At 35.0% G+C, this 111,646-nt stretch overlaps 14 protein-coding genes across 14 annotated transcripts; 7 read left to right on the plus strand and 7 right to left on the minus strand.

The window, feature by feature from the left end:
• The first annotated feature begins 23,257 nt into the window (after positions 1 to 23,257).
• On the plus strand, positions 23,258 to 24,172 carry LOC133322852 (dynactin subunit 6-like). The gene is made up of 3 exons (XM_061531806.1): positions 23,258 to 23,280; positions 23,340 to 23,799; positions 24,038 to 24,172. The coding sequence occupies exons 1-3, from the start codon at positions 23,258 to 23,260 to the stop codon at positions 24,137 to 24,139; spliced, it is 585 nt and encodes a 194-aa protein (XP_061387790.1). The 3' UTR covers positions 24,140 to 24,172.
• A 55-nt stretch (positions 24,173 to 24,227) lies between these two features.
• LOC133322856 (probable DNA-directed RNA polymerases I and III subunit RPAC2) lies at positions 24,228 to 24,606 on the minus strand. Its single transcript, XM_061531810.1, has 2 exons — positions 24,589 to 24,606; positions 24,228 to 24,521 (listed from the first exon to the last, which is right to left on the minus strand). Exons 1-2 carry the CDS (start codon positions 24,604 to 24,606, stop codon positions 24,228 to 24,230), a joined length of 312 nt encoding a protein of 103 aa, XP_061387794.1.
• A 394-nt stretch (positions 24,607 to 25,000) lies between these two features.
• On the plus strand, positions 25,001 to 26,071 carry LOC133322857 (small ribosomal subunit protein mS23). The gene is made up of 4 exons (XM_061531811.1): positions 25,001 to 25,102; positions 25,161 to 25,322; positions 25,599 to 25,963; positions 26,043 to 26,071. Exons 1-4 carry the CDS (start codon positions 25,059 to 25,061, stop codon positions 26,069 to 26,071), a joined length of 600 nt encoding a protein of 199 aa, XP_061387795.1. The 5' UTR covers positions 25,001 to 25,058.
• Positions 26,072 to 26,078: 7 nt separating this feature from the next.
• On the minus strand, positions 26,079 to 26,916 carry LOC133322851 (DNA-directed RNA polymerase II subunit RPB3). Its single transcript, XM_061531805.1, has one exon. It carries the CDS (start codon positions 26,904 to 26,906, stop codon positions 26,079 to 26,081), a length of 828 nt encoding a protein of 275 aa, XP_061387789.1. The 5' UTR covers positions 26,907 to 26,916.
• A 3,532-nt stretch (positions 26,917 to 30,448) lies between these two features.
• On the plus strand, positions 30,449 to 36,042 carry LOC133322840 (integrator complex subunit 3 homolog). Its single transcript, XM_061531795.1, has 10 exons — positions 30,449 to 30,534; positions 30,595 to 31,205; positions 31,266 to 31,899; positions 31,964 to 32,324; positions 32,379 to 33,379; positions 33,450 to 33,607; positions 35,212 to 35,356; positions 35,415 to 35,540; positions 35,607 to 35,795; positions 35,858 to 36,042. Exons 1-10 carry the CDS (start codon positions 30,454 to 30,456, stop codon positions 35,924 to 35,926), a joined length of 3,375 nt encoding a protein of 1,124 aa, XP_061387779.1. The 5' UTR covers positions 30,449 to 30,453; the 3' UTR covers positions 35,927 to 36,042.
• Positions 36,043 to 39,947: 3,905 nt separating this feature from the next.
• On the minus strand, positions 39,948 to 40,859 carry LOC133322842 (E3 ubiquitin-protein ligase CHIP-like). The gene has a single exon (XM_061531797.1). The coding sequence runs from the start codon at positions 40,855 to 40,857 to the stop codon at positions 39,949 to 39,951; it is 909 nt and encodes a 302-aa protein (XP_061387781.1). The 5' UTR covers positions 40,858 to 40,859; the 3' UTR covers position 39,948.
• Positions 40,860 to 43,545: 2,686 nt separating this feature from the next.
• Positions 43,546 to 52,253, plus strand: LOC133322849 (calcium load-activated calcium channel). The gene is made up of 4 exons (XM_061531802.1): positions 43,546 to 43,643; positions 43,713 to 43,790; positions 51,746 to 51,920; positions 52,016 to 52,253. The coding sequence occupies exons 1-4, from the start codon at positions 43,583 to 43,585 to the stop codon at positions 52,251 to 52,253; spliced, it is 552 nt and encodes a 183-aa protein (XP_061387786.1). The 5' UTR covers positions 43,546 to 43,582.
• Positions 44,289 to 48,555, minus strand: LOC133322845 (uncharacterized). The gene is made up of 4 exons (XM_061531800.1): positions 48,485 to 48,555; positions 48,355 to 48,417; positions 46,374 to 46,536; positions 44,289 to 46,310 (listed from the first exon to the last, which is right to left on the minus strand). Exons 1-4 carry the CDS (start codon positions 48,553 to 48,555, stop codon positions 44,289 to 44,291), a joined length of 2,319 nt encoding a protein of 772 aa, XP_061387784.1.
• A 219-nt stretch (positions 52,254 to 52,472) lies between the features above and the next one.
• Positions 52,473 to 56,490, minus strand: LOC133322858 (FAD-dependent oxidoreductase domain-containing protein 1). Its single transcript, XM_061531812.1, has 4 exons — positions 56,056 to 56,490; positions 55,800 to 55,953; positions 55,577 to 55,726; positions 52,473 to 53,311 (listed from the first exon to the last, which is right to left on the minus strand). Exons 1-4 carry the CDS (start codon positions 56,488 to 56,490, stop codon positions 52,473 to 52,475), a joined length of 1,578 nt encoding a protein of 525 aa, XP_061387796.1.
• A 6,945-nt stretch (positions 56,491 to 63,435) lies between these two features.
• Positions 63,436 to 65,261, plus strand: LOC133322853 (ubiquitin carboxyl-terminal hydrolase 14). The gene is made up of 6 exons (XM_061531807.1): positions 63,436 to 63,453; positions 63,533 to 63,708; positions 63,774 to 63,878; positions 63,934 to 64,328; positions 64,396 to 64,618; positions 64,686 to 65,261. The coding sequence occupies exons 1-6, from the start codon at positions 63,438 to 63,440 to the stop codon at positions 65,259 to 65,261; spliced, it is 1,491 nt and encodes a 496-aa protein (XP_061387791.1). The 5' UTR covers positions 63,436 to 63,437.
• A 526-nt stretch (positions 65,262 to 65,787) lies between these two features.
• LOC133322839 (probable 26S proteasome non-ATPase regulatory subunit 3) lies at positions 65,788 to 67,336 on the minus strand. Its single transcript, XM_061531794.1, has 2 exons — positions 67,170 to 67,336; positions 65,788 to 67,108 (listed from the first exon to the last, which is right to left on the minus strand). Exons 1-2 carry the CDS (start codon positions 67,334 to 67,336, stop codon positions 65,791 to 65,793), a joined length of 1,485 nt encoding a protein of 494 aa, XP_061387778.1. The 3' UTR covers positions 65,788 to 65,790.
• A 1,922-nt stretch (positions 67,337 to 69,258) lies between these two features.
• On the minus strand, positions 69,259 to 70,401 carry LOC133322854 (uncharacterized). Its single transcript, XM_061531808.1, has 3 exons — positions 70,158 to 70,401; positions 69,845 to 69,928; positions 69,259 to 69,776 (listed from the first exon to the last, which is right to left on the minus strand). The coding sequence occupies exons 1-3, from the start codon at positions 70,399 to 70,401 to the stop codon at positions 69,265 to 69,267; spliced, it is 840 nt and encodes a 279-aa protein (XP_061387792.1). The 3' UTR covers positions 69,259 to 69,264.
• Positions 70,402 to 73,044: 2,643 nt separating this feature from the next.
• LOC133322855 (uncharacterized) lies at positions 73,045 to 79,686 on the plus strand. The gene is made up of 5 exons (XM_061531809.1): positions 73,045 to 73,161; positions 73,588 to 73,863; positions 73,996 to 74,204; positions 76,140 to 76,310; positions 79,435 to 79,686. Exons 1-5 carry the CDS (start codon positions 73,050 to 73,052, stop codon positions 79,684 to 79,686), a joined length of 1,020 nt encoding a protein of 339 aa, XP_061387793.1. The 5' UTR covers positions 73,045 to 73,049.
• Positions 79,687 to 88,516: 8,830 nt separating this feature from the next.
• LOC133322841 (repressor of RNA polymerase III transcription MAF1 homolog) lies at positions 88,517 to 94,918 on the plus strand. The gene is made up of 3 exons (XM_061531796.1): positions 88,517 to 88,873; positions 94,081 to 94,358; positions 94,860 to 94,918. The coding sequence occupies exons 1-3, from the start codon at positions 88,517 to 88,519 to the stop codon at positions 94,912 to 94,914; spliced, it is 690 nt and encodes a 229-aa protein (XP_061387780.1). The 3' UTR covers positions 94,915 to 94,918.
• Positions 94,919 to 111,646: the final 16,728 nt, after the last annotated feature.

The raw sequence follows: 111,646 nt of genomic DNA on the forward strand, positions 1-111,646 counted from the left end.
GGTATTGAATGGCTCCGATAGATCCTTTCCGACTTTAACTGCTGACCTTGTGCCACTTAAAGTTATACTGCATAGCCCTATTAATTTTGCAATAATGTCGAACGTAGACATGGCTTTAAACACCTCTGAACGGATAGGGCTGTCGAAAGCGACTTTATTGGATTTTTTCCAGGATTTGGTGCAGAGTGAAAATCTGGTCAATGGTGGATTTGGCAGGTCTGAAGCCGCATTGGTATGGTCCAATAATGTCATTGACCATTGGCTTCAGTCGTTCACACAGCACGCTGGTTAGCACTTTATATGCGATGGGAAGGAGACTTATTCCTCTATAGTTGGCACACACTGTCTTGCCTTGTAACCCATCGGCACCTGCTGCTTTATTATTCTTCAGCCGATTGATTGCTATTCTGACTTCATCTTGGCTAGGTGGTATACATAGACGACCTCTAAAAGGTTTACTGTCCAGAGAAGACCTCTGGGAGATCTAATGTTCTTAGAAAACCTTTTCTGTCGACAGACGATCTCTAGACGGTAATTTACCATAGACGATCTCTGGAAGGTCATCCGTCATCTCTTATTGGTTCTGGGGTATCTTCTTCACCGCCACTATTTGATACCAGAAGCTTTTGCAAATGTTCCTTTCAGATCCTCAACACGCTGTCTGTATTTGTCACCAGGTTTCCTTCATTATCTCTACAGGAGGATGTGCCTGCACCAAAGCCTTCGGTTTGGTGTTTTACTCGTTGGTAAAATTTCCGGACTTTTTCTTGTTATTTTTTCGGAAAATACGTTTCTCCTCTCTCCTTTTCTCTCGATAATTCTCCATCACATTACGTGTTGCTTTTATCTGCAGGGTTGCCCTATACGCTGCGTTTTTCACCTGAGTAGCATTACGACACTCCTGATCGTACCATAGGTTTCTTGATGGTGGTTTTTGGTACCCAAGTGTTGCTTTTGCTGAAGTTTGTAGGGAGTGGCCAATTCTCAGCCATTGTGGCTCTATACTATTATCGGGACAAGGAGTGCTTTCATCAAGCAGTTGGGTAAGTTGAGCGGAGTAGGCCTCGGCTATCTGTTTTGTTTGCAGCTTTTCGACGTCAAATTTCCGTGTTGCATTAGACCGCACCTTTGCTGCTACATTAAGAGGGGTGCGTACCTTGGCTGCCACAAGGTAATGGCCCGAATCGATATTCGCTCCTCGGATCGATCGAACGTCTAAAACACTTGACAAATGCCTTCCGTCTATCACAACATGATCGATGTGATTTCTCTTTGCTTGATCAGGAGAAATCCAGATGGCCTTGTGTACATCGAGATGCTTGAATCTGATGCTGCTAACTACCATGTTTTTTGCTGCCCCGAAGTCTATCAACCTCATGCCGCTGTTGGATGTTTCTTCATTAAGGCTGAATTTTCCAATGCTGGGGCCAAAGATATTTTCCCTTCCGATTTTTGCATTAAAATCTCCTAGCAGAATTTTAATGTCATGGCCGCGGGCAGCGATCATATGCTGTTTCTAGGCGCTCGTAAAATATGTCTTTGGTCTGTTCATCTTTATCATCGGTCGGAGCATGGGCACAAATGAGACTGATGTAGAAGAACTTCGCTTTTATACGGATTATAGCAATTCGCTCATCTACTGGAGTGCATTTGGAGACGAGGTCTTTTATTCTCCTGTTAACCATAAATCCGCAGAGAAAGTCATGTCTCGTTTCATGGCAGCTACAGGGCGTAATCGTCTGATTTACTTATGCCAGTCCCTTTTCTATCACATTTCCTGTAGGGCAATAATATCGGCTTTGTACTTCTTGACTACATCCGCCAATGCGAACACTGCGCCTTCTGTTCTGTTCAACGTGCGGACATTCCAAGTACAGATTCGCAGATCGTGGTCCTTTTGCGAAAGTCGTCAACATTATGGGGTTTGGTTTTCTTTTTCTTTGATTTTTCATAGTAGGTTCGGTTTTCCGACTGTGGGCAACTAATCCGACGCCTCAACCCATTTTTTTATAGTTCTTATGGGTGAAATCGCAGCACATATTAGCTCACTGTTTCATCGGGTGATGAAAATAGCTACCCCAGGTGGCACCACGGGGGGAATTCAGTGCCCACAATTGTGATAAGAGAGGGACCAAGATAAGTCTGGGCTTCGCCATGTTAAAGCCAATCAGGGCCGTTACTTGGTATCCATCATCGCCTACGCCACTCCTAAAATATTTTTTAAAAAAATCCACGCCTTATGATGGACCCCCTAAAATATTTTTTAAAAAAATCCACGCCTTATGATGGACCCCCTAAAATATTTTTTAAAAAAATCCACGCCTTGTGATGGACCCTCTAAAATATTTTTTAAAAAAATCCACGCCTTGTGATGGACCCTCTAAAATTTTTTTTAAAAAAAATCCACGCCTGTATAAGAACCTCTTTTTTTAAATCTACTTATTTTTTTATTTCACCCGCAGGACCATCAAAATAATATCCTTAATCCCTGTCAGGTTTTTTGGACATCTTTGAAAGTTCTCCGCCACCGAAACAAATGCGATTAATTTGTTCTGATGTGCGCCGAGGACCATCTGTCAACTGGTTTTGGATTCTAACATCTGTACGTGAGCGTCGCGTCGTGCATTAAATCACATCAGATGCTCTGATGGTCCGATAATGGCCATTTGATACGAAGTAAGCAGAAGAAGAAGAATGAATTCCGAACACACAAAATATTTAATAAGTATTTCTGTAGCGAATAAAATGCGGGTACCTCCCCTACTCACATCCCTTCGCGTGCCACACAAAAGCGAAACAAATCATCAGACATCAGTGATGGACATGGTCACGGACGTGAGGCGTACGTGAGACCAAACAATTACCGCACACTCAGACACACTCTCAGACGGGCGGACGGAGGACGGAATTTTTCATTAAAGTTTGAGTTGATTTCTATCGAAGTTGTTGTTATTATTTCACAACAAAACGTTATCCTGCTTAATACACACGCAGAGGGGTACAGGAGGTCATATCTAACTAACCATCAGCATATTGTGGCAAATGCACACACATATGACCATATGTGTGTGTGTGAGTGCTAAAAGTTTAAAAAGGATCAAAATGGACAGACAGACAGATAGACGTATCACAAAAAAATTCTACCGCCGACTGGATGGATTCCGGCAACAAAGTAAAGGAATAACAATAACAACAACAACAATATGCCACATAATACTACTCAAGGGGTGCTGGTTAGGTGTAGGAGCTTTTTCCGAAGCATATGAATGAATAAATATTTGAGTGTGTGTGTGCGTGAGCAATGTAAGCTGGTATTAGTGCAGCTGTATTGCCATTTTTGGAATCGCCGGGGTACCGAACAATAAACTTGTCCGTACTTCGCTATTCCTTTAGTAAGGGAAAATCCGAACACCTCCCTCCCTAGCAGCTGTCTGGCTGACTACATGAGTGTTACTCTTTCGTTGTTTTGTAAAGAGACATGGCACGTATATCATGAGCGGGATAGGGATGCCAAATCAGAAACGCTTTAAAAAATCCACGTCTTCTGTGGACCCCTAAAAATATGTTTAAAAAAATCCACGCCTTCTGTGGACCCCGTAAAAATATGTTTTTAAAAAATCCACGCCTTCTGTGGACCCCTAAAAATATGTTTTTAAAAAATCCACGCCTTGTGTGGACCCCTAAAAATATGTTTTTAAAAAATCCACGCCTTCTGTGGACCCCTAAAAATATGTTTTTAAAAAATCCACGCCTTCTGTGGACCCCTAAAAATATGTTTTTAAAAAATCCACGCCTTCTGTGGACCCCGTAAAAATAATATTTAAAAAATCCACGCCTTCTGTGGACCCCTAAAAATATGTTTTTAAAAAATCCACGCCTTCTGTGGACCCCTAAAAATATGTTTTAAAAAATCCACGCCTTGTGTGGACCCCTAAAAATATGTTTTAAAAAATCCACGCCTTGTGTGGACCCCTAAAAATATGTTTTAAAAAATCCACGCCTTCTGTGGACCCCTAAAAATATGTTTTAAAAAATCCACGCCTTCTGTGGACCCCTAAAAATATGTTTTAAAAAATCCACGCCTTCTGTGGACCCCGTAAAAATATGTTTTAAAAAATCCACGCCTTCTGTGGACCCCTAAAAATATGTTTTAAAAAATCCACGCCTTCTGTGGACCCCTAAAAATATGTTTTTAAAAAATCCACGCCTTCTGTGGACCCCTAAAAATATGTTTTAAAAAATCCACGCCTTGTGTGGACCCCTAAAAATATGGTTTTAAAAAATCCACGCCTTCTGTGGACCCCGTAAAAATATGGTTTTAAAAAATCCACGCCTTCTGTGGACCCCGTAAAAATATGTTTTAAAAAATCCACGCCTTGTGTCGACCCCGTAAAAATATGTTTCAAAAAATCCACGCCTTCTGTGGACCCCTAAAAATATGTTTTTAAAAAATCCACGCCTTCTGTGGACCCCTAAAAATATGTTTTGAAAAATCCACGCATCTTTTATTCTATGAGCACTGCCTTCGGGGCTTTCCATATATTTTATTGAGATCCCTGTTGGCAACCCTTTTCATCCTACAATCCCTGATACGCACAATGGTGGCGGTCATAGTCGTTTATTTTTCAAATTTCATAGCTGGAACGTGAGGCGGATGTAGCAGGAATGTGCAGGCACAAACACACATGTTCTCTTTACTACTTGTCTGCGGATTTTTTGTGTCAGCCCTCAAGCTGATTTCAATGGTTTGGTGTTGTTGTTTTATTTTTGTCGCCATGACAATTCGGCCAGCCAGATGAGAGGCTGGGCCGGGTCGGGCCAAGCTAGCAGCTGAATGGTTTAACATTTGTTCAAACAAAATGCTTGACTTAATGCCTGGTTGGTCTGTTGCACGCTTGACTTAATGTGGCTAGAGGATCAAGGCAGGGCAGGGCAGGCGAGTCAACTAGCCAGCCCACTAGGGCAAGGCGTGGATTTTTTTAAAAATAATTTTGGGGGTTTCGACAAGGCGTGGACCTACATATGGCGTGGATTTTTTAAAAATTATTTACTTCGCCATTCCCCATCTAATCCGAAAATGCTCATCTGGACCATAAGCAATTCATGGCCCTTCGAAGCAATGCCATTTCATATTTTTCCGATTTGTTTTTGTCCGTCAATTCCCAGTCATAAAGGTAAACAAAAAGTTTTTGCTCTTGTAATCCCCCCTTGGTGTGTAGTAAACATCAAGGGAAACATTCTTCCCCCCTTCCTCATCACCCTTCACAGATGAAATCCAGTTAATAGAAGTTCGGAAACATGTTTTTCTTATTACAACAAAAAACCAAAAACAAAACAGGAAAATATTTGAAATAATAAATAACAACAACAACAACGGCAGCACAAAATGGTCCTTCTTCAAATAATCCTGCGGGGTATCAGACTGTCTGTGCAGCTACGACTTCGATGGTGGTTGATTACTTCACAAAGGACACGTACGTGTGTGTATGTGTGTGTGGTTGTGTATGTGTGTCTTACCATGTGTGGGAGTTTTTGTGAAGTGATATGCCAAAAAATTGTGCAAACAAAGCCATTCCGAACAACCGAACAGTCGAGCAGGAGCGGTCGGTGGTGGCGATTGCAAATCTACAAAATTTTGGGGGTGATTTTGGGTTGTTGTCCTGAAATGTTTGCCTTGTGGTTTGAGTCCCACTGTCGAGGGTTGATTGTACGAGACAAGCGAACTTTTATTTGGCATTCCGCATGAACACAGACACTCGCACACACACACACACACTCACATTTACTCACTTCGACAAAGGGTAGGTCAGTTTTGATTTAAGTCTTGAAAAATAAGAGTTTATTTTTCGGGGAGTTCGTAGAGCAGACACAACAAGAAGAAGGTTCAATGAACTTGGAAAGTATCGGTGTTCGGATTTTATTTTGGGGGAGTATAGAGAGATTTTTCAAAATATTCATGGCAAAGGAGGGTTGTTAGGCCAAGAATGAGGTGGTCGGGGGAGAGGTGGAAATCTGTCTGGCGAAAACTAAAATATTACCGTTCACAAAAGCCAGCCATTATGAGGGATGCACACAGGTTGCCGAAGGTGGGAAAGATGTAATGTGCCATCAGCAGTGGCAGCATCTGTGTTTACATGGCAAACTTCAACCCCAAAAAATTTTGATTTGGGAAAGACAAACAATTGCTAAATTCAATTCGATTCAAGATTTTGAAGTGAAAAATCAGGAAGTTGAATGGCCACAAAACAACAGGAACAACAACAAAATATTTTATTGTGGCCAATGAACTTTTGGTCGGTGTAAATTACAAAGGGGGACAGGTTAGAGGACATGTCTGTTACAGGAGATCCCCTTCCATTAATAATGTTTAAAAAATCCACTCCTTATGTAGATCCTTAAAAATATTTTTTAAAAAATCCACGCTTTATGTAGGTCCTTTAAAAATATTTTTTAAAAAATCCACGCCTTACGTAGGTCCTTAAAAATGATTTTTAAAAAATCCACGCCTTATATAGGTCCTTAAAAATAATTTTTAAAAAATCCACGCCTTATGTAGGTCCTTAAAAATAATTTTTTAAAAAATCCACGCCTTATGTAGATCCTTTAAAAATAATTTTTAAAAAGTCCACGCCTTACGTAGGTCCTTTAAAAATAATTTTTAAAAAATCCACGCCTTACGTAGGTCCTTAAAAATAATTTTTAAAAAATCCACGCCTTATGTAGGTCCTTAAAAATGATTTTTAAAAAATCCACGCCTTATATAGGTCCTTAAAAATAATTTTTAAAAAATCCACGCCTTATGTAGGTCCTTAAAAATAATTTTTTAAAAAATCCACGCCTTATGTAGATCCTTTAAAAATAATTTTTAAAAAATCCACGCCTTATGTAGGTCCTTAAAAATAATTTTTAAAAAATCCACGCCTTATGTAGGTCCTTAAAAATAATTTTTAAAAAATCCACGCCTTATGTAGGTCCTTAAAAATAATTTTTAAAAAATCCACGCCTTGTTGGGACCCCCAAAAATAATATTTAAAAAATCCACGCCTTGTTGGGACCCCCAAAAATAATATGTAAAAAATCCACGCCTTGTTGGGACCCCCAAAAATAATATTTAAAAAATCCACGCCTTGTCAGGACCCCTAAAAATGTGCTTTAAAAAATCCACGCCTTGTCTGGACCCCTAAAAATGTGCTTTAAAAAATCCACGCCTTGTCTGGACCCCTAAAAATGTGCTTTAAAAAATCCACGCCTTGTCTGGACCCCTAAAAATGTGCTTTAAAAAATCCACGCCTTGTCTGGACCCCTAAAAATGTGCTTTAAAAAATCCACGCCTTGTCTGGACCCCTAAAAATGTGCTTTAAAAAATCCACGCCTTGTCAGGACCCCTAAAAATGTGCTTTAAAAAATTCAGGCCTTGTCAGGACCCTTACAAATAATTTTAAAGAAATCCACGTCTGCATAAGAACCTCAAAAATAATTTTTAAAAAATCTACACTTTGAAAACATTGCGATTATGGTAAGGGTTCTGCCTGCCCTGACAGACAGCCTGTCGTCTACCATAAGATTTGTTGTGGCCATCAGCCATGGCCACATCAGAAAAATTGCAAGGACACCACTACCCATTATCTGTTGGCCAGCATCGTTTGATTGTCGATATTCCGGGTTTCGGTGATTGCAAGGCCACCGGTTGATGGGTGGATGGGGGGCTGGCTGGCTGTCTACCGTTTCTCAGTCAGAATTCTCTCGTCGCTTAACACTCTCGCTCTTGCTCTCAGGCAATGATATCGAAACTTCAAATGCGCACCAATTGTTGTTGTCGTTGTTGTTGTCCTGGAGTTTGTTGTTCCTGAATGCAGAGCAACAAACCGGAAGTTTTGCAACCCTCAACAGAAATATGACTGAGACCATCACGACGAGGTCAGTGAACTTTGATTTAAGGTGGAGGATGGATAGATGGATAGACGAAAGTATTTCCATTCTCCCACCCAATCTCATCCAGACATGCAACAATTCGCCGCCTCATGGCCATCATGGATGGAGAGGAGCAATAACAAAAACAACAACAATAGCTCAATATATGTACATACAGCCTGTGGAACTGTACTGTACCCGTACCGATTGTTGATAGCGATAATACTCCTGCCTGCCTGGCTGGCTGGCGGGCTGCTGCAGATATTTTATCCACCCTCAAAAAAAACTGCACAACGCACATAGAGGGTGTTTCGCCGATGAATATTTTCAAAGAGTCTCTGAGGGTGCTGATGATGATGACGACTCTGATGGCAATGACAAGCTTCAACGTAAAGGATGCTGAGTCCTCTCGAAGTGGTGGTGGTGGTAGTGTCCGTGGAGGTATCACCCATTTTATTCACCACTTCGTGCGGGGAGATTTGTTGCATGTGTTGTTTCCTTTTTTGGCACAACATTTTCAGCAGACCGCATCCACGCACGTACAACTGTAAGAGTTCGCAATCCGCCGGTTGGGTATGTATGTCTACAGATATATATGTGTGTGTGTGTGTGTGAGTTCATGTTACCTATCCAGCCAGACATTATGGCAGCTCTATAAGGGACTACGAAAAAAATTCTACTTTGAATTATTTAATCAAAGTACAGCTGTTCAATTTACCAACAAAAAAAGCTTCCGCCCTGCCAGGCAGGACAGGGCAGGGGGTTTTAATTATTACAAAATGGCATACATAGCAATTGACAGGACCTGATACTCGGCAAAAAAAACACAAATACTACACATATGAGGACTTTTTAGTAACGGAGGTAAAGGCTAAAGGCTCGGAGAGAAGGGGGGCAGGATATTAAGTTAGGAAGAAGGATTTTTTTAAAAAGGGTCCTATACGAGCTGAGAATTTTTTAAAAAATACGTTAATTTGTTGACGTTCCTATCTATGTCATTCGTGTCTAGGCACTCATAATTCGGTTGCCCTAAACTATCCTTGACTAGTCTCCCAGAAAAGGAGTAATCTTCTGGACCTTATCTATTAAGTTTGCTGGACATATTTTATATATCTATTACCTCCTCTCTAATTCTGTTAACAAAGGTAGGTTTATTGCCTATGTTAATGGTATTCAAATAATCTAGAAGGTCCTGGCCTCTTTTGTTGGTATTTGTACTACCCCATGCAATATGATGTGAGTTAGCATCACTGGCATCATCACTATGGCTTAATCCAGAGACCCTGTTTTTAATTGTCCAAGGTTCCTGGATCAGTCCGATGTGTATTTTACCTTTTATTATTTTTTGCATTAGGGCCAGGGTTGCCGTCTCACTCCGATGGAGGTTAATCTGGATGACTTCTCATCCAATTTTCCTCCAGTAACCGGTTTTTTGGGAGTCCGTGATCTTCACCTCGGCCTTCCTCCTCTTTGTTGCTGGGTAATTTCGCCTCGCTGTTGTCATTGGCTTCATCGTCACCAATCCTTGCCTTGCCGATTTTGAAGTAAACGGCATTGGACACGTAGTGCGCCTTGCTCTTTGCCTGACTTGCCATTGAAGGCCTGTCCAAGTCCAACATAAGGAGAGTCCCTTCCTCTTTCGCCTCCCTGTGGAAGACTTCCCACTTCTTCACATGCAGTGTCTTGTTTTGTAGGCTGAAAACCTTGAGCATACGTTCCTTGTCGAAATCGCTGCCGCAACCTCTGACAAAGACTGTAGCCCATTTGTAGTAAAGGAATGTCTTTTTTCCTCATCAGCTTGAGTTTCATTCATCCATCTATGGGTCTAATGCTTGTCACTATCTTCCTCAGGCCTTCTATGCTATTTGGATTTTCAAATTCCAGCATTAGATAGTTCAGCTATCCAGTTCAATAGAGTCCCATCCTTGTCGTAGGTACTCCATAATCTTGGTGTTGATCGTATTTAACATTTCCTTATGGGTCTCCTTCTTTAGTTTACCGGACGAGCTATTCCCGTCGATCATTGCATAGCAGAGCTCGTCTCGACAGCGTTTCCTGGCAACCTTGGCATAAGACGGCGGCTCCTTACTGTTGCTGTCATCTTCCACTTTCGTAAATACCAGTTGGTCCTTTTGGGATTCCCGGTTTTTGCGGAAGATTTCGACTCAGCACTCGTCTTCCTTTTGGGTCTCCTTCTTTAGTTTACCGGACGCGCTATTCCCGTCGATCATTGCATTGCAGAGCTCGTCTCGATAGCATTTCCTGACAACGGCGGCTCCTTACCATCTGTTGCTGTCATCTTCCTCTTTCGCAAATACCGGTTGGTCCTTTTGGAATTCCCGGTCTTTCCGGAAGATTTCGACTCAGCACTCGTCTTCCTGATATCAGAGCCAACTTCCACTGCCCTCGTCAGTGGATTGTCGTGGCAGTCTCCTTTGACGTTGGTTTGACTTAGCTTTCTCTTACTATCGGTCGACGGGAATCTCTTTTTCTTTTTGGCAGATTTGATAGTCGCCTGCTCATCCGGAGACCTTATCCTCTTCGCCGCTTTGCAGAAGTGAAGGGAAGGTCAGGCTTATTCTTTTGAGCCTCTGTCTGCATCTCGCCGTTTTTGTTCATCCGATTCATTCTGGCCAACTTCCGCCTTTGTGCCCCAGACAACTACTTCTTCCTGGTTGTGAGTTTGGCTATATCATCACCTCCTCTATTATCTTGTCAGCCTCTTCTCAGGCTTATCCTTTTGATAATCTCGCAGTTTTTGTTCATCCGATTCATTCTGGCCAAATTTCGCCTTTGTGCCCCAGACAACTGCTTCTTCCTGGTTGTGAGTTTGACGATATCCTAACCTCTTCTATTAACTTGTCAGCCTCTTCTCATTTCCGGCTCTCCAAGACGGTTATTTTTATCTGATTATCATGATCAAACTCAGAGTTCGAAGTTGAGTTACCTGGGTTCTTATACAGGCGTGGATTTTTTTAAAAAAATATATTTAAGTGCCCAGACAAGGCATCAATAAGAATGGCATCGTGATTTATCACCCATTAAACCACTTATTAACCCATTTCAACACTCTTCTCCCCCTCATATCCTGTTACTTGTAATACCCGCTTAATTATTCCCCTAATACCTTCTAATTATCATAATTCAGGAACTTTATGAGCTCTCCCCAAACCCCCACCTCCAAACCTTTCAAACCCATTTTCCATTAATATGCAGATAGCATCCTCAACCTTTTGCTAATTACCTACTCATCAGGATTCACATTTGAAAAAATCTTCTCTCAACCTCCCCTCACCCTTGCTTAATTACTTTATGAAAAACATTAGAAATTATTGGCAAAAAAAATAAAGAAAATTCGGAAGAAGGAAAAAAATTTCATTAAAGTGAGCCCAGCTGTCAGCTGAACCCTCAATGAAAATATTCCGCAGCAATGTCAGTCAACCAACCATCCTGACTGACCCTATGCAATTAAAATTTGTTACCAATACTCGACACACCACCACCAACAACAATAGCAAACTAACGATTGAGTACAAAAACCCCGCCAATGATTACAGAATCGAACCGCATCGATGTCGTTCGTCCCCTTGCATATTTATTGTCTTTCTTTTAATGGGCTTTTTGCGAAAAACCAATAATGATTCATCACTTAGCCATCCATCCACCCCCTGTCCGGGTGTCTATATTCCTCGAAGCGAAGGGAAGTTTCAAGCAACAGCCGCTCCATTCATAAAATATGTATAACAACAACAGCAATAATAATTATACGAAATTAGTTAAGTGAAACGATAGGAAACCTGAATACTGAAACTGCCGAACCAAAAAAAGGGGAACCATAAAAGGAAATCCTTCCAGGAGGACCGCTTGCATATAAAGACATTTTTCTATGTGGCGAACATTTAAACGACATACAAAAAATATTCCAACCTGGGGGAATTAAATTATAGACCGTACTTAAAGGGAGCACACATATCGAATACGAGGGTGGAAATAACCTAAAAAAACTTTAAAAATATTTTTAACAAATTCAAGCCTGGACGCCTAAAATATTTTTTTAAAAAATCCACGCCTTATGTAGTTGTCGAAAAATATTTTATCGTCACAAGCCACGACTATGATCCGGCTGTTCTAGGTGTGGATGCCTTGGCACCAGCAGCTGTATCTGTTACAAGTGCATCAATTCAAAACCAAAACGTTGACGAACCGGCTATTCCTTTGGCAAATGAGCATGTCAAGATTGATGGAAATCAGTATCTGGCTGATATCTAGAGGAACTAGACTGGTACCGGAAGAGCAATGTGGGGATACGCTTCCGGAGGAATTGCTACTGAATCTCACCCTAACTGATGATGAGCTGGACACCACGGTGATCCCAGCCAAGTCTACACAGGGGATTGCTGTAGTAGTAACGAAGGAAGCGCAGACCTTGTTGACCGACCGACTGCCAGTCTGACTACAACAGGTCCTGTGTCGGCACCCGCAGACAAACTTCAGAGGCAATCTGAACGGAGGTGATGTCCGACGATGGGGAATCTGTTGAGACCCCAGCAGAAGACATCGGCCCAAAGGTTGGGATGGCCCGAGAAGCAGCTGATGCGAAGTATTACAAACGTGCTGTTTCGTATGTCCTCAAATTCGTGGGGCGAGACGCGAATTTGATCTCGGAGAGGGAGGTACACCCCATAGAGGGTAAGATGAGATACGTAAGGAAATTCGAAAGAATCTATCAGCACGCTCTCCATCGTGAACTCGAGATGGACAGGATATCCCTCTCGAATCCTACAACTTGCACCAAAGTGGTAGAATCGGCGAAGCCCAATGTCTCTGTCAAGGGTGCTAAGCCGACTACTGACCTAAAGCCCAGCTCGAAGCCTAACCCTAGTAAGAATGCACAGGAAAAGGCAATTGAGAACATCCCTAAGCAAAATGTCACCCCTAAGGGTGATCAACGTGTGGAGGGCTCTGCCCGATTCTACGCCTAACGACAAAGGTGAAGCTAAAGCTTTGGATGGATATACTAGTGGTCAAAATAGGAAGAAGGGTAAGTCAGTCAAGAAACCATTGTCTCCTGGGGGTGTAAATGTCGCCCCACAGAGCAAATGTGTGGAGCGCATCCGCTCTTCAGAAGGTCCGCAAACCTCACCCAAGAAGACGATGACTTCTCGTCTGGCAGATCCTTCTACCTCATATGCGGCTGTCGCTGGACAACAAACGGCGGAAAAACAGCTAAGTGCAGAGAAGGCTCTTAAAGCCAGCAAATCTTGTTATATCAAATCTGAGGCCGTCCTCAAGTGTAGAGCAGTTTTGGAAGAACTTACTTACAGCTATCCGTTGTGTTGGGTACCAGGACATTGTGACATCTTGAGTAATGAAAGAGCGGACGAACTAGCTAGACGAGGATCTCAATCCACAGATCTAGCAACTGATGACTCAACCAAACCCATATGCCATTTTTACCGGAACTTTGAGGCATTCTTCGACCTTATTCCAATCTTACCTTTTTATATCTTTCAGTAAGCTTCTCATCGCCCTTTATCTCCCCAATCTTCTCAACCCTACAGATCTATCGTTATCTCATTTCTTCTCGTGGATGATCACAACGGACCTAGCGGTCTCAGAGTGCACATTCCCAAACCTAACCTAACCCTAAGTTCAATCAATCTTTGTTATCATAACTAAATGCTGTCCTTTGACTTCCTAAATACTTTCAAAACTTTCTTAAATGTTTCTAAATCCCTTCCCATTTTTCCTAATTTTTTAAATACTTCGCAAGATCTCCCCAAACAAAACTGTCTACCAAGTTCTCTACAATGTAAACAAAGGTTTCCTTACAAAAATAAATCTTCTTCTTGTTCTTCCTCACAAAAATTCTTCAAAAAATCTTTTCAATAAAACTTTTACTTAATTCCGAACGCACCACTTGCCTTATACCGACAGACACTAAGAAGAAGAAGAAGAAGCATCTGAGAAAAAATCATTGTCTTTGTTGGCGTGGTTGTTTTTGCTTTTTTGTGATTACATAAAATCCAGACAAGCAGCTCCCACACTTCGTTCTTTTTTCGAATCTCTAGTCTGGGCTGGTTTCATCTGAGCTGTTCTGGGTTGTGGTATATATTGAAACCTTCCTCAACACTACTACAAAAGCACTTCGTCTTCATCTTCTTCTTCTTCCTATTTGTTGTTCGCCCTTTTCTCTTTAGATTCCAACCATTCCGGGTGGAGGAATCCTGCCATTTACTGACTTCTTTATTTACTTCGTTAAAAATTGCTGCTGCAGTATTTCCTCCTTTGCTAGACGCCATGCATCGAGGTGACAATCTGTGTGGGTGTGTGAGGGAGTTTGTGTGAAGTCATTGACAAAGGGTTTTTGTGCAAATAAAAGTGTGGAATAATCTGCACGATGCTCGAAGAGAAATCCACAAGTTGATAGGAGGTTTTTTTCTTTGTTTCCATTTGAAAGGGTAAGGACAGGAGTTCAGTGTGCTTTAATCTCTGCAAGGAAACCATATGGCTAGCCTCAATGTAGGTAGGTCTCAAAAATATTTTTTTTTAAATCCCCGACTTAAAAATTCACGATTTATGTTGGTCTCGAAAAACATTTATAAAAAATCCACGCTTTATAAAGGTCTCCAAAAATATTTTTTAAAAAAATTCACGCCTTATGTAGGTCTTTTTTATCCTCCAAGAACCCGGAAAACAAAATTACAGCCTCTTTGGTGGGCAAAAAATGCGCCTAGAACCTCAAAACCCTCCAAAATGGAGCGGAACCTTTTATGGAGACTATGTCAAAACATGGACCTATATCGAACATTATCTGCCAGAACGTTTTCTATCTTCCGAGAACCCGGAATGTCAAATTACAACTGCTTCGATTGTAACCCAATCCCTAAAAGCACCTAAAATCCGGCGGAACCTTTATATAGAGGCTATGTCAAGAATGGATCGCCATTGACAATTTTCTGCCAAGAATCTTTCATCCTGCAAGGATGCAAATTACAACAACTTCGCTTTGCAAAATGAGCCTAGGACCACCTCAAATGGGGCGGTTACGTTATATTCGGTCTATACCAAAATGTGGACATCCGTCAGGAACCTGGAATGCCAAATTACAGCCACTTTGGTTTGGAAAATGCGGCTAAAACCTGCAAAAATACCTAAAATAGAGCGGAACCTTTATGGAGGATATGTCAAAACATGGACCTATATCGAACATTCTATGCCGCAACTTCTTTTATACCTATGAGAACCCGCAATGTCAAATTAAAACCCCTTCCATTGCAATCCAACACGTAAAACCACCTCAAATGGTGCGGAACCTTTATATAGAGGCTATGTCAACAATGGACCGACATTGACAATTTTCTGCCAACAATTTTTCATCCTGCAAGGACCCGGTATGTCAAATTACAACAACTTCGCTTTGGAAAATGAGCCTATGACCACCACAACGCCTCAAATGGAGCGGTTCCGTTATATTCGGTCTATACCAAAATGTGGGCCGATATTGAAATTATTCTGTAAGCATGTTTATCAGCCATGAGGAACCTGGAATGCCAAATTGCAGACACTTTGGTTTGGAAAATGCGGCTAGCGCCTGCAAAAATACATAAAATGAAGCGGAACTTTATATGGAGACTATGTGAAATCAAGGACCTATATCGAAAATTATCTGGCGCAACCTCTTTTCTACCTCCGAGAACCCGGAAAGTCAAATTACAATCCCTTCGATTGCAACCCAACACCTAAAACAACCTGAAATGGTGCGGAACCTGTATATGGAGTCTATTCCATAAATGGACCGACATTGAAAATACTCTGCAAAGATGTTTTGTCAACCTCCAAAGACACCGTGTGCCAAATTACATTCACTTCGTTTGGAAAATGTGACTAGAATCAACGAAATAACTAAAATCGAGCGGAACCTTTATTTTGGGCCGATTGCCAAATGTGGACCGATATTGAAAATTTCCTGCAAGGATGTTTATCATTCATCAAGAACCTGGATTACCAAATTACCACCACTTCGGTTGGGAAATACGCCCAAGACCCTTAAAATACCTAAAATCCGACTATGTCAAAATATGGACCTGCCTTGAAAAATGTTTGGAAGGGTTATTTTATACTCCTAGAAATTGGAATGTCAAATTACAATTACTACGGTTGGAAAATACGATTATAATATCTTCAAAATAACGAAAATGGTGCGGACCAGTTATTTTGGGTCTATATTTAAATGTGGATCTGTATTGAAAAAAATGTATGTGAAGAAGTTCTCTACATATCAACAAGCTACAATGGCCAACGATAGCCATTTTGGTGGGGAAATGCGACTAGAACCAACAAAATACCTCAAATCGGACGGAATCTTTATATGGGGTCCTTGGCAAAATATGCGCCGATATTGATTTTTTTCCTGCAAGGATGTTTATCATTCATCAAGATCCTGGACTAACAAATTACAGCCACTTCAGTTGGGAAATACGCCCAAGACCATGGACAATACCTAAAATCGGACTATTTGAAAACATGGGCCTACTTCGAAAATGTATATATACAATATAATTTACCCTTAATAACCTGGAATGTCAATTTGTAGTCACTTCGATTGGAAAATAAGGCTAAAACTTCGAAATATGCCAAAAATTAGGCATTTATGTTATATAGGGTCTAAAACAAAACATGGACCTATATTAAAAAATGTGTTTGCGAAAAAGAGTTTAACCCACCAAAAACACAGAATACTAAAATCCTCAAGATACCTGAAATCGGGCGGAACGTTATATGGGACTTAGTCCAAAGCTTGGACCCATGTTGATAATTTTTGGTATGAAGGTTTGACAGTCAATGAGAACCCAAAATATCAAATTACAGCCACTTCGCTGGGAAAATACGTCAAGAAACCTCAAAATGCCTTAAAACGATCGGAACCTTTAAAGGGTGGTTAGATCAAATTGTAGACCGATTATGGTAATTTTTGGTATAAAGATTTGGCAGACAATGAGAATTCAAAATATCAATTTATAGGCAATTTGATTGAAAATGTGTCTGAAATCTTCAAGATACCTCACATCGAACGGAACCTTTACATTGGAGCTAAATCAAAACGTTAACCGATTTTGGTAATTTTTATTGGTAGGAAGAATGATGAGAACCAAAAATTTTAATTTACAGCCGATTTGATTGAAAAATGTGTTTGTAATTCTCAAGATACCTAAAATCGAGCGGAACTTTAAAAGGGGGGCTAGATCGTAATGTGGACCGATTTTTGTAATTTTTGGTAGGAAGATTTGACCGCCAATGAGAACCAAAAATACCAATTTATAGACAATTTTAGTGGAAAATGTGTCTGAAATCCTCAAAATACCTCAAATCGAGCGGAAGCTTCATATGGAGGCTATATCAAAGTGTGAACCGATATTGGTAATTTTTCGTCGGAAAATTTGCTAGCCAAAGATAATTCAAAATATCAATTTATAGCAAATTTAATTGAAATAATGTGTCTGAAATCCTCAAAATACCCGAAATAGAGCGGAACCTTTATATATGTGCTAGATCAAAACGTGGACCGATATTGATAATTTTTGGTAGGAAGATTTGCCAGCTAATGAGAATTCAAAATATGAAATGACAGCCCTTTCCGTTGACAAATACGGCTGTATTATCAAAAATCCTAAAATCGGACGTCATCTTTATATGGGGACTATACCTAAATATGGATCGATTTGGATAATTTGTGGTAGGAAGCTTTGACACCCAATAAGAATTCATAATATTAAATTAGAGCTTAATTGGTCGAAGGCCTTTGTCGGAAATCTTCAAATTTCTAAAATCGAGCGGAACCATTACATGGGAGCTATATCAAAACGTGGACCGATGTTGATAATTTTTGGTAGGAAGATTTCTTATCCAATGAGAACCCAAAATATCAATTTACAAACAATTTGGCTGAAAATCGTGTCCAAAGAATCTAATTTGGGAGTACCTCTATATAGAGGGCTACATCAAAATGTGGACCGTTAGCAACCATTTTTGCTATGAAGATTCTCCACGAAATGAGAATTCAAAATATCAAATTGCAGTTAATTTTGTTGATAAAAACGTGCCAGAAATGGACAAAATAGAAAAATTGGCGGATACCGTTATATGGGGCCTAGATCAAAAAGAGGGTCGATATTTGATGATTGTTTAGTAGGAAGATTTGCTACCCAATGAGAACTCAATATACCAATTTACTGGCAGTTTAGTTGAAAAACGTATCTGAAATCCAAACAAAAATATCCTAAAATCGAGCGGAACCGAACCAAGAGATGGACCGATATTTATATTTTTTGGATAACAAGGATTTTTTCCAACAATGACAATTCAAAATATCAATTTGAAGCCAATTATTTTCAATATTCCCAACTACAATTCTCAAAATACCGAAAAGGTTACCTTATGGATGCAGGTTGCAAACTTCCTAACAATTCCCATTCTTATATTTCAGTTGCTACAACAGCAATCTAACAATTTCGATATAGAATTTTATTCGCCGAATATTTCGAAGTCTGACAAACGTAATTATGGGTCTCCATCTTCAGAAAAGTATTCTCATTTTCTAATAGACCCGCATATCTATCGCCTTAATATCAGACCACGAAAGCGGATACTGAAAAAAGTTGGAACGACTTCTCAAGAACATTCCCATAACCAAATGTAATACCCCCGTATAAGACCTTCTAATTAGAAAATCCTGTATTCAAATGTATTATCAAATTATTCTCGATTCAATTGTCGCCCACGAACTTCTGCCACCCTGCAAATAATATTTCAATTATAGGAAAAAGTTCCAATTAAAAAAAATTATATTACTCCTGCGGCCACACACACACTGCTCGAACTTAAGCTGCCTTTACGAACTTGTCAAACAATTTTCTTGTTTTTAAATATCCTTAGGCTATTAAATTCCGAACGTAATCAAAATGTGAGATTTACTTAAGACTTTCTCTTTGCCTCCAAGACAATTTGCAAATGATTATTAAATCACAAATCTACAAGCGTGACAGAATCCACCCTCACCACAAATCCTTATACACCTTCTGCTCCTCCACCTCACAAATAAATAATAGAAATATTTCATTCACTCTTCATTTTCACAATAAGGATATACAGATATCCTAATTCTTATTGGTATTTGTCTACTTAGCAGAAAACAAAAAAACAACAAGAAAATTACTTTTTCCTCAACAAGGAAGTTGGTATTTGCATACCGGCTGCTTGAAGGACCTTGCAGCTGTTCCTTGTTCCTGAGATGTCATCTACAAAGTATACAAACACTTTTTTTTCAAATTTCAATTTTGTAGACCAGAGAACAGAAAATAAACACTACAACCACAATAGAATAGCACTTGAGAATGAAATGTGAAATTTCATAGCTGAAGTAGCTAAAGAAACAAATCAAATCCGAAGAGAAACGAACAAACAAATAATTGACATTACAACAACACCAATATGGGGGAGTGGAAGGCTATTGAAGGGGGAATAGAAGCCAGATGAAAAATTCAAATCACCAATGGAAGAAATGTTTGAAGAATGTAAACTATGTGAGCCGGTCTCGACTACTGGCAATCGACAGGATTCTATGCCCAGAGCTCCAGGTACATAACAACTGCCTTAGAAACGTAAACAAACATTTCAATATGAATTTGTATACCCTTACTTACCTCCTTAGCCGGCTTGTGGCAGAACAGTTGTTTCATTAGCCGTGCTTAAAAAAGATTTCCAAAGACCATTTCCCGAGATGTTGGCATCTACTTGATCTTTCCATCGGATTCGTGGCCGTTCCCTCATGCGTGAAACATCACTTGAATCGCTTTTGTATGACTCTTTAGTGGGGCTATCCAATCTCACAATATGATCTAGCCAATGTAGTCGCTACAGTTCGAAACGTCTGGTGGCAGAATGGTTGTTTCATTAGCCGTGCTTAAAAAAAGATTTCCAAAGACCATTTCCCGAGATGTTGTCATCTACTTGATCTTTCCATCGGATTCGTCGCCGTTCCCTCATGCGTAAAACATCACTTGAATCGCTTTTGTATGCCTCTTGAGTGGGGCTATAAAATCTCACAACATGATCTAGCCAATGTAGTCGCTACAGTTCGATACGTCTGACAATGCCGATGTCCAAGAATAGATGGTACAAGTCATGGTTCATTCGACGGCGATATTCACCGTCAACGTCACCGTCAAATCGGCCCATAGATCTTTCGGACACTCAAACAAACACTCCAAGAGCTGCCTCATCTACTTGCATAAGTACCCATGCTTCAGATCTATATATTGACCACGGGCTTCTGTCGTTCACAGAGCACTCAGGATAGCACTTTATATGCGATGGGAAGGAGACGCAAGACACATGATGCTGAGGTTCCCATCATTGGGCATGCATTCCTCTAGCTAAATTGTACTAATCAGCTGGTACATGCTCCTGAACAGTATCTGACCACCGGTCTTGAATAGTTCGACCTGCTCCTTTATTGTTCTTAAGCCGATTAATTGCTACTCTGGCCTCATCTTGGCCAGGTGGCATACACTTTATACCGTCATCTCTTATTGGTTCTGGGGTATCTTCTTAACCGCCACTATTTGATACCGTAAGCTTTTCAAAATGTTCCTTACAGATCCTCAACACGATACCTGTATTTGTCACCAGGTTTCCATTTTCATCTCTACAGGAGGATGGTAAAATTTCCGGATTTCATTCTGACTCCTGTACATCTCGATTTGCTCACGCTCACTTTTTTATGTTCTTTCTTTTTTCTGAAAATATGAGCAAAATAAAATAATTATAGGGGCTTCAATGCACCATTTACATAAAATCGGATGGAAATATATGTGGGAGCTATATCTAAATCTGAAACGATTTCAACGAAACTTAGCTCACATCATTCTACACTCAATACAGTACTCTATGCCAAAATTCATGCAAATCTAAAAAAAATGTAGAGGCTGTAATGTACCATTTACATAAAATCAGACAAATCGGATAAAATATATATGGGAGCTATACCTAAATCTGGTCCGATTTCAATGAAATTTAGCATACATCACTCTATACTCAATAGAGTACCCTATGCAAAAATTCGCGCAAATCGAAAGAAATATAGAGGCTTCAATGTACCGTTTACATTAAATCGGACCGATTACTATGAAACTTAGCTCACATCATTCTATACTCAATACGGTAGAGTGTTCCAAATTTCATCTTGATCAGACAAATATTGTGCGTTTAGTGCACCTTGTACATAAAATCGAACAAAAATATATATGAGAGCTATATTCAAATCTGAACTGATTTTCACAAATTTCAATAGGATTTGTCCTTGGGCCAAATAAATGACCAATACTAAATTTCATTAAAATCGGATCATAAATGCAATCTGTTCTTTGGATACAATTTAACATGGACTGACGAAAATGAATAAATCGACTCAGAAAGCGATTCTATGCATATTCTCAAAAGGAACCATGGATCTATATCGTTTCTTTTGGCTGTTACAAACCTATGAACCAAATATACTGAATTCCCCCAATGGGGCCTAGTCCAAAACATGGCCCAATATTGAGCAATTTTTGTTATATCCCAAAATCCCGAATATTGGGGGGTACCGCTATATTCGTTCTACTCTAAAACATTGGTCAAGATTGAACAATATTTGTAAAGGCGATTTTCTATCCAATATACAAATTTACATCGATTTCGGTTGAAAAATGTGTCCAAACTGCACAAAAAATCTAAATTTGGGAAGTTCCCACCTGAAGTCATTCCACTGGTTGCGGAATAGCAAAATATAGTCGATTATTCAACATTTCAAACCGGGGCGTTCTCTAGGTCCTTAAAAAGCTTGACATGCGGACGGTTTTAGCTCCTTTCCATATAGCCAACAATAATGAAAATTAATTCTGCAAATAAATCACATCATAAAAAATATTAACCCAAAATGTATATACAATTACCTATTTGTTACTAAAATCCTTTCAGCAGCAATTATCCCTGCTCAAATCTTGAATAAACTGGCCTTTGGAGCAATACAATATGCATGAATTGCAGCCCAATTGGCCATCTATCAATTTAATTAATGTGAAAGATAACACTTTAAATTTAATTAAAAAAACAATAACAACAACAAAATATACCTGGTTATGGAGAATCTGGTTTGCATATTTATTTCCACGAGTAACCCACTATCCATTTTTTATTAAAACAAGGCTTGAATATCAATTAGCTTCCGTTTCAATTAAACAGTTGTAGATCATTTTTGACAAACACTGAGAGACAAAAAGCGGGTGAGCAACACATTTGGAATTAGATTTTGCATTTATATACGTTAATAATTAAATTATTATAACATTTCAAGCGAATTAATGTCAATTATCCCTCAATAACTAATTATTGTTGCTTTTTCTTCATTTATTCGTTATTCCCACCTTTTTGTTTCATGTAAACATTAATAATTGTCAACCGTTAGAGCCTAGAGTTGTTCTTTCTCTCTCTCTCTCTAGTGTTGCATTCAATTACAGTAGACTACACTGACATTTCGATAACTGATTTATCGATATTATTTCTTGTTAGAGTGGTTTTATATTTGTCGGGATCGGGATCGGTGTTGAGAGTTTCTCTCTCTCGAGAGAGTAATTAGAGTTGCGCTATTTTTAATTTTGTAACAAGCGTACTTTTTGTAAACAAAAGGTACGAATTGACATAAACGTACCAAAACAAAAATTAGATTTTTTATTATTCGCGAATACATTTACGCTTAAATTATAACATATGTTATTTATGCAAATAACTGGTATAAATATTGGCCAATATTTCTCGATAATTATAATTTATTATCATTTGAAGTAGAATTTAAGGTACATTTTCGTACTTTTTTGTTTCTACCTGTGGTAATGTTTTCCAACACAATTCACAATTTACCACTGAGAGAGAGAGAAACTCTCAACACCGATCCCGATCCCGGCAAATATAAAACCACGCATACTCTTATCGTTGTTTAGCCTATCACTGAACCAAAAAAATATTAATATTAACAGCTGATTTTTCTGATTTTCCTTGTCCTTTCCTTCTTCCTTATGCTTTACACTCATTCGTAAACACAAAAATTATACAAATTTATAGGGTTTTGCTCTCTTTTTCCGCTATTCTCTTCTGTGTCTCACATATATGAGTCAGTTGTCACTGGTTCATTTGGCTCCTTTCAATGAATCGTACAATTGAACCATTTTCCTAGGGAAAGTAAAAACAACGAAGAAAATTGCAATTTTTGCAAGAAAATAATACAAATTTAGCACAATATAGCATCAAAATGCCTTCAGCGGATAATAATGAGTAAGTTTAACCCAATAAACATGAATAAAACATACTAAAAGCGTATAATTTTCTTATAGTGTCAAAATAATGAACAAATCCATAGTCTGTGAAGACAGTACGCTACGAGGTGACATCACCATTTCCCAAGGATGTGTCATACATCCCAGTGCCTCAATATTGGCCGAAGCGGGACCCATAATATTGGGTGAAAATTGTATTGTTGAGGAATATGCAACAATTGCCTACCGTTTGAGCGACGAGCAGAAGCGTCAAAAGGAAACGGGTAACTTTGAACCTGCCCCACCTTTAGTGATTGGTTCAAATAACGTCTTCGAAGTTGGTTGCGTGGTAGAGGCTCAAAAAATCGGCGATAAAAATGTATTCGAATGTAAAAGTTATGTTGGCCCCGAAGTGGTGGTTACAAATGGTTGTGTGGTCGGTGCTGCGGTTAGTTTAAAATGTAAACAAGTGCTGCCCGAGAGTACTGTGATCTATGGTCGTGATTGTCAGCAGCGGGAGGCAATTGATAAATATGCGGTAAGTTGGAGATCATGTCTAGGGCAGATGTAAATAAGGGCTTTATAAATGATTATACGAATGGGACGCCAAAAGACCTTTTAGAAAAATTCTTAAGGACTTCTTGTAGTATAGAAGACCTTAAATGATTTCTTATGAAATACCTTTTTATAAACGTTTAATTTTTAACACCAATTCTTTTTTGTTTCCTGTTGATCTTTAAATATTTTCTAATCATGATCTCTCTCTCTTTTCACAGTACCAAACCTTACAAATCGATTTTCTCCGAAAAGTCCTGCCCAACTATCACCATCTGAGGAAACCCAATCAGGATCCCAAAAAGACACGTTCCGTTGTTTAAGCTTAATATTAAATTTATAAACCTATTTATTTATAAAATAAATTTTCCAAAAAAGACACAGAAAAAACACGACATACTTAAATCTCATTTACGCCACTGGAACCTTAAATTGTTTAACTTCCTTTTCAAAGGTGTCGATAGTGTGATCACATATTTTCTCCAAATCTTCAAGGCCCCTCTTCAAAATATCTATGGCCCTACCCTGTGAAGATTGTATACGAAAATGCAACTTATTCTCTGTGGGATGAGGTATGGTATATCCACAAAAGTCAACATCTGGATAACGGCTAATGATGGTCTTCAAAGCATTCCCCAATGTGTGGCCTTCATCTTGAAAGACAAAGGTGCGAGAACCCTCGCCATTGTTTTCATCACCAGCAACCTAATGTTTGACAAAAAATATCAATAAATTACTTTGTTTAATGATAAGTATAAAGTGCACTACTTACTTCAGCTAAGGCTCCCATTTTCTTGAGATTTTTTAATTTAAATTTTACCAAAAGAAATGAAATTAATTCCACACACAGCGTACTAATACCACAACGTGCTTTTGTTTACATGCACTCTTCTTCTTATTACACTTATCGCATAACGGCACTCACAGTGTGTTGTTATCATACATCAGCACTGTTTTGCTATCGATAACAACGAAGAGAGAGAATGAAAAAGAGAACAGCTGTTTTCCTTTGTTTGTTCCTGAACTCTTCATCTTCCACCACTCACAGCATAGCGGCACTCACAGTGTGTTGACATCAAACATCATCGCTTTATTGTTATAGAATCGATAATATCGATAGAAGCAAAAGAAGAGAGAGGGAGAGAAAACAGCTGATTTTGTGTTTGTAGCCAAAAGGCCGTGGAAAATTAAGGTTATTTCGTAATATTTGTAAGGAAATTTAACAAATAAATTCGTATTAACATGGCCCAAAGTAGATTAGAGAAAATTGGAACCATATTCACCAGGTATTTGGCAAAAATAACTACTAAAATAATTACTTTAATAATATAAATTTCTCTCAAGAGTTTCTGGTTTACTGCGCTCTGGTGCCATGAAACCCGAAGACAAGCCGCTATGGTATGATGTATATGCAGCCTTCCCACCCAAATTGGAACCAAGATTCGATCGCCCGGCACCACAAATACCAATTCGCAATATATTTTATGAAGAAGATCAAGTGAGGGCGTAAGTAAAAATAGAACAACAACAAAATAACCGATAAAATATTTAGTTTACAAGAGACATACGGAATATATTCGACAAAAGCCCGGTTATTTGGTTGAGAATATTAATAAGGAGATTCTGTTCTCTTAACCAAATTCGCCACTAGTTCATAGGATCAGGTTTTTAGGATAGATTTTTAATTCACAAGAGAAATGAATGCCTTAAACCCTATGGCTCATGTAAACTAGGCTTGTAGCCAACATTTCATAATTGTTTTTTTCTCTCCCAATTTGACAGTAAATTCCACAAGTCCCAAAAGCAAGCCGAAATGGTCAGTATGTTCGATCGCCAGCGTAAAACCCAATCACAGCAATTTATACAAATCTATCAAGGCTTGAAATCACAAGGTGCCTTGGATGAGGAGAAAATATTTGAAACCGCTCTGGATCTATTGCAAGAACAAAGGGCTCAAATGAGACAAGATGCTCAGCAAGCCAAGGATATGGATCTAGGTCTTGAAGAAGACAGCAAACAGACCTTAAGTGAATCATTCACTCAGGCCAAGGCTGATGCTGGGGAAACAAAAACAAGCACCGCCACCACCTCTGCAAGTGGCACCACAAATCCAGATAGCAAAAGCGATTCGAAAAATAAAATTGCCGGTATAAACATTGAAAATCTGTTTAAAGATTAAAAAATAAAACACAAACAATTTTCTGTTAATATTTCTATGTTATTTAGGGCAAAATAAAAATAATAAAAATTGTTAGAAAAAAATTAAACAGCTAAAGCATCATTTTGTGTCTCATGACTGAGCTGGGTCTGTAAATTGGACAATTTGTTTTTCAACACCTGTACACCCATTATGACAATATTTTCCGGTTTCAATGCGCCCGATGACTCCACATTATAGAAAAATTTATTCGGTTTCGCTTCCCAATTGTATGGAGCCTCATATTGATCATCATCCAGTTCGGTATGTTCACTCTTGGGCCATTCATCCGGCTTGGGGTACAAAGTGTGACGCATTGAATTGTCCGGATCATATTCAAAACAAACACCAGCTGTGGGATTCCATTTGGCATGTTCTTTACCGAAACCCTTTTTGGCATAGGCCCGCAATTTCAGCTCCTGACCCTTGCGCAATTTAATAATTAAAATTTCATCAGTACTTTCGCCGTATTCATTATCTTCATCGTTTTGATGACGTGAGGTGACGGGCAGCACCTTGGGATTACTTGATTTTAAATCAGCCGTAGTAACATGTCTGGTCGAATCTTCAGTACACTTAACATCCAATGTGAATTCTACACTGCATTCGGGACAGAAATCCAAGCAGATACAATCACGAGTATATTGCAAACGTTCTACAACCTCATCGGATATGAGGGGTATCAAGCCAATACGATGCGCCAAGAATTCATCGGATAGAACTGTGGAATTTGCCTCCAGTTGAACCCAATCAATTGCCAATGTTGGTGTCTCAGCAATAAAAACGCGCCGCAAACTATTCGCCACACTCAATTCGGTATCTTCCAGCACGAACTTTACATTGTCATCAGTCAATTCGGTAATTGTCACAGAGGGTTGATTGGCGTAGGGCATTTTGAAACTTGTTTTTCTAAATTAAAAATTTATTAAAGATCTGCTACTGCCACCACACACAAAAAATTACACCAAGCTTTCCACAGGTATTTATATGTTTTGGCAAACGCCGCATATCCAAGTAATCGGTAATCTAAGCACAAAACCTTAACATACAACCATATTGAAAAGCGTTCCCATACCAAATAGACGAATTATGTGGTTTATTTTCAAAGGAGACATAAAGAGAGCATAAAACGAATATTCTTAAAACATTCGTACACTATTTGCCTATTTAAATTGGCATTATTATTATACTTTATCGAGAAATATCCGCATTTTATTCCTTATAGCGAGACTGTTTTCACTTGACACATGGCGGCGGCATATGAACGGCGTTGCATTATTTGTTCAAGTGCCGCGGTTCTTTTCCCTCATTGTAGTTTGACATATGGCGCCATTAACACAGGCAAATGAACGGCTTCTTTCTTTAATATATGTAGGGATCTAAAAATCTATAATCGACTTGCTTTATTAACCACAAATATCTATGAATTTTAGATTTTCTGGAAGTTATTTGCAGGAAATAGGATATTTGAATCGATTTTGTAGTTGTTTCAAAGAATTGTACTAATAAATTATTATTTAAATACATAAGTGTTTTTTGTATTAGCAATTTAAGAATAAATTTTGCAATAATTATAAAAATACTTTAAAAAATATTTTTCACATAATGTGGCAGGATTTTTTAAAAACTATTTGCTCAAGGTTTATTACATGGTAAAATAATAAAAGGTAACAGCAAGTGTTGTTGTACAAAAAACGATACAACAACCACATTTTGCAAGTGTCAACTCATGACAGAAAAATGTAAACAAACAAATTATCATCAAATTATTTTTATTTTGAAAATGAAATATTTTCGAATCCTCAAAATTTGAAAAAAAAATATTTTTCGCTTCCACATCTTTCCTTTAATTGAGCCATTGCCATATATATGTGTAACACATATGACAATGCTGGGAATATATAGTTATTCCTTCAAGAATGATTTGCTTCCTCAAACTTTCCCAGCAGGCAGATTGAGTAAATACGGGAGTACGGGAGCACATTAATAAAGAACAATTGAACAATTTCAAAATGTATGCGTTCCCAATTTTCCTGTTGGGTGATTTTTAAAAACATAATTTCTCAAATTCATATTGACACTAGTATTACGTTGGAATCAAATCAGCTGGGATTTGCTGGTACCTTTTATAATTGTACCATGGGTTTATTATAAGGCGCAATTATTTTGTTTTTAAATAATTGTTAATGTCGTCAATGTTTAAAAAATATATTTAATGATTTTTTAGATTACGTAATTTTTTTATAAAAACAATTTTTTAATAGTTATTAGACATTGTCAATTTTTCACTGTTTTCAAAATTTATTCGAATGTGTCAAGTTTTCAACAACCATTTTTCGAGGTTTCTTAGAAAGCTCTGAATTGTTTTAATTATAGTACGTTTATATTGGACCGGATTTCGTTAACCCAGTAAAAGTTCTAATGTAATTGCCGTTTTATATTCCAAGAATTTACATCTGACGTAACATTTTTCAATTCAATTTTTATTCAACAATAACAATTATTAAAATTCGTATATATGGATGGGAGTATTTTTTAATTATACCCCGAAAATAACTACGATAAAACCGAAACGACCTTTAGAGAAAATGATGAAGATATCAAAGATAAAAAATTAATAGAACATCGATGACAATTTGCCTCTATTCAAGGTCCGCTTAAAAGAGAAACCCAATTAAATGAAAAAAAATCTATCCTCCTGGCTCAAATATTGATATATTCAAAAATTTTTTTATGAAACGCAATTCATTTACCCCGTAAGCGTTTCTAAAAGTTACCATTTTCGACTTTTACTGACTTCTGAAAATTGACTAAAAATTTAATTTTTTTTATATGAATTATTTTGAACAGATAAATTAAAGTTCCGGAAAGAGTAATTTTTGGGTCTTTTGATTTCAGATTTCAATATCCATAATCGCACTATTCGACATATTTTTTTAAAAGCTCCGCTTAAATTTTTATATGCTGGCTATATTGGCTAAGTTGTTATATTCTTCGATGAATTTAAAGTTACCTCTTAATGGATCAAATTTGTTGCATTCAAATATTAAATGATAGCCAACAATATTCCTTTCATATTGTATAAAAAAGATCGACCTATGTATCCCTATTTAGATCATAATTTTTTTTTTTTAATATTCACCGTTTAATTTTTATTGATTGGTATATATCTTATCAAACCAATATTTATACAACCAATATATATAATAATATTTGCCCTAAAATACGACCCTAGTAAATTAAGGGCTAAACTGAATGTTCGCGTTGAGCGTTTTTTGTTATCGCGTTAACGCACGCAAAAAGTTAAAATATATTTAACTCCGAAGCGCAGCCCACAACGACTTCGAGCGTTTGTGTTATCGTTTCCTTGTGGTTGTTGTATTTTCGATAACACATAACGCAACGGATGGCTCAACGCGAGCATTCTGCTTAGCCCTTTAAAATAAAAAAAATTCTACTTATTTCCACGAACACTCATTTTTTTTTTTCATTCATAAAAAGCTACATCACCTTTCTTTAGACAAAAGTCGACCTATATATCCCTATCTGTGAGTTAACTATCGATAATCACTGTCTGCTCGATATTTGTTTTTTTAAATATATTCACCGGTTTGTTTAATTGTGAAGACTATATTTTTCCTTGCAATAATTAACATATTGACATGATCGGACATGCTCTATGGGCTCACATCTTTTAAAAATTCTCCTTGATTTTTGTTTACTGCTTTTAATTTGCCCCATTTATTATTTATTGCTGTCATTGTGACAATAAAAATAACCGATATGTACTATTGATATGCCAAGTACTATCGATATCATTGTGAGTGTGTGTCAAAAGGAAAGGCCCCCATAACGATACTATCGATAGTGTGTGTGCCTGACATTGATTGTTTGCCAGCTCTAGAGACTTGAGGAGTTTTTACTGTTTTACCAAAAAGAAAAAAGATTTTTTTAAGCACAGGCACAGGCAGGCAGCGCTTTTTACAGCTGGAAACATTTCAATTTTCTTTTATTTTTATATCTGCCGGAACATGCTCTATTATTGGCAGAGTTAACAGTTAGACAAACAAAAACCGAAAAATTAATTCCAAAGGTGTATGTAAACATTGGACAACACACTTCCATAGCTATTTCGTTGGTTGACTGGCTGGCTGGTTGGTGGCCCAAGTGTGTGCGAGCGAGAGTAGTTTGTACGTGTGTGCTCTAAGTGTTTGTGTGAGTGTGTGTGCGCTGCGTATGATTGGTTGGGTGCTGCTGCTCGACAGCGGGCGCCGCACAAAACACAACAAAAGGAAAGGAAGCAAGGAGTGCAAGATTTATTTAAGATTTGTCCAATTGGCCAGAGAGTGGTCATCACAACAGAACAGATTTGTGCATGCGGAGTATTGATATTAAGGAGAGATTTATTGTGAAATAATGCAACAACAGCAGCAGCAACAAATGGAAACACCACAAAAAATCCAATACATTTCGAAATTATTCCAAAGCACTGCCGTTGATATTAAAGATGAATTGGAGGAGGTGGGTAAATACTTGATTTTAATGTCTTATTTAATTGTTGTTGTTTTGTGTTTTCCTTAGCGCTTCGAACGAGCCTACATCAGCCTGCAGCAACAAATCAATGGCCTCAGCGATAAGGATATGCATGACAAGTTATCCCAACTGGTGTGCAAAGAGAAACAACATGAAGAGATTTCCATTGGCTTTTTGTATATAATGCTCACGGATCCTGTGTTGGCACCAAAAAGTTATCGTGATCTAACGTTGGTGGCCCGTGATGGCATGAATATGGTGGTTAGTAATTTAACCATGCTCGTGGCAGAGAAATATAATAAACTAACCGAAATTGCCCGGAGACAATTGATATGGTTACTGCGTGAATTGGTGAAGCATAAGGTCCTCAATGTGGAGAATATCCTGTGGAATTGCTTACGGCAAGCCGGTGGCGGTGATGTTACACCAAAAAATCTCTTTCTGGTGGAAAGTTTATTGGATATATTCATCGAGTATCGGGCATGGTTGGAGACCCTATCATTTCTCGTACAAGCTGTTGTCTATAGTTATGTGCGGCTGATCGAAGATCATGCTAGTCCGGCACTGACACCATTACGTCACAAGGAGGTAAAGTTTGTTATATCATTGATACGTGATCGATTTCAGGATGTCATACCATTGGGCAGGGATTTTGTGAGGTAAGGGGGAGTGGAATTTTTGATTTTTTTTTTCGAATAAAAAATGTGTTTTCCTTTCAGGTTACTGCAAAACGTTGCCCGCATACCCGAATTCGAACAGCTGTGGCGTGATATTTTACACAATCCCAAAAGTCTCCATCCCACATTCAATGGTATTTGGCAGCTGCTGCAAATACGAACCAGTCGCCGTTATCTACAATGCCGCCTAACACCCGAGGTGGAACGTAAACTCCACTTCCTAACATCCTCGGTGAAATTTGGTAATCAAAAACGTTATCAAGATTGGTTTCAGGATAAATATTTTGCCACACCCGAATCACATTCGCTGCGTTCCGATCTAATACGTTTCATCATAAATGTCATCCATCCGTCAAATGATATGTTATGTTCGGATATTATACCACGATGGGCCATTATCGGTTGGCTAATATCCTCTTGTACAAATACCATAGCCTCGGCCAATGCCAAGCTATCTCTATTCTATGATTGGTTATTTTTCGATCCGCAAAAGGATAACATCATGAATATTGAACCGGGTATTTTGGTAATGTATCATTCGATCCGCAACCATCCAAGTGTGAGTAGTACTCTGTTGGATTTCCTGTGTCGCATTATGAAGAATTTCTGTTTGAAACATGAGGATAAAATTCGCATGGGTGTGTACAATTCGCTGAATAAAATTCTAGAAAAACAGGTGAGCCTAGGAACCCTCCAAATATATATATTTTTAATATTTCACTCTTTAATTTTTGTTGCAGGTCATTCCAAATATCCAACCTTTGTTTGAATCCCCCAAATTGGATCGTGAGCTGCGTATGCTGATACGGGAGAATTTCCGTGAATTTGTATCGCCAGCAGCACCCACGGGAAATGTGGGACCACCCATGTATCCGGGGGCCTCATCTGTTATACAGTCACCGGTTTTCATCAAAGAAGCCGATCAGCGTTCTTTGCATCAGGGTGCCATAATGTTTGGTGGTCCTGCTGCCAATCAGCAACAACAACAGACGCAACATGACCTGCAACACACCATGCAAAATCACTATCAGCCTCATATGACGGCCACGACGACGACGAATGCAGGCGATATGATGCTTGAACACTCACATGCAATAGACAGTGGAGGCGGAGGAGGTGGTGGTATCATATCTACCGGCGGCATTGCTGTAACAGGCATCGCACCATCACCTATGCTAACATCCATGGCCGACGAAGACAACAAACTCTCAATTATACCCCCCGAAAATAACGACGTAGAAACCGAAGCGGCCTTCAGCGAAGATGATGAAGATATCAAAGATATTAAAAATGAAGAGAACACCGATGATGACGATGATCTGCCCCTCTCGAAGGTCCGCTTAAAAGAGAAACCCGACAAACCGGAAAAAGTCGATCTTCCCGCCTCGATAAGTGATACATTCGAAACGTTCGTTACCAAACGCAATTCATTTACCTGGGAAGCGTTTCTTGAAGATTTTCGCTCACTACCCGCTTCAGCTTTAGACGATGCACAGCTCCAATATGTGATCTCGAATACGCATTTAATTCTACGCGAAACTCTACCACAGCAAAATATCTTTCCCGACAGCAAGACCGACGAAAAGAATTTAGCGAAAAGTATCAGCTATCCGATATTTGGACTATTTCGATTTCTCTATGAGAACGAGGATAAGAGTAAGAAACCGTTCCAGTCGCTGTTGACGGAGATTTGCACACGTATACCAGAAACCGGTTTTCTGTTGTTGTACTTTATGAAGGTGCACGTGAAATTACAGACGCGTAAAAATGCCCAACAATCGGCTCAGTTCAAGACGAATATCTATCGTATGATATGCGATGCAGTGGATGAGAAAATTGACGATTGTTTGGCGCGAGATTTGGATCTGCTGGAAAAGGAAAACACAAACATCTATCTATGGCTATTACCGGATATTTATCGTGAATTTAAATCCATAGCCATCAATAATAGTGATCTGTTGCGCATAACCTTGAGGTGTATAGATGCTCGCAATCTGAGGGACCTTATGTATTATGTGGCCCAGGGTAAACTGACGTTATTCAAGGCAGATGGCCTCATTGAGTGCATACGTGATAGTCTGGGCTATGAGACTTTCGAACAATTGTGCCTATGGCAATTGGTACAGGCTCATGATGTGCCTCTGAAATGTCTGCAAGTGAGCATGGAATGCAGTTTTTATTTTTTGGGGTTTTGAGGAGTTGTTAATTTATTTTTCTTTATTTTAGGATATTTTACCTGAATTAGAATCTGCCAATCATCCGGAAGCTTTGGGCTATCTACTGTTACTGCTGAAAAGTGAAGAACCCACAAATGAGCTAATACGTTTACTATTGAGTCGGGAAACAAAATCAAGAGGGGATCCCTTTGTGACATCGGCTTTGAGGTAAGAGGGGATTTTCTTTAGATTAAAAAAATCTGGAGAATTACGTTAGGCAAAGGTACTTCGAAAATCTTTACCTCAATATTTCGGAACGGCATGTTAGCCCCGAAATTGATTTTAACTCCATCTTGATGATGGTAACAATTAAAAAAAATATTTTTTTGACAAATTGGTTCAATGCGAATTCGAAGTGGGTCAAAATTTCAATGAAATATATTGCTGCGGACTTTAAGGCGGAAAAAAATAATTTTTCTTCCTTAAAATTGGTTAAAAAACGGGTAATCGTTTTAAAAAGTCGAGTAATCTGTTTAAAAACCCGAGTAATTGGTTTAAAAAACCGAGTATTCGGTTTAATAAACGAGTAATCGGTTTAAAACCCCGAGTAACAATAAAGTTAACTTTCTTAAAAACCTGGTAATCGATTTAAAAACCGAGTAATCGTTTTTAATAACCAGTTAAAAAACGAGTAATCGTTTTAAACCCCCAGTTAATTGGTTTAAAAAGCCGAGTAACTGGTTCAAACAACCGTGTAATCCGTCTAAACCGATTCAAAAATATTCAAACAACCGAGTAACCGGTTTAAATATCGAGTAACACGTCTCAATCGTTTTAAAAACAAAGTATTGGTTTTTAGTATTCGGTTAAAAAAAATGAGTAATCGGATAAAATCGGTTCAATAAATCGAGTAATCGGTGTGAAAAATAAGTATTTCGGTTTAAAAACTCGATAATCGGTTTCATATCTCGGGTAATCTCATTAAAAAACCCAGTAATCCGCTTAAAAATCAAGAATTCGGTTAATAAACCGTGTATTTGGTTAAAAAACTAGTAATCGAGTTAAAACCCCGTGTAATCGGTTTAAAAAACCGAGTAATTGGTTCAAACAACCGGGTAACCGATTTAAAAATCGAGCAATCCTTCTAAACCGATTCAAAAATATTAAGATCGGTTTAAAAATCCGAGTAATTGGCTTAAAAAACGAAGTATTTGGTTTTAAAACCGATTATTCGTTTTAAAAAAACGAGTAATATGTTTAAAAACAGATTAAAAACTGGGTAACCGGTTCAGAAAAATCGTGTAACTGATTAAAAAGGTCTCTTTAAACCGGTTCAAAAATATAAATAACCGGATTCGTTTTTGAAATTTGTTAATAACTAATTTTTTATTGCATCATGTAAGGTTATAACCGGTTCAAAAAACAAAATTTTAACAATTTTGAATTTAAAAAAAAATCGATTTAAAAAACAATAAATTAATCGGTTCAAAAAAATCCTAATAACCGAATACAAGCTATAAGTAAGGAAGAATTATTTTAAATTAATTATTGTTTGTTAAATAATTTTTACAAAACCCGTCTTGTCAAAGATACTAACCGGTTCAAAAAAAAAACCGGAAACCCGGTTCCATTTTTAAAATGTGGAATTACAAAATAATTGTCGAATTTTAAAAAATTGAATATTATAAATAAAATTCCTGTTCTATATAAGTTAAAAACCGGTTCATAAACCCGATTCCGTTATTAAAAACAAAAAAGTACTCGAATTTTTTATTTCAATTTGGGATTTTTTGAAATATTTTTTTATTTATTTATTTATATTTTTATTCTAGATTTTGGTGTCAACGCAGCGAAGAAAAACTATCGGAAATCATTGCATCACTGTTAACCTCAAAATACCCCTCATCGTCGCCGAACAAAAGAAAAAGGCCGCTTAAGGGTAGTTCAGCACTGAATAGTACACCGTCAGCCGATCAGGTGGGTTCCATAAAATTAAAAAAAAAATTAATTTGTTTATTTTCTTCTTCTTTTCTAGGTATTAAGTCATTTAGAGCATTATCGAAGAAGTTGCCGTCATGGTACTGGCACCGGTTTATATGTACATGATACCATGCAAAGGGCGTTACAAACCGCCTATACACATAGTACAGAGAGCACAAAGGTAAGAGGATGCCCGGTTTGAATTCACTTTAATAAAAACTTATTAAATTGTCTTCTCTTGTTTTAGAAACAATATAGCGATCTATTCTCTTTGGCTGCCGAGGATGAGACAACAGCTGTGGGTCGTCGCGGTGGCAGTGGACGAGGTCGCAAACAGCCCACATCGAAAAAGGATACCAGCAGTTCAAGTGCGAATAATAAGAAAAATTCAGATCCCGTCAAAACGGTATTCACTTCGGATGAGGATTCAAGTGAGGTAGGGAAATTAAAAAAAAATTATTTATTTTTTTTAATTTTTTTCCTATTTTTTTTCCTTAGGAGGACTGGTCCAAGCAAAAAATCACCCAAGCTAAAAAGCGCAAGAAAACCATCAATGACTCCGACTGACAACAGTACCGGTCGTCACCATATTGTCTAGAGGATATCGATGATAATGATGATGAACACAACAATGATAAGGAGTTTTTCTAAAAACAAAAAATGCAAAAACAACAAAAACAAATTTCTTAAAATTTACAAAAAACACAAAAAAAAAATTGCAAAAACAAACAACTCTTCTTAAGCAGAAAACAAACCAACACACACACACCATACATAATTACAAAAAAAGAGAAAAATAAAATTTAAAATTTATTTGATAAGTATGATATAAAAAAAACAAAGTATATATATAATATAGTATGCCAATGTAGAGTTTTTTGAATGTTGAAATATTCACGTTATATTTTTTTATTTTTAATAAAAATAAAAAATTTCCAAAATTTAAAAAAAAAATTAAAAAATATATATAAAAACAAAAACACAATTTATCATCCCCCACACACACTTAAAACAAAATTAAAAAAAAAAATAAATAAAAATAATACAAATCTATGTAAAAAGACTAATCATGTAAAACAGAAACAAAAACAAGTTAAGAATAAAAAAATGTGTCTTTTTAAAAAAAGAAGTTTTTGGTTTTTACTACTAATTTTTTTATGATCTCGAAAAAAAAAATAAAAAAAAAGGGGAAGTTAGTTTTTTTCCAAATTTTGATTTTTAAACCCGACCATAACCTATATAAAATCGAATACAATATTGTTTAAATAAATATAAAATCTAGTGTGTCTATAAAGGGAAATTTAATTTTTTTTCAAAACGAAACCGGTTATTCGGTTTTTATCGATCCGGTTCAGGTCGATGTGGAACCGAATTTTATTTTTTTTTTTGGAAAAAAATAGTTCTGACATATACCAGCTTAAATTTTATTTAAAAAATAGTTTTCTTTTAAATTTTGTTTTTAAAATGAAACCGGGTTTTTTGAATTTTGAACCCGTATTGTAAAATTGGCCATAACCCATATAAAATCGAATAAAAAAATTTTTAGACGCACCAAAGGGAAGGGAAATTTTTAGTTATTTTTTTCGAAACGAAACCGGTTATTCGGTTTTTTTCGAACCCGTATGGACCATAACCTATGTATAATCGATTTAATATTTGGTATTAATGATTCTATAACAATATAATTATATTTTTTTCGTAAACCGGCTAAAAACCGAATAACCGGTTTTCGGGGTTTTAACCGGTTCAAACTAATGTGGAACCGGGTTTTTAATAAAAAAATAAGAAACTAGAAAATATTTTTTATTTATGTTCCAGTTTAAATTTATTTTCATTTTTTTTTTCTCTTTCAAATTTTGTTTTCAATAAAACCGGTTTTTTTGTATTTTGAACCAGTATTGTGAAATTGACCACAAGCTATGTAGAATCGATTTAATATTTGTTATTAATGATTCTATAAAAAATATATAATTATACATTTTTTTCGTAAACAAATCCGGTTATTCGGTTTTTAACCGGTTCCAACCAATATGGAACCGGGTTTTCAATAAAAAAATACCGGATTTTTTTTTAAAAAAACCATACTCTTTTTTTAATGTCTTTTTACTCTTTTTTAATGTGTTTCGACAAACCCGGTTATCCGGAATTTTTTGGAACCGTTTCAAAACAAAGGTGATATCGGATTTGTATTAAATAGCTAAAAATACTTGTTTATTTTAATAATATTTTAAATAATAGCGGTTCAACAAACCGGTTATTTGGATTTTTGAACCGGTTCAAAACCAAAGTGGAACCGATGTTTAATCTGAAAATAATCGACTAAACGCTGACGATTTTATTAAAAGTTGTATATTTTTAAAACGGACGATATAATAGAAAAAAATTCAAAAAACCTGGTTATCCGAATTATTTGAACCGGGTACAAGATTAGGTGGAACCGTTTGGTAATGTGGTAAATATCCATTCGAATATTTTAATAGAATCTCAAAAAAAAAAAAAAAAAAAAAAAAGATTCAACAAAACCCGGTTATTCGGATTTTTGAACCAGTTCTATACTAATGTGTAACCGATTTTTAATCAGGAGAAAATATTAGTGAATAAAATTTTAATAGAATCTTAAAAAAATGGTGCAACAAAACGCGCATATTCGGAATTTTGAACCGGTTCAATACTAATGTGGAACCAATTTTTAATCAGAAGAAAATCTTGGTGAATAAAATCGTTTATTCGGATTTGATGATGTGGCGCCGTCTTTAGCAATTTTCAAAAATAAACCCGGTTATTCGGATTTTTCATCGAAACCCCGGCTTTAATATTTTTTTCTTCAAAACGTAACCCGGGTTTGTTTGGAACCGGTTTTTATTAAATAATTAAAAATACTCCCATAAACATTATAATAGTTTCTATTAAAACTCTTCTTTTTTATATTTTTGTTTTGAAAACGTAATCGGGTTTTTCCACTTTTAACCCTTTTGTGTTGCAGATAATAAAAATATTTTTTTTTTTTAATTTTTTTATTATGAAGTGTTTTTTTATTTCTCATAAATTTATTAGTTAACGAAAAAAATAGGGGAAATAATTTATTTTTTAATACAATTTGTTATCACACCTTATTGTATTTGTTCATTTTAAACCACATTTCTTTATTAAGTCTTCTTCTTATTATTTCTATATATGTATGTATATATAATTATCCTAGATTTTAACAAAGTTTTTCTTTTTTTCCAACCAAAGAAAATTAACGATTTTTTTAAACAAGTCTTGATTTGCCCGACGATAAGGTAATTTAAAAAATTGCCGCTTTTTTGTTACTGTTTGCTTTCCGCCAATTTGATGCTGAGATGTGAGTGTATGAGGGGAGAGAGAGAGAGAGTGATAAGTCTCTGATATGAGACAAATTAGAGGCCCACCTTTCGTGCATGTCTAATTACCGTTATTCTGTTGGTTGCTTTTCTAGTTTATTAGAGAGATTTATAATTATCTCCTTAGTTATACATCTCTCTCACATAAAACAGTGATTTGAGTCAAATAAGATTGTCTGCCCCCCTTTCAAGTTATTCATGTCTAATTGTGACAATTAGACAATTGCTGAGAGAGATAAGGCGAATGACAACTCTCTGACCCATTAACGGGGAATTGCCTAATGCAAGAAAATCATGATTGGACAATTGTAATTACCGCAATTCTCTAATGACAGCTGATTGTATGAGAAGAGAGTGACAAATCTCTGCCACCTACTAACGGGGAATTCGTGTAGAGTAATCATGATTTGTTTGCATTGCTAGCATTACTGTTATTTTGTTGTTGTTGTGAGATGGGTGTATTAAAAAACAATGTGAATGTCCCTCTCACAACAAACAGAGAATTATCACAAATGAAATTGCCCATTGTAAGGGGTGATTTACACTAGGCAAATTTAAATAAAATTATGCAGTCTTTTGAAAATAAATTGAAGAGGAGAAATTTCGATTGAGTGCTTACGTTATGTTGAGAGAAAATATAAACGAAGAATTGGCACAAATAAAATTATAAAATTAGATCTGTTCCTGTACTCAAAAAAATAGCATCAATTTTCAAAAAAAAAATAAAAAAAATTATAAGCGGAAAATTAAAAACAATTTTTAAAAACAGTAAAAATTTGTAGATTCTTGGAGTAAATAGAACCTATTCAGGTTCTGGAAAAATGTATTTAATTGTCACAAGTATTGATCCGTTCAACTACTGGAGGTTTTTTTTACTGCTTTTTAACAAGTAGATGATTCTTGGAATACGGGAACAGACTATAAATGAGAGAGTTGCGGGGAAGCTAATCAGCACAGAATTGCAGCCGACTTAAAATCGATTAATGCAATCCTTCTTTCAGTATGATCCTCAAAAATTACAAACGAAAAAATCCCGATCAATTTATAGAAAACCTCGTTTACATGTTCGTCATAACATAGGTTAGAACTATTTGGCCAAATTTTCAAGTATCCGTTTTAATAAGTAGTTTAATCTTTGTGGGAGGGAAGGAAAAAAATACAATTCTTAACATATTCGGCGGCAGTCAGCGCAAACACCCACACACGCCATCACACAACTTACTACTACTAATAATCCAAAGCCCATTCATTTTCCGCTATAAATGCTTCGACCACCTCTTTCATAGCATAATTGGGTATCAACTGTTCCTGCGTCAATTCAACACGTGTCACCGGATCGAAGTGACCAACCCTTTGTAAATGTTCCTCAATATCTTTACGTTCATAGGTTATGCCGGATGGTGTTATTACGGGATCGGTTAAAATTTCGAAACTTATTTTGCCACACAAGTAGTCGGGTACATCACGTTCTCGGCGCCGTTCATCAACCTTGGCAAATAGATTATTTACCTCTTTAATGTAGTCATCACATTTTTGTTCAATTTCTTGCTGCTTTTCTTTTAATTTTAGATCATCATCATTCGTATCCCTCTGCTGTTGCGATGACTCCTGCTCCACTTCCTCCAAAGACAATTTGGCCAAACGTTTATCCATATCCGCTTTGATCAAACGATTTACATAGGACTGCAACTCAAGTTCCCTCGATATCTGTTTCTCTTCCAGGGCACGCCAACGTTTTTTGCGTGCCAGCCGCAACTGCGATGTTATATCGTCTCCGAAATTTTGTTTCAATTCTTTGGACAAATCATAGGCTCGTTGCAAGTGTGTTATTGCCTCATCGTACAATTCCATTTCCATTAACGATTGGCCGGCAAAGAAATGGGCCTTCAACATATTCGGTTCGATATCCAGTGCTCGTCGACAGTCCTGACAAGATAGATCCCATCGCTTCAGTTTCAGATAGCACAGGGCACGATTGGTGAAATATGTTGCAACATCAGGATTTTTAATAATTGCCTTGGTATAACACTTGATGGCATCATCGTACTTGCGTGCCGCAAAAAGACAATTGCCCTGTTCCTTGAGTTGTACATCGGTGTAGTTGGCTGTGGAGTAGATAGGATTGCTACTTCTCATTCCCAAAGACGAAAATTAGCGCTGGCTGGTTGGCAAAGGCAATAGAACAGTGGTAAATTGTTGTAGTAGTTGGTCGTCGTTTTCTTCGTCCTTCTTTGTTTTGACAATTGCAATGAATGCTAGAGTTGAGTAGTTCCGGAACGAACTAGTTCATTGGAACTATTCCGAGAAAGGAACGATCGGAACTAGTTCCAGCTCTTTAATTAATATAGTTCCTTTTTCTGATCTAATTCCTTTTTTGAACTATTTGAAGCAAAGGAACTGTATGGAGCAAAGGAACTATAAAGAGCAAAGGAGCTGTAAGGAGTAAAGGAACTATATGGATCAAAGGAACTATTGGAAGCAAAGGAACTATAAACTGATTAGTCTTGATTTAGATTAGGCGAGTTTACTTGCGGCAAGTCTTTGTTTGTAGGAGAGAGGGGCAAGGGGAATAGAAATGGAAAAAAATTGCTCGTACCGACAATTTTCTGGCAATTCGTTTTGTGTATTTCGTATTTGTTGACATTTTATATATATTTAAATGTGAAAAAAACAACAAATAAAATTTTTTTTGGAAACCGAATTGCCTTGTATAGACGCATGGAGCAAGTTCAAAAGAGAACGATAAAAATTGCCGCAAGTAAACTCGCCTAATATAAATCAGGACTTACATTTTTTTTCTCAAGGTGGCTTGTTCCATCAAATCAAAATACATATTTTGTGTATGTGTGTGTATTGTTTTGAATACAATACAATGTCAAATAAATTCAAAATAAATTGAAATATATTCAAATTTAATAAAATGAAAATAAAGTTTTTAACACGTTCTTCTGGAAGTAATTACTTTGTTATGGATGAAACAACCATTTTATGGTTTTCCCTATTGGATTTTGGGAAGAAATCATAACCTTTCATACATTTTTCGCGTTTTTAGTTTTGTGTTGAAAAAAAAATGTCAAATAAACACAAACACTTGGTGTGTATATTTATTTTTGGCAGAAGAGGCCGCACGTGCATAGTTGCTTTTTTGTTATTCACCCCATGAAAGGAACTGTATAGAGTAAAGGAGCTATAAAGAGCAAAGGACTGTATGGAATAAAGGAACTATATGTGGAGCAAAGGAACTACATTAAGGAACTAGTTCATTTTTAATAAAGGAACGAGAAAGATCGATCTGCTACGTGAACTAGATTGCCCCACTCTAATGAATGCCAATTAGCCAGGGTTACATAGATCGATTGTGTCGATTAATTGAAAAATCGATTTTTTTGTTTGAAAGAGATATTGGAACAGTTGTCTAGTAAACATATGTTAAAAAATGGTAAAAGTTGTAGATTTTTGCAGGACCACAATACCAATACAGTAACTGCCATGTCTGTATCGGTGCTTTCGATAGAGAAGAGGCATTATATCCATCGATAGATACAAAACGGGAATGGTTCCCCATAAAGTGCCAGATGACAGGTCATCTTCCCTTATATCAGTGCTGCCGTTCGAAAAAAAATTGCTGTATCAAAATGTACGTAAAAATGGACCAAAATCAGATTTTCTGACCAAAATTGAACATTTAAACTGAATTCTCCTAAAATATCCATCGATAGATAAGAAACAAGAATGGTTCTGCATAATGTGTCGGATGATAGGTCATCTTCGGTCAGATCAGTGTTGTTGGAGTTCGAAAAAAAATTTGTGGTAACAAAAAATTTACGTAAAAAGGGACCAGATTTCCGTACCAACATTGAGAATTTAAGAATAATTCTCCTAAATTATTGATTAGAAAATTCTTATAATAATATACGACATTTTTCGACTAATGCTGGTGCGGCACCCTCAGTCTCGAACCCTACAATGTCTGATTTCAATCAACCCTATCAAATCTTGACGACCCACTCTATTTCACTGGACCGTTGTTTTGCCTCAACCCCCGTGACTCTCGGCGACGTGAACGAATGCCTGGAGAGTTAGACGGATCTTCTCAACATTATAGAGGAAACCGACTCCTTTCGCCTTAGTCAGGAGAGCATCCCGAATCAACTCTAGGACTATTCATCCTTGACCGACGAGAAAGTCATCATGGAAACTACTGTGATTAGCACTACAGTGACAAATAAAGTAGCTATCTTGGTGACTTCTCCCAATCAAGTTGAGTCCTCTCAGTTGATGAGTTGAGGGGCGTTATCCCTGGCGGGAACAGGCCAATAGTAAACCTGAAACGTAGACAAAATCGCATCTGTAAAAGGTTAGATAATGTAGTCGGTTTTCGATAGGTGAATTTCTCCGCGACTGTTCCGACTTAAGGGCTTTTTTTAATAGAAAAAAAAGAAACGCTCATGACCAATACCAATCACCAACAGTGTAAAACCCCGCTTATTTTATTATTTACTGCTATGCTGCCTACAATGCAGTTATATGGACAGTAGTACTCCCTTTTTATTTAAATTCTTTGCTTTCAAGACCATTTAAATTAATAAAAAATGCAACACTTCAAATTCCTTCACACAACGTCTCTACAGTGCTGCCAAGTTCATTCTAACCGGTTATTTCTCTTTTTTATTTAATAGGGCTTTACAGTTTCACTCAAAAGCCGACTTATCGATTAGTCAATAATCGACTTACAAATCCCTAGTATCTACGTTCTCTGACGTTGCCCTTTTCATTATTTTCATTATTTCTCTTTTTTTGCTGCTGAGCCAAACGAATTTATTGGAATTTATTAATTAATTAAATAAAAATTATTAAAACAATGTGGGGCGATACAATTTTAATTGTGTTTATTTCAATTTGTACAGCGTTTTTGGGTGAAGGTAAATTATATACGATACAATATAATTTTCATTTAAATTAATGCGAGTTTTCTCGTGATGATTTTGTAGGTCTTACATGGGTTCTAGTCTATCGCACGGAAAAATATCAAAAGCTAAAGGGTGAAGTGGAAAAGCAAAGTAAAAAATGTAAGTAATGAAAGAGCTGTACCCTTGACCCAATTAATGGAAGATCATGGGATTTGGTGTTTTAGTGCAGTTGGATTAAAAAATAAGGTTAACGTAGCTATGAGGGTATGCTAATGCAGTGTTAATTTTTAATCAAGTGATCAACTGGCTGCATTTATAAATAGGCGGCACAGGTGTATGTATGTGCGTGAATGTCGGCATAAGCAAAGGGTTACAATTTCTAAAAAAAATTTGAGACAACTGTTGATGTGGTCTTCTAAAGAGTAACATTTGGGATCTAAGGCGTGGATTTTTTAAAAAATATTTTTTGACAACTATTTTTTAAAAAATAATTTCCCAGGAAAAAGTTTTTTTTCAAGGCTATATTATTTTTCAATATTTTTTTACTTTATTTTTTAAATTCCTTATAAGCATTTAGGTAACATATAGAAGTATACAGCCATGTGCAAAAAATTTAACCGCCACCCTGACTGGAAAAAAATAACATCTTTTTGGAATTTATTTTCCTTCTGGAACCGCAGCATCACTGTTTGATGAAAAATCGAAATCACTTTCATTACCACTAGCTGGCGTCTTGGGAGCTCCCGCTGCAGATTTTGCTTGTCCCGCTGCAACCATGGAACTGTCATCGGTTTCACTGCTGTCGACAAAATTTACACGTTTCTTATTTTTCGAACCATCTTTTTTATCTCCCGATGCCAAAATTGATGTGGGTTTAGGTTTTGAGGTCGACGGCGCCGGCGGTTCGGTGACATCTGCTGGGGTATCTTGGATGGCCTCGCTGTCTTTTGTTGGTTTTTCATTGAGGTTGCTATCTACTGTTGCTTCTATTTGTTCTTGTTGTGTGTTATCATAATTCCCATAGACCTCTCCAGTAACTCCACCTTCCGAATTGTCGGGGGGTGTTACTTCCTGTTGCTCCTCATATGCCACCTGATTGTAGTCATAACCATCCTGCTGCTGCTGATATTGTTGTTGATCATAATTCTCCGCATATTGCGCATCTTGCTGATATTGTTCGGTACTGGCATTCGGATCGGGTTTATATTCTCCTGTCGTCTCATCATAAATATATCCAGGATAGTTATACTGGCTAGGATCATATTGACTGTAATCATATTCCTGTTGTTGTTGTTCCATGGAGGGGGTTTCTTCGGCAAGGGCATTTGTTTCATAACCTGCATAGCCGGTAGCATCATTGTTAGCTTCCTCCGATGGAAGGTGGTTAGGAGAGGTGTTGTAGTCATAGTTTTCATTCTCCTGAGTTTCATTTTGGATTTGACCGGAATTTTCAACTTGTTCGAAATTTTCATTATTTGCAGTTGGTTCCGCATCCTTTGGAGGTTGTTCATTTTGTTCGATAATCTCTCCGGAATTTGTTGGTGCGGCCTGGGTTACTAAATTTTCTAGAAGTGTTGAGGGTACTGTGGCCATTTCGATGGGCTGCATATTTTCTGTCTCTTCCGAAGAATTTACCAATTCGCCGTAAATGGCATTTTCAATATTTTCAATGGACACAGGGGTTTTGCCCACTGAGACTTCAGGCATTTTGAAATCCGAATCGTTTGCTTTAACTTCTTGAAGGATTTCTTGCTCTCCTGGAGCCTCTAGAATTGGTTTTTCTTCGGGATATAAGGCCTGAGAATTTTCGGGATTTCCTGAACCATTAAAGGGTTTGGAAGGTTCCTTCAAATTTAATGGAGTTTCCGAAACAGGCGACTCACATGTAATTTTTTGAATCCCTCCACTAGTTTCCTCCCTTTGAACTTGGCCCGGAGCTTCCCTTCTGGGTTCAACTGGATTTTGAGTGATATTTCCATTCTCTTCCCTACCATCCTCACCATTGATTTTCGGCGGGGCAATTTTATTTCCATTGTTTTGGAAATTAGCCACGGGTTCGATATTTTCCTCAGGTCGAATTCTCACAATATTTGGATCCCTTGTGGAAGATAATGGCGCCGAAGTTACTGGCAAATTATAATCCGCAACTTGTGAAGCTGCCTTTGCCTTTAAAACATCCGACTCATTGGAAGCTTTCAATTCATATCCCTTGGGTGTAATTGGAGGCCTAACATCGTGACCTCTTTGCATTGCCACAATATTCTCCTGATACCTATCCGGAATGGGGGTGGAATAAGGCTTTGGCGGCAAATCTCCACCTCGATCATCACTTCGAAAGGATGACGTATTTAAAGTGTATTCCGAATTGGACATTCCCATTAGCGGTGATTCAGATAAATTATCTACTGAGCGGCCCATTTCATATCTCGGGTAATTAGATGGCATTCCAAGGGGTTCCTCATACAATTTGGGGTATACCCCGCCACCACCATCCATAGGGGAAGCATTTGGAATATTTGTCATGATTCTTGGCGGCATTACAGGACCACCACCACCAGTTACTGAAGCGATGACAGAAGGCGTTACCATGGCTGGCGGTGGTGTGGCCATAACCGATGTCTGCAAACATCGCCGTGTCTGGGAATGCACCAATTTGGCAAAATACATTTCATATTGGAGCTGTAAGAAATAATTCCAGATTTTATTGAAAATAATTTAATTGAAAAAAAAAATTATCTATACCTTCATCATCTTCAACCTTTCACTCCGAGCATTCATAGCGGCCGTCTGTTGTTCGATGCGTTCCAACATCTCTACCAACTGGCGATTGCGTTCATTTCGCCGCTGTTGCTCTTCCAGAAATTGTTGATATTTTTGTTTCGATTTTGTTCGAAGAATTTTGTCACTAAAAAATCATATTCAAAATCATAGATAAATTATCTACATGCTTTAATGATTGGAGATATACAACTAAATATATAAATATGTTATCTAAATATGTTAGATAATGTATAAACATTATTTAATTATCTCAGATATATTATCTATATCCTTCAAATGCGGGTAGATAATTTATCTACACCATAAAAATACCACATATAATGTATCTACACTTTTCTGAACATATCTACATTATTTAAACTGCTCAGATAAATTATTGGCATTATGCAAAATGTTCAGATAAATTATCTACATCACGAATACTATACTAAATACCCAAAAATTTGTAAAAAAAATATTTTACCTACATTATGCAAGCTGCTTAGATAACTCGGATAAATTATCTATATCAGTCAAAGTTCATAGATAATTTATCTACACTACAAAAATACCATAGATAATGTATCTAATCATTGCTGAACATATCTACAACGTTTTAACCGCTCAGATAAATTATCTACATCATTCAAATGCCGTAGATAATTTATCTACACAATAGAAATACCAGAGATAATGTATCTACACTTTTCTGAACATATCTACATCATTTAAACTGATCAGATAAATTATCTACATCATTCAGATGTCATAGATAATTTATCTACACCATTAAAATACCATAAATAATGTATATAATCATTTCTGAACATATCTACATCGTTTTAACTGCTCAGATAAATTAACTCATATTTTATGTACAGTATCAAAACATAACGGAAAGTGTAATTTCTAATTTATTTTCTATTTAATTCACAAAAATGGCTCAGATAAATTATCTATATTATCTAAACTCTATGGATAATTTATCTACAGTATCAAAACATCGCGAATGGGATGTTTACAACATAATAATAATGTATATTATTTAACTACATTATAAAAATGAACTCAGATAATTTATCTAGGTTATCTAAACATTGCAAATAATTTATCTTCACCCGAAAATCATCACGAAAAATACATCTATGCCTATTTTCACTGCCTTAACAATATACATTACTTATATGTACTCTATAAAAATTGCTTAGATACATTATCTAGGTTATCTAAACATTACGAATGTTTATCTACAGTATCCAAACACAAGAGAAAACATATTTTCACTGGCCCAACAATATATAATTATTTATCTACTTCATAAATGAAGCTAAGATAAATTATCTACGTTATCTTAACGTTGCAAATAATTTATCTATAATCGAAAAACATCACGGAAAATGCATCTATGCCGATTTTCACTATCAACAATAAAAATTATTTATCTACTTTATAAAAAATGGCTTAGATAAATTACCTAGGTTATCTAAACATTGTGAATGTTTATCTACAGTGCCCAAACACCACAGAAAACATATTTTCACTGGCGCAACAATATAAATTATTTATCTACTTCACAAATGAAGCTAAGATAAATTATCTACGTTATCTAAACATTGCAAATAATTTATCTACACCAGAAAAACATCACGAAAAATTCATCTATGCATATAAAAAGTATATTTATTCTATTAAAACTTTAAACTCTCCCAATTTTATGGGCAAGATAAAGTTAGATAATAATAATAAAAAAATTGGCTCAATTTTTTTTTTTTTTTTTTTTTTTTAAATTGAAGTAAATTTTTTAAGAGAAAGTCATGCTTCCTCGAGAATTTTTATATCGAAAATAAAGGAATTTAGTATTTATTATACAAGTCACGCTAAGGTCACAGGGTGAATAATCCTTCCGTATACCTCAATGAAGGAATATTGAAAATGAAATAATGAAATTTGAATTTCTACTTACTGTTCATCACGTTTTTGTAAAATCTTATCCAATTTATGCTCTAATTGTTGGCGTGATATTTCACTTTAGAAAAAGAAAAATACCAAAAAATTATTCACTTTTTTCACATAACAATTTTTTTCAAAATTACCTTCTTTGTAATTTTTCTTGCAACAATTCCACTTGCAGTTTATAATTTTCCAATTCCGATTGTGGGAACATGGTTTATAATTATTTTATTTAACACTATTTTGCATGAAAAAAATCTTTACAAATTTTATTTTTTAAAAAATTTTGAAGATTTATTTTTGGAATTTTCTATTTTTTTGCTCACACTTCCTTTTTATTTGAATAAAATGTATTTAATGTCATATCCTTTATTTAGTTTTATGTGCTGAAGCATGAGTTTGTTTATTCCGAACAGTTGCCGGTTGCCATGGGCAACAACATTTTAACGTTTTAACCAGACGTTACAATTTTTTGGTGGTTATCCTAGGGGTGAGAGTAGGAAGGTGGTTGGTTGGGGTACCTTTAAAGAAACTGGAGGGTAACAAGGAATTTCTAGAAACTTATGTGTGTCTGCCTACTGCATAATATGACACATGTTTTGAGTTCCTCATTTTGTTGTTGTTGTTTTTGTTTTTTGTAAATTAATAAACACGAAGTTCGGCATGTGAAGTTGTGTTGACCTTTTATGGTGCTATACCCTACATAATGTATTTAAAAATCCAAGCCTTATGTAGGTCTCCAATTTTCTTTTTAATTTATCCAAATAAATGATTAAAAAAATCCCTTGGTCTTCAAAAAAAATTATTTAAAAAATCCACGCCTTTTGTAGGTCTCCAAAAAAATTATTTAAAAAATCCACGCCTTATGTAGGTCTCCAAAATTTTTTTTTAAATTATCGAAATAAATGATTAAAAAAATCCCATGGTCTCCAAAAAATTTATTTAAAAAATCCACGCCTTATGTAGGTCCCCAAAAAATTGTTTAGGTCTCCAAAAATATTGTATAGGTCTCAAAAAAAAAAAAATATTTAAAAAATCCAGGCCTTACGTAGGTCTCCAAAAAATTATTTAGGTCTCCAAAATAAATTATTTAAAAATTCCAGGCCTTACGTAGGTCTCAAAAAAAATTATTTATTTTGTAGGTATCCAAAAAAATTGTTTAGGTCTCCAAAATTTTTTTTTTAAAAATCCACGCCTTCCGTAGGCCTCCCAAAAAAATGTTTAGGGCTCCAAAAAAATTATTTAAAAAATCCACGCCTTATGTAGGTCTCCAAATTTTTTTTTTAATTTTCGAAATAAATGATTAAAAAAATCCCATGGTCTCCAAAAAATTTATTTAAAAAATCCACGCCTTATGTAGGTCTCCAAAATTTTTTTTTAAATTATCGAAATAAATGATTAAAAAAATCCCATGGTCTCCAAAAAATTTATTTAAAAAATCCACGCCTTATGTAGGTCCACAAGAAATTGATTAGGTCTCAAAAAATAAAAAATTATTTAAAAAATCCAGGCCTTACGTAGGTCTCCAAAAAAAATGTTTAGGTCTCCAAAATAAATTATTTAAAAATTCCAGGCCTTACGTAGGTCTCAAAAAAAAATTATTTAAAAATTCCACGCCTTATGTAGGTCTCCAAAAAAATTGTATAGGTCTCCAAAAAAAATAATTAAAAAATCCGCGCCTTATGTAGGTCTCCAAAAAAAATTATTTAAAAAATCCACGCCTTATGTAGGTATCCAAAAAATTGTTTAGGTCTCCAAAAAAAAAATTATTTAAAAAATCCACGCCTTATGTAGGTATCCAAAAAATTGTTTAGGTCTCCAAAAAAAATTATTTAAAAAATCCACGTCTTATGTAGGTCTCCAAAAAATTTTTTTTAAAAAATCCACGCCTTATGTAGGTCTCCAAAAAATTATTTAAAAAATCCACGCCTTATGTAGGTGTCCAAAAAAATTGTATAGGTCTCAAAAAAAAATAATTAAAAAATCCGCGCCATACGTAGGTCTCCAAAAAAATTATTTAAAAAATCCACGCCTTATGTAGGTATCCAAAAAATTGTTTAGGTCTCCAAAAAAAATTATTTAAAAAATCCACGTCTTATGTAGGTCTCCAAAAAAATTTTTTTAAAAAATCCACGCCTTATGTAGGTCTCCAAAAAAAAATATTTAAAAAATCCACGCCTTATGTAGGTATCCAAAAAATTGTTTAGGTCTCCAAAAAAAATTATTTAAAAAATCCACGCCTTATGTAGGTATCCAAAAAATTGTTTAGGTCTCAAAAAAAAAAAATATTTAAAAAATCCACGTCTTATGTAGGTCTCCAAAAATTTTTTTTTAAAAAATCCACGCCTTATGTAGGTCTCCAAAAAATTATTTAAAAAATCCACGCCTTATGTAGGTGTCCAAAAAAATTGTATAGGTCTCAAAAAAAAAAATTATTTAAAAAATCCACGCCTTATGTAGGTCTCCAAAAAAATTATTTAAAAAATCCACGCCTCTTGTAGGTCTCCAAAAATGGTTTTAAAAGTTCAGGCCTTATATAGGTCTTCAAAAAAATATTTCCTCTTAGTGAGTGCAGGGTATTGAAAAATCGAATCGCCAGTTTTATTTGCAATTTTCCCTTTATTTTTATTTGGACTAGGTCACATCAGAATATATTAGTATTTATGTTGTGTCTGTTTTGCCATAGACATAACAACAACAAAACCTTTTGTTTTTTTCTGCAACCTCCCCTAATGCCACAGAAGGACTTTCACTGTCCTTTGTTGCATGTGGATAATCGATGAGCAATTAATTGAAAGTGCCAAAGCGGAAGCATGTCAAAACATACATAAAAAAGAACAATAACAAAGGAGAGAGGAGGGGGACAAACTGATTACACTGCGGAACATTTTTAGAGGATTGAAAAAAAATATTTAAAAAATCCACGCCTTATGTAGAGCTTAAAAAAATAATTTAAAAAATCCACGCCACTTGTAGAGCTTAAAAAATAATTTAAAAAATCCACGCCTCTTGTAGAGCTCAAAAAAAATATTTAAAAAATCCACGCCTCTTGTAGAGCTCAAAAAATTATTTAAAAAATCCACGCCTTATGTAGGTTTCGGAAAAGATTATTTTAAAAATTTTATTTTTTAATATTTCTAAAATTAATTTTTATTTAGATGCAGTCTCCATATTTAAATCTTTACTGCCCTAATTTATTAAAATTGTGAAATTCAACCACTTCATCTGTTAAATGCGTGAAGAAGCTCAGCTGTATGGGGCACAATTTTAATTAGTGTAAACAAATTATAATTTGTTTTAATTTTTTTTTCGAGATTAGATTAAAAAATTATTTTTTAATATGCCCACACAAACACAATAAATCTATAAATTTCAATAAAAAAAAATATTATTTTTATTTGCAGTGGAACGACGCAAAGAAATCCATGGCGAATCGTTGGACAAACATCAAAAGAAAAAAATCGAACGTGATGAGGAGAAATTGAAGAACAATAACCGAGATTTGTCTTTGGTAAAAATGAAATCGATGTTTGCAACAGGTTTTGCCTTTACAGCTCTATTGAGCATGTTCAATAGCATGTAAGTTAACAACAGAGGGCCGAACGGTACCTCCTCCACCTCCCACCCACACACAATAAATAAACAATTTGTTTTTCTTCTTCTCCGTTGTATAGCTTTGATGGTCGTGTGGTTGCCCAATTACCCTTTACACCCATTTCATGGATTCAAGGCCTAAGTCATCGCAATCTGTCCGGTGATGATTACACCGATTGTTCATTTATTTTCCTTTATATCCTGTGCACAATGTCCATTCGCCAGAATATACAAAAGCTATTGGGCTTTGCACCATCCAGAGCGGCCAGCAAGCAGGGTGGTGGGCTATTTGGACCAGCTCCAGGACAATTTAAATGAGTCCGCATGCTACAAACAATATTTAGTCACAATTTTTATTTAAAAAAATAATTAATTATGTTTATTGTGTAAACAACATTTAAAAGTTAATAACAAAATGCCCAACAAATTGTTTTTGTTTTTTTTTAATCCTAAAATTTATTTAAAAAAATCTTTAACAATTTATTTATAGCCTTTGATCACATTCCGCAAAAAACGCTCTCCTCCAGGCCCCTCCTGCTAAACAATATTTGTCTCAAACATTGGCCGGTCCACGACAATACGATCAAACCCTAGCCGGGACAAATCAATTGAACGAAATTGTCCATCAATAATCAGCTCCGATATGGCTCGACCCACCGCCGGGGTTTGTTGTATACCATGACCACTAAAACCGGTGGCAATCAACATATTATTATAATATGGATGAGCTCCGATAATGCCATTCTCATCGAATACATTATATTCATAATAGCCAGCCCAACAATTCACCACTTTGGCGGATTCAAAGGCTTTACAGCGATTTGCCAAACTTGGCCAGATATCTGTTTCAAAATATTCATGATCCACATCAAGATTATCGATGGGGGGTTCTTGCTCATATGTCGGACTGCGACCACACAAATAGTTGCCACCCAATCCATCACGTCGGAAATATGTACCACATGGATCCACAGTTAAGGGGGTACCCAAACCGGGAGCATTTTGGCCTTGTGTATTTATAACATATACATAACGTTTCCGGGGTTCTACTGGTAGAGGGAAAGCCAATAAGCCTTTGCCCATACCAATATTTGCCATTCGGGCAATATGTCCTGAAAAGGCACCAGCAGCCAAAACACAAATGGCAAATTTAATGGTCCTTGTCTCTCCATCGGGCATTTTTATGACCACCTTATCCAAAGCCTGATAATCACCTTCCGTATTGCCTCGTACAATTATATCGGGTTGTTCCTTCAATTCAAAACCGACAACTTCGCCATTTACGAAATGAGCACCATATTGTTTGGCACGTTTTTTATAGCCCATCAGCAGGGCCCAAGGGTCGAACCAGCCTTCTTTCTCCAGACCATGGCAACCTGGAAATGGGGAGAGAGAAAATAAAAATTAAAAAAAATTCTTCAAATTATTTAAAAATAAATAAAAATCGGCGCATTATGCAGGTCTCCAAAAAATTATTTAAAAAATCCACGCCTTATGATTTTTTAAATATTTTTTTGGAGACCTTCATAAGGCGTGGATTCCTTAAATAATTTTTTTGGAGACCTACATAAGGCTCGGATTCCTTAAATAATTTTTTTGGAGACCTTTTGTAGACCCTCAGAAAAAAATTCTTTAAAAAATCCACGCCTTTTGTAGACCCTCAGAAAAAAATTCTTTAAAAAATCCACGCCTTTTGTAGACCCTCAGAAAAAAATTCTTTAAAAAATCCACGCCTTTTGTAGACCCTTAGAAAAAAATTCTTTAAAAAATCCACGCCTTTTGTAGACCCTCAGAAAAAAATTCTTTAAAAAATCCACGCCTTTTGTAGACCCTCAGAAAAAAATTCTTTAAAAAATAATTTTTGTAGACCCTCAGAAAAAAATTCTTTAAAAAATCCACGCCTTTTGTAGACCCTCAGAAAAAAATTCTTTAAAAAATCCACGCCTTTTGTAGACCCTCAGAAAAAAATTCTTTAAAAAATCCACGCCTTTTGTAGACCCTCAGAAAAAAATTCTTTAAAAAATCCACGCCTTTTTTAGACCCTCAGAAAAAAATTCTTTAAAAAATCCACGCCTTTTGTAGACCCTCAGAAAAAAATTCTTTAAAAAATCCACGCCTTTTGTAGACCCTCAGAAAAAAATTCTTTAAAAAATCCACGCCTTTTGTAGACCCTCAGAAAAAAATTCTTTAAAAAATCCACGCCTTTTGTAGACCCTCAGAAAAAAATTCTTTAAAAAATCCACGCCTTTTGTAGACCCTCAGAAAAAAATTCTTTAAAAAATCCACGCCTTTTGTAGACCCTCAGAAAAAGAAAAAAATTCTTTAAAAAATCCACGCCTTTTGTAGACCCTCAGAAAAAAATTCTTTAAAAAATCCACGCCTTTTGTAGACCCTCAGAAAAAAATTCTTTAAAAAATCCACGCCTTTTGTAGACCCTCAGAAAAAAATTCTTTAAAAAATCCACGCCTTTTGTAGACCCTCAGAAAAAAATTCTTTAAAAAATCCACGCCTTTTGTAGACCCTCAGAAAAAAATTCTTTAAAAAATCCACGCCTTTTGTAGACCCTCAGAAAAAAATTCTTTAAAAAATCCACGCCTTTTGTAGACCCTCAGAAAAAAATTCTTTAAAAAATCCACGCCTTTTGTAGACCCTCAGAAAAAAATTCTTTAAAAAATCCACGCCTTTTGTAGACCCTCAGAAAAAAATTCTTTAAAAAATCCACGCCTTTTGTAGACCCTCAGAAAAAAATTCTTTAAAAAATCCACGCCTTTTGTAGACCCTCAGAAAAAAATTCTTTAAAAAATCCACGCCTTTTGTAGACCCTCAGAAAAAAAAAAAATTCTTTAAAAAATCCACGCCTTTTGTAGACCCTCAGAAAAAAATTCTTTAAAAAATCCACGCCTTTTGTAGACCCTCAGAAAAAAATTCTTTAAAAAATCCACGCCTTTTGTAGACCCTCAGAAAAAAATTCTTTAAAAAATCCACGCCTTTTGTAGACCCTCAGAAAAAAATTCTTTAAAAAATCCACGCCTTTTGTAGACCCTCAGAAAAAAATTCTTTAAAAAATCCACGCCTTTTGTAGACCCTCAGAAAAAAATTCTTTAAAAAATCCACGCCTTTTGTAGACCCTCAGAAAAAAATTCTTTAAAAAATCCACGCCTTTTGTAGACCCTCAGAAAAAAAAAAAAATTCTTTAAAAAATCCACGCCTTTTGTAGACCCTCAGAAAAAAATTCTTTAAAAAATCCACGCCTTTTGTAGACCCTCAGAAAAAAATTCTTTAAAAAATCCACGCCTTTTGTAGACCCTCAGAGAAAAATTCTTTAAAAAATCCACGCCTTTTGTAGACCCTAAGAAAAAAATTCTTTAAAAAATCCACGCCTTTTGTAGACCCTCAGAAAAAAATTCTTTAAAAAATCCACGCCTTTTGTAGACCCTCAGAAAAAAATTCTTTAAAAAAATCCACGCCTTTTGTAGGCCCTCAGAAAAAAATTCTTTAAAAAAATCCACGCCTTTTGTAGACTCTCAGAGAAAAATTCTTTAAGAAATCCACGCCTTGTATAGACCCCTGAAAAATTACTTAAAAAATCCACGACTCGAAGAAATTATTTGAAGGCCCTCATTTGCTTCCCACCCACTTACCCAAAACAATACCCTCTGTATTGATCCAAGGGAATTTTGCTTTCAATTGATTGGCATTTAATAATTCATTACGGGCACCCAATTCATTTTGTAATTTCGAATTGCGCGTCAATGTTTCAGCACCTTCCTCGGAGGCCAGCACCAGATAACCTATAAAAAAACAACAATAAAAATTAGCAATTAATAATAAAACACCCACAATGCACAATGCGATTATCATTACCGTGCGGTGTGAAATTCAATTCAACATCATCACCCAAATGCTCCTTTACATCCCGCATAAAATCTGCACCATACAAAGACATTTGTATATTTTCCGGCAGGGAGAATTGTTGGCGTAAACCGCCAACTGATAAGACTGTAGAGGCACGTTCATACTAAAAAAATCAAAATGAAAATAAAAAAACACTTCAAATTAATTGTTGATTAAATAAGTTATAACTGATAAAATCCAGTCTGTTTGTTTGTTGTCTACTTACCGTTGAGTCTTTTTCCACAACGACAACATTTAGACCATCCCTGGCCCTTTGCTTGAGCCAATAGGCCACCGAGGAGCCGACACCACCACCACCAATAACCAAAACATCACAATGGGTTTGGAAAATATCTTCAGCACCACCCGCACCATGGTGGTCACCTTCAAAACGTTTCAACTTCTCGGCATCACTCACTTCTTCCGCCACGGAAGATGTCGGGGTGCTGGATTTATTGCTTCTAAACTTATCGGTGAATTTGTTTAGATCCGATTTTAAAATATTAAAAGTTCTTGACATTGGATTCTCATCATTATTGGGTGATGATGGTGGTTCCTGATCACTGCTGCCAGACGATTTAGCCCAATTGCCACTTGAACTGGTGGTAAATGTACGCAATTGCCGTCCAACTGGTCTGATAAAACTAGGTAATCTTAACATTTTCCCAGATTAGGCAGCTTCGGAAGCGTTGTTTATGTTATCACTTTGATAATTGAACTAAGACTAAATTGTTGTGGACTAAAAACTAACTAAAATAAAATTTACTTGTTATAAACTATTACGCGAGACATGAAGGCAGGCAGAACGTTTCAAGTGTTATGATAAGAGCCAGGGTTACCATGTCCAGTCAATAAACGACAGATTATAATAAAGGGGTTTGAAAATCGAAAGAGAAACTGGGTTGCCGTGTCATATAATGTTACATGATTCTATTGTGCCGCTTTTTTCTTTCAATTTACTTAATTGGTTTATTGTACTCCAATATAATAAATTGAATTCGCTACTTTGTGATTTTTTATTTCTTGTTTATTATCTAATATGAAGATTTATTAAGAGGAAAACGTTGGGGGGATTAAAAAAATTGTTAGGGATGTAAGTCTACTTTGGAAACATAAACATGGAACGGCCGTTTGGAATAGATTTAGGGTCTTCATTTGAGAATATCAACAGGGATTATTTGATAATTAAAATGTCTCCCAATCGAAGGACCAAAAATTATCCTTATAGGATAATTGTAATAAATACAAAAATATGGGCAGCAACTAAATCAAAAATTCCTTTATTATGCTATTATATTATTTTTTTAATATTATTTCCACTTGTTCATTCCCCTTCATGTCGAAAAGCAGACCTATGTCACAGAACGGGCAAGATTGTTTTTGGCACATAAAAAGTTAATTTTGGTTTTTTAATCGAAAACACTTTAAGTTTACAATTTGTTTAATAATTTTTATAAATTTTAATATTATATTATTAATATTATATTATTCACAATTTATTTAATCATTTAAGGCAGTATATGTGGTCGTATTTGATAATCTTTTGTATAACACGCAATTGAAAAGCGCCCACTGAATAGTAACTGTCACACCTGATGACATATGCAAAGTGTGACAAGATTTTTTTTGGCGCGAAAATAACTTTCTTTTCTTTTTTATACTTTTTAAGAGACTTTTTAATTCAAACTTCTTTTTTCTTAATTATTTGAATTTTTAATATTATTCACTTTTTTTTAAAACCTTTAAGGTTGTTAATTTTATGATTTTACAAAGCACAATTGACCAGCTTTCACTGAATAGTCACTGTCTCTCCTCACAATTGACGAAAACTCGCTCTCTCTGTCATTCTCATAAACGAAATCAAAGTAGAAAAATATTTTACTTTTGTTTTTTTGCGCGTAAAAAATTATACTTTTTTGTTTTACTATTGAAAACACTTTTCTCTTTTATTGTTATTTTTTTATTATAAATTTTAATCTCATTTATATTTTTTAATCATTGAAGGCAATAAAAATTGTTATATTTGATAATCTTTAACAACACACACACAATTGAACTGCGCCCACACACACTGTCACAATTAGCACAAAGCCGTTGTCTCTCTCACAACCTTTTATTATATTTGACTATATTAATTAAAACAACACACAATTGAACAGAGTCCACTGAATAGTCACTGTCACTATTCACAATTGACGTAAATTCGCTCTCTCTGTCATTCTCATAAACGAAATCATGATATGTGCAAAGTAGAACAAGATGTTTTTGGCGCGTAAAAAAGCCTTTTTTGGTTTACTATTGAAAGCTCTTTTCTCTTTTATTATTATAATTTTTCTTTTCTTTTTTTTTCTCTTATTATTATACATTTTTATATTATTTTTTAATCATTAGGGCAGGCATTTATTATTATTTTGATAATCTTTAATAAAACAACGCGCACAATTGAACTACGCCCCCTAGTCAGTGGACACTGTCACAATAAACATAAAACCGTTGTCCCTCTCTCACTGTCATAAATTAGCTTATGACACATGGAAAGTGTGACAATTTGTTTTTAATGAATTTGCATTTAATTCACAATTCTTTTATTAATTATTATAAATTTCCATATCATTTACAAATTTATTCAATTCTTTAATAAATATGCTCAACTGAATAGACACTGTCATAACTTAAAATTGGCAGAACACCCACTCTCTCATTCTCATAAACAAACTCACTACATATGCAAAATGTGACAAGATTTATGGCGCGAAAATAATATTTATATTTTTTCCACCTTTACAATTAAAAAACACTTGTATTTCACATTCATTCCATATATTATGTTATACTTTAATATAAATCACACTTCTTTTAATAATTTGCGTTGGAAAAAAGTTCTTTATTTGCCTTCATGTTCAGTGGTTGGTTAAACACCGACAACAAAATACTGATAAGCTGCTCTCACACACTTACCAAGTCATGTCTTTAGCAAAGGATGACAAGAAATATCATCATGAACAAACTCACAACATATACAAGCTAGGGCAAGGCTTTTTTATATTTTTCCACGCTTTATAATAGAAATTCGCTTATATTTTCACATTTTACCTTTGAATATTATTCAGACATTTTTTAATAATTTATTTTTGTAAAGGTAATTTATTTGATTTGTTTTATTTGCAATATACTGCAAGGCACTTCATCACCAATGGATAAACGACGTCAACTAAACACATAAACAAACCAAATCATGTCATTAGCAAATATAGACAAGAAACATTATCATGAACCAACACATAACATATTTGAAATAACATATAAAAAAAACAAATACATTTTGTTCTATAGTTTGCAATATATTACAATTCACTTCATCATCAACGATTAAACAACAATAACAAACAACTGACAAGAGACACTGTTACTACTCATCGGCTACAGTAACCAAAGCCTTTCTCTCTCACACATAGTCTTGTGTCTGTCACATACGCAAAGAATGACAACTAATCTGGTTTGGGCACAAAAATAAAGCAGTTACATTTGTTTGCAATCAATTGCAATTGATAACTCTTTTATTTCACAATTATTTTATTAACTTTTATATATTTTTATATTATTTCCACTTTTTCAATCATTTACGTTCATGAATTTTTAATTTTAACTTAAATTAAAAATTAATCCCACACACACTGAGCATAACCGTTTGCGCCGTTGACAACTAAATAAGAGAGATGAGCAAGTAACAGTATTGTCAATGTTGGAAAACGAAATAAAACACTTATTATTTTTATGAAATGGGTAAATACACGCAAATCATAACATAAGAATTGAAAATAAATAAAAAATTATTAATTAATAATTAAATATATTTTTTCGGCGTCATAATTTCGTTAAATTGATTTTTTTATATTAGAAGTGTAATTTTAAGTTAACAGTACACAATGAGCAACCGTTTGCCGTTTGACAGCTGAATATGGAGGTGAGTAAGTAACAGTGTTGTCAATGTCAATTAAAACGACAAAACTTCTCGTTTTTATAACAAATAAAAACGTTGAATAACGAAATAGGTTTCAGAATAAATACTAAAACTTTTTAATTTAATAAATATTTAATGTGGAATATATAAACATATTAAGAACCCCATATATTATGTGATGAAAGGACTGACTTCATAAATATGTTTTAATTAATTTAATATAAAAACTTAAAAATATTATATGTGCATATTAAAAATCACGGTTATAAATGGTACAGCAGAAATTACTGTATGCAATTTTTGAATATTTATAAATATCGTTACAAACGTACCTTTTTCTCTGCAACACTGATGAACTTGATTATTTCCAATAAGAGTTAGCTCAAGGAAATTGGATACAGGTAAAAATCGTTTAACAGTTTCATTTCACTTTTCTTTCATTTAGAATTAAATTTAAAATAAAATTGCATATTTATTTTGTTAATAACAGCTGAAACACTTTTATTTTTTATATGAATGACAATTAAACAAAATATATGTCATTTTCTCTCATCTCAATCAAACGAACATAGCTCATGCATTTTTTGTAACAAAAGCGAAAATTTTATTTTTTATTGAATTTTTTCATTTATTTTAAATAAATCTTAATTTGTTTCCTTAATTTTCTTTAAACTTTTTCATAAATTTTTTGCAAATTAATTTCCCTCAGCCAAGAGACGTCTTTTTTCTTATTAGCACACACACACACACGAACACGCACATATACAACATGATCTGCCATCTCGGCTCGTAAGCAAATCATGAACGGATTTGCTCCTGTAACACAAATTTTCATTTCAATTGAAAACACTATTATTATTTATTTCATATTAATTTTGTATTATTTTATTACATTTTTATATACTAAACTTTTATTTTGTTATTATTTATTTAATTTCATTTTTGATTTTATTACATTTTAATTTTTCTATTTAGAAAGAAACTCTGGACAGGAGCACTAGAAAACACTTTTATTTTTCATATGAATTTTCTCACAAAATTTAATTTTTATTAACCTTTATTTTCATTAAATTAGAACAAATCTTATTTTTTTCTTTTAATTTCCAAATTTCTTTAAACTTTTTCATATATTTCTTGCATTATATCATTTTGCCAAGGGACCGCTTTGCTTTTTTTCTTATTAGCACACACACACACACGAATACGCACATATACAACATGATCGGTCATCTCATTTGTGGCAAAACAAGATATGATATTTTCAATGATTTATCTTTGAAAACACTTTTAAATTCTGTTTATTTTGTTAACATTGATTGATATTAATATAATTTAATGTATTTTACACGATTCCGATAAATTTTAATTAAATATTTCTTCTAATTTTAATATTTCCAAACGAAAGTGCAAACAAGCGGCCGGCTCGATGACAACTGTCAAAACCGCACTGCAGTGTTGTCTATGATGATAAATGTAAAAAAGCGTTAACAGCAATAATACAAAGTGATTTTGTCGGTCTCTCTCTCTCTTTGCAAGAACGAACTCGCGAGCGGGGAAGAGTTTGCCCAAATTTTTTTTCATTAAAACTGCATTGTTTCCAAATTTACTCGCTAGGTATTAATAAATAAGGAATTACTCACTTATTTTATTATATTTATATCAAAATATTTCATTATTTTCGTATATTTTTTCTAGGCCACCACTCTCTCTCTCACACACACACACAACCAATATGCGCCATTTCTTTTGTGGCAATTAACGAAAACACTATTAGCCAATAAATTAGTAATGAAATCACTTTTATTTTTTAAATATTTTATTAAGGATTATTTAAATAATTACTGTAATTTTTTTGTTAGTTTATTTAAACAAATAGATTTCGTTTCATTTAAACATTTTCCAACGAAAGCGTGCATTTGCATATGAGAGCCGTCAAGGTAACTGACAACTGATAGATTGCATGGCAGTGTTGCCAACATTAAAACTAAATGGCACAATGTAGTTTTATTATTTTTAATGTTAAAATTAACTGTGAAAATCTCATAATAATTAATTATTTTATGTTATTATATATTTAAATTATATATTATTATATTTAATTAGTTATTTTGTTATTATTCTATTCATTAATTGCTGTTTAAATTCTTCGTCAACTATTTGTCTTTTGTGAAACGAAGTCGTGCAATGAGAAATGAACGCCGTGTTGCGAATATTGGAAAAATTGTATTAATGATAAAACAAACTACTAATATATCAAAATAATTAAATATTTTTATACATATAAATTATATTATTGTTGTATTTAATAAACTAATTTTTGTTATAAATTTAATTAATTATTATTCAATTCCCCTGTTAATTTATTGACCTGGGTCAAATTGTCTATTCACTTCCTAAAATCACCCTGATGAAACGAACTGTTAATATCTCGAAATAATTATTTATTTTATATTTTTATACATATAAATTATACTATTATATTTTTAGTCAACTAATTTTTTATCAATTTAATAATTAATTCTTCAATTTCTCTGTTATTTTAATTGTCCCGGGCCAATTTGTCCATGCGCTTTGCAATGTCACCCTGTTGTGTTTCTTTTCACATTGTTCCTTTCCTTCGTTCTATGCCTGTTTCATCTAAACACGACGAGAGCCATCATTTTCGTTTAATTTTGGTATTTAGCGTGGTTTTATATTTGTCGGGATCGGGATCGGTGTTGAGAGTTTCTCTCCCTCTCAGTGGTAAATTGTGAATTGTGTTGGAAAACATTAACACAGGTAGGAACAAAAAAGTACGAAAAGGTACCTAAAATTCTACTTCAAATGATAATAAATCATAATTACCGAGAAATATTGGTCAATATGTATACCTGTTATATGCGTAAATAATATATGTTATAATTTAAGCGTAAATGTATTCACGAATAATAAAAAAATCTAATTTTTGTTTTGGTACGTTTATGTCAATTCGTACCTTTTGTGAACAAAAAGTACGCTTGTTACAAAATTAAAAATAGCGCAACTCTAATTACTCTCTCAAGGGAGAGAAACTCTCAACACCGATCCCGATCCCGACAAATATAAAACCACGCTTATCGGTCATTCTCTCCTGTTTCTCCTATATTAACAACGCTTGGAACGTTTTTAGTTTCGATTAGTCATTAGTAGCAAAAGGGAACGTTTTGCATATGTTTGGAACGTTTTTTCAATAGATCGGTCATTTGTAGCATATGGAACGTTTTTCTAGTGGTTAGGTGTGCATTGCATGCTCATCTGACTGGCGGTATCCTTAATCAGCCAATCTCTTTGTCCCTTTTTTCGCAACAATACGCTCAAACGTTATCCATCCATTACACCTCATTCGTAAATTTTCCATTTTTCACTTTGCGTACCTTCTTTATCGGCCATTTTTACATCCCCCATTTATAGCCGATGGAACGTTTTTTGAGAGTTTTGGTCATTGCATGACTTTTAAATTTTCAATTGTCATTTTGCCGAGTAGTAGCAGTCTAGCAGCAGCTGCAGAGAAAAAATATTTAAATCTTTGTTAAATATTGTATTATAGTAGAATTTTTTTTAAAAAAGAGTTTAGTTATAAAAAGCCAATTATATATATATAGAAGAAACAAACAGATAATACAACAAAAATGCCACAATTCAAAGGTAGGCAAATGTCGACAGGAAAAATTTTGCACAATTTTTTTGCAAACCTTGTTTGACTTTGTTTTTTTGTGTATTGCAGTCAAAGTTAAATGGGGCCGTGAAATGTTCCCTGATATTGAAGTTAACACAGATGAGGAACCGATTTTATTTAAGGCCCAACTGTTTGCATTGACGGGAGTGGCTCCCGATAGACAAAAGGTTATGTGTAAGGGTGGCATATTAAAGGATGACCAGTGGAATTTACAAATCAAAGAGGTGATTGGAATAGTATAAAAAGTAAAAAATAATGAAATACATGTTAATTGTGTGTGTTTTTATAGGGAGCCACCATATTACTCCTTGGCACAAAGGAGCAAGTTCCCGAAAAACCCGTGGAACAAGTTAAATTCATAGAGGATATGAATGAAGCGGAAATGGCCACAGCTGTAAGTCTATAATTTCTGTTAATTGTGGGATTTTAAATAATTTTTGTTTTTTTAGATGGAAGTACCCGCTGGCCTCACAAATTTGGGCAATACCTGCTACATGAATGCCACTCTGCAGTGTTTGCGAGCCATCCCTGAGCTACGTGAGGCTTTAGATAATTTCCGTGTAGAAACGGCTGATGCCGATTCAATGCCCCTGGCCATTACATCGGCCATGAAATTTCTGTTTAAGCAAATGGAACGTACCGGTAGTACGGTAACACCATTTGTCTTGTTGGGTACACTGCACAGGGCCTTTCCACAATTTGCCCAAACCGGGGAAAATGGTACATATCGCCAACAGGATGCCAATGAATGTTGGTCGGAATTACTGAAAATGTTACAACAAAAGCTGCCAGCATCCAATAAATTGACCGGAGCTGGGGGAGATGATGAGAGTGAGAAGAAGGAGCTAAAGAAATATAAGTACGATTTTTCGATTTATAATTTAATTAATTACTAAATGTGTTTTTTGTAGTTCCTTTATAGAACAATATTTCGGTGGTACCTTTGAGGTGAAAATGAGTTGTAGCGAGGCACCCGAAGAGGAAACCACCACATCTAAGGAAAACTTTTTGCAGTTAAGTTGTTTTATTTCGCCCGAGGTCAAATACATGCATAGCGGTTTGAAATCCAAACTCACGGAGACATTAGTGAAACGTTCCGAATCTCTGGGAAGAGATGCCAACTATACAAGATCGGTAGGACTGACTTGAAATTAAAAAAAAAACAGCTTTCAAAAAATCCCTGAACCATTTTTTCTTCCAGTATTTAATCAGCCGTCTGCCTGCCTATTTAACAATTAATTTTGTACGATTCCAATACAAAGGTAAAGAGGGTATTAATGCCAAGGTTTTAAAGGACATTAAATTCCCGCTCGATTTTGATGCCTTCGATTTGTGTACCCCAGAATTACAAAACAAACTGTGTCCTGTACGTGCCAAATTTAAGGAATTAGAAGATAAAAAATTGGAAAAATCTATTAAAGACCCCTTGGCAGCAACAGACGACAGCAAAGTCCTAAAGGAGGGTGAAGAGAAACCCAAACCGGAATATGAACCCTACTATTTTGAAGATGATTTGGGTAGTAATAATTCTGGATTCTATACACTCCAAGCTGTACTAACACACAAAGGACGTTCATCGACATCTGGCCATTATGTGGCCTGGGTGAAACACACCGATGAAGTGTGGTTTAAATTTGATGATGATGTTGTCTCCTCGGTGACAAGTGAAGAGATTCTACGTTTATCCGGTGGTGGTGATTGGCATTGTGCCTATGTTCTGTTGTACGGACCTAAATTGCTGCCAAAAGCCCCCGTTGAACCCATGGACAGTACATAGATATAGACGCAGAAGGATGATGTCGATCGATATTGCATTGAAAAAAGAAACAGCCAGAATCATGGAATGTGTAAACATTTATACAATTCTACATCTAACATCATTATTGTTAATGTATAAGCATTTCCAAGCACTTATTTAATAAAATAAAAAAAACAGAAAATTAAAAAAAAATTATAGATGTCGGAAAAAATTATTTAAAAAATCCACGCCTTGTGGAGGTCTCCAAAAAAAAATTATTTAAAAAATCCGCGCCTATTATAGAGGCTCGGAAAAAATTATTTTAAAAAATCCACGTCTTGTAAAGGACCCTTAAAAATAAATAATCCAAGCCTTGTGAGGTTCCTCCTAATTTTTTTTCATCCACTGCATACTTTTAGGATGTCAACATTTGAGATAATTTTATATATTTTTTTTATTTATTTTATTATTAATTACTGTTAATTTAATTTCTTGTATAAATGGGTAATGGTATGAAGAACGCCTTAGATATTATTTTTCTTCTCTTTTCACATAATAAAAGCCCAGCTTAGAAACCATCATCTTCATCCTCAGCCATCTCCTTGGCCAATTCCAAATCCTGTTGTTCACGTTCACGACGTTCTTCGGCACTTTCCAAATCTTTGCCATACGACTTGGGTGGATAACGCATAGCCTTAACACTTTGATTGTGCAAGTTCAAACAGAACGAAATACGCTCGTGGAAAGCCAGTTGGGGTTCACGGGTGCTATAGATATCAGTACTTTCTTTGCTACGCATAAAATTATTGGCCGGATCGAGAGTGGCCTCAATGACGCCATCACGTATTGCCTTGGCCACAATAAATTCCGCATCTTCCGGGGAGTCCAACATTAAACGCTTGGCAATATCTGCCGGCGAGATACGAGAATAGGACAAGCCAATCGAACGAATGGCAGTCTTAATGACATTATGACGTAGACGTATGATCAAAGTGTAGGTGTGATCCTGTTGGAATTTGGGTCCGAAATTCTCAACAACTTCACCGAATCGCTTCAAATTACCCAAACGTACTGCTTGGGTTAGCTGGAAATAAGGAGCCAAAGATTTGCGTAGTGCTGCCTGACGGAATACCTGCCGTTCGGGAATGTTACCCAACAGCAGCTCTACAACAATAATCAGTTTCTGGACAGTCTGACGGAAACCCACAGCGGCGGTTTGTGGCGCTTTACGTAAAGCCTGCACTAAATGTTTGTGGGCATCACTATATTCCAATTTGGCTGCCTTGATACGACCCAAATAGTATAGGAAACGTGCCCATTCATTGTTGCTAGCCGATTCGGGATACACCGATTTCTTAACCAATTTATCCGCCTGATCGTAGAGGGAATAATGCAAATAATTACGCAAAAGACAATTCAGCAGTACAGCCTGGCCTTCAAAATCATTGCGTAGGGTAGCAGTTCTTAAGCGGGCATGTAGGAAGGGGCGAATACCCTCCAAATTGTTGGTCAACTCAGCCACCCGAGAATGATAGAAATAGTATTTGGCCAAAATCAAATCTAAACTACGGCGATTTTGTCCTTGAATCTTGGCCAAGAGAGCATCCGAACAGGCGGATGCCTTTTGCAATTCATTGTCATCGATGAGTTTGACCAACAACAACAAATGGAAATAGGCATCAATTTCAATGATAGGGTTGGAGGTGGCGGTGCGTATTTTTTGCACTTTAGGTTCCTGGCTGCCTGCGGCAACGGCTGGGGCAAAAGCCATAGCAGCTTCACGTTCTGGTCCGGGTGGGTAGACAATTGTGGCCAAGAAACGTAAAACCGCACCGTTCAATTTACGTCTGGTACTTGGCAGAGTTCTCAAGACACGGGCAATGAAGCTGTAAACAAATTACAGTATTTTAGTTAAACCATTAAATATGTATTCCATTTTTGTCTCACCGGTATTCATTGCTTATGACAGCTTTATCAATTTTGCGAATATGCTCGCGTATTTCCAAAATATGCACCACATCTTGATCTTTCTTGCCGTCACCGGCTGTGGTATCATCGCTGGGATCCACCTCCATTTCAGTATCCTTAACTGTGGCTTCTGCTGTGACCGTCATGATTGATTGTGATTCCCTTTTATTCTGTATATAAATAATATATTATTAATTAGTTTTTTTTTTTGTTTAGCAAAAATTTGCACAAACCTCTGTGTTTGCTGTTTGAAAGTTGTCGAGTAATGCCCAGAGACCTGCGCCGCCTAAATTTTGTCGACGTCAACGACGGCGGCCCTGTTCTTTGTACGCTTTCGTTGATGGAATCTAGAGAAAATGAAACAAACAGGGTGTTCTGTATAAAATAAAATATATATTGGTGTACGGTACAATAACAAGACGACATACGATGTTCGTTTGAACGATCCGAAAAAAACCCTAGTCTTACTCCTCCTACGTCTGTCCCCCCAGCCCATTGTTAAAAATCGATGGGGCTGTTACAACAACAATCGGTCGTACATGAGAGAAGAGAGACAAAAAATGTAAAAACCACACACTGGGTGTATAGTATGAACAAAAAAAGTCAATTTACGGTACATGAATGACAGGGTGACGTTATAAAACGGAGCGTATAGAATACAATTAAAACGTCATCTACATTAGAACTTGTGCTATTTTAAATACGGTTTTCATTTTTGGTGTATTGGCATCACTGTTTTGTACCATATGTTTCTTCGTTCAGTTGTCATCTGGTTTGATCGGCTCGAATGTAATAATTTTATAGTTTTTTGGTTAAATTAAACGTAATAATTTATACTCCTGTGTACGTCGAGCGAGTTGTGTGTATGGATGTGAGAATATTGGGTTACCATTGTGTTTTTATTTAGAATATAATAATTAAAGAAAATAATATGTGAATTATTGATATTTTAATTTTATTTTTTTTTTAATAAAATCGATTTTCTTTAAAATACATTACACAAATCGTGAATTTTCTACCAAAAAATATGCTCTTGCTTCTATTTTTCGGTAATAGAGTGGATGATGAGAGAGATTCAATTGATATTTCATTGTTCAAACCAATTGATATTTTTAGCGTTTTTTTGTTTGATGTGTGGGCAACACTATTTCTTTCATTTGTCCTTATCCTTCAGTTGGTATTATTATTAACGGCGCGCCCGGATTATTAATATCTTTTCGTCTCGTATTAATTTAGTTTAAACAAAAATTATCTTGTTTAAAATAATCGTGAAAAGTGTAAATTATTATAATTTGAATATTATAAAATAATATGTTAATGAAATAAAAGTGTTTTTCAATTGTGAATTGTTGTAAAGCAAGTTGTGTTATTTTCCCGCCAAAATAAGTTTGCAAATTCATGATGAGACAGTAATCATGCTTCTTCTTCTAACCAATAAGATTACTTTTGTATCACTGAGTGTGAGAGAGAGAAGCAAGTCTCACCATGAATTTGCTTCTTCCTTTAGTTGTCATATGCATTAACGGCGCGTTCGGTTCATTGCGATGTTTCGAGCAATTATCTTGTTTAAAATAATCGTGAAAAGTGTAAATTATTATAATCTGAATAATATAAAATATTATATTAATGAAATAAAAATGTTTTTCCAGTGCAAACTGTGTTATTTGCCCCCACGCCAATAATGCAGTCAATTCGTGTTGTGCTTTTACTTATGAGTATCATGTTCAGGTATGTTTTCTAATAAGAGAGTGAAGGAGAAGAAAAAGAGTTATCAGTTATGGCAGGCTTATGATCATGCCTTTTGAAGGGATCCTTAAAAAATTGTTAAAAAATCCATCAAAAATTTTCAATTGTCCCTAAAAAATAATTCTTAATAAAATACAAATTTTTGTCAGTCACCTTAATTTCTGTATATTTATAGGGTTTCTATAATTTATTATTTTTTTAATTATTATTAACAAAACATAATTAAGTAATGTACGTTACAAATATTACACAAAATCAGTAGAAATAAAATTTGGTCAAGAATATGAGGAAGAGGACAGAAAATGAAAAAAAATCTAAACTCATAACCTTATTTAATTACCATAAGACCGGTAATCTGATTATTCGTGCATAACGATATCAAATAGCATAGCGTACAGAAACTAAATACAAATACACCCAAATCGACAATTATACTCTGGACAATTGTAAATATGTGTAAGCACTTTTGGGCCTGAGGCGGTAAATGATTGCTGAATAGCATAAAAATCATATTCAAAATTGGATGTAGGGGTTTTTGTTCACGGAAAAATAGTAAATCGGTAATGACACACAAACCGGGTAAGATGAAAATGCTATAGCCGATTTCTGGCCATATTATTACAAACATTGACGACAATAATGCGGAGATTATCAGATGGATACGGGCCTTAACCAATACATGACGTTCCTTGACAGTCGGTACATTTTGGAACATATTCAAGAGGTCATTCAGTTCATTGGTAGGTGTTTCATCTTGTAGAAATGTTCCGGCATCAAAGCTATTAAAGGGTAATGTACCAATGCCAGGAGGACCACCGGCACTATCACGCATAAATTGTCCTGAAAATAAAAGGTTAATAGGAGTTGCTGTTAATAAGGCAGGGGGTTATTTTATTTTTTAAACTTACTCATTTGTTGAGGTAAAATGTCTGGTTCTACTTCAGGATCGGAAAATTCAGCAGATTCTACTGCTGTTGTCATTGTTGTTGGACCTAAAAAACAGAGTTTACATTTAATTAGTTCCAAATTTTTTAAATGGTCTTCCAATTCCATTGTATAACTCTACGCATATGGCCTCCAACTTTATTCAAATTATCTTAGCGTGCAGTCCTGCCATCACTTAACCGGCGCCGTTTTTATTTTTTTATTTTTATGACCACCTCATACTCCTCCGACCCCCTTATGACATCATAAACCTACTCCAATCCCATTCAAACTTACCATTCATTTGTTCATATTCAATTTTAATTTGTCGCCTTTCAGTGGTGAGAGGCGCTTCGTCACTGTGACCACCACCACCACTAGCAGCAACACTGGTCCGACCATTCAACCTTTCCAAACGATTTTTGGCATTCTCCAAAATTTTACGTCTACGTGCTTCACGTCTTTGATTTATTTTCTCTTTTGCCAGCAGATCATCATTGTCATTGCTTTCAATTGTTTCGTTGCTAAGAGTCTCTTCCATGTTGCGGATTTTCCAAAAAAAAAACGGGCAGCACTTTGTTGCGGTAAAGGAATTTTTTAATTAAACTTCGAGTCTGGGTCAAATGTCTGGCTGTCTGGCTGCAGTTCCTTGTATAAAAAAAGGAAAATAAGAAAAACATCAAAATAAGCATGAAGTTAGCGGTGTTGTCAAACTATCGATAAGACATTTATCGAAATAACAGGGTGTCACAGGAATAATCCCTCTCCCATTTTAATTATGCCGTTTCAACTATTTCTGTGACACCCTGTAATTTGTGCGTTTTGTGCCGGAATTACAAAAAATAAATAAATCAATTTTTTTAAATAATATGGATTTTTTTTAAATAATTATTGTACAAAAAAATAATTTTTAAGACACAAACAAGAAGATAAGTCGATATGTGCCAACTGTAGAGGAATTAGCCTTCTTCCCATCGCATATAAAGTGCTACCCAGTGTGCTGTGTGAACGATTGAAGCCAATGGTCAATTACATTATTTTGGACCATACCAATGCGGGTTCAGACCTGCCAAAATCCCCATTAACCAGATTTTCAATCTGCGCCAAATACTGAAAAAACCCCACGAAAAACCCATCGTCGACTATAAAGCCGCATTCGATAGCCCTATCCGTTCAGATGTGTTTAAAGCCATGTCTGCGTTTGGCATTCCCGCAAAATTATTTCGGCTATGCAGGATAACTTTAACTGACACAAGATCAGCAGTTAAATTCGGAAAGGACCTCCCGAAGCCCTTTAATACCGAACGAAGATTCAGACAAGGTGACAGTTTGTCGTGTGACATTTTTAACATCCTGCTGGAAAAGGTCATACGAGACGCAAAGGTGACATTCCTGCAAAATTAATTCGGCTATGCATGATAACTTTAACTGCACAAGATCAGCAGTTAAAGTCGGAAAGGAACTGTCGAAGCCCTTTAATACGAACAAAGATTCAGACAAGGTGACAGTTTGTCGTGTGACCCTTTTAACATCCTGCTGGAAAAGGTCATACGAGACGTAAAGGTGAACAGAAATGGTAACTGCCACCTTTGAACAAATTCAGAAGGAGTCTGCCAAAGTGGGTCTGACAGTAAACGGCGAGAAGATCAAGCTGATGGTATCAACGCGCAAAACGTCCTGTAGACTCGGACCAACTGTGGAACTTGAGAACTACAGCATAGAGGTAGTTAAAGATTTTATATACCTTGGTACCGCCATAAATAAAACGAATGGCATCAGTTTTGAAATTCGGAGAAGGATTGTGATGACCAACAGGTCATACTATGGTCTAAGTAAGCAACTCAAAAGCAAGGCCACCTCCCGCCAGACCACTCTGCAAGACGCTGATACTAACCATGCAATTATATGGTTGGGCTGAAGCATAGTTATTTACGCAAGCAGATGAGGCAGCTCTTGGAGTGTTTGAGAGAAAAAATCTCCGAAAGATCTATGGGCCGATCTGCGTTGACGGTGAATATCGGCGTCGAATGAACCATGAGCTGTAGCAGCTATTCTCGGACATCAACATTCTTAGACGTATTGAACTACAGCGGCGACTACATTCTCATGTTGTGAGAATGGATGAAGATGCCCCAGCCCAGAAGGCATATAAAAGCGAACCAGCTGATGGTTCACACAGAAGGGGAAGGCCACGAATACGATGGAAATATCAAGTGGAGGAAAACATTGCCGAATATGATCTTTCAAATTGGAAAAACTGCGCAAAAGACCGACGCGCCTGGAAATCTTTTTTAAGCTCGACTTATGGAACGAAAGTTCTGTGACAAGCCAGCTAAGTAGATATATTATTTATTTTGTTTTTAAATTATGCCAATTTTTCATATACATTTTTGAAGCATGGTTTATTGTGATTATTTATTTTTTTTTAAATTTTGTTTTTTTTTTAATAATTTTTAATTGTAATTTTTTTAAATATGTTTAGGCTTTTTCATTATTTGAAATATTTTTTAAATGCCATTACTTTTCTTTTTTTTTTAGTAAAATATAATACATTATTTTATTTATTTATTTTTAAAATAAAATAATATATTATAATATATTATTTTCCCTAATTAATTAATGTCCAACCCTTGCATAAATAAAAGTCGATCTAGTCTACCCTATATCTTTGTGTGTCATACAGCACTCTTTGTTCTCACCCATTCCCCACTCGAATGCCAATAAGAAACAAAATGGCGTTTCAATTGACCAATAACAAGGCATAAATGTTAATGCTGGCTCTCTTCTCATTGGCTGAGACACAATATATGGGGGTGGAGAGCAGAGACCAACCAACCTCTTTGCCATAAAAGTGTGCTATTGGGGATTTGTATGTGTGTGTGTGCGCGCGAACGCAACATTGCGTTTATAAGGGAAAACCAAAACAATCGAAACAATAACAAATGGGGGAAAACTCATTGAAATTGAAACAATATTGTAACTGATGAATTAAATTCCGTTCAGTATTGATACGAATCTTGTTCAAACACAAACGGTCGAGCATACAACGAATTTATTTGTTTATTTCAATAAAAAACATGAAAAATTAAAGTGTTGAATTTAAAAAAGAGAGAAGAGGAAAATAAGAAGAAAAACAAATAAGAATAATTTGTGTGTTTTTGTTAGAAGAAAACAAGTGAAAATACCGTTATGTCGAAATATGAAACCCAACAAATCTGTCGCGATTCATCGCCGTTCTATCAAAATGATCATTTATTTTACAATAATAGTTATCGTTTAATGGATATGAATGCAATTGAACGTAGGTGGATTTTTTATTTGAAAAAAAAAAAATAAATAAAAGAACAAACAAAAAATATAAAAATGAAGAAAAAATAATAAAAAAAAAAATTAATTAAAAAAATAAAATAAAATAGAAAAAAAGCAATTGAAAAAATAAGGAAAAAATTAAAATAATCTATAAAAATAGGAAAAGTGAAAATTAATAAAATATAAAAATTAAAGGAAATAAATTAAACAAATCAAAAAATAATAATATAAATATACTATAAAAATTAAACAATTAAAATTAATTAAAAATTTTGCTATTTTTTGAAGCCTTTTCGAATTTTTAAAATTTTCCAAAAAAAACTTTGGCATTTATATACCGTCGGAACATGTTTGCGAATTTTATTTAATTTAAAATCAATTTTTAAATTTTATTTCCAAAATTTATGACTACCCTTAGATGCCTGGAGCACACCCACATATTGTATTGACAGCAAACCACATCAGAACAATCATCACGAACAGCAACATCACCAGCAGCCGCAACAACAACATCAAGTGCATCCTCAGCAACATCACCTGCCAACAACAACACAAGATTGTTGTCAATCGGTGACAACAACAACGGTAGTTCCAGCAACCACAACCTGCACCCTGACCGCCAACATAAATGCCAGTCAACATTATTATCGTTCGCCCAGCAGTTATTGTCCAGCCTCCTCATCCGATTTAGAAGGTAAAAAAACAAAATTTCGCAATTTTTTAAATATTTCCCAAATTTCTATGGCCGAGAGGGATGCCCAATACCTTTTCAGCGAAATCAAATTTTGTGGTTTTTATAATTCAAAAAAATTTTCTTTGTTTTAAGATGTGGAAAGCCAATTTCATGATAGTTTCTTTACCACTGATGATTCACCGAAATCTCTTACTCCAATTTCTGTTCCTCCAGTTCGTGTGGTCAAGAAACGGAACACGGCAAATAAGAAGGAGCGACGGCGAACACAGAGCATCAATAATGCATTCTCATGTTTGCGCGATAAAATACCGAATGTGCCGTCCGATACGAAATTATCGAAGGTAAGTTCGAATAAAAATATTTGAAATATTAAAAAAAATTTCTAAGCGTAGATCCTTAAAACTATGTCTTTAAAAATCTATGCCTTTCGTAGATTTCAAAAAATACTGGTTTGTGACAGAACTTTCGTTCCATAAGCCGAGCTTAATATTTCCAGGCGCGTCGGTCTTTTGCGCAGTTTTTCCAATTTGAAAGACCATTTTCGGCGATGTTGTCTTCGACCTGATCCTTCCAACGTATTCTTGGCCTTCCCCATCTGCGTGAACCATCAGCTGGTTCGCTTTTATATATCTTCTGGGCTGGGGCATCTTCATCCATTCTCACAATATGACCTAGCCAACGTAGTTGCTGCAGCTCAATATATCTAATACAACTCATGGTTCATTCGACGGTGATATTCACTGTCAACGCAGGCCCATAGATCATTCGGAGAATTTTTCTCTCAAACACCCAAGAGCAGCCTCATCTGTTTGCGCAAGTACCCATGCTTCAGAGCCATATAACAGCACGGTTAGTATCAGCGTATTGTAGAGTGTGAGTTTGGTCTGGCGGGAGGTGGCCTTGCTTTTGAGTTGCTTACTTAGACCATAGTAGCATCTGTTGGCCATCACTATCCTTCTCCGAATTTCAAAACTGATGTCATTCGTTTTGTTTATGACGGTACCAAGATATATAAAATCTTTGACTACCTCGAAGCTGTAGTTCTCAAACTCCACAGATGGTCCGAGTCTACTGGCCGTCTTGCGCGTTGATATCATCAGCTTGGTCTTCTCCCGGTTTACTTCCACACCCACTTTGGCAGACTCCTTCTCAATTTGTTGAAAGGTGGCTGTTACCGCTCTCAATGTTCGACCCATTATGCCGATGTCATCGGCGTAGGCGAGTAACATATGCGGTTTGGTGTACAGAGTGCCATTTCTGTTCACTTTTGCCTCTCGTATGACCAGCAGGATGTTAAAAAAGGTCACACGACAAACTGTCACCTTATCTGAATCGTCGTTCTGCATTAAAAGGCTCCAAATGGTCCCTTCCGACTTTAACTGCTGATCTTGTGCCACTTATCCTGGATAGCCTTGAAAATATATATATATATTTTTTAAATCGACACCTTGTGTTAGGTCTTGAAAATATTTTTTTTTTTAAAATGGACGCCTTGTGTTAGGCCTCGAAAATATTTTTTTTTAAATCGACGCCTTGTGTTAGGCCTTGAAAATATTTTTTTTTTAAATCGACGCCTTGTGTTAGGCCTTGAATTTTTTTTTAAATCGAAGCCTTGTATTAGGCCTTGAAAATTAGTCTTTAAAAAATCCACGCCTAGTGTTAGGCCTTGAAAATTAGTCTTTAAAAAATCCACGCCTAGTGTTAGGCCTTGAAAATTAGTCTTTAAAAAATCCACGCCTGTGTTAGGCCTTGAAAATTACTCTTTAAAAAATCCACGCCTAGTGTTAGGCCTTGAAAATTAGTCTTTAAAAAATCCACGCCTAGTGTTAGGCCTTGAAAATTAGTCTTTAAAAAATCCACGCCTAGTGTTAGGCCTTGAAAATTAGTCTTTAAAAAATCCACGCCTAGTGTTAGGCCTTGAAAATTAGTCTTTAAAAAATCCACGCCTAGTGTTAGGCCTTGAAAATTAGTCTTTAAAAAATCCACGCCTTGTGTTAGGCCTTGAAAATTAGTCATAGTGTTAGGCCTTGAAAATTAGTCTTTAAAAAATTCACGCCTTGTCCTTGTCCTTAAAAATATTTTTTTAAAAATCCACGCCTTGCGTAGATCTTTAAAAATCTACACTTTGCGTAGATCCTTAAAAAATTTTAAAAATCTACGCCTGGCGTTGATTTCTAAAAATATTTTTTTTAAAATTCCACGCTTAATGTAGTTTCTTGAATTTTTTTTAAATCTACAGCTTCACTTTTTTATAACATTTCCTTGTGTTTTTTTAGATTAAAACCCTGAAATTGGCCATACTCTATATTAGATATCTAGTGGAAGTCCTTGATGGCGACCAGGATCCCAATAATGGGTTTCGTGCCGATCTCAAGCCATTGCATCGCAAAAATTCCCATGAAAAGAGGGCGTATATACGCAGTGAAGCAGCCGCAGCAGCAACAAAGGTAAGAGAGTGTCTCTGAGTGAGAGAGAGAGAGAAAAAGTACCGTACGTCATGTGCTAGATTACAATTAAACAGTGTTTATACACGATTATAAATTACATTGCCACGAAATGATTATCAAAACAAACAAATGCCAATAAGAATTCTTGTTGGTGTTGTCATAAAACGGTAAACACAGTTAAGCATGAAGTATTAATGGGAGAGTGGTGAGAAAAAACAATAACAACAAAACCGCATGGCCATTTTTGACAGAGTTAAGCGTGAACGATTAACCGTTAATCATTAACGGGAGAGGGGTTACAAAAACACACACACACACAACAGTAAAAACAAAATCGCATGGCCATTTTTGACAGAGTTAAACATGAGCGATTAACGGGAGAGTGGGGAGAGAAAAAACACAACAATAACAACAAAACCGCATTGCCATTTTTGACAGAGAACAGAGATCACAAGTTAATCACAATAATTCGTGTTGTGGAAATGTTTGTGAGGAGGAGGATTTTAGCAAAAAATTACACAAGAGGGTTGCAATTTTTGGGCAATGTGGCCTCATTAAACGACACTTAACTAAATTGTTGTTCTAATTTATGTTTCAATTCCTCCAACAGCATAACCACAACAATTGCACTTAAATAATAATTTTCATTTTTATTTATTTTGGGTTGCGGGGATAAGTAGATATCAATGTACCAGTAAAGTTGTACCATTAACATAGCATAATGCGGAGAAGGGGGTGGGCTAATATCATACTTAATTCGTTCAATTGAATTATGATGAACTCTGTTTTTGGGGGGTGGTGATGTTATGACATCTGGGAAAATTGAGGTGCCTATTTGGGATTTCAAGTGTTTGTGTTGTTATTGTTTTACTGGTCTTTGACTTTCCAAAAAGGCTTTGTTTGGTTGATGTGTGTGGCCAATATCAAGTGGTTGTGTCAGACTGGCTTTGGTTGACTTAATTCCGCAAGTGTTTCCCCTCATTTATTCCAAGCAGAACCATCACAACAACAAAACAGAGGAAAAGTATATCATAACCATAAAAATATATACTTGTGTGCTGCAATATTCAATTTTTTCTATTCTCTAAAAGCATTTTTATCAGCAACAATTTTTTTGTATTGGCCGAACAAGTGCCGCAGCCGCCACCTCGTTGAAGATGCTGTGTTGTGGTGTGTGGTTGGTATTGTTGTAATGAACATATGGCCCTTTTCGGAACATGATTTTTTTTTTTGTTTTCATAATTGCTGTATTGCATTAAAATATTATCAGTGTTCTGGTATTGAGAATAAAAAACCAGAACAAAAAATAGAGGGAGTATAACAAATTAATCCAACAGGGGATTTTAAAATCAAAAAAATTCGTTAGGAAAAGGTTACGACGCGTGCCATAGACGACTCTTAGAAAAGTAGAGATATTTGATATAAAAAATTATAAAAAATATTCAAAAATATTTTTCTAAAAAAAGTCGTCAAATAGGCGTTTCTTTGAAAAAAAAATTATTGAAAAACCTTTAATACCCTACACAACTATGTTGTCATGGTATTATAGCTATGTGCAGCCCAAAGAATTTGTAATGCCGGGAAATATTGGTCCTACAGCCACCCTTAAGTATACCGATCGTGATATCTCGACTAGCTGAATAGATCTAGACATGTGTGTCCGTCTGTCCATTATAAATTGTAAATACGATACAGGCCACAGTTATGGGCCAATCTTTGCATGTGCGATGGGTTCTGCACAATGAAGACCCCTTTGTTTTTGGTAAAGATCTAAAGGCCGCAAGTATGGCCCAAACAAGCTAAAGACTAAGCATGCCGGGTTTGATTAAGATCGATCAATATTTAGCGGATGAAATAGACCACGAATTTTGTGTGAAAAATTGCCAAAATTTTTATTCTGGGGGCGTATATATTAAGCTGATAGTAAATGCCACGATATGTTATTTGACGCGATCAAACGAAATTATACGACACAATGAACAAGTTTGAAATACGATCGAACATCGATAGAGGCGCACAATCAACTCTTATTGCGAAGTGGAACATTTAAGGGATGCGCAACAGCACCGAGAAATGCGAGACAATTCCTTTAATAGACAAGAAGAACAAGCTAGATATACTACGGAACACCATCAAAGTCGTTTGAGTCCGCTTTATCGGGGAATTGAACAGGTAGGAAACCGTATTGAAACCAGATACGACGCCTTCGGTTAGGGCGCAGGAACACCCAACAACATTCTATAAGGCGGTCAGATGTGGCACATCGAATAACAAAACAAGCCAGAAATACGTCTGCAAGGCGCCAAAGAAAATCCTGTAATCGGAGAGAATGAACGAGCTCTAAACAGAATGCGTATGAATGATAGATGTGTCGCAGCAAGGCAATTGAATTTTGATTTGCTAAGATCTCAGCAAATAAGAGTTTCGAGATATAGGAATAATGAGGAAAATAGAATTTTGGAGAATCAAAGACAGGCTGATATAAATAGAAATAGACGGGCACAGTTCCATTAAGAAGGACAGAACAGGCAAACTGAAGTACATGCATATAACAGATACAATGAGGCAATACAGTTATATGCATATTTTGTGGTGGACTATGGTTGCCACATCAAGTAGAATGTATAAAAAAAGGATATAGCGATGATCGAACTTTCATTTCACAAGTTTTTTTGTTTGTTACACAAATTTCCAAATACAAATAATGTGTACAAATTTTGCCGAACGTGTGCAAGATTAGTTAAAAACAAAAGGAATCCGAACATTAGACTATCAAATGGCCTTGAATATTCCGAAATTCCCGATAGTCTGCTTGGCCTAACAGCTATTGAAGAAAGACTGGTAACTGCAAGATTAGCATTCATGATAATAGTGTCGCTAGGGTTTGAAAGACAGAGCGCTATAAGAGGTGCGGTGGTAAATGTACCAGTCAATCACACCGTTGCCTCTCTTTCACAAACATTTGACCAGGCACAAGATCAACATGACAGAGACAATAAAAACAGCTAAAGTATTACAAGCAGCTAGGTTCCTGACGCAGACAGATATCTATAAAAACATAATATTAATATTGACGAAGCATGGTTAAATGTATTCAACACGCAACATGATGTCCCCTTTATAGCTGACTGATATTACTATGGACATCTACAACACCCAAACAACAAGACCCACACCTGCCCCAAACGGGAATGAAAACTTTTATGGCGATGACAATGAAGTGTTGAATCCTGGAGGACAACAGACTTTGCTGCAAAATTTACCAATAGAAAACCAACCCTTGGAAAGGATCATAATGGCGCCGGGTGAAGGTCAACGGCCACTCGATATGGTTTATGATGAGGATTCGGAGGAATCGTCATTTGCAGCAATTTAGTGTGGATCAAAAAACGAGAGTGTCCAGAAAAACGCCGCTATGACAGACGAGCGTGTAGACTTGATAAGCTGTTGTACAGTTATAAGAAATTAGAACTTATAATTATAAGAAACGCCACATCTAATACCTGTGAGAAGAAATAATGTTACCGCTACTAATGCACTCAATGAAAACTTCATAAATTCGTTTTTTCGACATGATGAGGGATATCGTATTTTTAAGGGAGAGTGATTTTCGCCTGCCCATTGGAAAGCAGATGATTAGGCAAACAATCCAAAACATTTGGTCTGTTCCCGTACTGCAAGAATCTACTAGATTTTAATATTTTTTTCGATATCATAAAGGAAAATTCGTTATAGTAGTAAAAAGAAGTAGATTCTTGCAGTACCGGAACAGACCAATTATTTTTAATTCTGTCGAAACAAGAAGGCCCGAACTACTGGTTATTTTGTCCAAAACGGTAGACAATATAGACATTTCTGAGGACGATGCATCCAATCTGACATTTGGGGAAAAGGCAAGGTTAGTTCACAGCGATTCTGCCACATGTGCGAGATATTTTGATTACAGATTCGGCTCGGATTACAGAAACGGCATATTGGAGGGTTGAGTTTCAACAGAGAGGATCTCCACGGATGTCCACGGAATGTACTGATTGAAAAATGCACCGAAAATATTATTTAAATGATTCAACGACATTCCCAATAATAATTGAATTTATAGATATATAAGTACTGACAGCTCCGAACAAATCGTAGCTCCTTACATAACTTAACAATTCCACAACAATAACCGTTCATGTACCCGTGAATATAGGGGAGAAAAAAAATGTCATTACGGCATGCCATATCCACAGCCAATGCCACAGACGGAAATCCTTCTGCCTTTTCCAGATAACATGGAACACAGACGGAAATCCTTCTGCCTTTTCCAGATAACATGGAAAATACAGAATGATACAAGTCTCCGTACGATCGAATTCAAAGTATGCTAACGGCAAATTTATCTAATGGCCTCATATTTCAATTGGATTGGATTTCCAATTTCTTTTGTAACACGAAAACATCAGAACGGACTACGAAGATTACAATTCCACAATATTAGAATTACATAGGGTCAATATGGACATACAGTTCATTTTGGACGTATATGCCTAGTGTAGCTACATTAATACCGGTAGGACAGAACAAAGAGTTTATATTTTAAAATCTCGCCAACAATTACTGGCTCTAGAAAGTAATTCCATCGATATTTTTATATCAGGGCTGCTCGATCATTGTATTAAACGGCCAGATGACTTAGAAGATTTATGCTTTGCAGATTTTGGGGCGAACTACAATTTCTGCAAAAATGTACGAAGGCAAGTTCTAGAAAATGATGGTGAATCATCAGATCTATAAGATTGTCACCTCTGGTACCACGTGGCGAATTTTTATTAACTCTTCGGTCTCTGAATAAGAATTAGAGGCTCGATTTAGCACATAAAATGCACAACATTAAGGTTGGATCGAATTTCCATGAATACATTCTACCGGCCTACATGCAAAGATTGTTCCATAACTGTGGCCTGTATCGTTTTTACAATTTATAATGGACAGACGGGCGTACGGACACACATGTCTAGATCGACTCAGCTAGTCGAGATATGACGATCGGTGTACTTAAAGGTGGCTGTAGGACCAATATTTCGCTGCGTTACAAATACTTGGGCTGTACAAAGCTTTAATACCCTAACATCATAGTTGTGTGGGGTATACAAATTAAAGATTTTTCAATATATTTTTTTAAGCCAACGTCTATTTACGTACCTTTTTTAGAATATTATGAATAATTTTTGAATATTTTTTTATAATTTTTTATTTAAAAATATCTTTTTTTCTAAGAATATTTAAACAAAAATATTTATTAAAAAAACCCCAAAAAAAATATTCTTAAAATTGTATCACAATTTAATTTCAAAAAATTTTTTTCGTTCAATTTCAGGCCTCAACTCGTCAAAGTAAAGGACGCACTGGATGGCCCCAGGATGTATGGGCCTCTGAGCTGTTACCAGAACAGGAGTGAAGTTCCGTTTTTATGTTTCCAACCATTAAAAACAAATATTTTTTGGAACATTTCCCCTTCTACCATAAGAAAAAAGGCAAGACGTCAATTTGTCTACACTTCAGAATCTAAACACAACCAGAGAGTCTAGAATCAGCGACAGTCGTTTACCTGAGTGTTTCATATTGATAACGGGAAATCCCGTTGCGTCGAGCTCTTTCGTTTGGTTTTCACGCCGGCGACAAAGTATGCCGCTGACTCTTGATTCTCTGGTTGGTTTTGGACACTTAATAAAAAAATGTATTCTAGGTTAGGAGAGAATCGTCTCTCTTTAATATTTATCTCCTTCTCTCTCTATGTATGTAAAACGAACTCTGTGGATTCCTTAATTTATTATTCCTTAAACTAAACTAAAACGAAAAAATAAAAAAAAACATAGATTTGTAGTTTTAACGAAAAAAAACACACAAACCGAAAAACAACAACAAAAATAAAAGAGTTGTAAACACTACTCATTTCTCTTTTGGGGTTAATACATTAGTAATTGACGCAGGCAGCCACTAATACATGTAAGTAAAACAAGAACAACAACAATTAAATGTCTTGTTGTTGTTGTATTTATGTAAATAAATCATTGGAATTGTAATTGTGAAAAAAAATTGAATTTCTATAAACAAATCGATGAACATTTTTGGGGTAGGAATATTTTTTGGATTCGATGACTTCTTAAAAAGTGAAAAAAACCACAAGAATTTGAAAATGTCTTTTGTTTATTGAAAAAAAAAATTGGTAGCTCATTGCGGACTCTTTTAAATTTTCACACCTTCAACGAAAATGATTTCCGTTTGACATTAGCGTTTGGATTTCCGTGTATTTTTAGTAGCAATGCTTTAAATACTCAGTACCCAATTTTTTTTCTTGCCGAAAAAAATATTTTAGCCCCATTTACTTCCTGATTTGTTCTTTTGTTCTTCTTAAATATAAACAAAAAATAGAGATAATTGTTTATTTACTTTTAGAACAGAATCAGAAGCAGCAGCATCTCACAATTAATCGACGAACAAAGTTCTGACCAGGTGAAAAGATAGCACACAGTAAAAAGTTTTGGTTTAATTTTGAAACTTAGCGGAGTTAAATTTAAACTTCTTTGGAAATAAACTTAAAATTAATTTCAAAATAGTTAATATTTCAAACCATATGGTACAAATTTAAATACTTCAGGGAATTGTTTATCCACCATGATAAATTTGACAGTTTTTCAATGCTTACTGGGCATACAAATTATAATATGGCAGAACAGTTCCTGTAGTTTTTTTTTTTGTGGAGTTTTGCTTTGAAGAAACAACTTCAACAATCAGTAGCATACATTTTAAGAAGGTAAGTAGAAATTTATATTGCTTTCAATTTTTATATTCTTTATATTAACTTAACTTGTCTGCGCGTGGCCGGCTGGCTGGCGGGCAAAAATGTTAACTTTTTAGGATCTATTTTATAACCCGGAAACTAATACAGGTTATATAGTTGCAAAATTAAAAAAAATAATTTAAAGAGACGCATGTTGACGACAGCATCTGCAGAATCTGAAAAAAACGAGTGAAAGTGGCAGCGAAGAAAAAAATACTAGTAAATTATTCAAGAAGACCTGGACTTTTTCCAAAATTGTTTAGTTGATGATCTATTGGTTGTGAAAGAAAAGCTGCAAGAAACATTAAAAGCAAGTATAAAATATTTTACAACAGAGGTAAATGTGTTGCAGGCCTTTCCCATATTCGTAATAATACACTTTTTACAACATACAAAAAGCTCCTATTTAATTCACTAACTTTATCCCTACAGCTTTTGTTCAATTTTGATCTTTGCTATGACGAATTAAAATCAAAAGGACTATTTCATAATTGGTAGAAATATAAATTTTGGTAAATGAAAGAGCATATGAGGTCGGAGGACAAAGCTTGGAAGCCTTATCTGAATGATCTATCGATGTCTTACCATTTTTATATTTATTAAAGATGCTTCCGTCGACTGCTGCTGGACGAGCAACAAAAAGAGCTAAGATCCATAAATCAGTGGACAGTTTTATTAATATTGAACAGGTAATTTGAAGAAAAAAATCGTTATTATTATCTAATTGGTTATCTTTTTATTGTAGCTACACACACCGATTGAAGAGTACGAAATTAGATCTCAGCAGCCAACTATAATAGCGATTAGAGAAAATAAAGCTTCCATTTCCGAATATTTTATATAATATAAAACATTCCGAATAGTATTAATCAAATTCTTAATTAAAATAACCTATTACACAGGGCATTAAATTAATTCCTAAATAGGTATCAAATATAAATATTTTGGTTTTATTTTAACACCAAAATGGTTTAAGCCGTAATGCATATTGGTGTTATTTAATGCTCTAAAACACAATAAACAACTCTCTCTCTCATTCACTCTCTCTCTCAATCTCCTTAAAAGTATTCCAAAGTGGAATAGATTTAATAATTTTTTGAGATTTGTTATATATAAACACCGGCTCGGCATTAAAATTAAACCAAAACTTTTATCTTTAAATTAAGTTTTAATAGCATATTTTTAGAAATTTCAAATTTATTTTTATTGCAAATAAATTTTTTTTCGGCGTAGATTTTTTAAATAATTTTTTCTGAGGTCTTCAAAAGGCGTGGATTTTTCAACTAATTTTTTGTGAGGGTCTATATATGGCGTGGATTTCTGAAATAATTATTTAAATTTTTTAATAATTTTTTAAAAAATCTACGCCGGAAAAAATTATTTAAAAAAATCCACACCTGACCTATGTCAATCTTTTTTCTTTGTACTAATTTTGTAACTTAATTAACTTTTTCTCCCTATAATTAAATGTTTTGTATATTTTCTTGTTGGATGTAAATAAAGAAGATGTAAACAATTGCCCTGCTCATTTTATAGTTCCATTGTTATTCTTTGGATTTTTTTCTTTTTCTCCAATTAGACAACTTCACTTCTTTAATGGGAAGTAAATTTATTGCTCTCTGGAAATACACAAAAAATCGAAAGACAATGTACTTCTTCGTCTTCTTCATCATCTTCGATTGTAAAATATTTCAAAATACTTGAGAATTGTTGTTTTGTTTACATTCCATGTAAATGAAATCGTATGCCAATTGAAGATTCGAATATTTTTTTCTTCGTGTTATTGGATTTCGGTGTTATTGTAAAGAAGCAATTTGTATATGTTACGTTTGTGAAAGGTATTCTATGGGCCATGACCTTTGTGAAATGGAAAGCATTAAGGTGTTATGAATAAATTAGAAAGAAAAAAAATATTGAGATATACATAAGAAATATTGAGTAGTGAAAAAAAAAACATTAACGGGTAGAACTCAAATCCTGAAAGTTGCAACTTAGGTTACTGTGGGAGTGTATTATTGATATGGGTTTGGAATATGGATACAGAATGGAACGAAATCTGCTACAATTTGGTGAATAGACAGAGCTGGAATTCTTAAATTTTGACTTACGATTTCTATTTGAAATCAGGTTTAGAATATTGAGATAGGTTTTAGAATGTGGGTACGAAAAGTACAGAATGGTACCAAATATCGTACAATTTGGTTTTTAATGAACAGGCAGAGCTGGAATTCTTAAATTTGGACATACGATCACTATTTGAAAGCAGGGTTGAGGTACATTTGGAAATTCGTACTTATGAGTACAAAAAGTACTAAATTTGATACAATTTGGACTATGGTGAAAATATAATTATTGTTAAACTATAGGATTGATGTAGTTTAAGAAATGTTTACTTATGAGCATGAAAAGTTCCAAAGGTGAAATAATTTGGATTGGTTGAATCCTGAGAATTCGAATTTAGATTACTGTTGAAGTGTAGTATTGAACAATGGAGACAACTTTAGAAACTCAGATTTTTATGTAATAAATCCATGTAGAACGGCATATACATTAGAACTTTTTACCGGGTTAACCTACTTTATGAGGATTTATTTGACATATATGCAAAGGAATTGACAATTGAAACCCACTGAGTTAACGAAATCCGGTTAAATGTAAACGTAGCCTAGGTCTCCAAAAAACTATTTAAAAAATCCATGCATTATATGGAGTTTTGAAATTAATTTTTCAAGGTCTTTAAAATTCTAGATTTTGAAGGCGTGGATTTTTTTTAAATATTTTATTTCAAGATCTTTACAATATCTAGATTTTTTGTATACAATCTTTTTTCCAGAGTCTCTAGAATATATATTTTTTCTTAATAAATTATATGGAGTTTTGAAATTAATTTTTCAAGGCCTTTAAAAACCTAGATTTTGAAGGGGTGGATTTTTTTTAAATATTTTATTTCAAGATCTTTACAATATCTAGATTTTTGTATACAATCTTTTTTCCAGAGTCTCTAGAATATATAATTTTTCTTAATAAATTTTCCGAGGTCTTTAGAAGTCATAGATTATTAAAATAATTTTTAGGAGGCTCTAAGAGGCGTGTTTAATATTACTTTTTCCTGGTCTTATACATTATATATTATTTCTAATATTTTCAAATTATTTTATTGTATTTTTTGTTTTTTTTTTGTGCATTTATTTATTAAATAAACGATTAAACAAAAGTCGACCTAGTTACCCCTTGTTGCCTTGACTTGTTGCCATTTTCCAATTGGCTGACTTTGTAGTTTGCTTGTGTCAATAACAACCGATAGTGTGTTATCGATTTGTGTCAATTAATCGTTTGCTTAACTGGCTCGTCTACACATCATTACAAAAACTGCGCAAAACTGTAATTAAAAAATAATAATAATAAATAAAAACCAGCTCCTTTCAGCTTAGAGTGACATATTCTATAAATAAAATATTTCTGTAAAGAAAGAAAAAGAGAAAAATGAAATCGATTCCTTTTTTCATGTTATCATGTAATAAGAAGAAGCATTGGTTATGTTAACAGCCAATTGAGCAGGCGACATTGGACAGACATGTGCAAAATGCAAGTTGAAATAGAAAAAAAGCAATAGGATAATTAATTTAAATTTGAGCAAAATAAGTTATAGAAGATTTACTGACCCTGTGACCTAACATATGTTAAATGTCAATAGTCGGGTATAGTCGGTTAATAGTAGTACTGGTGACAATGTCAATAGAGGGTCAGTAGTGATTGCTATGGAAATTTCCTACAGGGTCATACTTTGAGGTCTTCATTATCTGCCATTTTGTCGTCTCTCCCATTCGTTGGCAAGTGGAACGTTTTTTATTTTTCTTCATTATGTCGACATATAAAGCGCTATACAGTTATACAGAAAACCAGCTCCTCTCAACATACAAAGAAATATTCGGATCTAAGAAGATAATCTATAAATAAATTATTTTTTAAAGAAAAAAGTTTCAAAGAAAAACAAGCAAACGCAATCGATAATCTTTTTTGGGTTTATTGCAAAACGTCAATACGGAAGTGCTACAATATTTGTGAAAAGCGAAAGAAAAATAAAAAAGAAAAAAATCTCCTATTCGGATCATCGTATATTTTTTTACATAATTGAGGTGATTTCATTAAAAGCTACGAGAATGTATTTATTACGATTATTAGCAAATATGTTTGATATGGATTTTGAAGAAGAACGTTTATAAAACACAGTGATAGTGTGTTTTAAACAAAAGAGAAAAAAAGTGGCAAACAAAATTAAAGTGAAATAAGGCGCTGGAAGTGTTTTCGAAAAATACAAACGAAAAGAAAACACAAAAAAACTACTACTGATTGAATAATCATCACTTGTTTACTAGTAAACAAAAAGAAAGCAAGCTCAAACAGGGCAGCTTAGTAACACAACAACAAGAAAAACAAAGAAATTTGTGAATCATTTAACAAAATTTTTTCTCCTGGACTGTTGAAACCAAGGGCAGTTGTTGTACTTTGTGTTTCCTCCATATATAGACAAACTAACGTTGACGCCATTTTGAAAAAGCCTACAAGCTCAAACAAGCGAACAATCACCACCACCACTCAGCGCCGCCGTCAACCATAGCAACAACAGCACAGCAAGCAAAACAAAACAAGATTTTTCATTTTCCAATTAGAATTTTGTGTGTGTTTAGAAATATAGAATTCCGGTATATTCGGTGGCCAGGCATTAGTGTAATGTTTACTCAGCAACAACAACAAGAACAACAACAACTCAGACAGCAACAAGAACCCCAACAAAGATCATCCGCAGCCATTAACCGTAGAATTTCGAGCATAAAGGACAACAGAGCCGGTGTGAAGAAAAGAAGAATTCTGGTACACCCCTCGACCATGTTCAGAAACTTCAACAATTGGCAACAACAACAACAAGTGACGACACCCGTTGCCGGCCAAACGATAATGAACCAGAGCATTTGTGCCAGATCAAGATTCAGCATTTGCTCACAACCGATATTTATATGTCTCCAAGCTTAAGGAGTGTGACCCAGCAACGACCTCTTGAAATTTTGAGCACCTTTAATATTACAAAAAAAGGTCGTCGTGTGTCCCTCTCTTAACTTAGGATTGTTAAGCTTATATGCATCGTTAAGACAAAAGCAAAAATAAAAGATTTCAAACAGAACAAGAATATTTCCAAAAAAGAAGAAAGGAACACCACTTTACAAACATAAAGGAGAATAAACCCAAAACAAAACATATCTTTATTGAAAGTGGATCAGCACTCTTGAACAATAACAGAGAAGATCTAAAGAAGACGGAAAGCCTGTTTAAGATTTTACCTGGAACGTAAAATCTCATCTCTTGATTACTTATAGAAGTTGTCAAAATGAAACTCCTGGAAAGTTCACGTTTCGAGGCGATCAACAATGCTCTGTCCATTGGTTCGGGCAGCAGCACCATCTTTGGACGCATTGAATCGTATTCATGTAAAATGGTTGCAGCCGATAAAAGTCTGTATAAACGTTTCACATCGGAAACTCATGGCTATGGTCCACATGATTTGCAGGCTTTATCGCCACCACAGACATTGGCTGATTTATCGCCAAATTTTCATCGCAATAATAGCCAATCGGGGGATGAGGGTGTCATCTTGTGTGATACCATATCACGTAAAACCCTATTCCATTTGATTGCAACATTGAATGCATCATTCGAACCGGATTATGATTTCTCAGATGCTAAGGTAAGACGACACAATGTGAATACTTTTAGTCTTAATAATTTCATTTTCTTTTTTTTTACATTTCATATAATGAGAGTTAAAAGGAACCTGATATGAATTAAAAGGAACCTAATATGAAAAATATGACCATACAAATTGGATCTATGGAATAATGGAATTTTTAAATTATTTTAGATTTTTAGCAAAAATACCATCAAAACTTTATTTTAGGAGTTCGATTCTAATAGAAGAATTATTCTACATCAAATTTCACTATGGGTCACCGAACAAAAGAAATATGTAGATGCAATAGGTATCGTGAACAAGCGTGACTAAAAATTTTCTAACCAATTAAAAATATTATTTTTAGGTTATTTTCAATTTGTATCAACATTTCAAACAAAGCTTGATTTTTAGAATCTCGATTTCAAAGGAAGAATTATTCTACATCAAATTCTATTATGGGTCATCGAACAAAGGGAACCTGTAGCTATTATAGATATTATGAAAAACCTAACCAACAATTTGGATAGGATTAAAAATAAGATATTTTAGGTTATTTTTGTTATACCTATACCAACATTTTTAACAAGGTGTTATTTTAGGATCTCGATTCCAAAGGAAGAATTATTCTACATAAAATTCTACTATGGGTCAACGAAGAAAAGAAATCTGTAGCTGTTATAGATGTGATGAAAACCCTGACCAACAAATTGGTTAGGATTAAAAATAGAAAATTTTAGGTTATTTTCGTTATATACCAAAAATTTTAAAAAGGTATCATTTTAGGATCTCGATCCCAAGGGAAGAATTAATCTACGCCAAATTCCATTATGGGTAATGGAACAAAAGAAACATGTATCTATTATAGATGTCATGAAAAACCTAAACTACAAATTTGGATAGGATTAAAAATAGGATATTTTAGTTTATTTTCGTTATATACCAACAATTTTTAAGATGTCATTTTAGGATCCCGATACCAAAGGAAGAATTATTCCACATCAAATTTCACTATGGGTCAACGAACAAAAGAAAACTGTAGCTATAATAGATATCACGAAAAATGTGACGAACAATTTGCTTACACGTAAAAAGATATTTATTCTACATCAAATTCCATTATGGGTCACCGAACAATAGAAACCTAACCAACAATTTTGGATAGAAGTAAAAACTTTTTTCTTTTAGGTTATTTTGGTTATTTACTTGCATTATTTTTCATTTTATGTCCTCTTATGACTATTCGTCCCCTTCAAAACTAATTATGACACATAAAAACACCCATAATCTTTATTTGCGAATTTCCAGAAAACTGATAACTTATACTCCGAACATTTGTGATGATTCAGAATATGATTTTCCTTTTGTTTTTTCAAAAAATACAAAACAATCCCTTGTTTTCTTTTTAAACTTTGAAGTAAACATAGATAAGAATGTCTGTCATATAGTTGAAGAGGGGCGAAACAAACAAACGACGGAACGACTAAGGAAGGCTAAATATGGCTATTTATAATACGTGACTTGATTATTCAGATAGTTTATTTTCTTATTGTTATTGTTGTATTGAATTGTTCCGCTTTTAAGAATATTTTGTTTTTTCGAATGTTGGGAATACGGATTGAGGAGCGTAGTTAATAAACAAAAAATTTCACTCACGTATAAAAAATACAATGACACAAAATTTGTATAGTTAAAATTTGTTGTTGTTGTTTTTTAGCACTTATATTTTTTTATTGAGAGATCTTACTAGTCTGGGTGTGACAATCGGAGAATAACCACAAGTTCTGCTTTTTTGAAGAAAATAAGATTTTTATTTTTTTTTCGATTTATATGGAAATTTTAACGAAAACTTCATTTTAGGGTCTTGATTCGAAAGAAAGATATATTCTACATTAAATTCCACTATAGGCCGCCAAACAAAAGAAATCTGTAGATATAATATTTAATATGAAAAATCTGTCTAACAATTGGGTTAGATGGAAAAATACGATTTTTAGGTTATTTTTAATTAGCAAAGGAATTTTCAACACAGCTTCATTTTAGAGGCTTGGTTTCAAAGAAAGAATTAATCTACATTTAAAATAATTTACATACTAAATATCACCAACAATTATGTTACTTGAAAAAATTGTTTTTTTTTTAGGTTATTTTCGATTTGTAGCAGAATTTTCAACAAAACTTAATTTTAGCAACTCGTTTCCAAAGGAAGATATATTCTACATAATATTTCACTGTAGGTCACCGAACAAAAGAAATGTGCAGCTATTATATATACCGGGAAAAATATGACTAACAATTTGCGAATATAAAAAAATGGAATTTTTTAGGTTATTTTCGATTTGTAGCAAAATTTTACAAAACTTCATTTTAGCAACTCGTTTCCAAAGGAAGAGTAATTCTACATTAAATTTCACTATAGGTCACCGAACAAAAGAAATCTGCAGCTATTATATATACCAAAATAAATATAACCAACAAAATTTGTGTATATGGAAAAATGGGATTTTTTAGGTTATTTTCGATTTTTTTATCAAAATTTCCCACAAAACTTCATTTTAGCCACTTGACTCCAATGGAAAAAAAATTCTACATCAAATTTCACTATAGTTCGCCGAACAACAAAAATGTGTAGTTGTAATATATAGCATGGAAAATATGTTGAACAATTTGGGTAGTTGGACATTTTTTATTTTAATTGAAATTTGGTCACCTTCCTTCATTCTTCATTTTGTTCCACTGTCTTTACAAGATATCGACCCCTACCCCTGCCCTGCCTGTCTTCCTACACACATTTCATGCCAGTTTTTTTTTTTTTTGTCACGTGATGATTCTCTTATCACTTGGCTACACACATATGGTCGACATAATACTATAAAACGTGCTTGTGCTTGGTTTTTGTTCAAACTTTTGTCTTCTACTGTACAAAAAAAAAAAAAAAACTACCTCGATATATGGGGAAAACAAGAAACAAGGTGAACTTAATTTTTTAGGCGGGAATATTAATTCGATGACCACATACTCCGTTGGCCGGGGTTGGGCTCTAATATTGACTTGGTATTTTTTTATTTATTAGCTTTTCATTTATTTATTTACAGTGTGATAACAAGGCCGATCGGTAAATGAACTGGTCTTTTCTTTGTTATAAATTCTCTTCATGTTCAATTAGGGAAGTTTCGTTTTTCTACAATTTATATTGAATTATATAATTAAAACATAATTGTGTTTTGAAAATTTGGTTAATTGGATTTTGCAAACAAATTGGAACAACAATCTACGTCTGAGAAGAGAGGAAAACAAAATTCGTTTTGCGTAACTATTTGTTATACTAGATACTAGGTGGCAGTTCTGCTGCTGTTCTTGTTTTCAAAACAAAATCTTCAGATTGTTTTTTTTTAAACAAACCATTTGTTGTTTTGAGATTTTGCCAAAAAAAGTAACAACAATTTTTGCTTTTATCTCACACACTTAGCTAGCTTTTCGACTGTCTCGTCATGGTTGTTGTTGCTATATGCCTTTATTCAATGTCAAAACAAATATAATAATAATAAAAATAGCAAATGGAAATATACAAAAAATCAGCTGGGTACTTATTCTGTAGTCTGCTAAAAAGAATTATTGTTTTGTTTTTTATTTTTTTTTTTTGTTGGTGGTTATTTGTTTGCCTCTTTTATTTTTGCTTTTAATAATATTGACAAACAAATTAGAACAACAAGAACAATACATTATAGTATTTATATATGTATGGCAATGTGTGTATGTGGTTAGGTATTGTGGCAAACATTGTCTGTGTCTTTTGAGGAAATCTATATATTCCTTTCTTTGGTATCTGTCTTGTGAAACGCACATTAACCTATATTTACTCAAAATAAACAAATTAAAAAAACATAACTTGTTAAGCTAGTATGTGTATGTGGGAATTTCTTTGTTTTGAAAAGAAAATTTACTCTCTTTTAATACCCAATAATCAATATTTTTATTTCCAAAGACCCACCATACAAAGATTATTCTTAATCATTGCAAAAATTTAGGTTATTTTCATTTATAGCAAAATTTCCCATAATAATAAATTTAGGAACTTGATTCCAAAGGAAGAAATATTCTACATCAAATTTCACTATAGGCCACCGAACAAATGGAATCTGTAGCTATTATATATACCAAAATAAATATAACCAACAAAATTTGTTTAATGGAAAAATGGGATTTTTTAGGTTAATTTCGATTTGTAGCAGAATTTTCAATAAAACTTTATTTTAGCAATTCGATTCTAAAGAAAGAAATATTATACATCATATTTCACTATAGGTCCCCGAACAAAAGACATCTATAGCTATTATATATACCAAAATAAATGGAATCAGCAAAATTTGTGTACATGGAAAAATGGGATTTTTAGGTTAATTTCGATTTGTGGCAAAATTTGTCACATAATTCCAATTTAGAGACTTGATTCCAAAGGAAGATATATTCTACATCAAATTTCACTATAGGTCCCCGAACAAAAGAAATTTGTAGCTATTATATATAATAAAATAAATATATCAAATAAAATTTTTGATTATGGAAAAATGGGAATTTTTTAACTTCATTTCAATTTGTAGCAGAATTTTCAACAAAAGTTCATTTAGGAACTCGTTTCCAAAGAAAGAAATATGCTACATCAAATTTCACTATAGGTCACCGAACAATAGAAATCTGTAGCTATTATATAAACCAAAATAAATGTAACCAACAAAATTTGTGTACACGGAAAAATGGGATTTTTAGGTTAATTTCGATTTCTAGCTGAATTTTCAATAAAACTTTATTTTAGCAACTCGATTCCAAAGGAAGATATATTCTACAACAAATTTCACTATAGGTCTCCAAAAAAAAAAAAAAAATAAATTTGTAGCTGTTATGTATACCAAATTAAATGTAATAAATAAAACTTGTGCATAGTGGAAAATTGGATTTTTAGGTTAATTTCGATTTGTAGCAGAATTTTCAACAAAACTTTATTTTAGCAACTCGATTCCAAAGGAAGATTTATTCTACATCAAATTTCACTATAGGTCACCGAACAATAGAAATCTGTAGATATTTAGATATCATGGAAAATATATGTAATATAATTTAAATTGGTTTAATTTTCACCTTACTGTTTATTTCACCTTTCATTTTATTTTTATTAAATTTTCTTGTCCCTACTATATAATAATGTTTTCTTTCTTTCTATTTTTCAGAGTCATGAATTCAGCAAAGAACCCTCATTGCAATGGGTTATGAATTCCGTACATTCAAATCTCTCTGCATTGGCTGGCGATCAATATCAGGCTTTGCGTCAACCTTTATGGTCGGCAATTGATGATGAAATCAATTTACAAGAATGTGACATTTACAGTTATAATCCAGATTTGAGTTCCGATCCATTTGGTGAACCCGGTTGTCTATGGTCATTCAATTATTTCTTCTACAACAAGAAATTGAAGCGAATTGTCTTCTTTACGTGTCGTGCTGTTAAGTAAGTATTAATAATAAAATAATGTATAATTTCGAATATTATTTATTTTTGGTTTTATTATTAACAAAGCTATGTTGGAGTTCCTAGGTTATTTTCCAAAAGAACCAAAATTAAACACAACACTTAATTTTAGGTGGTTGATTCCAATGGAAGAAATATTCTACATCAAATTTCACTATAGGTCCCCAAACAAAATAAATCTGTAGATGTTGTAAATAACGCGATAAATATCACAAACAAATGTGTTGTCCAAGGGGAAACGTATTTTTTAGGTTATTTTCGATTTGTTGCAAAATTTTCCAATCTGCTTCTATTTGAGGGATTGATTCCAATGAAGGAAATATTCTTCATAAAATTCCACTATAGGTCACCAAACAAAAGAATTCTGTAGAATAGGGCAAACAGTATAGGCCAATTTGAAATTATTTAAAAATATTTTATTATTAACATTTTTTCAATTACCTAACTAATAATATATTTGTTTATGTTTTTCTTTTCTAGTTCCTTATATGCTGGCGACACCTCGGATTTCTCCATGGAGGAAGAAGTTTATTAAACATTGCTTTTTTTTAATACCCAGCTAAGACAAACGGAATCACAAAAGCTCGATGATGATGATGACTACTCTACACTACGTATAGATATACAAATTTTGAAAAATTCTCATCATCTCGACACTGAACTCATATATTTGTTAGATTTTGCTCAGAATATAACTGCACTTTATTTACAACATGAAATGAAAAACAACAAAAACAAATCCCACATATATGTTTGAAATCTTTGAAACTTGTTAGTGTATTTATGGGGCTCGAAGGCAGGTGAGAGCTGCGGTGTGAGAATTCGTGCCTCTAAGTACACGCGATGCCCAATATTGAAGTACTGCTACTTCAATATATTATTATTATTATATTAACTATTATCAACTATATACAATACAACAACAACAACATGAAACTATACTACACATAATAGAATGAATATGAATAATGTTTTGAATTCATCTCTTTAAAAAACAAAACATTTTTTTTTAATTATTAATTTGTCTTTCAACAATTTGCTCTTAACAACAAAATATTAATAACAAGAAGAAGAAATAAAGTAGTTTTAAGATTTAATTTTTTCAATATTTTCTTTTTTTGCAACAATAATAACATTAACCTGTAACGTTGATTCAATATTTTTTTCTTCTATTTAGATATAAAAAAAATAATAAAATATGTAGAGTAAATAGTTTGCTTGCAGATTGATATCACAACATCCCCCCACCCCTAATAAAAAAATGGAAAGCAATTATGCCCACAGGAGGAATAAAATCCTTCTGCTGCCCTGCTCTTTACATATTTTGTAAATATACTTCATGTATGGCTCTATATGTTATTGTTTTTATTGTGAATTTTGATTATATTACTAACAATTACATATATAAGCCATAGTTGTTGGATATTTATATTTAATTATTAATTTTCTTAAAAAAATAATACATTTTTAATTTTTTTTTAATTTGCCTTTAAAATAATGTTTTTATATTTGTCATGCTAGTTTATAAAATGTAATATTTTTTCTACAATTTTCTTGGTCGATTTTGTAATATTTCTTTTTTTCTTCAACATAACCTTAAAATGAATAAAAGTAATTTTATAATTGCACCTAATTTTTAACGAACAACAATATCATAAATAAATATATATATTTTTTCCTCTCTCCCTTAATTAAGCAACCAATTTATTGAAATAAAAAAGAAAAACGATTATAAAACGGAAATAATAGCTTAATAAATATTTTGTGTCCCTTTTTTTAAATATGGTTTCAAAAAAACTAAAGGTAATGCCATTATATTAAACAATTAATTATAAGGAGATTTGCAAATATTTGTTCTCAATTTGTTAATGCTAGATTTCATAATATATGTTATATATACCGATTTCTTTTGTGTGGTGAACTATAGTGAAATTTGGCGTAGAATATTTCTTCCATTGGAGCCAACTCCATAATATGAAGTTTTATAGAAAATTTTCTCAAAAATCGAAAATAACCTAAAAATTGTTTTTCACTTTAGTTACAAATTTTGTTTGCTATATTTATCTTGAAATATATTATAGCTATAGGTTTCCTTTGTTTGGTGACATATAATGAAATTTGATGTAGAATAATTCTTCCATTGGGATCAACCTCATAAAACTGAAGTATTATAGAAAATTTTGACAAAAATAAAAAATAACCTAAAAATTACACTTCACTTAAGATACCAAATTTGTTTGCTATAATTGTCTTGAAATATATTATATCTATTGCTTTACTTTGTTTGGTGACCCATAGTGAAATTTGGTGTAAAATATTTCTTCCATTGGGACCAATTCAATAAAATTAAGAATTATGGAAAATTTTGATAAAAATGAAAAAATAACCTAAAAATGGTTTTTTACTTTAGTTACAAAATTTGTTTGCTATAATTATTTTGAAATATATTAATTATGTGTTGAAATATATTATATCTCAACCACATAAAATGAAGTATTATTGAACATTTTTTAAAAAATCGAAAATAACCAAAAAATATCTCTCCACATTGGGTAAACATTTTGTTTGAGGTAATTATCTTGATATAAATGATATAATTATATTATAATTATATGAAATTTGATGAAAAATATTTCTTTCGTGGAACCAACTGCGTAAAATGAAGTTTTGTGGAAAGAATTGCCAAAAATCTAACATAACCTAAAAATGTCTCTTCACTTTGGGCATACAATTGATTTTGGGTATTTACCTTGATATAAACTATAGCTACTGATTTTTTTGTTTGTCACCTATAGTTAAATTTGAAGAATATTTCTTTCATTGGAGCCACCTGGGTAAAATGAAGTTTTGTGGAAAGAATAGCCAAAAATCGAAATAAACTAAAAATATCTCTCCACATTTGGTACACAATTTGTTTGAGGTATTTACCTTGATATAAACTATAGCTACAGATTTCTTCTGTTTGGTGACCTATAGTGAAATTTGTTGGAGAACATTTTTTACATTGGAATCAATTTCCTAAAGTGGTGTTTAGTGGAAAAAATTGTCACAAATCAAAAATAACCTTAAAATTACTTTTCATTTTACTAACACAATTTGTTTGAAGTATTTACCTTGATAAAATTATAGCTACCGATTTCTTATGTTTGGTGAAATTTGATGAAGAATATTTCTTCCTTTGGGTTCAATTTCCTAAGACGAAGTTTCATGGAAAATTTTGCTACATATTCAAAATAACCTATAAATATCTCTCCACAATGGGTGCACATTTTGTTTTAGGTATTTATCTTTATATATATGATAGCTACATATTTCTTCTGTTTGGTGACCCATAATGAAATTTGTTGGAGAACATTTGTTCCTTTGGATTCAATCTCATAAAATGAAGTTTTGCTACAAATTCAAAATAACCTAAAAATGTGGTTTCATATTTTTTATTTCCTTCCGAGTTCAATTAATTGTTGTTTTTATACATTAAAAAATACTTAAAAATACAGTCTTATAACAAATTCATTTACAAGGTTTTTCTCTAGCATAAAAACAGTGTTTTTTGTTTTTCTACAAAAAAGGCTAATTTAATATACATATTAAAATTGTATAAAAAAATTATATATAAAAAATTAATATTATATAAAAACTATAATATATGGAGAATACGATTTTGAAATCATAACCTATTCCTCATCACTTTGTTGTATGGGTATTTGAGTGACCTTTTTCAGCACCCGTTTGCCATCATCCAGATTCAATAGCATATGTATAAAGGCATCAAATTGTTCCTTATCATTGTGGGCCAGACACATTGCCCCAAACTGGAAAGAGGAAAAAAATTGTTTCTTTTTTTCAAAAATTCTCAAAAGTAACCTTCCTTCCACCTACCTTAGCCAACAGCGGATAATAACTGGTATTATATTGCATTTTCTGTTTAGCCGATAGACACAATACCCGACACAAATTCATCCAGTCACGGCGCAACAAATATTGTCGGGCATATTTCAGCAGTATCCTTTGACGGCACATTGTTTGACGGGGACCTTCCCAAAACCGATGTATCGAAGTCCGACATGAGGTGTTGCGTTCTTCCCACACAGGACTTTCGCTATCTTTTAATATGGCCAGGGATTCTTCTAAACGTTCTTTGGGTATTTCCCGAAACCTGGGGTCAAATTTGAGTTTTTTGGTGGGGTTTTCGGCGGTGGCAGTGGTTTTCGTTTTAGTAGATTTTTTGGAATGTGGAGTTTTATTGGATGTTGTTGTGTTTGGTTGTTCAAGTTCTTCTCCTGCTTTGGTTTCAGAGGGAATTTTCGTCTTTGGTCGTCCCTTTTTCTTTTTGGGTGTTTCAATGGTTGTGGTGGGTTGTTCAGGTTCTTCACCTCCATTGGCTTCAGCGGGAATTTTTTTCTTTTTAAAGTTTTCATTTGAAATTCCATCTTGATTTTCTACGGGGACTTCACCGTTGGCCTCAGTGGGAATTTTCGCCTTTGGTCGTCCCTTTTTCTTTTTGGGGCTTTCAATGGTTGTGGTAGGTTGTTCAGGTTCTTCTCCCTTGGCCTCATCAGAAATTTTCGTCTTTGGTCGTCCCTTTTTCTTTTTGAGGCTTTCATTTAAAATTTCACCCTGATTTTCTACGTGGTCTTCTTGTCGTAGAGGTCTCAAGAGACCATTTGTTGATGTCGTCGAAGTTTCAGTTTCCATAAAATTGGTTTCTTTGGGGACCAATTGTTCTGTTAAGTTGTGAAGATTGTCCTCCTCCTCCTTCTCTTTTAATCCAATTTTTTTATTTAAATACCCTGATGAATTATTTCCCTCCATAACATCGTCATCATCCTGCCAATCTTTAAAGGCATTTTCCACAACTTTCCAAATAGTTTCCGGTGTGGGAGAATTAATGCCCCTAGTGCCACCTCTTTCATCCATGGAACTAAAATCGGGTTCAAGATTTGCTTCTTCTTCTTGTTTTCTGTTAATCTTTTCCTTTTTCGCCTTTTTATATTTTTTCAAGGCATTCTGCTGCTCCTCCTCGGCAGCACTTGAATCGCCAGGTGGTGGCGATCGTGGTCTTTTTCGTTTTTTCTTCTTCTCCAGTCGATTGTTAACATTTCCCATTGAGGTCCCTCCTACCAGTCTCGCTTCACCGTCGCATGACGAAAAATTAAATTCTCTATCACTTTGGGTATCGGTTCCATCATCGTCCATACCACCACCGCCTTCGTGGAGTTTGATTTTTGAAGATTTTTTCTTTTTCTCCTTTTTCGTGGCAGGTTTAAGGAATATTTCAAAGTTCTGAGATTGGACGGTGGGGTCTTGAGATGAAGCTTTTATATTTTCTTCTTCACAGATATCGGGGTCTTGAGATGAATCTATCAGGGACAATTTTTTCTTTTTACTAATCGATATCTCCTCAATATTTCCATTGTCACAGATATCGCTTTCCATGGCCGTTTCGTATCTTCCCTCATCATCACATGATGACGACAGGGAATTTAATACCCTCTCATCAGTAGATTCTAGTCCATGTTCTTCCTTCCCTTCGCGGACTTTGATTTTTGCAGATTTTTTATTTTTGTCTTTTTTCGTGGCAGGTTTGAGGAATATTTCGCAGTTCGGAGATTGGCCAGTGGGGTCTAGAGTTGAATTATTCAGGGACGAGTTTTTCTTCTCAATATTTCCATCGTCGCTTTCCATGGTCATTTCAAATCTTCCCTCATCATCACATGAAGATGACTGGGAATGTAATACCCTCTCATCCGTAGATTCAAGTCCATGTTCTTCCTGTCCTTCGCGGAGTTTGATTTTTGAAGATCTTTTCTTTGCGTCTTTTTTAGTGGCAGGTTTTAGGAATATCTCCCTGTTTGCAGTTAACACTGCAGGGTCTTGGGGCGTAGAATTATTCAGGGAGACCTTTTTCTTTCTCTTACGCCCTAGCATTTCAATTTTGCGTTCTTCATCGCCGCTTTCTATGGTCCGCATTTCAATTGTAGCCTCCTCATATGAATTCAGGGTATTTGAAACATCCTCATTTTTAAAATTGAATTCCTCTTCAGAATGTCGATTTTTCTTTGATTTCTTCTTTTTGATTTTGTTCTCCACTACCTCACCCAATGTCATAGAAGAATTCATTTCAAGTCCCGATGGGTCATTTTCGTTAGCAGCTGACGAGACGACCTCCGTGGGATTTTTATTTTTCTTTTTTAATTTTTTGCTAGGAGAACTTTCCCCTTCCTTCTTCATTTTCATTTCCCCTTCACCTATAGCCTGGGAATTCACCTCACTGGGGTTTGGATCCATAATTTCTTCCTGCAAAAAATTTGAAATTTTAGAAAAACTTTGATTTTTCTTTTTGAGTTTTTTGTTGGGAGTTTGTAAAGACATTACCATATCCTTGGAAGGTCTTTCCATGGGTTCCATGGGCATTTCTTCATTAGATGAAGATTGGTAATTTAATTCTCTTTGGCCTTTAAAATTTTCTTCTTTAGGAAGTTTGTTTTTCTTTTTGATTTTTTTGCTGCGTGGTTCCAAAGACATATCACCATCCATGGAACACCTTTCAATAGGTCCCTCGGGCATTTTTTCTCGACATGATGACTGGGAATCCTTTAATTTTTCTTCTCCTTTAGGGCTTTTGTTTTTCTTTTTGATTTTTTTAGTGGACATTTCCGAAGACATTTCCTCATTTATGGACGCAACTTCTATAGATTCCCCTGGCATTTCTTCTCCGCATGATGACTGGGAATTTAATTCTCTTTGGTCCTTAAAATTTTCTTCTTTAGGAAGTTTGTTTTTCTTTTTGATTTTTTTGCTGGGCGGTTCCAAAGACATTTCCTCATCCAGGGAATACCCTTCCTTAGATTTTCCTAACACTTCTTCACATGATGACTGGGAAATCAGTCTATTCTGATCCATTAATTTGTCTTCTCCTTTAGAAAGTTTGTTTTTCTTTTTGATTTTTTTGCTGGGAGTTTCTGAGGACATGTTGGCATCCATAGAAGGCCTTTCCATAGGTTCCTCTGGCATTTCCTCATTACATGATTGCAGGGAATTCAATACACTTCGTTCCTTTAATTTTTCTTCTTTAGAAAGTTTATTTTTCTTGTTGACTTTTTTATTGGGAGTTTGTGAGGATGCTTCTCCATCCATGGAAGCCATTTCCATAGGTTCCTCTGGCACTTCTTCATTAGATGATGATAACTGGGAATTCCAATCACTTCGATCCTTTAAATTGTCATCTTTCGAAAGTTTATTTTTCTTGGTGATTTTTTTGCTGGGAGTGTCTGATGACATATTGGCATCCATGAAAGGCCTTTCCATAGGTTCTTCTTGCATTTCCTCATTGGATGACAACTGGGAATTCCATTCACTTTGATCCTTTAAATTGTCTTCTTTATGGAGTTTATTTTTGATTTTTTTGCTGAGTAGTTCCGAAGGCGTTCCATCATCATTGGAAGCTATTTCCATGGATTTTCCAGATACTTCTTTATTCAACGAAGACTGGGAATTCATTCTACTCCGTTCCATTAATTTTTCTTCCTTAGAAAGTCTGGGTTTCTTTTTGATTTTTTTACTGGGAGTTTCTGAGGACATGTTGGCATCCATGGAAGGCCTTTCTATAGGTTCCTCTGGCATTTCCTCATTAGATGAAGACTGCGAATTCCGCCTACTTCGATCCTTTAATTTTTCTTCTTTAGGATGTCTGGTTTTCTTTGCGATTTTTTTGCTGGGTGGTTCCGGAGACATATCTTCTTCCTTGGAGTCCTTTTTCATGATCCTCGAGGGTACTTCTTCACACTGAGATGATTGGGAATTTATGTCAAGCTCACATCGGCTCTTAAATTCTTCATCTTCTATAGCTTCGGAAGATCCCTGTGATTGGTTGTTTTTCTTTTTGACTTTGGAGTCTTTTTTCATGATCCTCGAGGGTACTTCTTCACAATGAGATGATTGGGAATTTATGTCAAGCTCACATCGGTTATTAAATGCTTCTTCTTCTTCTAAAGCATCCGAAGTTGCCTGTGGATGGTTGATTTTCTTGTTGCCATTTTTGCTTGGAGAAATGTCCGCCTTGGGGGTCTTTTCTATTCCTGTTACTTCTCCCCCTTCTTCACATAAAGACTGGAAATTTATCTCGAACCCACTTTCAGGGTTTTTATTTTTCTTATGGTTCTTTTTGCCCGGTGAAATGTTAACCTTAGAAGTCCCTGCCATTGATGTTTCCGACACTTCTTCTTCTTCATCACATAAAGACTGGGAATTCTGGACAGGATCCTTCAGGTCTTCTTCTTCGGCGGAGTGTGAATTCACAGGGTTATTATTTTTCTTTCGGATTTTTTTGCTCGGAGAAATTTCCTTATTAGAAGTACCTGCCATAGATAATCTTGACATTTCTTCTTCTTCTCCTTCTTCACATAAATACTGGGAATTTATCTCAAACCCACTTGTGTCCTTCATCAGGTCTTTTTCTTCTTCGGCGGAGTGTGAATTCTCTGGGTATTTATGTTTCTTTCGGTTCTTTTTGCCCGGGGAAATGTTAACCTTAGAAGTCCGTTCCACAGATGTTCCTGGCACTTCTTTTTCACATAAAGACTGGGAATTTATCTCGATCTCACATAGGTCCTTTATGTCTTGTTCTTCTTCAGCGGGGTATGAATCCTTAGGGTTTTTATTTTTCATTGGGATTTTTTTTCTAGGAGAACTTTCTTCTTTAGAAGACCCTGCCTCTTTATCACCTAAGGTGGCCGGGGAATACATTTCCCCTGGAATTTTTTCATTGACGAAATTTTGACCACATTTTGACCAGATTGGTTTATTATTCCTGGGTATTTCCATGTTGTCTTGAGGCCGTAATTGTGTCTCGAAATTCGAAGTAGAGGAAGCAGTTTCAGATGGCACCTCAGAATGAAAAGACTTTGAATTGTCTTTACTTGGTGGCTCTGCTGCCGTCTCCAAATGAGAAGCCGAAGATCTTTGATCTTTGTTTGGATCAGCTGGTTTTTCTTGTTCCGTTTTCTTTCCGGAATGCCCTCCATCTCCATTAGTAGCAACACTTCTTTCCATGTCAGCCTTCTTCTGAATTTTGTTTTCCTCCTCTTCCATGTCATCTTGACCACAGGTTCCTTTATTTTCCAAAGAGGTTTTCCCGTTTCCTATCGTTCTTGAAGTTCTTGAAAGGTCAAAATGCATGGCAGAAGAAGAAGACCACGACTGAGAGGGATCTTTGCTTGGCTTCGATTTCTTTTCCGATTTCTTTTCTCCATCCATTCCACACTCCTTCTCCGAATCGAATTGTAATTGTAGGTCTTCTTCTTCTGATAGATCATGTCCTTTTCTTCTTGTGGAGCAGGGCGAGGATGAAGACCTGTCATAAATAATGGACTCATTATGGTCTTCAGTATCACTGGAATGTGTAGAATTTCCTATTTTCTTTAATCCCCCTTCCTTTTCTCTCCGTATATAGGGGGTCAGCATTTCCCGATCATCGATACTAGACGACGGCGAATTTTTACAAGGACTCTGTGATGATATGAACGATGATTGCTCACGCCATTGGTTATTGGGAACAAGTGATATTTTCTCCTGGTTCTTTGATTTTTCTTTAAGCAGTTGCTGGACAGGTTCCGGACATACTTCTTCCTTAGATGAAGTAACATCCACTCTATTCTCCCCATTTTCAGAAATACTCTGCCTGCCAAAGACTTCATTTTTGGTTGCTTTGGGTTTCTTTTCTTTCCCTGGAGTCTTGAGAAGACCACCACCGCCTTCTTCTCCTCCTCCTACACCTTCTTTAGCCAGCTTTTGAGTTTTCTTTTTCTTTGGCGTTTCTTTCTCCTTTTTAATTTTCATAAATGGCAATTTCAGCAATATCTGTTCGATTTTAGGTTTATTTTTCGAACCCTTAGGACGACCTCTACGACGAGGAGCTATCACAACATCATTTTTATCGTCAACAATTTTTTCATAGGGATTTTCATTGGCGCAGACCGTAAAACGTCGCTTACATATGGTCAAGGCCTTAAAGCCGTCTTCTAAGGGGTAAGCGTCCTTGGGATCTGGGGAAAGGGTAGCACTTTTAAGCTCTAAACTTTTTTTGGATGATTCTTGTTCCCCAACACAGCTACTCTTGGCCTCTTCAATTGCTGCTGATGGGCAATAGGTCAGTCTTCTTTGTTTTTTGGCAGGTAATTTAGTTTTCTTCGGATTGTTCAATCCAATTTCCACATTCCGTTCTGGAGAGGTTTCATTCTCTTTGCCCTCTCCACTGTTATTATCCTGCTCCCTAAACACACTTGAATTCTTTTTGGCCTCAATTTTTATACCTTCTCCATTTCCCTTGCTATCTTGCAGTTGTTGCTTTTCCTGCTTCGCCTTCAATGGAAATTTAATAAACGGTTCGATTGGCTTGGGAAGTTTCGATTTATTTTTCGAACCCTTTGGTCGTCCTCGGGCACGTGGTGTTTGAGTTTTTACTAACCCGTCCTTCTCCTCCTCCTTCACATCCTCATCATGTTTGTGTATTTCATCATAGAGATGATTTGCATCGTCGCCACATATGGTATAGCGTCGCTTCCACAATGAAAACTCTTTGACCGGCTCCTCAATATCGGAAAGATTTTCTTTAAATTCATATGTCTCCAACAGTTTCTTTTTATTTTTCGAGCCCAATGGTCTACCTCTACCACGTTTGGGTACTGTATTGTGGTCATCCTCCAACACGGGTAATGATCGTCTGATATCAATGGTCAGTCGTCGTTTTTTGGGACGGCCTCTTTTCGTACCTGTGCATAGACCACTTGATTCATTTAAATTCACGTTTCCATTGACTTTGGGTGTATTTTCCACGTTAGCTTCATTCATATTTCAGGCCAACAAAATCCTGGGAGACCGTTCAAAGCGTCAAAAATAAAACCAACCGTTCGACATGTGGTTTCGTTTCTCTGCACATACCCAACAAATTTAATAAAAATCGTTCCCAATGATATGAATAAAGTAAAGAAGAAAAAGGGCCAATAAAAATCGATGTTTACGAATGAGTGTGAAAGATAATGAAAATGTGTGTTATTTTGTTTAGAAAGAGACATGGGAAAATATGGTAATAAAAGAGAAACATTATGGGGGTATGTTCAGTGTTACCAAGGCACCATATGATACCTGTTGTACGTTCAGTGGGAAAATATGGTAAGAAAAGAGAGACAGTATGGGGGTATGTTCAATGTTTCCAAGGCACCAAATCGTAGGTGTTGTACGTTCCGTGTTTTTAACAAACCACTTAATAGGTGTCGTATGTTCAGTGAATGTGTGTCCTCACAAATTACTTAACTGGCACTTTTAAAACAAAATAATTGATTTAAATAATCCCTGTCTTATGTAGAGCCCAAAAAATTTATATAAAAAATCCACGCCTTATGTAGAGCCTGAAAAAATGATTTAAAAAATCCACGCCATATTTAGACTTTGGAAAAAATATGTAAAAAAAGCACGCCCTATGTGGACCTCAAAAAAATGTTTAAAAAATCCACGCTTTATGTGGGCCTTATCTAAAAAATCCACGCCTTATGTGGGCATTACCAAAAAAATCCAATTCGATGCCCACATAAGCATCGAAAAAAAAATATTTAAAAAATCCACACCTTCTGTAGACTTCGAAAAAATTTATTTAAAAAAATCCACGCCTTATGTCTATCATTTGGACATAAATCGATGTAAGTATCCCTATTTTATTATCATTTGCCTATTACTATTTTCCCTTTTTTGTTTTTAATTCATTCGTAAACATTAAACAAAAGTTGTGATTTGTTTGCATTATTCTCTACCATTCTCCCTTGCCACCCACTCAAATATGTTGGTGTAGTGGTTGGAACGTTTTTAATTTTTGTTAGTCCCTACACAAACCAAAATGGCGCGAAGCGGTCGAACTAGCCTATTTTTGCATGCTGTGGAGTAAAATATACTTTTAATCAGTGTTTTAGTTAATTTTTTAATTGTTAATTAGTAATAATTTAACTAGAAATTATGTAAATATATTATATAAATTAATTTTTGCGTTGTTGCTGTCACCTGCACGCGGATACTAAGGAATAAAGTGAGTATTTGATTCACAAAAATCGTCATTGGGGAAAATACTACAAATTTGTTTTATGATAGTTTGGTGGGTCCTTGAAGGCCCATGACGAGTGGATTCCTACAAGAAGTAATTTCTAAAGGTCCCTTTTGATATTTAACAACAGCAGGAATATCATGAACAGTTACTTGAAAATTTTATACAAACCCTACGTCTTATGGACAGCTTTTAAAAAATATTTTTACTGAGCTGGGCCTTATGACCTATTAATATTTAATATATGGGCCTGAAGTATATAGATCCCACGATAATGGGTATGAGAACCACATTCAAAAATATATAAAAAAACCAAAACTCAAAGCAACATGATGCGGATAGATGCATGTAAAATTTTCAAACAGTGTTGCATACTTTTAGGCGTTATTATTTTTTTAAATTCATACTGAATCACACTGATGATTGCTTCCACGTTATTAATATTTTTCAGACATGCCCATCAATAGACGATGCTGTGTACCAGGATGTAAAAACTCATTGCTGAAATGTAATTTCATGGTAATGCATATTGTAAAGAATGCATGGAAACCAATGCTACAGAAGAAATATGGCATAACAATGAAAAAAACATCACATATATGTGGACGACATTTCCAACGTGATATGTATTGTAGTATGCCATCGAAAAGTTTGCTATCGATTGCAGTACCATGTATGAACTTGCCTCCAGAAACACTTCATGTTGTTATGGAAGATGAGGATTTGAAAGGTATTTTTTACTTTATTTTTTTTTGGACCTTGGAAAAATTATTTAAAAATCCACGCCTTTAAACTTGACGTTTTTAATTTTTGTCAATTAGTTCAAAGTCGGCTTATATAACCCTAATATTTATTCTCGTATGCCAGTCACGTATATTTTCCTTCTGATATTAAAAAAAGATTAATTATTTTTCCACCCTTTCATTTCCCCCCTCTCATTATCATAAACGCACTTAAATGTCTGGCTTTGTGCACATCAACAATCAATACAATTGGTCAAAAGTCGATTTATACAACCCTAACATTTTACTTGTATGAAGGTAGCAAAACGATCTATATATCCCTAAAATTTCTTCGTAGAGAGTAATCTTCTATTTTTTCATTTGTTCGTTCGTTTTGTGATTAAAAATTGTTTATATTCGAGGAATTTTATAAAATTAATAAACAATAATGGAATATTTGTGTATTTAAAGGATAAAGGTAATGGAGTTTGACGTTTTTTGGCCATTTCGTATGGTACATAATCGAGGAGAATCATGTTTATTCTTGTAAGCAAAGTAAAGTGTTACAAGTATCCCAGTGAGTGTTAGCGTGTAAGAGAAAGAGAGGGAGAGAGTTGGGGGGAGAGACTAATGCGCCAAAAACATTTATTGTTTAGATAGTGACAGAGGCTGGCTGGCATTTTACAACAAAATGTTTATGGTCTGATGCTGATAACTTAATAATAAATAATTAATAATAATATTGGATTTTCTAATGTATTTATCTTGTTTTTCTGTTTTCTAGAGAACGTTGTGTGTAAACACCAGCCAACAATGGATAAGGAAATAACAAACAACAGCGGCAACGGCAACCCCACTAATCTGGATTTGGTATTGCAATTGGAAAATGTCCAGAATTCAATAAGTTGCCTCAATCCCTTTGATAGACCACCCAATATAATGGATGATGAAATGAACAGTGTGACCCAGGAAGAATTGGAAGCAAATTTGTCAACAGAATGTCCCACAAGTAGTGGTGCAGGTGGCGGCGGCAGTGGAAATAATAACAATGACAAGGCACCAACAAGTTGGGATCTTTTAATACAAAGTGTATTGGATGATACCTCCTCGACACAGGATGTAATGATGGGTGGTGGTGAAGGGCCGAACGCAACGGACACGACGGGCCAGGATGAACAAACCAATAATATGAGTATTTTAGCCAATGACGAAGAAGAAGAGATCTTGAAAATATTCGAAAAAGAAATGGAAGCTGAAATGGAAAGTGGCAATGTATGGCGACCGAAATCCAAAACAACGTCATCGTCCTCCGCACTCGAGAACGATTCAAATTTGGCAGGGGAACGCTTAAATACCCCGGAGGAATTGAATCACCGAGAAGAAGTTATGCCTGAGCAAGTAGCATATAATGAAGCTGCTGCCAACAAAGAGAAAGAGAATGTACAGTTGGCAGCTACTGAACCTGAGGAGGAGAAGGAGGATGCTTCTGACATCACCATAAAAGATGAAATATCCATTGGCAGTGATCACATTTTAAGTCAACAGCATTCGGCAGATTGTTTTTATGTTGGTGAAACCATTAACCTGGATGATGATGAGGAAAATGAATTGTGTCAGGTTGAGGTTTATGCCACCACCGCCACCACCACGTCCAATTGTAATCTAGAAGAAAAAACTAATGGATCGTCCCAAAAACAATTGCCGAAAAATTATGTTAAAAAGGAAAAGGAAGATGATGATAGTGACGATGATAATAATGGAGATGTTCTCAGTGATGCCTCATCCATTTCCATGGGTAATCTAGAAGAAGTCGAAAGTCAAATGAATGAAACTAATCCTGAAAATGATGAACAACCGAATGATATCACACACGAAAATGAATCGAATTCATTATCTATTATAAATAGTGATCACTGTTATTCCCAAGAATTGGCCAGCCACACAGAATTGGAGGTATTAAAACGGAATCTCCTAAATGTTGCCATGCAAAAAACATCACCCAAGAATTATGGGAAAATTTCCAATTTGGTACAGAGGTTTTTTCATTGTGTGGAAAATGAAAATTTTGATTTGCAAGTGGCTGATAAAGTGACGGAAAAAATAAGCCATGAAAAGGAAAATAATAAAGAGGAAAATCCCACTACGATGGAGGTGGAAAATGGGCCACAACAAGGTATGTTGGCAGAAAAGCAGGATGAGGAAAATTCCTTATTGGTAAATGCCACTCAGCCGGAAGAAATTACAAATCAGGCTGAAGAAAATGATTTGGAAAATATGTCAAAAGAAAATGAAAACCAAACTACGGCAGGAGAAGAAGAAGAGGGGAGAGAAAATACCGAAGCTATGGAAGAGCAAACGATATCAGATAATAATAATGGGGTGGAAGAAGCTCAAGGAACTGATCAAATCACCAAGGAAAATGAAAATGTAAACCCCTCTGAGGAACGGGAAGAAAATTTAAACCTCAGTCAAGTTACCAACGTCTCCGAACAATCACAAAAAACTGAATCCACATTCATTGGAGGAACAACAGGCGCTGGCAGTGAGCAAGGACTTCAATTGAAACTAAACGATAATTGTTCGGAACCATTGGAACATCATCTATTTGAAGAAGAATTTAATTTACTCTGTAAAACTGGAAAACTCGCTACCGAAGCTAAGAACAACAACAACAAAAATACCAACCTTGCCAATGATCTGGTACAAAAATTAAAACAATTTGCCATCAATATGCAAAGGGATTGTGAATATTTTGCATCGGCCACAACGAATATTGAAATCAAACTACATAAATATATACAAGAACAATATAAACATTTTCGTACAGAATTTCAACCATTTTGTAATGATGATACTACAGCTAATCCGGCTGTCGAACGTTGTAATCATGTTGAAACACAGACCGATTTTAAACGTAGTTCAAAAGGAGGACGCCGAGGACAGCATCGTCGTAGTCTTAGCAAATTAAATCAAGAATCAAAACATAATATACTAAATTCCTCGGATAGTAGTAGATCTTCCGATGAGGATAGTTCAAGTTCCTCAGATGATGAGAAAGGGGAAACGGTAAAGAAATCGAATAAAAAATCGGGTTCCGATACGGAAACACCTCCTCAACCTTTGGAAGATGTTAAGGTATCACAATCCCAGTTATTGCTGGGAAGCAATTATTATCTAGACTATGATGATGGTATAAATCTAACGCAATATGTTCAATCGGAAATTTTTGAGAGAGAAACAAATTCCTCACCTAATACATCTATGGATGAAGACGAAGAAGAAGAAAGTGCTAAAGAAGATGATAATGTAGTAATCAATGGCGTTGAAACATCTATTGGCAATAATTGTGTTGATGGTGCGGATGTAGGTGACGACGATGACGAGGAGGACAGTGATGCTGATATATTTTTCAAACCCAAAAAGAAGAAGAAACTGCCATCATCAACTGGTGGTGGTGATAGTATTTCTGCGGATACTCAAAGCTCAAAGAAATCTCGTAAAAATCATAACGATGATCAAAATAGTGAAAGTGATAAGGAGAATTTGAGCATGGAACGCAAGGAAAGGAAATCACATCATTCCATGGATGAGGATGAGAAAAATGATAAGGAAATTGAACGGTAAGGAAATAACAAAGTGAAGATTTTTTTTCAAGGTCTACACAAGGCGCAGATTTTTTAGATAATTGTTTTGTGGGTCCCTATGAGGCGTGGATTTTTGAAATAATTTTTTTTGGAGACCTACATATATTTTTTTGAGACCTACATAAGGCGTGGATTTTTAAATAATCTATTCCGTTTTTTTTTCATTTCAGTTTACTAAATATTGATGGTTTGGCCAAGCGAAGTGCACCCGCCAGTGGCTCAAGCAAATCGAGTGACAAAAGTAAAACCAAAGCCCCCTCGAATAAAAATCAAAACGATCGTTTCGATTTTATGGATGTTGAATTTGGTTCCGATGATGAAGTTAAAAGTGAAGTGAGTATGTAATGCACAATAAATGCCAGAAAGTGTGAAGAAGGGGGGACACAATTTCTGTGGACTAATATTTTCTTTTTTTTCTCCCCCCAAGGCTGAGGAAGAAATCATTACGGAAAAACAATTTCTGGAACGCTGCAATGAGGATATAAAACGTCAAATGCTAGATGAATCAAGTACTGATTCCGAAGAATTAGATGATGATGAAGAGGATTTGCTAATGGGTGCCGAATCTGAGGAAGATGATGGCAGTGGTAAAAATTCACCTTTGGTAGATAAATTCCTGAAAACCTTTGTGGTCGATGATAGCGATAATGAGGAAATAATCGATGAAGATGAGGACAATGAATTGGACAGTGATAAGGAAGCGGAGCCAAAAGAAAACGATGGAAAAGGGGAACCTGAGCAGGAGGCCACGGATTTGTCACTTAAAGACAAGAGCGCTGAAGAGATTGGGGTCGGTGATGTGACCGAATATGG

Source organism: Musca vetustissima, unplaced genomic scaffold (genome assembly GCF_032173495.1).
Source record: "Musca vetustissima isolate MV318-11 ecotype Yass unplaced genomic scaffold, APGP_CSIRO_Mvet_v1 utg4338, whole genome shotgun sequence".
NCBI lineage: Eukaryota > Metazoa > Arthropoda > Insecta > Diptera > Muscidae > Musca > Musca vetustissima.

Bases quoted from the DNA above. Each gene is read 5' to 3' on its own strand.
- LOC133322852 (XM_061531806.1), top strand. From the start codon at position 23,258: ATGCCTTCAGCGGATAATAATGA. The intron at 23,281-23,339 runs GTAAGTTTAACC...ATTTTCTTATAG, and splicing joins CCTTCAGCGGATAATAATGA to TGTCAAAATAATGAACAAAT. The intron at 23,800-24,037 runs GTAAGTTGGAGA...CTCTTTTCACAG, and splicing joins AGGCAATTGATAAATATGCG to TACCAAACCTTACAAATCGA.
- LOC133322857 (XM_061531811.1), top strand. From the start codon at position 25,059: ATGGCCCAAAGTAGATTAGAGAAAATTGGAACCATATTCACCAG. The intron at 25,103-25,160 runs GTATTTGGCAAA...ATTTCTCTCAAG, and splicing joins ATTGGAACCATATTCACCAG to AGTTTCTGGTTTACTGCGCT. The intron at 25,323-25,598 runs GTAAGTAAAAAT...CCAATTTGACAG, and splicing joins GAAGAAGATCAAGTGAGGGC to TAAATTCCACAAGTCCCAAA.
- LOC133322851 (XM_061531805.1), bottom strand. From the start codon at position 26,906: ATGCCCTACGCCAATCAACCCTCTGTGACAATTACCGAATTGACTGAT.
- LOC133322840 (XM_061531795.1), top strand. From the start codon at position 30,454: ATGGAAACACCACAAAAAATCCAATACATTTCGAAATTATTCCAAAGC. The intron at 31,206-31,265 runs GTAAGGGGGAGT...TTTTCCTTTCAG, and splicing joins TTGGGCAGGGATTTTGTGAG to GTTACTGCAAAACGTTGCCC. The intron at 32,325-32,378 runs GTGGAGGCGGAG...TTGCTGTAACAG, and splicing joins ACACTCACATGCAATAGACA to GCATCGCACCATCACCTATG.
- LOC133322842 (XM_061531797.1), bottom strand. From the start codon at position 40,857: ATGAGAAGTAGCAATCCTATCTACTCCACAGCCAACTACACCGATGTA.
- LOC133322849 (XM_061531802.1), top strand. From the start codon at position 43,583: ATGTGGGGCGATACAATTTTAATTGTGTTTATTTCAATTTGTACAGCG. The intron at 43,644-43,712 runs GTAAATTATATA...ATGATTTTGTAG, and splicing joins TACAGCGTTTTTGGGTGAAG to GTCTTACATGGGTTCTAGTC. The intron at 43,791-51,745 runs GTAAGTAATGAA...TTTTATTTGCAG, and splicing joins GGAAAAGCAAAGTAAAAAAT to TGGAACGACGCAAAGAAATC.
- LOC133322845 (XM_061531800.1), bottom strand. From the start codon at position 48,555: ATGTTCCCACAATCGGAATTGGAAAATTATAAACTGCAAGTGGAATTG. The intron at 46,537-48,354 runs GTAAGTAGAAAT...ATGATTTTTTAG, and splicing joins TTACAAAAACGTGATGAACA to TGACAAAATTCTTCGAACAA. The intron at 46,311-46,373 runs GTATAGATAATT...TATTTCTTACAG, and splicing joins AAAGGTTGAAGATGATGAAG to CTCCAATATGAAATGTATTT.
- LOC133322858 (XM_061531812.1), bottom strand. From the start codon at position 56,490: ATGTTAAGATTACCTAGTTTTATCAGACCAGTTGGACGGCAATTGCGT. The intron at 55,954-56,055 runs GTAAGTAGACAA...TGATTTTTTTAG, and splicing joins TTGTGGAAAAAGACTCAACG to TATGAACGTGCCTCTACAGT. The intron at 53,312-55,576 runs GTAAGTGGGTGG...CCCCATTTCCAG, and splicing joins TACAGAGGGTATTGTTTTGG to GTTGCCATGGTCTGGAGAAA.
- LOC133322853 (XM_061531807.1), top strand. The intron at 63,709-63,773 runs GTGATTGGAATA...GTGTTTTTATAG, and splicing joins GGAATTTACAAATCAAAGAG to GGAGCCACCATATTACTCCT. The intron at 64,329-64,395 runs GCTAAAGAAATA...TGTTTTTTGTAG, and splicing joins GATGAGAGTGAGAAGAAGGA to TTCCTTTATAGAACAATATT.
- LOC133322839 (XM_061531794.1), bottom strand. From the start codon at position 67,336: ATGACGGTCACAGCAGAAGCCACAGTTAAGGATACTGAAATGGAGGTG. The intron at 67,109-67,169 runs GTGAGACAAAAA...ATTTGTTTACAG, and splicing joins GTCATAAGCAATGAATACCG to CTTCATTGCCCGTGTCTTGA.
- LOC133322854 (XM_061531808.1), bottom strand. From the start codon at position 70,401: ATGGAAGAGACTCTTAGCAACGAAACAATTGAAAGCAATGACAATGAT. The intron at 69,929-70,157 runs GTAAGTTTGAAT...TCTGTTTTTTAG, and splicing joins TGAATATGAACAAATGAATG to GTCCAACAACAATGACAACA. The intron at 69,777-69,844 runs GTAAGTTTAAAA...TTTTATTTTCAG, and splicing joins CATTTTACCTCAACAAATGA to GACAATTTATGCGTGATAGT.
- LOC133322855 (XM_061531809.1), top strand. From the start codon at position 73,050: ATGTCGAAATATGAAACCCAACAAATCTGTCGCGATTCATCGCCGTTC. The intron at 73,864-73,995 runs GTAAAAAAACAA...CTTTGTTTTAAG, and splicing joins CTCCTCATCCGATTTAGAAG to ATGTGGAAAGCCAATTTCAT. The intron at 76,311-79,434 runs GTAAGAGAGTGT...TCCCCTTTATAG, and splicing joins CAGCCGCAGCAGCAACAAAG to CTGACTGATATTACTATGGA.
- LOC133322841 (XM_061531796.1), top strand. From the start codon at position 88,517: ATGAAACTCCTGGAAAGTTCACGTTTCGAGGCGATCAACAATGCTCTG. The intron at 88,874-94,080 runs GTAAGACGACAC...TCTATTTTTCAG, and splicing joins ATGATTTCTCAGATGCTAAG to AGTCATGAATTCAGCAAAGA. The intron at 94,359-94,859 runs GTAAGTATTAAT...TTTCTTTTCTAG, and splicing joins TTTACGTGTCGTGCTGTTAA to TTCCTTATATGCTGGCGACA.